The 144,179-nt window shown below is 47.1% G+C and overlaps 1 protein-coding gene across 7 annotated transcripts; it reads right to left on the bottom strand.

The window, feature by feature from the left end:
* Window positions 1-52,546: 52,546 nt before the first annotated feature.
* Window positions 52,547-113,015, bottom strand: EPHB3 (EPH receptor B3). Of its 7 annotated transcripts, none has more exons than XM_069618766.1 (16): window positions 112,396-113,015; window positions 76,606-76,670; window positions 74,774-75,446; window positions 68,246-68,401; window positions 67,110-67,445; window positions 64,902-65,026; window positions 64,073-64,238; window positions 63,635-63,743; window positions 63,058-63,110; window positions 62,151-62,273; window positions 61,364-61,611; window positions 60,772-60,987; window positions 59,885-60,049; window positions 59,584-59,777; window positions 55,991-56,146; window positions 52,547-54,723 (listed from the first exon to the last, which is right to left on the bottom strand). In XM_069618766.1, the coding sequence occupies exons 1-16, from the start codon at window positions 112,451-112,453 to the stop codon at window positions 54,615-54,617; spliced, it is 2,952 nt and encodes a 983-aa protein (XP_069474867.1). In that variant the 5' UTR covers window positions 112,454-113,015; the 3' UTR covers window positions 52,547-54,614. The 7 variants fall into 7 exon arrangements, with proteins under 7 accessions (XP_069474867.1, XP_069474869.1, XP_069474868.1 ...); XM_069618768.1 differs by having other exon boundaries at window positions 59,885-60,034; XM_069618767.1 differs by having other exon boundaries at window positions 64,073-64,235.
* Between the last annotated feature and the right edge of the window lie 31,164 nt (window positions 113,016-144,179).

Here is a 144,179-nt window from a genome sequence, read left to right as displayed (position 1 = left end):
TGCTTGGTTGCAAAAGGAAGCTTAAATTACCAACAAGCGTTCCTTTTCCACCGGTAAGCATTTCAAGGTTTTTCCAACAATCGAGTTCTTTGTTCTGATGAAATCCACAGCCTTGAAATTAAATGCAACAACAACTGAACAAACAAGTGTTTTAAAGGGATCTGAACAGCCAAAGGCAGGCAGTAGAGGAGGTGAAAGTCCAGCATATTGATTCCCGTAAGGAGAAATGGCCAGTACCACCAGCCTCTCCAGGCGCAGGTCCAAATGCTATTGCAAATAGAAGTGGATTATTCAGAAACCATGTGCTGTGAAATAGGGCCCACTCAGCTGGGTCGCTGATAGGCCCAGAAACAGCGCTGCTGCAATCCCTTTTATTTTAACCACGACAGTAACTGTGCTTCAGTCAATACAGTTTCTCACCACCAACATCAAAAATTCCCCCACCTGACCATTAATTTCTAATACTACAGATCTATCAAAGAATATCATTCAAAAGCCGTGCACTATCGGCATCAAATAACCTCGGCACCAACCTTTTTCCTCAACCAGAGCTATCTGCCAAGCGTTTCAGCACCAGCTCCTCTGTACTGCCCTCTACCAGGCACTCATCTCCATGTCCAACCACCACTATATCCATCACTTCTTAGAGCATACCCAAAACCAATCACTGAGCTGCAGACCTCTGCCCTAGCTACAACAACCCCCATTTCATCTGCAACAGCTCCAATCGCTGTGTGCAATCTCAGCTCCATGAACCACCATTTCAACAATAGAACCACATAAAATTTCCATTCAAAAAACATACCAACATTCTGCAATCAAAGAGTCTGTATTAAGAGATATTAGTACCCGGCACGCGCTGCGCACCGGGAATACAACGTGTGTATTGGCTCTTTTCCGAGTCATACCACACGGTATTCCCGTGTACGTTAGTGCGTGCCGGGTACTGTGTTCCCGGAGAGGGGCGTGGCAGGCCCTTAGCCAATGAGGAGGCTCGAAACGGGGCAATCCCCACTCTGAGCCTCTCTATGCCTGGAGGCTGCCTTCGTCCCCCGCCGGGACTCACGTACGTTTTTTTTTTCCTCCATCTCCCTCCCCCACAAACTATCCCCTCCCAACCCCACTTCTTTTTTTATCTTTTCTTGGGAGCGAACGCGCTGGAAACACTTCTGTTCCCAGCGCATCCACTCCTGATGGCTGCCATGGAAAGGGAAAATGGACTACGTTTTCCCTTTTCGGGCGGCCATTTTTTTCAAGTATTTTTTTAATTTTTTTTTAATGTTTCTGTTTTGAAACATGGCAGCGTTTCGAAACAGAAAAAAATGCTATTAGTACCCCGGTCTAACGGGCTGGGGTACTAATGGCTACAAGACCATCAGCGGTGGGCCAATACTGCCCACGGTAATGCCCCGGGGCTTCGTTAAGGCCCTCTCTACGTTCGGGCCTGTAACTGCTGCCCCGGGGGCATTACCTGGGGCGGTATTGGCCAACCGCCTCGGGTCTGATTGCCACAGTAAAGACCAGTGCTGATTTGCTCTGTGATTCTAGATGATCTTAGATTTCTGCACACTTCTGTTTTGCCCTATGATACTTGAGCCCCATAATGGCTGCATTCTATTGGTTTTCACTAGGATCATTGGTGGCCAATTCATAATGGCGTTTGTTATGCAGAACCTCGATTATGCACAGGCCTTCAAAGTGCTTCATTTCAGGAGTGATGTGCATGACAAAATAATCACATACTGTGAGCAGGGATATAGGCCCTACAGGCCTCATTGGGGTGCTGTCCCAGATAGATGCCTGAAAGATCTGCATGGAGAGGAGGAGGCAAGTTGGCATGGTCGAAACGAGACAACAACAATATCGATATAGACACACTCCTCATGTCTTCATAAAGGCCTTTCTTAGGCGAGATTCAGGGTGGGGATCATCTTTAAACAGAGGCCCAGGCCCAATTTATTGCTTTTGCATTGGCATCTGAGACTCCGAGAGGATTTTCGGTAGCATAGTGATGAGCTGGGATCATGAAGCAACGTGTGTGTGTGTGTCTGTGTCTGTCTCTCTCTCTGTCTCTCTCGCGCTCTCTCTCTCTCTCTCTTTGCAATATGTATGCATATGTGTGCATGCAGGGGGAGGGCTAGTGCCTGGGGTTGTGACCTGCTTATGCTATGGTAGGGAGTGTGGCAATGGAGGGATGGATAGGCAGGTTGGCAATTTATTTTTCCATGGCATTCCAGGCATGTTATGGCAATTGGCTGCAGAGTGCTGTAAGGCAGTGTTGTCACCTATTTGACACAGGTTGCAGATATCGGACACAGCCTAAATAAAAAAACAAATCTCTGTTACAATAATGGTATACATACATTGGCACAGCCATCATGAAAATGTCTTATTTCAGAAGCAATACTGATCTTATTTGGCACAGCCAACTAGAGTATGTTCTTATAGTAGCAATACTGGTATATATTGGCACAGCCAGACTGAAAATGGCTTCTTACTGTGGCAACGGGCTATTATTAGGCTAAGCTAACTTGCATGCTCATACAGTGGCAATATTGGCACAGGCAGGGAGAATATGTCTTCTTACAGTGGCACAATAATGGCATGTATTGTGGGCGCATGCATGTTGTTTACAGTGACAATGCTATCAAATGTACTGTGGAAATAGGTATCATGACCATTTCCTATACAGAGGATGTGCTTACATTTATTGTGGCCAGAAGCATTGTAAACATGCTCCTTCGAGTGGAATACTGCCATGTGTTGTGGGCAGAGATCTCATGAAGTGTGCTTTGCAGTGCTGACATACATTCTGTGTATATTTATCATCAATGTGTATTTTAAAATGGTAATGCTGAATTATATTGTGGGCATATATATCATGAAAGCGGGCTTTACAGTGGTAATTATGGTTTATCATGTGGTACAAGCATTGTGGAAATGTGCTTTAAACTAGCAGTGCGGGCACATATTGTGGTCAGAGGCATCACAAAGTGTGTTTTACAGTGACCATGGCAGCAGTGTTGTGGGCATAGGTATTATGCAATTCTCCTGTGTACTTTTAGAGATCTGGCATCCATTGGATTTTTCACATGTTACCTTACAAAATTGACTGTTAATGGTATGATTTGTTGATAAATGCATCACAAATACTAGACTATACAATGCAACATTTCAACTCATCATTTAAAACATTTTTTTTTTAAAAAACACATATTTACAGGCACGCAAACCAGGCTAATACACAATGGCCTGCACTAATGGTTTCCAATCACCAGAATCACTACACGGCAGGTGCTTGTTTTAACAACATCCAGAGTGTGGTGACCACACGCAAAACCTATAGACCTACCAACATCCAGGGCCCACTCAGCCCCTTAATCATCCAACCCTGACCATCTTCTTCCAGAGCAAGCCATGTAGAATGTCAAAACAAAATACCTGCTGGTCTAATACGTATTACTCGCAGAGCTGTTCAACACTTCACCAACACAATGAAGATCAATGAAAAGACAAGAGAACCAGAGCAGATGACGAACTCAGAAGCAGCTAAAATATTCCAAAAGATCATGCTACAATTCCCACCCGCCACACCCATCAACCCCCCAATTACATCAATGTCAACAGCCACCTACCTCTACCGCCTGCTTTCCTTCAAGGCATCCATATACAAATGATGAAAAAAATAACCTATGCAACCAAAGAGACAACAAATTCCCAGAAACGGTCTTTAACTCTCGCCTCTCCACCTTCAGAAATGTATGACAGCCCTGGTTGACCTCAATGCACGAATTAAAGAATGTCAGGGTAGAACAAAATGCACGAGCTCTCTGATTCTATGAGAAGCTCACGCACATCATCCACCGGGCAAAGAAATTCTAATAAAAAAAGAAATCGTACGTTGGTCCCACCATACACAGACAACTGCACAAAACCCACTGCACTCTCATAGAATGATGCTTCAAAGTCGCTGCCAGTCTGTTTGCAAGTCACGCTCCACTCACCTCTCCCACGCCATAACAGGAAGTGCTTGGACTCTCTGTCCCACACAAGCCCATCAACGAGTGGTGGAATGGCTGGACGGGAAGTGCTGCGTAAAAGTACATCCAAATGTCACATGTCAGGAAAGCATTTTCTTTTTCTTTTTGGGAAAGGGTTTTTGTTTGGGTCCTGCTTAGGGCAGCCACTGACACAAAGGTGTTGGATGTTCCAATCACAAGTTTAATGTGACAACTTGGGACGCCTGTACCTTCTCCGCAAGGTTGTTTTATAAAGGAATGTTCACATGCTTGTATCATTGATCAAAACAGGCATGTGTGCTCCGAGACCCGCCAACCGGCCCATAGAGTCAGGGTTTGCTCAGAAGCACTTTTACGACAAGATAGCAGCACCCGTGAGAAGGATGGGGGTTCAGATTTATTACTCCAACACCAATCAATATGGACAACTCAACGGTTTGGCAAAGGAAGTCTGTTTAATGACAAGTACAAAAAACAGGGAGTTATAAATAATAGCAATGGTGCAATCTTCCTTCTCGCTTCAACTCCAACGAACTTCATAAAAATTATAGCATTTATACTGAAAACTTGTCATCATCGAAGTGTAACACTCCATAGTTGAAATGCAATTCTATTGGTTAGGAAAAGGTAACTTTAATATAGGTACTATATCTGTATATGGTAACGGAGTGAGAGGATTGGGTAAAAACTGTCAGGTGGGAATCTAAGCCCTTCCTTCAAGAATGATTACTACAGACGTCACTAAACGTACAACATCCTAATTGGTTCTACTGACTACAGGATCCTAGATGATTTGGTCCATTGGGATTGGGTTGGCAACAACCCCATTCATACTTTTCCACTTTGCTTAGCAGCACGCAGAATGGTCGTCCGGGTGCGGGGTGCCCCTCAGTTACCAGGCCTTCCTCCAATTATTGTTACAATCAATCATCACTTTAGTAGGCATGTGTCAATTATTTCACTGTGGTTGGCCTCGAGACTGCATCTTCTGTCTGGAAAAGTTCTGATATCTTCGAATGGCCTTGTTCCATGCGTAGGTGTGAGCTCTCATTATTGTCCGGCTCGGCTGGTCACGTGGTTCAGACACTGTGAATTTGCCTCTTTTCCATCAATGTGTGTATTTGATTCTTGTTTCACCCACCACCTGCCTTCGTCTTCTTATCTCGACCTTTCAGAGGCAGGATATTCTGTTCTTAGTTTCAATTAAATGTATCTACTGTTTGTCTCTTCTATTGGTAGGACATTGGCTTTCCTGGCACGAGTTTCCTCCAGTGAGTTTCGTTTCAGCCGTCTCTTCTCGTTTTTTCTAAATATGAAGCCTTTTCTTGTGTTGCCTTTAATAACCTGGGTCGATTCTGCTTCTTGTACAAAGTGGAAATATAATTATAATAAGGTGCTTTGTTTGAGGTAGATTGCCGCACTATTCTTCTACTAAGCATAGCAAGCCACACTGTTTTCTTAGCTTTCTTGCGGTTCCAAGCATATGCACAGGTGTAAACTGGCCAAATATATTTGCCATGCTTACAGCTTAAGCTGCATACATTTTGACATTGTCCTTTCACTTTAGGTTCATGATATGTTTGTTCATGGTGTTTCGTCTCTTTGCGTCCTTCTCTAGTCGTCATTTCTTCTATATGTGAGTCAAACCGGGTTCTTGTGATGTCACCATTTGTCTTCCATTAACACCTTTTTGGTTTCTTCAGGCACTGTACTTAGACAATCTTCAGTTTGTTTCATTTGTTGATATGGTTTTCTCAATGGATACTTTTGGTTTCCTTGGTATTGGTACTTCAATAGGTGCTGTTCTTCTAATAGGTACTGGTCAGAGGCCTCCTGTGGCTCTCTGCTGGTTTATTTGCTCGTCATACATCACATATTTTGGTGTGAACTTTCCTGGTACTTCAAAATGGATGGTTGGAGTGCAGGCTTTATTTGGGACCTCCTCTACACATGCAACATATTAGTATGCATTAAATAAATGCTAGGTGCTGTGCAGACCAATTACATTTGTCTGTGCTTATGTTATGTTACAAAATATTTGTAATGTGGTCATCACCACAGTGGTGGTCTTATGGCATTTTAGGAATCAAGCAGAGAGCCTTCTACTTTTCTTTTATAATATATGTAATTTACATTTTCTTTCACTAATTAATCAATTACATCCAGGGTGTGGTGGAGATCTCAATTGAACATTTAAATGTCCCCTCATAGTCTTCACAAGGTGTTAATGTTACATGTTTTTATACCGCACACCGATGCCACTTGTGTGGTCTCCAGGCACTCAGGTATTTCTGTAATGCAAGGAGGGAGGGGTGATGGTTAGTTGGGTTGAGCTGGAAAAGAGCAAGAGAGCTGTGATGTGCTGTTGGCAGCTTCAGTTCGGATATACTGTTCACTGAACATAAATGTGATTTATGGAGGTTGGCCACCATGTGCTGTTGTGTGAAAGTATGTGTGGTTTGTTTTGTTGTTGTGAAGTACAAGAGGAAGGCAGTGCTGTAGAGGTCTGGTTGTGTTAAGTCCAGAGTTTGAGTTGTGTATGCAGAGGAGTGAGTTGAATAGTACGGATTGTTGGTGAAAGTTCTGGAAATCCATCCTAGTACTCAATACCTCTCACCGCCAAATTCCACCCGAGTGCACCACATCTGCCACCCTCGCAATACCTCCAAGTGTGCCACCCCCCTGAAAATTCACTCAAGTGCACCACTACCCCACCTCAAGAATCAATCCAAATACGTCACACACCCCCACACCCTGAAAATCCATCCAGGTGCAGCACATCTCCCACCCCCGAAATTCACCCAGCTATGCCACAACTCCTACCCCTGAAATCAATTGGAGTGCGTCACACCTCCCACCCCAGTAATCAATCCGAGTGTGTCATGCCCCCTGAAAATCCATCTAAGTGCCTCACATTTCCTACCCCTGAAATCCAACTAATTGTGTCAGATTCCTGTCTCTCTATAGACCGCAGGACAACGCTGGAACTCCAGGTAAGCATCGGCGAACACTCGCCGCGCTCTACATTAGATATAACAACATCAGAATGGCTGTCTAAACCGCCTATCTCTTTAACAGAGAGACGATGGACATATGCGCCTTGCTACGCATTTAAACACACACAGCTGCGAAACTAAACTAAAGCGATCAGGTAGGACTGGTTTCTGTCCTAAAAATCAATGCATACAAAACTTATAATGCTGAAACTAAATGGCTTTTGTTGGTTGTTTATTTTTCATTCGGCGGAACTATTGCATATACGTGGGACAATCCAAATGGTATGTGTGAATTTGTTAATATATTGTATTTAAACCGAATAGTGTACTTAAATTTATGAATACATTATTATGACTAACTTGATGATGTAATCAAGTGCCTTTATACAGCCCTGACGAAGGTTTAAACCGAAATGCATTGGCAGAATGTATATTGAAGGCAAAAATTTGATCGCCCAACACAGTGCAATTTGAATCAATACATGAGAATGTGAATAAACATTCCTGTCTAAAAATACATAGATATATTTGACTTTTCATATTTGATTACAATAAGATATTGAAGAAAAAATCGAATTTTTCGAAAATTTGCAGCCCTACAGAAGGGCCAACTGAGATGCGCCAGTTTTAATAAGGCAGAGTTGCCTTGTTTCTTCATTTGCAGTTTATTAAGGTCCGGGTGCAATAGGACTAGATTTAAACTGGCAGCTCCAATTTTACCTGACACTGAAGGTGAATCTTATATATATAATTTAAATAAAGAAAGAAAGAGAAGAAAATAACTTGTGGTGCCCACCTCTCCGATACTTCTGTAAAGATTCCCTAACCCTGACATCCATTCAAGTGCATCCGAATTCCCACCCCTGAAATCTGTGTAAGTGTGTCACATTTCCTGCCCATGAAATTGATCTAACTGCATGACCTGTGGCAGTCATGATTTTTGTTTCCGTTCTAGCTGTCCTTTCTGGGTTTTACTTTAATTGTCACCTCAGCGGTCATGATTGCTTAGCTTCTCTGGGATTGGTTAAACTGTCTGATTTCTTAGTACAAGCCTCATTTCTAGCTAGGTGATGTGTTCACTGTACTAAGGGGAATCAGCCGGGACCGGTTAGTCATCTTCTTCGATACCCTATGGCCGTTGTCTATTATCTGTTGGGTAGGGTCTGGTGCATTACTCCTGTTCACTTGTTGGTCATCGGTGGGGATACACCTAGGCATTTCATGCTTGCTCTCATTTGCATAGCCCTTCCCTGATGTTCCCTCCCTGGTTTCCCTTGATGATTGAGACTTTTTCTGATCTTTTCACACAAAATGGTCACTGTATAGATGTTTTTTTTTTTTCTCATGACTCATTTCAGTAAACATATAAATTACTGCTGTGTTGAAGAAAACAAACAATGAAAAAAAGTCCTTGTTATCACAGTAGGAGGCTTTCCTGAGGAACTACAGTTATCATAATTCTGGTGACAATGCATATCTTCAAGTGGGCAGGACCCTCTTTCCCCAATATCAGGGTAAGTAGAGGTAAAGGCAAGGGGGCTGCACATTATCAACACACTGCTCTAAAGACTTGTTTAAGGAGTCCGTAGAACAATGACCTGCTTGTATTGTCACTACTCTGCTATTCGCAGTATTGACACAACAAGGAGCGTCCAAAATTTGGTGGGCGAATATGGCATGTTTCATATGTTGAATGGGGTCCACTTTAACATATCTGGTGATTGAGCCTGTGGCCACTAAGCTCTAAAGCCCCACAATCAACTTTGGAATCAGAAGGATTATGTCACTTTTTGAAAACTGATGAAAACCTCGTTCTTTATCAGGTCATAGAATGTTAATATGCCATTACGGTCTCCTTCACACGAGGCTAGGACTTATGCAAAACTCACACACACCGAACCTTGAGTGTCTGAGCTCTCCAATCGTGTGGGCTAAAACAATCGTCACCACATACACTGGATAAAACACACACACACACCCACACCCTGTACCGATCACCATCAACTAAGGACTGTAGCTATGCAAATGAGAGCAAGCATGACATGTACTTCTTATTCATTTGACTGGCAACAAACCACAACAATGTGAATGGGATAACCTCCACCAATCTGGGCATTATAGCAACAAGACATACAACAAGGACAGGACATCCCACCCTAACGCAGCACAATCAAGAAGTCAATTAGCCAGACGAAATTATGAGCATGGTACTGCTTATTCAAGTGGATGGACAATACAACACGCCATAATGTGCCATGGATTACATCCCTCAACTTGCACAATACATAAACAGGGCATGCGCCAGGAACCAGATGTCCCATAAGACTCATCACATCCATAACTACATATATCCATAAGTAACTCCATAAAAAAGTCTGAATGCCTTGTCCTGCATAACCAACTTTACCAGCAGCAATAGGCACCAAGACATGCCTAGGTTAACATCTCTCAGCTAGAAATGTCAGCTACACGACTGGTGTGATTTACCATCACACCAAGGGAGCTCATCTAAAATCTCAATCAACCTCTTAGGGAGTCAGGGTTTGGCTTGCCGTGTGCTTCCACTAAACCATCTCCCCTCTCTTGAAGAACGAAGCACCAAACTGAATGTTCATCATAGCAAAAAAACAGATGTTTCAATTTCAATCATTTCCACAAGTGCAACTGCTGTCATGGAGACCATTTGCACACCAACATCAGATTCTCTTCCGTCTCTCTTGAATACCACCACTATATGTACCACCCATGTCTACGGACACCAAAACCGCTGTCTTGACCAGTAATCAAATCCACTGCTTTATTACAATAACTAAATTACAGTCTCCAAACTCCACTGTAGCCAGCAGAGTCCACGTTTGATGACATCATCAATATCTCCAATCGCCATGGGACAATGCTCTGAGTGAGGCAACAGTATGAAATACATTGTATAACTACTACCAGCACCAAGACCATTGTCATAACATCACCATGAAACAGTTGGCCCCAGCCACGCTTCCCTTCTCTCCCCTCCTTCCTTAAATGGAGGGGAGGTGCACCGGAAGGCAAAGCCGTGGAGCGAAGGCCTGTAGACAAGGCCTTGCACCCTCTCTGAAGCTCTCCAATGCTCGACCCGCAAGTCGCAGATCCACATATATGCAAGGTAAGAGCCAAGATACTACCCCTCACGCCACCCGAGTAACGGAACATGTGGAGGCTATCGCAGGAACTCCACTCCTCGCTACTCCTGCACGCTATCCTTGGAGGAATCTGCATCTCCGTGCGCGCACCTTTCCTCCCCCACCAACAATGTACCATCCACATCCCTTGCAGATAAATGATCGTTTAAGAGGCAGATTCCGCACCCCAGCCACAAAACAAAGGGCTTGAGCACGTCTCCCCACTCTGCTCACTCGCAGGCCCCCCCCTACCCTTACTCTTACTACAGCACAGGCAGTGCCCCTACCAACCCCCACAAATTGTGCACACCGCCCGTGCACCCATGCCCCCACAATGGATCCTCTCAGTTCTCACCCCCCATGTCACCTTCTGCCTCACAAGGTAAGCACCAGCTTCAAAGACACTCCACCCGGACCTACGACGGATCCTCCTTCCGCCTCTACTAGAAAAGCACTGCTACCTGATGCCATGACATCAAAAGACTTGAATTTTCCAGCGGAACAGTTGACACTGCCACCCAACCATCATGCACCCCAGCCCCCCTCCGGCATTAATGTTTTAACACGCATAATGCCTTTGCCTAATGCCATGTATTTCTCGACCCAGACTATTGTTGATGCCACCCTGCCAAATGTTGTTGATGCCACTCTGCCAAATGTTGGTTCTGCCACCCTGCCAAATGTTGTTCATGCCACTCTGCCAAATGTTGTTCATGCCATTCAGCCAAGCCCCCTGCCTAATGCTCTGTGTATGCCCCCCCAGGCTGTTGTTGATGCCACTCTGCCATATGATGTTGATGCCACTCTTCCAAATGTTGTTGAGGCCATTCTGCCTAGTCCCCCGCATAATGCTCTGTGTATGCCCCACCATGTTGTTGTTGATACCATTCTGCCAATTGCCACAGATGGCACATCTCCAACATCCCTGAAATGTGCACTGCCAGGCGCATACCATCTTCCGGCAGGACCACACCCTCCAGAAAGGTGGAGGGGTTGCCCTCATTGCCAAAGACACACTTGCAATCAGACGGATTGAAGGGGAACTCAATCTGTGAATACCTTATGCACAAAATCAATCTCACCTTCAACTGCACCATTCCTCTTCACATTGTATATCACCCCCCCTGGCCCAGTCACAGACTTCCATGAAGCTCTGATTCACTCCCTATCAGACAACCTAAAAAAGACCTCTAACGTTCTGCTCTTAGGAGATCTCCATCTAGGACTCAATGACCCTGGCGACTCACCTACAGCTGCTCTAAATAAGGCCTTATCCACGTTAGGGTTCTCTCAAGCCATCTCCCAGCCTACCCATGTTAAAGGGTGCACCCTGGATCGGGTCGCACACCATAACTGCTCAATCCAGATCACTGACATTACTGCAATTCCATGGCCTGACCAACACTACATTCAATATGACCTCAATACACCTAAAGGGCCTCCTAAGCCTGTCACGCCACTTCCTGCATCTCTAGCCAGGAGTGTGCAACAGCTCCCCAAGGAGAATATCATGCCCCACCTGATGGTGCCTGCCCTCCTGCTCCAACGACCCTGAAGCCCGGGCCAGTGCATTTAAACTAGCCATCACTCAAGCTGTTGAGGCCATAGCCCCACTCACCTTGAGGAAAGCTAAGAGAGCTAAACACTGAAATGCATGGTCAGGAGCTTCTGGAACTACGCTATAAGAAAAGAGCAGCACTCGCAGCCTGGAAAGTGAACCCCAATAACGCTGCCAGGGTAGCCTTCAAGGACATCTCTAAAGAATATAAAACTGCCATAACTAAAGCAAAAGCCGCCTCCTTCAACACAAGGATTGCAAAGGCAAAATCAGGGACCAGAGAAATCTTCGCCATTTTTAGGGAGCTGGAAAATCCCTCCACAGCACCATTTACCCTCTCTAAGGAAATAAAGTGGTGCAATGACATTCAAAATGCCATGCCTGACAAAAACACTCTTCAGTTTAAAATCATAGCTCATCAAAAAGCCCTTAATCGACTAATAGCTAACACTCATACCAATCCGCCCCCAGCTACCATGTCGCCTGAGTCCCCGCCCTTTGACTTCAAGGATATGAGCGAATCTGAAGTCATCTCCTTCCTTAATTCCATCAAACCCACTAATTGCAAAGGGGACATCTGCCCGGCTCAACTCATCAAAGACTGTGCCCTTACCCCCGCCCCGTTCCTCGCGGCTTTCATCAACTCTTCATTCTGGTCTGGCCATGTCCCTACTGGCCTTAAGGAAGCCTGGTACGCCCGCTCCTCAAGAAACCTGTCCTTGACCCAACAGTTCCAGGGAACTATAGACCCATTACCACTGTCCCTTTCTTATTGAAAATCCTGGACAGGGCAGCCTATCTGCAAGTTCAAAAATTCCTTGAAGACAACCGCCTTCTTGGCCTTCAGCAGTCGGGATTCCGTCCACGACACAGTACCAAAACGGCCCTACTATACCTAAAAAAAATCAAATGGATAATTTCAGAGACACAGGCAATCCCACGCTCCTTGATTTATCTGCTGCATTTGACCTTGTGGATCATAAGACCCTTTGCCACCACCTCGTTACTGCGGCCAACTTCTCCCCCAGAGCATGTGCTTGGATCACCTCGTTTCTACAGGAAAGAGCTATGAAAGTCTTCTCCGACTGAGCTTGTGCCACGCCTAGCTACACCAAATGCAGAGTCCCACAGGGCTCCTGTATTTCCTCCACCGTTTACAACGTTTTCACAAGGATCCTGTTCAACATGCTGGTCGCACTAGGCATCACATATACCAATTATGATGATGACACACAGGTGCTTATCCCTCTCACAGGTGACTAAGTCTGACATGAACACCCTTAACTACATCTACTCAACAATCCAATCCTGAAACTAGATTGTTAGTATAGCTCCTTCACCATTGATAACATACCTATCATGGTGTCTCAAACAGTCAAGACCCTGGGTGTTTATCTTGACTCTAATCTGACTATGAATAGACAGGCAAGTGCTATTGCCTCCTCCTCTGCATACTATTCCAAACTTTTTAACGGAGCCATCTCAACAGAACTCCCCCACCATTGCCAGGGCTATAATTGGATCCAGATTGGACTATTGCAATGCCCTCTTTGTAGGGACCTCGGGCAATAATATAGTCAAACTCCAACTGGTCCAAAATAATGCCCTCAGAGCTGCTACAAGGATCTTGAGAAAGGACCAAATCCATGAGGTGAGGAGAAGGGTGTACTGGCTTCGGATTAAAGAAAGAATTATCTTTAAGACCCTGTGCAAACAGGATTGGCATTCCCAAAACACAGAGGGTCCGCGCAGGCGGCACCAGCTTCCCAGCCAGGGCCGCATCACACTGGAATGCTCTACCTGCGCACATCAGGACAATTGACTCCCACATAGCCTTCTGCAAAGCAGTCAAAATTAGATTATTTGTAGGACTGCATCTTTCCTGATGAAACTCACTTCTTCTCTCAATGTACCTAATGTGTAAACCTTTGCATGAGCTACAATCCCAACCATATTTCATATATAAGCACCATCAATATAAATGAATTTAAAAAAAGTCACGACCCTCTCTGTTTCCAACTATGCCATTTGTAAAAATAGTTGTAGGGTGTGTGCCAATCTTATGTTGATATCCACATCTTTTTTTGCTGGATTGGGCATCTTCTGACCATGGCTGAGGTATTGGCACCTGTTTTCTGTGCCTAAATCCCCAGGATGTTCAGTGCTGTAAACCCCTGAGGGCCTAAGACATGCGTGGTTGTGTAGTGATATTGCCAATGTTGGAACTTGGAGATCTCGTTTAAATCCCAACTTCTTCACTTGACCAAAACCGGTTGATCCTGATCAATTGAGTGTATCACACACGCCATACTTTCCATACCTGCACACATTAGAACACTGTTTATTAAGCTGAACGTCTGACAAAAACACTAGACAATGAATAAGAAAGGAACAAATGCCCAGAGCAATGTGTTTTGGACTTTACAAGTCTACTCCTTTCACTCACTGGGAACTGACCTAGCTTAGTATAAACTGAACTGCAGATATGCCCAAACAAAGGCAGTCCTCATTAATATAGTTTGATGTAGCTGTATTACTCCAGATGTTCACTGTTGGTGTCCAGCCTTGGCAAAGCTCCTGTGTATAACATGGAACCTCTCAGCAAGCATGTTAGAATAACTTTGGAAGGCATACTGAAACTAAACAGATACTAGCCTGCCAGACTGCTATGCTCCTCAAACAGCCACCTCGTCACTGTACCCAAGGCTCATCTGGAAAAAGGCGGGAGGATCCAGCTTCCCAGCCTGCCTCTGGAACAATCTATCCCGCACCCTGCGAGTTCACCCTTCTTGCCCCGCCTTCAGAAAGAAACTCAAGACTCACCCATTTTGATAAACTTCGTACCATGCCAAACCTATTGTCCCTGTACCTTGCCTGACTTACCTTTCCTGGAACTAGTGTCAAGATGCCTCTGGGCTGTGCACGCTGCTATAAATACAAAAAATAAATAAATGGATACTGTGCCTGTGCCAGCCTTTCACATTACAGCCGTAACAAGGCACAGTGAGGAATCCACAAACGACATTCACTTAAACAGCAGGACCGATACCTCTGTGCCCACAACACAACACAACAGGAGGAGGTGCTCATTGGCACACTCTGCTCCTAGGTGGCAACATTATTTGACAATGAGGAATAATTCTATTTAATCTATGTGAATCTTTTTTTTAAAAAACATTTTTTTTGCATTACTTGGTTCCAATCCAAAGAGGAATGCATGCTTGTAAAGTCTGGAAAAATCCGCCCCATCCCGCATTCGCTGTGCTCTAGCATGAGGCTGTAAGTTCCTTTATCTCAGCAGACTGAGCTACTCTTTTGTACCAGTTGAAGGCAATGGAGGTTTGCAGTATTGATCAGCTCCGACCAATCAAAAGAGATCATGGTCGTCTCTGCCGCCACTGTTTGCGTCTGCCGAAAGGCAGTTGAGGTTTGGGAAGAGGTGCTCACCAAGGAGCCCACACAGATGCCCAGTTGATGACAAACAGTACAATAGATTTAGAAATGTTGCGATCCACCAGCCATCCATCTTGGCAGCTACTTCAGAAAAATACAGGTGGCCATCTGAGCGAGGACCGCACATAATTAGCTGTCGAGTTATGATAGACAGTTCATTGCTCAGGCATTCAGGATTCTGTATTTCATGCCGTTCTGTGGTGTCACTCATTGAAACACAAAAAAGGAAGTGTCCGCGGACGAATCCGTCAGTGTTGGCAGATGAGCATTTTCCCTGAAGGGGTGGGGATATTTCACCTCTATGTACACGAGCAACTTCTCATAGTGAAGAAGCCCAGGGACGTAATTTAGGGGTCACCAGGGGTTGGCTTCCTTGTTCAGGCCTCTTTTTTTTTTTTTTTAAACAAATAGACGGGTTGCACAAATCTAACACTTACAGCAGTGACCCTAAATAAGAAAGAATAGGAATAACAATTAATGTCTCTTTCTGGAATTCTATACAATAATTGCTAGACTCATAAAAGGTTTAATTCAGGCACACTTCAGGGGCTGAGTCACTGATTTAGTTTGTTCTTAAATGCCTCAACTCAACCTTTCAGCCTTCTGAGATCGATACATGAGTACCAACACTGGTTCTGTGATATTGTATGTATATTTGTTCTATATAAAGTGCTTTAGCATAAGTGCTATATAATAACACATCAATACTATTTGGCCATGGACATCTCCTGCTTGCATTCAAAGTAATTTGGTAACATAGTGTACTTAGGAACAATGCCATGTCATGCCACTTGCTGTTTTTTCAAGGGGTAAAAGGTTGCGTTGCATCGCTTCCCGTGATATAACGTTGGATGGGGTAAAATGAAATCACTTCCTGTGATGTCATCAAGGGTCGTGTGGTGTCTCTTCCACTATCCCAGGAAATTTGGTGCAATGACGACCCTGAAGAAGCCCAGACCCAACAAGGGTGATATTAGGTGTACTCTCCGGGAAACTGTTTAAAATAATTGGGTACAATTGTGTATTTACAACCCACTTTTTGCACCACTTGCTGAATATACTCCAAGCCTGGAAATAGCGGGTTGCGCGGCCATGCTGGCCCTTCCACACACGTGTGGTAAAAGTTACTTTCCTAAACGCAGAGCACAGTCGGCACACGCAGTTGCAGCTCCAGGAACGTCTCTGGGATTTCAACTCGACTATGGTGTTAAATAGTCCGTAATATAATTGAATAAGCGCCTAATGTAAACCATTTGTGATTCCAGCTTGTAATCGCAGAATGATCTTCCTCCAAGAGTCTGGAGTCGTAATTACAAAGCTCGTGGCAGCCCTGAGAGCCGAGGCCCGGCTTTCATTAGCTAATGAATGTGCTGGGAGGTTTAATGGCATTACCCAGGAATCTCACTAGCTCGAGGCGCCTTCATCTCCCTGGCATGGGGTGCCTGCCGCGGCCTCGCCAGCTCCTCCTCACAGGAGCAAAGGGCGACTTAAGGCGTGCCAGGCCTCAGGAGTCACAGGACAGCCCTGACTTTTGGCACATTGTCCAAACTTGTGCCCGGTTGAGGAGCATGGCTGTGGCCATTTTAATCTCCAGACATTGTCAGAGTTTCTGGATAGGGCCGTAGGGATATAAACGGATTTCCCAGGAGCTGGGGCCTCTATAGGTTGCTAGGTTTGGGTGCGCATCAGTAAACGTTAGGGGAGCTGGACAAGGAACTGGGGTGCCACAGGCCTACAGGAAATCGCTTGACTTACTTATAAATAAATACAACTCTTAGCTACAGTGGTGCAATTGTTTTCGTCAATCGAACTCGAAAATCTCTCAACTTGGCGCACATTGAATTGGGAATGCGATGTAGGTTACACATTCTTGTAATGTTTTGCCTTTTACCTTGATTCGCCCACTTACCCGATTTGTGTCCATTGGGAACATCCACAGTGCCAAATGGAGTGGCAGTTCCTGATTTGCAACTAGAAATCTTAGTTTTGATGGACAGGGCTAATAAACAGCATTATCCGATTTCCCCCTTCAAGTAACTTGGTACTAGCCCATTTGCTCACAGGTGCAGGCCCATTTGTTCGAGGCCCAGTTGCTCACGTTTTTCTTGGCACATTTTACCGCAAAAGTAGATAAGGGGGGGGTGGTAGGTTTAGGTATATATTAAAGTTGTTAAAATGTGGTGGGTTGTGCAATGTGTAAAAAGGAAATAAAAAATTCGAACAAATGGGCCTTGAACACATTTTCTCACGCATTCATGGTAGCACTAGTAACTTTGCTTGGCTGGCTGTGAAGAGAATTAGTTGGAGTCAGCAATGCACAATTTTTAAAGGCACAAACCTTAATCTGTCATATCCCAATTCACAGTTTGCACCGAACCACTGGTCTCTTCTTGGCCAACACTAGCCCTCAACACTTAAATGTACCGGCAACCACAACAATGGAGCCCCTTCTATGAACCAACGTCAAGAATCTTGATTGTGAGCTTTTACCACACTTTTGTTGTGCTATATAGCTACAGACTAATGTTTGTATTTAGGTATTGTGTTATCCATGTACCCACTATTTTTCTATTTGGGCTATTAGGTGTCGCTTGCAACATCTATAAGATGAAACAATTGCATTAGAGTACACATAGGGAGACATGGAGTGACACACAGACTGTAGGCATTGTTTGGTTACTCTCCCACCCATTGACTGCTCATGGCCATGCTAATATCTATGGACATTCCCACCCAGTTCTTGCTACTCCCCGCCCAAAACACCTCCTCATGATGACTCCTTGACCTTGCTTTATTCGAGCCTTACCATAAAACTTTGCACTCAAGTGCCAGCCAATGTTTTTTTTTTTTTTTAAAGCAGTCTTGTTTGTTTGTTTATTATACATTGAGCAATTTGTAGTTGGAAAAACAAAACATAGTTACGGGAGAGAACATATGGTACTACCATCGAACAGAGAGGGCGGTTGGGGTGAGTGCTAGGTTCTATTTAGTAACCAGCTGATGGCCCGTTTCCTAAAAATGACTGAAAGGACTCAATGGATTTAATGTTAAATGGTAGGGTATTCCAAAGTCGGGAAGCAAGGACCATGAAACTGGAGCCTCCAGCTCTTTTTAGGGAGTATCTGGGCACTGTAGGGCATAATGTGCTGGAGGATGTAGTTGTTCTAGCGGCAGACTTCAAGGTAAATTTATTTGTGAGATAAGGAGGGGCAAAGTGGTTTAAGGCTTTATATGTCAGACAAATAATTGTTAGGTCAATTTTATGTTTTATGGAGAGCCACTTACAGAAGTTTCTGGTGGTGGAGATGTGGTCACGTCTTGGGATGTTTAGAGATGCTCGTAGCACATTATTTTGGAGTACCTGTAATTTGTTAATGATGACTTGGTTTGCGACTAGGTAAAGGCATTTGCAGTAGTCCAGCTTAGACTGTATGAGGGCCCTGGCCAGCGTAAGGCAGCTATCAGAGGACAAGAAAGGTCTGCAGGCCCTGATCAACCGGCCGGTGTAGGCTGTCGCTAAGGCAGTCATGTTGAGTTCTTTGGAAAGGTTAGTGTTAGCATCAAGATAAAAGCAGAGGGTTTTTACACTTTGACGATGGGTATAGTATTGCAATCGATGATAATGCTGTTGTAGTTAGGGCAGAGTTTCGAGAGGATGTTGTGAGAGCCGACAAGGAGAATTTCCATTTTCTCATCATTCAAGCAGAGGCCGTGAGTGGCCATCCATGCTTGAATGATGGTAAAGATGTCATTAATCTGGGTGACATCCGTATTGTAGTTACCTGATAGGGTAAGGAGTATCTGGGTGTCACCCAGATGGTCCAATTTGTCAAAGAGTGGCTTTGTAAATATATTGTACAAAGTAGGTGAGACACATGAGCCTTGTGGGACACCACATGTGATGGGAATGGGCTTAGCTGCCATTACTGGTGAGAAAACCCTCATGGTTCTGTTGGCCAGGAAGGATTGTATCCATGTGACAGCAGAGGAGGAGAAATGAGCAGTGGAAGATAACTGGTTGCACAGGATTTTTTGATCGACCAGGTCGAAGCCTGCTGATAGGTCTAAGAGAAGTAGGATGGTGGTGTTGCCTTTATCTTTGATTTCATCAATCTGACTTTTGAGGTCAACAAGGGCCATTTCTGTTCCATGTTGAGGTCTAAAGCCAGATTGACCTATTCCTAGCAGTTGGTTTGTCTCAAGGTGGTCCTGAATTTCTTCTTAGAGTTAATGAATTAATTGGAGTTATAAACCTGCTACTGGTATAATAAAAATTATCTTACCAGGTCTGCCTTCGGCTACTCGGTTTATAAGCAATCTGCATGTCCTTCACTGAAGTCCTGTTAAAAACAAGCATTGGGGAAAGCCAACAGTTGTGGCATGTGCATAAGTGTTAGGCATTTTTCAGGAACTACCATTAGATGTCCAGGTACTGTCACCATTGTGCACCTGTTACCATCAATGGCCAGTATACCACTACAGCTGTGCCTGGCAAGTGCATTTCCCATGCCTACACAAAAATCCAAACTGTTGGAATTGCCAATACTTGTTTATATCTTCGGTTGAGTGAATAAAAGTCTATTTTCCTACACAAGTAAGCAGCAGAAGCTGAACATTCATTTTTGCAGTCTGAGAATTTGATTCTCGTGGAAAACAAAACACACCTCTCAAAATCGCAATAGGTGTACTCATAATTAAAGCTAGGCTTTTAAACCCCAACCTATCATAGCATCGATGAGCTCTAGAGACTGCACTATCCAGCGTATGCTACTTCAGACAGAGTACCGAGCCACTGGTGGGTGCCAGGTCAGTACAACATGGAATTGCTTGTTTACCTCATATCCCCCACCAGAGAGAAAGGCCAATAAGGGAGAATTTTCAGGACAGTTTAGATCTGCAAATCTCTTAATTTTCTAACATTTTTTATTTAGAAAAAAAAGACTCAACGTGTGATTATATACATTTCTAAAAAATGTACATAACCATCATTAATCAAAAATAATTTGAAGCATTACTTGTTGAAGTAATTCATTCACTTGAAGAAAGGGATTACTTTTTATACTTATTAAACAATGTATTAAGTTTAAGAAAAAGAGAACATTTTTTATCAAGACTAAAATAAATTGTTTAGGCCAAATTGATTTTTCTTTTACAGAATCATGTTTTGAAGATTTCTTTTTTAACCAATTATTTCTCATGGCAAACATTTTACTAAATGTAGGTGCCAGAGGCACGGGTGCCTCTGGATGGAGGCAGTTAGTGTTGGGAAGGGGGCAACCCCGTCCCACCCACCCTAGGCGCTTTAGAGTGAGGCGAGATGCATTTGAAGCACTATGATGGGCCAATGGGTGGGGGAGGGGTGACGGTGCGAAGGGACAACTCACAGGTTAACAGGACCCCACTCCGATATAACCAAATATAGTTTATCCACATAGTACAGCATAAGGCGTGAGCAGCATTGATATTTTACATAGATATTAGTAACCATAGGTAGAAGGGAATGCCGGCACAGTAAATGCAGAAATGCATGCACTAGCCCCAAAATTGCAAGACAAGAGAAATCCCCAGCCATTACCGAGTTCCTATGAGGACAGCCGACACAACCCGCCCGCCACAAACGCCCATGCACTGTTCTAACAGTGTTGCAAAGATGTTCGAGAGGAATGTTCCCTACAAGGCCGTGTTCACAGACCGGCACCTGGTGTGCATGTTATCTCACAATGGCCAAAGCATGACGCAGCCCAACTCAAGGTAACCACGAGTTATACTCCGTATAACTGACTAAATCTTAAGGCCTCTGAATTCCATGGCACCAGGTGCCCTTTGACCACCAACCCCAAATTAACAAGTCCTTAGATGTTCAAAGAGGACGGGCATGTCACATTGCTGAAGTGACAATCATGTACTTTGTATGTTGAGGTGCTGGTAGGGATACATTATAGTTCAAAACGAGGGAGGAGACCTTGGAGCTGGATGGAAAGAGTGGATTGTTGACATGTGTGTGTGAAGTTTAAAGTGTCTGTTTAAAGGCCTGCCAAGTGCACCGTATGAGTGATAAAATGTGTATGTTAGGAGTATAAATAATTTGTTTTCTGACCTTCGACGTCAGAAGATGAGCCCTGCAGCACCCACGTGATGAAGACGGATGGACTGGGCTGGGCTGGGACCCATATACCGGCATCCCTTATGGGTAAAGGTGGAACGTGTATAGGGTCCATCCAATCAGCTGCGTGGGTTTTTACTGTATGATGTTGCATCATTATGATGCTGTGTACCTTTAACTGTTTCTGCTTGTACCTCTCTTGTTATCCTTACAAGATCAAACAAGTTAGATTCAGGAGGAGGCTATTGCAATAGTGAAGCCTAGAGAGAACCAAGGCTCAGGTAGCATTACACCACTGGGGGAAAGTGAGAAAAGGAAGAACTGACAGTGGGACTTCTTGGCCATGTCCCGAGTGTAAGGGAGGAAAGAGAGAGAGGAGTCGAAGATGACTCCAAGGTTTCTGGCTTCAGAGGAAGGAGAAGGGGGAGAGCCCATGGTGGAAGGCCAGAGTGAGGGTAAAAAGGAGGGCACAGGGGTCCAATGGGAAGGATCTCAGTTTTACAGGCATTGAGGCAGATATCATTGGACTAGCAGTGCATCAGGACGGGATGGCAGATAGGCAGTCAGGGATGATGTAAGATGCAAAAGGGTCAGCAGGAAGTTTGAAAAAGAAAATGGAGAGAAGCATGGTGGAGAGGAGGGGAAATTACGAAAGGGCAAGTAAATCATGAGTATTTGCCCACAATTTGGCAAGATAGTTTGCAATCCTAGACACTGATGCAGTTATTTTCCCCTACCTGTGGCTGATTTTCAGGGCACATGTAAAGGACGCATGTGTATGGACAGCATAACTTTTTTTCCAGAGTGCGGACACAACCCCTTGAGTTTTTTTTGTTCGACAAGCTTGCTCAAGTATTTGGCTACCAAGATTCTACTCAGGTTGTCATGTTGCTAGTGCAGAACCTTACTCAGAAGACCACAAACACTTGTTTCATACTGGGATTTCGTTTTCCAGGGAATATTCCACAACAGATTGTTGGGTTTAAAAGGTGAGCACCTTGTATACTTTGCCAACATATTTATTGGAACATTTCCTCTCTCTGGTTATTTTTCTGGTGTTCCTTAATTTATTTTTATAGTCCAATACTATTTTGTCTTGTGCACTCATTTAAGGAGTAGCTCTATTGAACTGCATTTGTTTATTTTACTTTAAGATATATATTCACTTGATGTACATATATTCATAGGTGCCAGCTTTAGATGTTCACTAAGGGGGGAAAAGTACATGGGCATATGTTCTTTTTTTACAGCTGGTCATTGTCTTTTCCCTTTTACGTGCTGCTTAAATGCCGTGAGAGTGTTGTGCAATGTATGACAACAGGCACCAAGAGATCAGCCATAAAATATGGGGGTTGTAGCACTCTGCTTAACCAAGGTGAGTGATCCTCGGCAAATAATTTTATAGCACTGGGCATTCACTTAAATCATTTGGAGTACTCAAAGCCTGCAAACTGAAGGCTATGTCTAGTGGTCTGGTAGCATTTCAAAATGGACAGTGGGCACGGCCAAAGGCTGTGCCCACTGACCATGCTAGTGGGCTGGAAGCAGTCTAAATGACTATGGAATAACAAAACCCTTGAAATTCAAGGAAACAACTTCAGTTGCAGGGACATTAAGGTGAGAACCTAACACAACAAAACCCCTGAAATTTTGCTAAAGCCACCTTAGCTACACACCCGCTGATGCGCAGCCTATGCCCACAATGATTACATCACAGATGACATCACTAATTACATGTTGTATGAGTACACTGATGACATTACAAATCACATCACTGGTGACAAAACTAATTACATTGAATATAACAGATTACATCAATAATGGAATTAAACACAACATCATTTATAAGTTAGCTCATGAAAAATTTGATTACCTTAATCACAATTTAGGCTGTGGACTTGGCCATGATAAAGGCTGGGGTAACTGGCCAGCACAGAAGGCCATATGCAGTGGTCGGTTAGTGTTAAAAAATACCAATTTGCATGATTAAAAGTCATGCCTACTAGGCCATCACTGTTTTAAAAAATAAAGTGGGCAACGTTGAAAGCTATAGTCAGTGGCCATGGCTAATAGCCATAGCTAGTGCCCATTAATGTTAGAATATACAGTCAACACAGGCAAAATCTGTCTCCACTGGCTAGTATTGTGTTGAAGACCATGGCTAGTGGCCGATTAGTGTATGTAATATACAGTGGGTACGGCCGAAGGCCACCGCTTATTTCATTGCTCATCGCTTATTGCGAAAGATGTACAAACTGCTCAAGGTCAAAGGCCATGGCTAGTGGCGCATTTATATGTTAGAATATATAGTGGGCACAGCCAAAGATTGTGGGCCCTGGCCAGTATTGTGCTAAAGTCCATGGATAGTGCCTGATCAGTGTATAGAATATACAGTGGACACGGTTGAAAGCTCTATCCACTGCTAAAGGCCAAAATCTATGGTTGGTAGCCAGTTAGTCTTTTAAAATATTCAGTGCAAACGGGTGAAGGTTGTGACCACTGCCCATAACGAAAGGCCGTGACATGTACCCATTCATGTGTTAAAATATATTTGGCCATGCACACGCACCAATGGCTGAAGGCCATGCTTAATGTCAGTTACTGTTGTAATTTAATTAGTGAAGTCATATGTGCTGTGATCTGTGATGTCATCATTGTGGTCATATGCTGCACAACTGGGGGCACAAAGTTAAGGTGGCTTTAGCTGAATTTCAGGCGTTTAGTTGTGTTAAGTTCTTACCTTAATGTCCCTGCAACTACATTTCATTCCTTGGACATATAGGTAGACAAACACACCATAACTTTCACTTTGCTGGTGTTTGCTAAGCATGTCCCAATGCTCCAACCACAAGGCTAAGCTGACAAACTTTACTGCACTGATGGCCCCGAACAAGGGTGTAACCAGATATATTTGTCTGCAGCCTTGAGAAATGTTTCTCGTGGGTAGATAAAGTGATGTATAAAGTAGAACTGCTCTGTAAAGCAAAAACAATGTTCGGGAATGCTTTCATTTGAGCTAATTTGCATATCCACAATGCCTTGATGATGTGGATGAACTGGAGATGAACTTCTACCAATGGTTACTAGGTTGCACGGTGGCATGTGTGACTTGGCTCTAATGGATAAAGGAAGATAAAAAAAAATAATAATATCACAGCTTTGATGTAATAAACTTATTGAACTGCTAAATTAAAAGTATTATTGCTAGCTTCTCTTGAATTGAATACTCATTAGCCTCACATCTGCTCGTTAGAACACAGATTACTCTATGCATGTCATTTTAATGTGCATGTGATATGTATTATATATCACAGTGCAGCAAATGTGTGGGTAGGCTGGAATGAGCGGAAGGTTGGGTGGCTGAAGGATGCTAGAGTGTACATGAGGTTCTATGAGGAGTTGGATGGGGACTCTCCAGGGGGGTTCATACCCACAGCTTGCCTCTTACTTAAGTGAACAGTCGGAGAGCCATACCAATGTTGGCTGGACTTTTTGTATCTACATATTAAACTAATTTACTATACACCAGCCGGCCTATGAAATCTGAAATTATTTATTTTGTAACTTCCATACGATTGCAGATATTCCAGAGCAGTAATTTGGATCAGTGCCCACCTATGGCAGCATTGGTTTTTTTCCGTCACTTCCTCAACTTCTCCTGCTGCCCCCCCCCCCCACTTGCCTGTCTCAACTTCCTTCTTGTTCCATTTGAAGACCCTAGTCTTGGCTCCCCATTATTAGGGGTATCCCCCCCCCTGAACAGAATATTATTCCAAACCCAACGCCCTTTCGCATCATTTCATTTTATGGAAGAAGAAAAAAATAACTTTAGTTGTGTGCGTTTAATCCAGGTGCAATTTCTTGTGTAGGTTATGTGGTTTATCCCATTTCTGCATGGTTTATTTAGAGGTGTATTGCGCTGCCATGTAACATGCCTCTTAGAAATGACATTGTTTTTGCCACTTGTATTGATATGTAGAGTACCTGAACACTAGGTGTGGGGTTCTGTTGTAGACCATGCAAGGACCTGCATTTCGAATCTGGAAGCAGAGGAGGGGATACATTTGTGGTACTCTAGAAGTCTTTTTAGAGAAACCTTTTTTTTTGTTAACACCAGATTTACAAGTGTGCAGCTCCATGCACACTTACACAGTTGCTTTGTAGACAAGGAAACATTTCTCAACAGTACACTCCCCAGGCTTAAAGAAAAAAAAAGTTTAAGGCATTCAAACAGGTTTCAGCTGGTACTCGAGTGGCCCACTTCCTGTTATCAGCCAAGCAGAGGCAGTAGTACAAGTAGGGTTTACGAAGGACTCCATTCACAGTTCCCTTCCAGTTATCCATTAAGTACTAGGACTTACACTGCTCTAGCACCTCTTTCTAGGACTCATTTTTACTTTGCCACCTTCAAGCTTCTATGACATTAACTTTCATCATAATATTGAGTAGTGGGCTTCTGTACACCATTAGGATAGAATCCTTTTGAGCTGTCAGATAGGAGGTCTATCCCCAGAGCCCTTGGCAGACTTTACAACATCCACTTCTACAGAGGAATCCCAACAGTGTTATTGGCATCTAGCATTTTGGAATGTCTTTTTTTGAAGACTGGCATTACTATCAATTGTTCACCATATTCAATGATCAATTTTTCACCACATTCTTTGGTTCCTCCAATCAGCTCACTTTTTTTTTCATCATGAAGATCATTGACCAAAACCGACATGGCATTTGTATTTCTGTCCATTGGTCAGCGGGACGCCACATTGTAGAATGATGGGTTTAGAGGGTTAATGTTACCATTTAACGCGAGTTGATCTGTTGGCTCAAAGCATTGCATGTTATGATGTTAATGTTAAAGGTCATTTGTACCGTGCACTATCACCACCGGAGTGGTCCCCTGGCGCTCTAGCAGCTCTGAAAGAGGGAGGGAGGGTGGGTTAGTGGGTGGAGGCTGGAAAAGTGCAAGATTGCAGTGATGTGCTGTTGGCAGCCTCAGCCAGGTGGTTCCGTCGGCTGGACCTGGGGTGTATGCGGCCGGTAGTCGTGTGCTGATGTGCGAGTCTATGTGTGTTTTTGTTTTGTAGTTGCAGTGTAGTGAAGTTCGTGCGGTTTGCTGCGCTAGAGGTTTGTGGTTGTGTTTGGTTTGGAGTTTGAGAGGTGTATGCAGAGAGGGAAATTGTTAGTGGTATTGGTTAGTTTGTATCTCTATCCTGGACTGAACCGGTTGGGCTTGTGTAATCTTACACAACGGGATGCTTGTACACACTGAGCCTCAGGAGGTACGTGCCCGTTTTTGCATTCGAGGCCGTTTGAGGATTTAGCTGTCCCCTCCGCCCGCTCCCTTAATAACCTTGCATGCTCCTCACTCCCTCCACATGACTAGCGCAGCTGCTAGTGTCCATACTTCCGATTGTGTGGTGATTGGTGGTATCTTGTCCGTTCCACAGCCCCGTGGTACCTAGTTGTGGCTGTACGGGCGGTGGGGGATGCTATGGGTTGGCTGGAGTAGTTGCCTCCATTTCTCTGGGTCTCGCGGGTGGACCTCTGTGTCCAGCCTCAGCCCTACTGGTGCTCAGGGTACTTCTGTCGGATTCTAGGGGTTTGTCAGTGTCCCTTTTTTTGATGAGTCGTTTGTCTTATTGTTGTTTCGGTTTTAGTCTCTGGTGTTGAAGAGGCAGGTTTTTAGTAATTTTCTGAATTTAAGGTGATCTTTGGTGTTCCTTATTACTTTTGGGATGATGTTCCAGGTTTTCGCGGCTAAGTGGTAGAAAGCGGTGCCTCCGAGTTTCTTCTTGATGTAAGGTTTTTGTTCCGGTCGGATTTCGTTGGTTGACCTGAGTGGTCTCGTTGGCTTGTAGATTGTTATTTTTTTTTGTAGGCATTCTGCTCCTTGTCCGCTGATTGCCCTGTGCGTTATGCACATTGTTTTGAAGATGATACGCTGTTTTACTGGGACCCAGTGTAGTGTTTTTAGGGCCGGGGTGATGTGGTCTCTTCTGGATAGTTTGAGGAGTAGTCTGGCTGCAGTGTTTTGGAGCCGTTGTAGCTTCTTCAGTAGGTATTCCGGTATACCGAGGTAGAGGCTGATGGCAGAGTTTGCCAGGTCACGACCACTGCTGCTAATAGCCTGTTACATGGTTTAAGAAGTATGACACCTTCAAAATAAGTGGACAGGTCAATCTTCAGCCATCGCGTTCCATAGCCCTGTGCTCATCTAACGGGCCATTGATGATCCACAGTAGAACATTACTAAAGCAGCGCCTTAAAGTGGTGAAGTCTTGCTGTTGAGAAAGGGAATGCAAGGCCTTTTTTTTCACCCAGGCACACAGCTTTGGAGTCGATCAACAACCTACTGTATATTGATCAGTTGTTAGGGCAGCCTGGGATGACCAACCTGTGAATGTAAACGTTTACTGATGCAGCTCTTCCAACAACAAAAAAGGTGAGTCTTTGAAAAGGTTTTAGGCTTAATTTCAGGAATGCGGCTCTTGCACAAATTGGCCTTTCAGCTCTTCCCTTCCCACACTCACTTTTCTTGGCTCCTTGAAGCAGCCTCACACGTGGTTCATTATAAAACGTCATTCTTAATGCAAAGTAGAGCTGGTGGCCACAAACATCAGTTTTAGCCTTACGAGAGTTCAGTCCCCAAATCCATTTACCACCAGTCTCTTGGACCAGATTTCTTCCCGAGGTGTACAAACCCTTGCTTGTCACAGCATAGGATTTGTTAAGCACATAGGGTAGACCAAGTGTAAGGCAGGGTAAAGCAAGGGTGCTCCACACCGCAGGGGCAAGAATAACTTTTTTTTTTTTAAAAAACACCACCGCCCCAACACTCACAGAAGTGCTACTAGCAAGTTGCGGTGCCATGGATAAAGTGGCATAGATAGAATATCAACAGCTTATGAGTTAAAGAAAAGATGGGGGACAAAATGATGGCCCAATTTACAAGAGAGCCTTCATGGAAACATGCTGATGGGACTGCTTTAGGGAGGAGACCCAAGAATAGTCGATCATGTGCGATCACCAAAAAAAAAAAACACCAAGCTGTCATTTTAGGCAGTCGAGGAACCAAAGGTGGCGAAATAGAGCATTTTACTATCCATGTCACATCGACAGATAGGGGCAGTTAGCACTGGACAATTTATTCAAGGTGTAAGAAAATGTGATCGTTTTAAGTTTGCAAAATGGAACAAAAACATGATTACATTTTTATTTTACTGTAATGGGATTAAACACTTTCGAAATACATGATCCAGAAAAACTGAGTAAATTGAAGGGCAAGGGATAGCGCATTGCTAATTCTAGATCCTACTACAAAAGATGTTGGCTACTACGGGAATCAATGCTGAAAGCCACCAAACAGACCCAGAGGTCTACCCCATCACCAACTACTAAGATTTCAACCTCACCATCTGTGTTCAGTTTCAGCCAATGGTTCCTCATCGAATTGCAGTCTCTGAATTGCAATTCTCCATCAGACCTTACCGCAAATTGAACAGGTGCCAACCATTATCTGCACGACAGAGAAACCACAAGCCTTAACAAGGCAAGACAGCCAGCGGCTGAACAGGTGTTGATCGATCCAGGTGAGAGCTCTTTGGCAGATCACAAGTCAAAGGACAGGGCCTGATGGCAAAAGGTGCGAGGCAGACAGATAAAGTGCAAAGCACAGGGAGTGACTCTAGGAGTGCATCATGCTACCAAGGGAACATACTGAGATGGCATGGGTGACTGTAGCTTTTGACAGATCTAGAATAATCGTGTCACTGCCAATAGTAGATGCCTGGCAGAGGTCGTCCACGATAGTAAGCATGCAGAATTGATGCCCATTATGGGCTCGGATCAGCTTCAAAGGGCATAAGACTGTGGTTGGATTCATCTTAAGCGTTTGGCCATTATGGACAGTAGGGAAGAATCATTCAAGGAGGGAGCCTCATGCCATATTTTAACAGAGACACAAGCCCATGGAGCAAAGATTTAGCTTTGTTATATGATTGGGTACTCCCAATTTTTTGTTATCGAGGGGGCGGCACTATCAATGGGAGACTAATATGTAGAAAACAGAAAGTGATAGGTCGCCTTCCCCTACCTCAAGACCCTGAGTCGCAAAAAGGTTATGTCCAAGGTAGCCTTATATAATTTTCAGGTTACAAACACCAACCCTCATACAAACACCTAAATTATTGTTCAATTTTCAATTTATTATTCAAAAAATTAGTATAAAAACATTAATATGCAAAACAACGCCTAATGAAATATAAAAAAACACACTGTGCTGATCACTTACAATCTAAATGGTGACAATGCACCAGACCTTTCAGAACGTCAAATGACCATAGTGAAAGGTGATGGGAAAGGACAGTATATCTTACTGTAAGTATGTACAAAGATTTAGCTTGGCAGCTAGGGTTGGAGGTAAGTTGATGGTTGCCAACTGTGCGGCCACTGAGATCAGGCATGGATCAAATGGAGACACAGATTTAGCTTTCGTTAGAGAGGCAACTGTACATATTTTATTAAATACACACACTGAGGGTGACTCCTTTACCGGCGGTGACCCTCCCCCCCCTAATTTCCAGAGGACAGCAGCCACTAACCGATGCTGACCCTGGTGGTGGCTATATGAGGGAGGTTCATAGGGGGATGGGGGAAAGGACACCTCTGGGAGAATATCATGGTGCCATCGGATGAGACAGGGTAGCCCCTTCTTTTAAAGATAGCCTAAAGATAGTGTAGCCTTGTGGCACACTGTTACACCTCCCCTTATCCACCTAGGAAGGATGCGGATGATCTTCCAATGAGAAGTGTATGCAGGTCATCACCATCTAAAAAGATAAACCACCATCTCAGCCTCTAAAAGGTAATTCAGTTGTAGATGACTTGTAGGTAAAGAACGATTATCCAAACTTCACCTGAAAAAACTTCAACAATCTTACATTTCCATAACTACCAGAAAACTGCAATGAGCAAGATAAACGGAGTAACACAGACCAAGGAAGGCCAGGAACCCAGGCTGCGCTAAAATAGTTGCAATGGGCATACCTGTGACTGGGAGATTTAAAAAAGTGAAGCAGTCGACTGTAGAGCGCTGCTGGAATGAGAAAGCTGCTTCTCTCGGAACAAGCAGAGAGACTGTGAGGCTGGAGAAAGGGCCGTGGAGCAAAACGACTCAAAGCAAAGAAACGAAAGCTGACCGCAAGAAGATGCACACTGCAGGAATGCCAGTAACCAGTGGCTTATTGTGGGAGATAGAGCTGCGAGTACACCCAGGGGACACTGGGGCATATTGGCAGCCACACCAACACTTAATGAGTTTGTATGAAGCAAATGAGAAAGAGCGAGAGAATATTTACAGAATAGAAGGGAAACAGAAGATTTACCAGTTTGTTCGTGTATGTGATACACATGCGGAAAAGCATGCGCATGGAAAAAGCAGAAACAAGAGACTATACAGAGCCCACCTCAGAAAATCCCTGCCAGGCAACTTGAAAGTGTAAGGACATATATCTATATATGAGAAAGTCCTGGCAGTAAAGTATACCAGGCAGTTGCAAGTGTGTGCATCTAAGAAATCACTGTTAGGGAAGTACACTAGGGAGAGACAAGTTAAACATTGTATAGGAAAATAACCAACTTAGAAAGATCCTGAGAAAGACTTATCAGGATTAGCAAAACAGCTGTATTGATCACAAGAAGAGAAGTGGAAACCTGGCAGGAGAGTACACCAGGTATCCCAACAAGACAGAACCAATTTGTGTTGTCCATCTGATCAAGTTCAACTCAAAAACTGACATTGTGGAATAAGCACCCATGGGAAGAGAAATCCAGGGGAGAGGAACCGCCCTGTGGAATAAAGAACTCTATCCTTTTGGAACTTTTATGTTCGAGTTATGCATTTTCCTTTTTGAACATTTATGAACCACTCAAAGACATTACCCATTTCACTTTAGTGTTTAGTTTATGACAATGCCAGGGCCATAATAGTACTTTGGGCACAGGACAGTTTTGCGTTGGAAATTCGGAATTTGACAGACCCCAAGTTTTGGTTTTAGGTAGGGAAACACCTCTTTGAGCAGGGATAGAGGCATTTCCCTACGCCCTTTTATTTTAATAAAAAGGTATTTGACCAAAACCTTGGCTCGCTTGTGTCTAAGTGATTACTGGCTCCTCACAGGGACAGAGTAAGAAGTTGGGGGAAGTGGAGGTGGAAAAAGATAGACAGCGGGTCAGCTTGTTGGATACCATGAAGGAGAGGTATATGAAAGGAGGCATTTAAAAGTGGTAGACACCTCAACAGTAGTACCACATGCTTTGGTATGAAGCTATTTCACCATCAAAAGAGCCCTTTGTAAATTAGACGATGGTATGCACGGGGTGCAAACCTGGTCAAAAAGTAATCTTTCCCCCTTCCCCTCCCAATGAGGTCACCAACCAATGAAGGCAAAACCTGAACCGGTAATAGGGAAAACGATACCTTAAACAAATACCCTCAAGATGGTCATTTGAATGTGGAACCATCAGTCAGATCAGTAAGACAGATTTGGAAGGTGGAGGGGAAGGATCAGAAAGAGCAGGGATTGTGCTAGGAAAAAAAAAAGGTCTTCAATGTTTCCAAGATAGCATTAGGGATTATGAACGAGTGAGCGGGGAAGCAAATCAAGGCAAGGCTGTGTGGTCTGATCTTAAAGGAGGATGAGACTAAGTCAAAGGCGTGGGGTGCGGTGAGAAAGAAGAAAACAAGGTCCAAAGAGTGGCCCTTATTTTGAGTGGGATCCGACAACAATCGGAGGACAAGATAGAGCTTAAAATGGAGGCATCAATGGAAGATTAGTCACACTAAACATGGGTCACCTGCAAGAACCAGGTGTAGGAAAACCACAGCTCAACAGGGGGCCAAGGGCGAAAAAGTATGGTCAAAGTGTGTGAGTGGTCTGTTTTACATTGCCAAAATGCAGAACCCACACATTTATGCCTGCAGTTTATTTGCTGTGAAGACAAATGGAATGTGATTAAGAGGATTACAAAAATATTTACCATTTGGTTACCACCGTTCTGTCTTCACATCAGAAGGCCTATTGCTGTCACCACAGCGCCACTGACATCACAGCGACAATTTGTGGACTCACTCAAATTCTTAAAGATCAAAGTAAATCGGGATTAACACTACAATCTTCCTAGCAAGTAGATGTTGGGATTTTAAGGTGATTTGAAGCCCGTGCTGAGGTTGGTAATATGTGACCACAAAAGTGATGGGTGTAAGGTTTTGAATGAATCTGAACCACTGGCATTGCTCTGGGCAACCTTCCACACCACCGTTTTTTAGCTTGGCTGCGCCATTGCAAAAGGGGTCCAGCCATACGCAAATCAGTCAGGTACTGCCACCAATGGTAGCAGCCCAGCCCAAACTGATAGGCCAGCTCCCCTCTGCATGGAAACACAAGCAACCCCAGGCATGTTTCGTCCTTTTTGGGCCTCCTCATTGAGGTGCAGCTTGGTTCCCTATGGCACAGCGAGCAAGGGACCCACGTCTGGGCATACCCTCTCTCACATAGTGAGACAAACTGTGACCACAAAAGTGATGGGTGGAAGGTTTTGAATGAATCTGAACCACTGGCATTGCTCACCATGCACAGGGTAAGAATTGGGCCATAACAAGACTGAGCTGTGTTCCTGCAAAATGTATCTTGCCGGAGCACTGTTCTGGGGCAAATACCTCTGGGGCTTCATCTCCAAAATCTACAGGCCACGCGATTTATAGTGTGCAGGTGTCCCTAGTATGGAAGCGCACTTCAGGAGACTCGCCAAGGGAGGACCGAGTTACAAGCTCTTGCAAGCAGCTGAAGCCTCACACGCATTAATTAGCACTATCCAAATAAGCATTCAAAGCTTGTGGTTAAACATGTTACCCTTGGGGTGAGTGTTGGGACAAATGTACAGAGAACCCAGTCTTTCTCTATCACCTGCTCGTCTATGCTGCAATCACATATCACATACCCATTTCAAATATACATTTATGTGGTCTTTACGCTCTTTAAATGCACTTTCTTTGTTATGCAAATTGCCAAAACTCACTCACTTCCAAAATGCAGCTGCATGCAATTCGGTTTCTTGAGCAGATAGCTGCTAATGGACTTGGGCACATCACTGACTACTAATCACCCCTCCCCGGGGAAGGCGTGTTCCACATTATATTTTGTCCATCTAAGATAGCCATTCCCTCCTGAAGGTGGAGAGGGCAGGAGCCCTTCCACTCAGCCATCTGCAGCAACATACCTGATGATGATGATGATCCGACAACCTCCGCCGGGCATGGTTGTTCCCCATGGCGAGGCACCGTTGAATTAGGTTTCCACCAGTGAATTTGACCTGCTCACAGTGCACCTGATGCACTCAGAGGCTGCTGGCCACATTTGCACCTCGATTACCTGCTCCGCGATCAAAATCGCACCATTTCTGCGTGTTTTGCAAAAACAAAATGCTGAGCATTTCGCGGCATCAAAATGAGGAAGGGCTTCACCCTGTTGCTGGGGAACGCGTTTGAATAACTACGGAATCATTCGCCGGCAGGCAGATTCAGCCGGCCCCGACGAAGGCCAGAATAAGGCCCCGTTTGCCCTGGGCACCAGGGGCCAACCTGTTTGGGTATCCTCTCCTATTTTGGACTTCTATGACGATCCCGAGCCACACTGCGATTATCAGCTCCCCCATCTGCACTCATATGACATGCGAGTACCCCAGTGTATGGTACGAGAACACCGTGTAATATCGTAGCATCCACATCACTGCTAAAACTCATCAGCCTGGTGCCCTGGCCTCGCTGCACTTGAACGGCGGTCTGGACCAGTTGGCTTAACATATCTGCTAATGGCAATTATATTTTACAGTAGTGAGCCGTTGCAACTACAATTGCTGTATTTTCACAATGTACCTTGCCGCCAACTAGCTTCAGCTATCTGACCATCAACCCAGAGTAATATTGCTACAATGTATTTTGATGATTAGGAGGCTTAGTCTACAATGTTTATTATTGAATCAACTACACCCAAGGATACTGCACACTATATTGCTATGCATCAGAACCCATTGTTCTTCTAGTTGATCCTACCTTTGTCGGACTAGCCTACTCTATTATCCATAATAGCCCTTGCTTAGTCCAATGTTGTGCCTGCCAGTGCTAACCGCCAGACTTGCCTATCTGCCCAACTGCTAGATTAGCCTTTGTGCCCAACTATCAGACTAGCCTATTTGCCTAGACCTAGTACTGGACTAGACTAGACAAGCCCTCCACCCTACATCCACCCCAGTTGCACCCAACCTTGTCAGGTTGGCTTACTATCACATCATGTTCCCATTCTGCCTTATCCTGAATCATGCTTGGCGAGCCACTATCGTACACAATAATGGCCTCTCCAAACCAGCCTCATGCCCCCTCTTTTTTGCTTTTGACAAATGCATGTAAATCTCACAAGTAATGAAGTTAAAGCTCTACTAACGTCCCTCCCACCTTTGTCCCCCCAGGCCGGTGGGTGAGACGGACTACGAAAGAAAGAACATTGAATTGCAAAGCCGTACTCCTGTTATGCGTGCAGGCTATTTGTCCATCCGGCACCAACTTTAGAAATAAACAGCCTAAGAAGCACCACGTCAGTACACATGTCTTATGACTGGTGTTCCCCTTTACTTTAGGATATATTCCATTAATACATGCATGATCCTTTCTCATAAATAGGTCCGGAAAACTGAAAAAAGGAAACCCCCTGACCAAAGGAAACAACAACGGCATGATGTCTGAAACAATTTTGATCGTCTAAGTCGCGTATCATTACACACAAAGAGTGATTCTTCATTTCCTCTGCTATAGTAATTGATCTTTAGTCCAACCACGAGGGTCTATAAAGGTCAGTGAAAAGTTGAATGATGGGCAACAAAAGAGCCCAAACACACACAAATTGATATCAAAAGAGTTTTTAACCATGTACTTCTGTAGACCTAGCACTAACACAAATTCTTTTTTTTCATTCCTTATAGTACCTGAATAACTGAAAAACCCGGGGATCTGTTTCTGTGAACTTCTATGTCACACCAGAAGCAATATACTGTCCTGAAGAGGGCAATAACTAGAACAGCAGAACACCAGGGATGGTGTTGATGTAAATCTGTGGGCCGAAACATATGTAGACATCCTGTAGACATCACAATCTATGTGTCTCTTCTCTACATCATTAGAACCGCCACGCTGTGTATATTTTGTTTGTTCCCCTAAAATAGTGTGCGAGATAACCAACAATTTGAAAACAGTTTAGTAAGGTGATTTGTCACAACAGTGGAAAAAAAATGTGTTTTTGCTGGATTTTATAATCTCTGAGTTCTCTGAATGTGTTTTAAACTTGTAAGGTGTCTTGTGGAAAGCACCCATTTTGTTTTTTGTGTTACTATATTGATGTGATTAAAAATGTGTTTTGTATTCTGCTTACTCTCTTGAAAATAAAATTTGTTGCATGCGTCTCTCAGATAGATAAAATAGATAATCTATCCGTATCACCTTTTCCCAGATCCAAGTCCGAGGTGGACTAAAAAGCGGTAATTGAGCTTGTTTTTCTGCGTGTTTCACAATGGAAAACATGGCAGGTTACAAAATACTGGTCGCCAAACTTCCCATAAATGGAAAAACAGCCATCAATATAGTAGTGATCTACAGAGTTCCTTACTCCAATAGCCATCCTGAAACAGACATCCCATTACTATTAGCTCCCCTCATCAAGCCCAACACCAAATGTGTCATTCTGGGAGATTTGAATTTGGGTTTCAATGATAGCCTTGACCATAAAGCAGAAGCAGCACACTCCTCCCTGAAGGGTATGAATTGTATCCAATTTGTGAACACCCCTACACACATCAAAGGATGAACCCTTGATTGGATCCTTTTGCTCAACACTGACATTTCCATCGACTATTTCTCCTCTAGATTGGACAGATCATAACATGTTCACCATCAATACCATTGAACCACCTGAAACCACGCCTAAAACCACCAAATCCTTTGTAACCATAAATCCTGGCAAACCCGCACCTGAAAACCTAGAGCCTTTGCTCTCCAAAGCGTTGGACAATTAATATTTTCATTGACAACCCTTGCCTACTAGCAGATGCCTACCACAACTGCCTCACTTGCACCATCAACGCAGTAGCTCCTCTCTCCACTAAAACTAAACGCATCGACAAACTATCATGTTTCTGGGTAAATGATGTACTTGACGCACTCAGGAGAACCAAACGCGCCCTCAAACACACCTTCAGAAAACATCCCACAACAGAGACTGAAACAGGCTACCAGGAGGCCAATAGAACCTATAAAAAAGCTATTAGCACCCATGAAGCGAATGCTTACAATGCTCGGATCAGTAACGCTGTCTCGGACTCAAAAGAATTATTCTCGATCTTAAAAAAATTAGAAAATCTAGCCCGAGCCACCAACTCAATCAAATCCAGCAAAGAGTGGTGTACAACTATCCAAGACGCTCTAGCTGCCAAGATTGACCTACTTCAAAACAAAATTGCAACCAAAAAACAACTTCTAGCAGACAAACCAGTTACTGACAATCACCTACCTACCCTCAACGAGAGCACCAACCCCACATTCTACTTCACTCCTGTCTCACAAGAACTAGTGCTTAACACCATATCTAAGCTCAAAACATCTAACTGCAAAAGGAGATTCTGTCATAGCAAAAGTAGTCAAATCATGTGCCCACACATTGACACCTATCATAACAAAATTCATAAACGCATCCTTTAATACCAATCTGGTTCCAGCCAGTATCAAGGAAGCCAGGGTCACATCCCTCCTAAAAAAAAAAACAGCCTTGACCCCGCTGTGCTCACCAATTATAGGCCAATAACAGTCCCTTTTCTACTCAAAATCCTCAACAAAATAGCATATAACCAAGTCCAAGCATACTTGGAACAGACCCAACTTCATGGCACTGGACAATCTGGTTTCCGTCCTAACCACAATATGGAAACAGCCCTCCGGGATCTCAAAATACACATGTATTCCATCAGAGATTCAGGTAAAGTCAGCATCCTCCTCCTTTTGGACTTATCTGCAGCGTTCGATCTTGTGGATCATAATAAACTCTGCTCCACCCTAGCTAGAGACTTCAACTTCTCCACAGATACCACCACGTGGATCAAATCCTTCCTTGCAAAACGAACGTCTAGAGTTTCCATAGGCAAAGCAGCTGCAGACCCCCATAACAGTCCCTATTGGCATCCCTCACAGATCCTGCCTTTTACCCACACTCTATAATGCATATACAAAGCTCCTCTTCCCAGCTTTGGATGACACGGGTGTCATCTACACCAACTTTGCAGATGACACCCAAATCATTATCCCACTCTCATGGAATTACAACCAAGATATCCCGATTATCAACAAAATCTACTCCATAGTCCAAAACTGGATGACATTAAAAAGCCTCAACGATGAGAAGACAGATTCTCATCTGGGGCCCCAATCCAAAATAAGCATTCTTCATCCAGACTACTCTGCCATCAACATAGATGGTGCCACAATACTGGTACTGAAACATGTAAAAACTCTAGGAATCTACTTGGACAACAACCTCTCTGACTAAACACATCAGTGCCCTCTCATCTTCCAGTGCCTACACCGCTAAATTTATCCAGTCGCCAATTCCTGACCCCTACCAATTCCATCACACTAGCCACGGCCTTGATTTTATCAAGACTGGACTATTGTTATGTACTATTACTTGGTACCTCCATCTCAACCCTCAACATATTACAACTTCTACAATACAAAGCCTTCGGGCAGCCATTGGAATAAGACAAACTGACCATATCTCCAAAACCAGAAGAGAGCACCACTGGCTACCCCTCAAAGCTAGAGTCATTTACAAAACCCTGTGCATCACCTTCAAATGCCTCCTTAAAAATGCTCCCATCTACTTAAACCATGCAATTGCCGAAAAAACAATTCACTAGGTCCGAGATCCAACAACCATTCACTATTAGCAATACCCTGTTACAAAAACACCAGAGCATGGGGCAGTAGCTTCCAATAACTAGCCCCCAAACACTAACTCTCTACCGCCCATCATCAAAAATGAGGAAACATTCCCTGGCTTCAAAGAAATTGCTCAAAACCTGGCTATTCTAAACTAATGTTAACAGCCATCACAATATATGTAAATATTCCTGTACTCTCCATTGTAAATAACTGTTCATTTGTTATACCCTGTGACAATATCCTTTTTTTCCTGTTAATGTAACTGTGCCATAATGGCCCATTGAATGTATGCATTATCAAGTTGTCTGTAACCTCGCTGTGATACCCAAGGGTCTGGGCGTGTAACAAATGCAATCAATAAAATCGTACACTTGGACATCACTATCCAAGTTACAGCTGCACATGAAAGATTTCAAATCCTGGCTTCTAGGACATCTGAACGTTTATTATAATTTAATGGAAAGCCTAATTTCTTTTAGCGTGCTCACATAAACCTTGGGGCAAACATTCAAGTTGTGAGCGACAAGCCAGCCATAAAAAAAGATCACTTGCCACCTCAATAACATACATGTACACAGCATAACATTTCTCACTTACCACGAGTCAAATTTTGCTAACCAATGCGCTATGCATAAGCAATCTATCCCCAGTGGAGCAGCGGAAACAATTTGGAAAAAAGGATCCCTCAGACACCAACAAAGCCCACTTCAACTCACTATCCAAAATGTACAAAACACTTAACAAGCCATATGCCATAGACCTTTTTTGGTGCACCAATATCCAAAAAGCACTTCTGGACAAAATATCCTCTCTCCAAACCAAAATCTCAGCAGACAATAAAATGTATGACCAACAGAACACCCCTAGCTCAAATCCTGGGGCCTCATGACCATCCTATCCAGTCATTCTAATTCTCCCAAGACTCTGACCTGGAGGTTAATTTCGATCATCAAAGGTCTAAAACCTTCCAGATATCAAGGCAACACTTGTCCAGACCACGTCATCAAAGACTGCCCCATCGAGTTAGCCCTGTTCATTTCTGTGGTCATCAACACTTCATTTACCACTAGCACAGTGCCCACTAATTTAAAGACGCCAGGGTCCAGACCTCCCCAAAAAGCCAACACTCAGCCCTAGCATCCCCACAAACTATACTGGACAGAGTAGCATACTTAGATCCAAAATTACCTAGAAAAACACAATATTCTAGGGTTGCCCCAATCTGGCTTCGTCTTGGACACAGAACAGAATCTGCTCTCCTCGATCTAAAAATATAAATGGACAAATTCAAAGATAACAGTAAAGTAGCTCTCCTCTTGCTCGACCTCTCAGCTGCCTTCGATCTAGTAGATCACAAAACCCACTGCCATTACCTTGAATCAGCGGTCCATTTGTCCACCAAGGCAATAGCGTGGATTGAATCATTGCAGTCCAACAGGACCACAACTCTTCTTGCCATCAGCATCAGCACTGCCTCTCCCAGTCCCATGGGGTGTCCAAGGTTCCTGTGTCTCACCCACTTTACACAACATTCACAAAGCCACTCTTCAACCTCTCTGACTCTCTTCTACACCAACTATGCGGATTATACCCAAATCCTTATTCCCATATCTGGCAAGTACATTACCAACACTTACTCACTGAACACAACCTACACACGTATCCAGGCCTGGATGGCTATGCACTCATGCCTCAACAAAAAAATGGAGCTGCTGCTGCTCGTTGGATCACAAAAACGTTTTATCAAACTAGACCAAGCCTACACATCTTTTACTATACACTAATTACATCCCAGTCTCCAAAAAGGTAAAAACGAGTATATCTGGATACATCCCTCACTCTAACCAGACAGGTGAACGCAATATCCTCAGCCTATACAACCATGAGCCTGATTCATGGAATTATTTGTGTGAAAAATACAGATTTGCGTGCCTTTTTGCCCAAAAATCCTTGTTTGAAGTATGGGGATTTTCCGGCAGAAAGGCACGTAATTCTGTGTTTTTCACACAAATAATTCCATGAATCATGCTATAAATGTATCAATGCAGGCAGCCCTATCCTATCTTCCGACAGCTGCATTACAATAGGTAGAGCCCTCGTCCAGACTAGACTACTGCAATGTCATAATTGCCGGATCGTCTATGTCAATGTTAAACAATTACAAAGTGATAAAACAATGCCTTAAGAGCAGTGTTGAATATCCCTAAAAAAAGATCACATCTGCATCCAGAAGAAGTGTCAACTGGCTCCCAGTTTGCGATCTAATACAATTCAAAATCCTCACACTGACTCACAAATGCTTGGCAAACACTGCACCTTAATAGCTTGCCAGCAAACTCAAGAAAAGACTTCATTAAACCGTCTAGAGCCGTCAACTCCCATCTACTCAACACCAAATTTTAAACTACAGAAAGCAGGGGGCTGCAGCTTCCCTGTAGTAGCAGAAAAATATTGGCAAGCCCTACCTCTCCATCTAAGGGCCGAAACATCCCTCTGGCCCTTCCGCAAAAGCCTCAAAACCTAGCCCTTCAGACGAGATGCATAACCAATACTATACATTTGAGCTCTGCATAGATTACCAGTAATAGTAAGAATCCAAACTGATTGAACTAACTTGTATCTGCTCTGTACTATGTTCTAGCCAACATACCTTTACTGAGTGTTGGATGCATTACTGGTAACCGTACGAAACTGAACCAATTGTACTAGGTTTAAGCTAAATACTCCTACTGTAACAAGTGTCCTGATGCCTCCGTGTTTGGTGCACTCTATAAATAACAAACAAATAAAATATTGGTAATCAAGGACTGTGGGGACACAAAATGGTGGGGTAAACTCAGATAGGGAGGTATCCGAAAAGGCAGTGAAGTTTATTGGGAGCTTATGAATGTTTTTTTTTTTATTTTTTTTTTTTTACCTGAGCGACAATAAGTCACAGTGTAAAGAAGGGGACACATATGCAACCTGAAGCAAGCATTGGCAATTGCAACAGTTTTGGCATGTTGTGCGCATGGGATTAGCATTTGCCAGACACTCATTACAGGATGTGGTACTCATTCAACTTTGCAGCTGCCACCATCAGTGATCAGCCAAAACTGTTAGCTTTGCCAATGCTGGTTTTAAACAGGACTTCAGTCAAGGACATGCACACAGCTTATAAATCAAGTGGCTTAGAGGGCGCTAGAGGGCCATCCAAGATGGCCGCCTTGGCCTGAGCTCCCGCAAGTACCCCGCATCAATCCTTCATAATCCTGCTGTTTCTGCACTGCTCAGCACCAATTCCTCGCCCCCCGACTTCCCGGTCTGTCCAGCTGCCTGCCAGTGTTTTCCGGACATAAATCAGCCACTCCACGCCGGACTGAGACCCCTGAGGCCTTAGGTCTGGGCCCAGCACAGCTAGCATGCCGGAGTAAAGGGCGCGGTGCCGTAGCCCACATCCAGCCAGCGGACCGCATTGACCAATGCTGCGCCGCCGAGGGACCCCCCTCCGCTCGGCCTGAGCCGTGCCCTGCGGGAGGGCCGGATCCGGGGCGGGAGCGAGCTACGAGGTCCCCGCGGCGCGGGCCCAGCTTCCACCGTCCTGGCGCGCGGCCATCATCGGCGCCCGCCCGACGCCCCGCGACGAGTCACCAGTACCGGGAGAGTGAGGCCGGAAGATCAGCAGCGACACCAGGTACGGGAGGGGGGTGGGGGGGTGGTTCGCGCGCCACACTGAAGTTAGCCCCGGCCCGACCCACCCCTCCAACAGCACACGGAGGAGTCGGCCCCTCCGCTCCCCCCCTGCTTCGGTCTGGTGCTTCGGATGTGATGGGCCGCCCGACGCACTTGTGGCGATTCTGACCCTGCACCTGATAATTGACATATTGCCTGCCGGGAGAGCAGCCAGCGCAGGGCCACTTGCCATTTCATCCACCTCCTGCGGCGCCATTCCAGTCTGAGTACAGCGCTTGCTGCCTCCCCACTGCGGAGTTGGCACTATCCCCGGGGGAGCCCAACAGCAACCACCCCGGCCACCACAGCAAATCGCCAACCCCTCGCCTAAATCGAACCATCTCAGCCCCCCAGGGCGAGAAGAACGCAACCCAATAACCGGCGTCCCATTCTACTATCGAACAATAACCCATCCAGAACTGTGCAGCCGGACATCTCATACCCTCCCCAGGCAACACATCACAATATACAGCGGCTCCAGCACAAAGTGGACCGAAATGGGGAAATACGACAAGTCCCAGAGGAAGTTAACTTTCGAAGGTGGTGCGACCCCAAAAGCCCCCGCTCAGCGGGAAGACCAGACTCCCGCCTCCAGCGGGTCGCCCCCGACGGAGTCAGAGGGTAATGCATTTGAAATAAAGGAACTCCTTTTAGACCTGAATCTCAACAAAATGGACGGCCTCGCCTCCAAGGTAGACCTCCTTCAACACCGCATCGACACCCACACGGAACGTCTAAACGAGGTCGAGCAAAGAGTGTCAAATCTAGATGATGGCACATCATCCCTCTCAACCAAGGTTTCGCAACTCGAGGCCCAAATGAAGGCAACAATAGCTAAATGCAAAGACCTCGGAGGCCGTTCAAGAAGGAATAACATAAGAATCATCGGGGTGAGAGAACAGCAGCCGCAAGGCAGAATGGAGGAGTTCGTGGAATCACTCTGTACATCACTCTTCAGTAGAGAATCACTGTCACCAATGTTCATAGTAGAGAGGGCCCACAGGATCCCGTCAACCCGCCCTGTCCCCGGCGCACCACCTAGACCAATCATTGCGAGGCTGCTCAACTACAAAGACAGGGACACCATCCTCCGCATGGCAAGGGAGAAAGGAGAACTGCTGCATGATGGGGACAAAATTCACGTCTACCCGGACTTCTCTCCCACGGTACAAACGCAGAGGAAATCATTTACTGCCATCAAACAAAGGCTCCGAGCCAATCAATTACCATACTCGATGCTCTTCCCTGCACGGCTCAGAGTACAGCACGGAGAAAGGGTCCATTTTTTCCAATCACCCGAGGATGCACACATGTTTCTCGACCAGATAGGCTTCCCTGACCCGAAACCTAACCGGCCCAGGCCCCAAAGAGACAGAAACATCAGGATTCCGTCATAATCCGGAGCTATCAGGGGCGAGATGAAAAATCGCAAGAGGACACATCGGAAACAGGCTCAACACACAGTGAGTTCAACGCGGGGCAGGGAAGCTTGGACGGCCCCAGGCGCCCCTAGCACAGCACCAGTTTACTCCCCAGGGTACACTCAGCTACCAGTAGGTCGCGTGGCTGAGTTCCTCGGGGGTACAGTTCTACAGCGACATGGTCTCCACCTGTTACGCTGATTGTTTTAAAGGGTTTGAGTGGGTTCTCTCTGTGGGCTAGTTGGGGGTTGCCCACCAGGAAGAGAGATACACCACGGGCTTGGGGGGGTTCGACCTCGGACGGGGCCCTCAAGGTTCATCAGAAAAGCACAGCGCCTCCAGTTCCCACCCCTCCTCTCGCTCTCCGTCGCCTAGGCAGATACCAAAGTCATCCAATCAAGCAAGTCTCAAAGCCATCAGCAACAAGGCCAACAAGTCTCTTCCCAGTGCCTCCGCACGGCCAGCTACAGTAAACAGAAAATGGTCAATTAGAATACCCCATCCGGACCATTCAACGCTTTAACATGGAACATTAGAGGCGGAAATATCCCAGCCAAAACTAGGAAAATACTCCAATACCTCAGGCGTCACGAAATTGACGTGGCTATGATTCAAGAGACCCACCTTCTACCAGGGTCGGAGCACCAATGGGCTAAGAGCTGGGGCTGTCACAGATACTACTCCTCTTATTCAACATACTCCAGAGGAGTCACGCTACTCATACACAGAAGGATGAGCTTCCGTTTGATACGCATGGCGAAAGACGCAGAGGGGAGAGCAATCCTAGTGAGCGGTATTGTAGCCGGTCAGAAGGTGACCTTTGTCAACTCCTACGCCCCGAATACAGACGGCCCTGACAATTTTGGATGGGTACTCACCCAGCTGTCCAAACAGGACCCTGCAACCATAATCTGGGGAGGTGACATGAACACGGTACTTGATCCACTAAAGGACAGATCAAAAGCTGCTCAGCTGCCTCCAACAAAAGCTGGACTTCAAATAAAGGAAATATGTAATGCCTTCAGCCTGATAGACATTTGGAGAGACTCGAATGGTGATTCACGAGAATTCACATTTCATTCACCTGTACACAACTCGAGCTCTCGTATCGACTATCTCTTCGTTTCGGCAAATGGTCCTCTGACAGGTGATCGATGCTGCATACATCCGAGAACTCTCTCCGATCATTCCCCGATTTTCCTCAACTTAAAACTATCCACTCCGATACCACCGCTACAGCGATGGCGCTTCAAGAACGGCTCGTTAAGGGATGAAGTGTTTGCTTCCGAACTGAGGAACGAGATCAAGGTATTTCTAGATGCCAACATTGGCTCAGTCCCATCCGCAAGCACAATTTGGGAGTCACTAAAATGCTTTATAAGAGGAGTCTGTCATGCCAAAGAAAATGGCATCCATAAGCTCATCAAGCACGAACTCACAAGCAGCGAAGGAAAACTAAAGAGCCTTGAGCGTCAAGCCACCAGTGGGGCAGATCCCAAAATATCAGCAGCCCTGAAGGAAGAATTGATGAAATTCAATCTCGCAGCAGACCGCGAAATCAAATTCCTGTATCGCAACTGCCAAGCTCGTCAGTACGGAGAAGGCCAAAAACCCAGGGCCCTTTTAGCAAACTTAATCAGAGCCGACAACAGATCTGCACACATTGAATCGATTTGGACTACTCTGGGTGAGGCAGTCTATACCGAAGAAAGGATAGCGGAGGAGTTCAGGATCTTCTACCAGGATCTATACAGTGCGAAACTCAATAAGTCGTCGACCGCTCCACTGGAGTACCTTGAAGACACGGAACTCTACTGGGTCGAGCATTCTCTCCGAGAACCACTAAACGAAATGATAACGCGAGAAGAGATTTTAGAAGCCATAAAGTCCCCCCCCCAGCTCCAAAGCACCGGGCCCCGACGGACTGACTGGAGAATTCTACAAGTCCTTCGCGAGCACCTTGGCCCCTCTCTTGGAGGCAGTATACGCGGAAGCGCTGGAAAGAAGGCACCTGCCCCCTACTACCTGTGAAGCAAATATTATTCTACTGCACAAACCTGGCAAACCTCCAGAAGACTGTTCTTCATATCGACCAATATCGCTCCTCAATCTAGACAATAAAATACTCGCCAAGGTGCTGGCAAGGAGGTTAATGCCATTAATGCCCGCCCTTGTTCTGGCAGACCAAGCCGGTTTCATCACAGGCTGCAATACGACGTTTGGACTTAGGAGAATGTTCGGTGTCATGGCCGCTCTGGACCCCTCACTGCAGGCTGTGGCGGTGCTTCTCGACGCCGAAAAGGCATTTGACTCGGTCGAGTGGCCATTTCTGTTTGCGGTGCTCACCAGAACGGGCCTAGGAGCCCGATTTATCAACCTGGTATCTCTACTATATACCGAGCCTCGTGCCAACATTATTGTAGGTACAGCCAAGTCGGCCCCAATGGTTCTGCAACGAGGCACAAGACAAGGCTGCCCACTATCGGCCTTGATATTTGCTTTGGTGATGGAACCTCTAGCCTCCAGACTGCGAGAACAGAGACAGCAGAGGGGACTCATCATAGGCCCTCACAAACTCATCATCTCTCTCTACGCCGACGACGTAGCACTATTCATCCGAAACCCGGAAGACAATCTCAATCCAGTCATGAGGGAAGTCATCAGGTTCGGAGCGGCGTCCGGATTAAAAATCAACCAGTCAAAATCCATTGTATTCCCTCTAACACCAGCCACAAAACAGTTCCCAGACGACTTCAAACTCACAAGGAAGTGCTCCGGAGTTCGATACCTTGGGATGCAATTATCTCTGAAACGCCAGGAGGTGTTCCGGGATAACTATGAAGTGGTGGTCAAATCAGTTCAGGACAAAATCTCGCGCTGGAGGTCTCTTCCACTAACCCTCTGGGGTAGGATCTCCCTGGTGAAGATGGTGATGTTACCCAAACTATTATACCTATTCAACAATATCCTGATGCTGCTGCAAAAACCCTTCTGGAAAAAGGTGAAAAGCTTGGTCCTCGAACTACTCTGGGCGGGTAAGCCAGCGAGAGTGGCATATACCACGCTAACGCTCCCCGTCACCAAGGGGGGGCTGGCACTTCCAGACCTGGAAAGATACTACTGGGCAGCTCAAGCACAGTTCCTCAGCCACTGGTACGCCTCCCAAGCGATTCGACCACATGTACAAGTTGAGCGTGCCCTCGCAACACCCAACTTCCTAACTGCAGTAGTCCTCAATCAAATGCCAGCTCCAAGCGACACGATGAATGTGATGCTCACAATGCACAAAGTTTGAAGGACGCTTGCCCAGAAACTTGGGGTGCAGACACGGTACTCCCCACTCCTGCCTGTCAAGTTTATTCCCGGAGTCCCACTGACCTCGGAGACGGTGTTTCACAAGTGGGTCGACAAGCTGAACATACAAACATTGGGGGATCTCTTCACAGAAGACAGTTTTTTAACATCGAGCAAGCAAAAAGTAAGGGGGGGGAACCACGGCCTTAGATGTATTCCTCTACTTCAGAACCCGCTACACCATGCAGGCTCTACTGCCCGACTTCCCACGTCAGCCACCAACATGGCAATTATTGCATAGCGTCATCCAAGCGCAGGGCGAAGGTAGGCTAGTGTCACAGATCTATAAAGCCCTCATTCCCTGCACACCTCTCGCCACCTCAGGTGCAAAGGATAGATGGGAGAAGTCGTTACAGGTTAAGATTTCTGAGGAAGATTGGCTCTATAGTCTGAAACAAACTCAAAAAGTGGCGCTTAACTCACGCCTAAAACTTATACACTTTAACTTCCTCCATCAGACGTATCACACACCGGCGAAAAACAACAAGCATCATCCAGACACAGAAGCAAAATGCATCAGATGTGGGGTCACCTCAGCAAACTTCATTCACCTAGCTTGGGAGTGCCCCGAGCTTACACATTTCTGGAATCAAGTTCTGAAGACGACAGCGGCTGTTGTGGGAGAACCAATACAACCAAGCCACACAGCGGCCCTGTTGGGCATGACGAGGCTGCTCTCCGCTCCAATAAGGAAATTGGCAGGGGTAATGTTGGCTTTGGCCAGCAGGAGGGTTGCCATGGCATGGGGCAGAGCCCCCCCCGCCCCCGTCAGTCCTCGCCTGGCGCAAAGATTTGTTATATTACCAAGATGTGGAAGCAGACTTCATTAAACTACTCCCTCAGCACGCCAGACCTCCAGACATCTGGGGGCCACTGACACTGTTTTTGATGGGCGAAGCGACAGAGCACGCATTTGCATTGTCAGACTCGGAGGACACCACCCCGTGAGGGCTGGGCCAGGGTATCTCCACATCCTAGTAGCGATGACTGGAGGGGCGCTATCTCAATTAAAGAGGGCGCTGTTGCCGGGGGACGGAGCTGTGAGGGGAAGGGGGGAGGGGCAGTTGAAGGGTCCCGGGTCCAGGCGCAAAGTTTAAGTCCACCCTAATGTGGGTGTGAAGTTGTATCTTGAGTTAAATACCAAAAATAAAGTTTATAATAAATCAAGTGGCTTAAGGCACACCTGGTTAAGGCATTTTTATTAAACAGTAGTGGATTTACAGCACACATTAAGCCATTAACTCCGAGAAGACCTCGGTTTGTACTCCAAGTTCTTCCAGTGTAATTTCAATGTTTGGTGTTACTGCTTGATGAAGCTAGCTCAGATCACAGAATGTGTTTTGGGTGGGTAACGAAAGGACGTGGGTGGGTATGGCCATAGGGATTAGCAAGGGCAGTCAATGGGTGGGTAAATACCAAAAAACACCTACATACTTGGTTTCCCTCCTCCTACCCAATCTCCCACCTAGCTGTCCTCCAGAGCAATATGGCACATATATGGTAATTGGTTAAATTATCAAGGTGCCAAGAGTACTTCTAATCTACAAATGATGTGCAAAAGTAGCACAAATTACAGTTGCTAAGCATTGCAGGATAATCTGCCTTGGCCTTGTTTCGGCAGGGTATAACCCACCATTTCCCACTATTGAAGTTTCGGAGGTCAGCTCACTGCATTTTGTTGCAGAAGTTATAGGGCTGGCTGCAGGAAAGGGTGCAGAAAAAGGGAGGATCAGAGTTTTGAGGTTAGAAAAATGGTTTGTGGACATGCCGTGCCTCCCAAACCCCCCAAATAAAGTTACCACAGTAAAATGGAGTGAAACTTCCAGCGCAGTCAAACAGGATAGATCCTCCTTTCTGCCCTGTGTCTTGAACTGATGGAGAAGCAAATATAATCCCTACTTTAGAAATTGGACCCTACTGATAGAATGGTTGAGGCAAGATATCAAAAGAAACCTCTCAGGATGAAGAGTGATGAGTAAATGGGAAGCCACTGAAGAATGTCCCCATCACTCAAATAGATTGGCTGCCAGCCCCTTGAACCAGTCTACTTTGCCCCATATATGTTCCCCGCCCCTCTACTGTTCATGTTTTTGGGTATTTGTATAGCGCCTTATACCATTGGTTTGATCTCAAAACGCTGTGGGTTGAACACCCTCGGGGACCATAGTCTAGGAGGGTTACTGGGTGTGTGCACTCAGTATGTGTGCAGCTAGACCAAATTCTGTGTGTAGCTGCATTCTAATGCTAGCAGTAGTGAAGAGGTTGTCAGAGCAGTAGCATGCATGCAGCTGGGCCCTATTGTCATAGGTATCTGCATTCTAGCAGATGTGGTGGCTCTTGGGATCGCTGCATTCTAAATATTGCTGGTGTGCATAAAACCATATAATTAATGGTGCAGCAAGGCAGAACTTAATCATGGGGGATAGCGCATTCCATTTCTTTTTTGGTGCTGAGCAGATAGTGCAAATATTGGTAGGTACGCGAGTATCCATGCAGTTGGGAGACATCCCCGGTTACCGGTTACCTTCCTGTGCCTGCTGAATTAAGTTTTGCTCCCCATTATAGGGGTTTGGTGCTTTAGTTCTACAGGAACCTCTCGGTCTAGTGTGGACTCCGTTTCCCCAAGCATGACCATACCCCTCTCTGGCTTAATATAATCAATGTTGAGTTTGCCAGTTTCCCCAAGCCTGCTGTACGAGAGGGCCTTTCCTAATGGCCTTCTGAGGCTTCTGTAAGCAAAGTCAGGGATCGAAATTGGGATTTGTTGATCAGGCACAAAAAGCAGCTACTGGGTATCAGGCATAACCATTTAGGCAGGAGCTACCTCTGGAGAACCATGAGCTAGTACAGAGTGCGTGCAGCAAATCCAACTTTGCGCAAAATGCAAACTAGCAGTTTGTCCATTTCATGTTATCCAATATGCTCCAAACGTCCTTTAAGTGTGCTATTTATCGTCTTTTATATACATACCCAAACATACACAGTTAAGATCATATAGATAGGTTGGTATGCACCACTTGACCTGGGAGTAGTTTGCTTGAAAGTAACCAGGCTCCACTTGACTATAGTCCGAAGGTAAATAGCTCCCAGCTCCTGGTAATGTTGAACCCCGACAGTGTGGAACAAACAGAAAATACTCCACTTCAGAGCAAAACCGAGACACCAATCCCCTTGGTTATGACAAGTGACAAGTGTTTTGTGCCAGGAAGACCATTAGTCAAGCAGTTAATCACAGTAAGATCTAGAAGCTAATGATGCCCTAAGAGCCATGGTGAACCAACACCGTCAAATGTGGTTTAATCGTCTTTCTGAAAACTAGGACGTTTGCACCAATCAAAACTCTAGCACTTTGACCAACCAGATGCTAAGCTTTTTTCCTTTCTCTGAAGTTTCTGTACATTTGAACACGCACATCCGCCTGTCCCACCGACACCTTTTGAAGACTATGCAGAGATGGACTTAGTGGTTGAGGGAAATATGGTCATAAGCACTACACATAGTGCACTTTTCCCTCCTCCGTGTCACTTACCAGCATCATTTGTAGTTCATGAGAACATAAATCATTTAAATGTTTAGCTTCAGCACTTAGCAATTTCATATTTGAGAGACAGTCTTCTGCTTGCTAATACCAAGCTCATGTTTGAATGCAAAATTGCCACTTTACAATCAATTGTTGGACGGGTTTGGACTCATTGTGGAGACACCCTGCTACAGCCATTCCTTTTCAGATTAGAGCAGGGTTCTGCAACGTTTGGCTCTCTAAATGTGTTGAACTACAACTCCCACCAGACTTAGTTAATTGTCAGAGATCAAGTGAGTGAGAGAAAAATCCAAAAGTCTGGGGAGCGCAAGTTATACCCTTGGCGAAGAGCTTCACATACGACTTCCCTTTACAACAGGGGCAAACAGGTGAGAGAACTCAAGCGAGTATCCAAGTGCATGCCTACAAAGTATGCAATGTATACAATACGTTTACCAGCTCTATGGAGTAGGTGCAATCAGGCCGATTAATTGGACCATTGATTTCAATGGGAGTGCATTGCAGTGACTGCCTGTGTGTGCTCTTCATCACTGCAGAACATTTTGCCTCTTTTAAAAGCAAACCATGGAAGAAATGATTTCATATACCCTTCTACGGCCATAGTTGCCGTGCCCAGTCTACATAGGTACAATTAGTAAGCAGTTTGGTAAATTAAATAGAAGTTTATTTATAATGCACCTACACAGCAAAATGGTGTTTCAAAGTGAAGTTGAAGATTTCCTGTGTGCCAGGTTGTATACATACCACAAAAGGAAGGTTTATTTTGTTCAATTGAAAATGTAATTTATCATAGGTTTTAGTTTTCAACTTTCATTCAGTAGGGAAATACACAAAATCTTTTCTAGATCTGAGCACAATCGACACATTCCAAGGCTAACTAACTTATTTCTTTGGAATGCCACACCTGGGCCCATCATACAAAGCCTTCAGGTCAAGTAGCATGGCAATGCATTGTGTAGGCATTGGGAACGACTGTTTGCTTCAAAACCTAGCACGTGGGACCCTCCCACTGCAATGACCACTAGACTTGAGGGAGAGGACATTAATGATGCAGGAACTCCAGCCTGGAGCATATGGAAATGGGGAAGGGAGGCAGGCCAGGTGGAGAGGCAGTGTGAGTTGGGCAGCTCTGAACCAACCTTAGGATGTGCGTTTTAAGCTTCACATTTGCATCTACAGGCTGGAGCCTCCTCCAGTAAATTGGTATTGCACAGTCTCCACGATATGAAATGTGGACCATAAGCCAGCACCTTCTGACACAGTAGGAAAACTCAATGAAATCTGTGGAGCTGCAGAAATGCCTACTACTCGAGAGCAGAAAGAAATTGGCTCTACAGAGTAGGATCTCCAAACTGAAAATTCTTTATGCGAAACCTCACCCGAAACGAGTGCAGACTTCACCCAAGCACAACTGGCCCAGGCAGGCTTTAGGCAAAGCCACCCATTTTCTTGGACCTTCCGATTTCCCTGAAGCAGCAGTAGGCATCTTTATATCCACAATAGACAGTTTGTGAGGACCATTGACGTGTACATTTTATTCTATGCATGTCTTTTTTTAATTTTCAGATTTCATTGTTTTTGTAGTAATCAGTGAATGTGAATGATCGCTCCTGTGTTTTCAGAAACTTGCTTTGGATCTCAAACTCTTTAGTCTCTTAAAGGAATTGCTGGAGTGATTTTTAGACCTCTGCATGGGTCAACTTCTCCCAAAGATACAGCTTTGAGCACAGCCAAAACTACCAAAGGGCAAACCAGGCATATCTTGAATGTTTTAGAACTTACAACAAAAGGAGTGGGGGTGGGGATGGGGATAGCAGGTTTTAAATTCATATACTGTGTTAGCATCTTGAAACGTGGAGGAGCAGCAGCTCTTCACATGTTTTGGTCTATAAATCACATGGGCCATCGGGATGGTGTAGTCAATGGGGCGTCATCTGAGCAGTAGGTCAAATAACTGGAGGGTCACAGCATGCCCAGCCCTTACCCAAGGAATATGTAATCATCAGTGCTGTTCGAAATTTAAAACTGAAAAGCAGAAGACATATGGCAGCTTCTTAAATACACCGGGGTACCATTGGGGCGTCTGCTTTTAAGCCTCACATTGGCTATGAAGAACGAACCAGCTAGAACCACAACGTTATAGGAATTAGGAGCGCCCAACTTTGAGAAGAGAACACACAACACATACAAAATTAGATATATTTCTTAAATAATTTAATTGAAAAAGTACTTCTTTAAAAAATATTTCTACAAATGCACAATTGCATCATTTGTGTTCACCATTAAATACATCTCAATATCTTAAAAAGGCTGCAGATTCATGTCTACGTACAGTACTCTTCAGTACCGTGCAGAGACGGACCCACAAGACTAAACAGAGGCAACAGGCCCAGGAGCCAGGAGCTGTACACCTCAGCATTGGTTTGGAGGAGCATGAACCCCATGCACTGTATCAGCCAAGAGGAGACGGGTCTGCTAGCCGATAGGAGGCCCAGGAAAGGTCTACAACCACATCTCTGCTGTGCTCGCTCAAAGAGGTCCAGTGCAGAATTATTGGATAGCACACAGGGCCAAGTACTGCACGTTAGCTGTGCCTAGAGACCGCTCATACAGTAGGTTGACCAGGCTTAAAGATGAACTATAAAGGACATTTAGTGCCTTCACGGTGTAGCCTCTCCACTGTACTCACACAGTCTCTGCTGTGCCCAGAGAGGCCTGGTAACATGCCTCTGGTCACCATGGGTGCCTAGTGGCAGGCGTCTTTGTTGCACCAGAGAAGCCTGCAAACGCACGGCTGGAAGAGGACGGACCCTTCAAAACTCAAGTAAAGATTATTGCCTTCAACCTGCATAAATCGGCAAACAGAATAGATAGTGCCCGGCACACAAGCACGCACACACAGTCAAGTAGACTTGCTCTCATACATTTACACTAGCCTTAAATGAATACAACCAATCACACAGAGCAAGTACAAAACCATAGGAGGTTACACATACAGCCATTCGTTCACTCTAGTTCACATTCAAACACTTGCACTCAGTTTGGGGCCTGGTATTTAACACTAAACAACCATTCTGTTGCCATTATGCTACAAGCATCTGATATAAAGTTACAAGTGTTTGGCAGCTATCACAGCATTATCAGCACTTGGAATCAAATGAGAAGTGAAGACCCTCTATCTTGAGGTCTGCTCAAATCAGCAATAACAAGGCAGGGCGGTGTGCAAAGGGCACACCTTGTTTCAGGCTTTTCAAGTTCCTGGCAGACCATTGCTCGCTGGCACGGCCTTCTCCATACGTCCTTGTGCAAACTTGCGCTGGTGATCAGACTCCAACTTTTGACTCATCGGAAGGCAAAAAAGAGAAGCCCCCCAAACCCATCAGCAGTCAGAAATGTAACAACCGACCCACATCCCCACCTCCAGTCACGTAACACCCTCCCCCCCCTTCGTCAGCTGAACTAGTAGGCGTTTCTGATTGTGAGGTCCGGAAGAAATCTCCTAGAGAAGTGTCCACTTGGAAGCATGCACAATGATTTCAGGTCAAGGTCTTCTGAGTTTTTCGGAAGACGAGCAAGACTGATGGAGATGGTAATTGTGGGAGGAGAAGACCAACGTTTTCAAAATCACTTCAAAGATGAAATTCAGTATCTTGGCTCCTCCACAAAAGAAAAGCTCCAAAGGTCTTCTGCTTCTGAACAAGACCAGTACCACTCACTTGCTGATCCACATACCAAAGTTTATAGAGTTTTTTTGGGTAGAGTCTAGGGAGACAGGTGGCGCTACACGGTTCGGTCTTCCAACATGCCAATGGTGATATTCAGGATTCAAGTCCTACTCCAAAGGGGTACACAGTTAACAAAAATCATATTCCACTCGACCTCCCAACAAGGATTTAGTGGCAGAGCTATTTACGTCTATCCGTAGTGACCCTTCTCAGACATCTCAAGCGTGGTCCCAAGGAACCGTACGAGTCAAGAGGAGCCATTCAGCGACACCCAAGAGTTCCCTAATCTGTCTTCAATATGAAGCGTTAACTCTGCTGACTGGGCAGGACCCAGCTACCCTGGCATTCCAGTGAGCAGAAACCAGGGACTCAGCAAGAAACTCCTGCTGGCGATTCCTGGCACTTCGGTCGTCAGTCTCTGCAAGCGGTGGGAGGCCACAGGAGCTCCATGTGCAGGGGAGGCTGAGCACCGCAGGCTGGGTTATTAATGGAATATTCCACAAATCCATATTTCCATGGCAGTCCCAGAGAACAATGCAGTCAGACCTGGATGGGGAGAGTCTGGTTCATTTGGAGCCTCATGTCCTGAATGCTGCCCAATATTTTCTTCTGATGTCCTGCTAATGTTACACCGATCCTCAGCAGGTCCCTGTGAAGAGCGAAAGGACATCAAATTATGGACACAGAAAAAAGAATATAATTATGAAGCATATCTCTCCAACCAAAACAAGTCCAGCCACAGTTCAGAAGTTAACAAATCACAAGAAGTTACATGACCCAAAAAATAAAACATTTAAAAAAGGAACCCTCCTTTGATTAATGTGCCACAGAATGAAATCCCTACCCGAAGTACACAGGCATTTACTGATATATGTAGTTGCTAAAAGCATCCAAAATAAAACTTCCATATATACTTGAGAAATTGTATTCCTTCCTGATGCAAGATTCAAAGAGTTAAGATCGGCAGGCACCAACAGCAACCACACAAACCATGCAGAATCAAACACAACCACACTAGACAATACAATGGTTACACTGAGCCAGGTCTGAAAGTAAAGCCCAGCAAAGGATAATAGTAACAATAACCCAAAGCTATCAAGCCCAGGTCAACTTCAGCACAGCAAGGTTAAGTCTACCATGAGTCAGTCCAAGAGCGCAGGTTATAAATGGTGAATATCAAATGCTTATGTCACTCCATCCCACCCACAACCAGTAATTGCACAGTTATGTAGAGTGTCTAAAGGGGGAGAAACCAGGAGTTAGGGTTACAGACTCTCTCCTCGGTTCTCCACAAGACATTTAACCCCACCATGTATCCAAACATAGAAAAACAGGATTTACCAACAGAAAACATTCCTGTAACTGAAATCCATGAACAAGAGGCTCTAGATGGAAGCACGGGTCACGATCAACCAGACCAATGCAAATTAAAGGCGGCCACTAGTCTGATCATGAAAAGCGCAGAGTTAGTCTTACATCAAACACAGTCAGGAACCAACATTCTGTGCATGTCTCATCAAGAAAGGTTATCAGCAGGCATCAAAGATGGTGAGAAGAGAAAATACATCCATACGTCAGGGGCGTAAAGCAAGTCTAGAGCGCTTGCATACTGCACGAGAATGTGCACTTAAAGGGTCTGAAAGGAAGGTGAGCAGAGCCCCGAGACGGTCCTGGGAAGGGGTAATGCAAAGCACGTGTTTGGGGTGGCGGGGTGAATATGTGAGTAGAGGGAGAAGGGCGGCGGGTGGGAGGGCTTGGAACATTCGTTTTTCTGTCAGCAGTGCAAGGAAAGGTGTGTCCACAGCAGAGCCTAAGAAAGCTTAATTTGTGGGTAGGTCCTTAGGATGGGAAGAGTTGAATCCTATAGTGATCTGACAAACCCGTTACCCCACTCCTCAGCCTCGCGTTATACTCACTCTGATGTCATCTGTGCAACCAAATCGAAGGAGGTAAACCCAGCGTTGATAAAGTTCTCTTTGTACCGTCCCATTTTGATAGCATCGAGCCAGTCTCCCACGGTGGTGAAGGTTGTGTAATCAGGCACCGTCCGGTCAAGCAGAGGCTGGGAGATACTGTGTGCAAGGAGTGGAAAGGGTTAATATGATAAGCGTGAGGTGGTTGGGAGCACGATGCAGGGTAAGCAAACGCATGCAAATGAACAGCAGGCACTGCAGAAGTGTGGGGGGGGAACTTGTAGACGCTTATGAAGAGTGAGCATGCATGAAAAGCTGTATATAGGTGACAGGAGTGTGGAGCAAGGCGAGAGAACTGGCGAGTGTAAGGGACGATGTGCAGTGAGGAGAAATTAAGCAGCAGTGCAATCTTGAAGCATATAGTCGGGTGTAGGATGAAGACGGGATGGGGTGGATGTTGAGCTCGAGGGGGAACCACGCCAGAGCCATCAGTAGTAATCATTACCCACAGAGGCAAGGGAAGGGAATGGGCTACGTTAACTAGTTTGATGGCGCAGAATGGCACATCTTGAGTAACAGAGTATTATTCAGCACAAATAACAATTTAGGTTCTAGAAGCATGGTAGAACATGCATATTGGTATTGGCTGTGTTGACCTTTCCCAGAAATTGAGATACAGTTACAATGAGAGTTAAATTGAGAGTGTGTTGTAGAAACCAATGTTCCCACACTCCAAACAGAACTGGTAAAGATCTCTGGTGGAGAAGTTACATTATGTTCGTCTTCAACAATGCCAATAAATACCTAACCAGGAAGAACAAGGGGTTTGGGCTACAGGATTGACTGCAGGTCCCTGAATGAGGCAATCTACTGAAGTGGATGAAAATGGACCTGGTGGAGGGTATGATGGTGGAATCAAGGGTGCACTCACCCAAACTGGACCTTTGAGAAGACCCTTGTGCAGTAGATCAGAGGTGGAGTCTGTTGTAGCCCTCACCAAGACTGAGTCTCGTAGACATCCCTTGTAGGGCAATGAGGGTGCAGTATAAGGAGGCAAAAAAAAATAAAAACTCAGTCTAGACCATGGAGAAGGAGCAGATGAAGTGAATTCAAAAGGGGTTTTAGGGATAGTGTCGGCATAGGCATGGTGAATGAGGGACACAATCCCATATGTGCACATGGAAATTGAGCAGATGATAATCTGGTATGGAAGCACGGAGGACGAACATCCAGTCACTTAGGCCAAGGGTGTGGAATTGGGAAGAAGCACAGATGGCACACAGCCGAAGTGATCTTGGATACAATGATGTCTGGGCATTTAGGAACAGGGGTGGTGTGTAGATCAGGCTTCAGCTGCCTTGCCAAGAAGGGCAAGCAAAGGTTTAAAATTAAATTGGGTTCTTAGAATGCACTTCATTCTCGAATCCAGTCTACTCTAAGCACAGGACTGAGTTCTAAACCTGTGCTGCTCAGCGGTGTCTTGCTTCCAAGACACGTGTGTTGCCAATGAGCTATCCTCCCTACACAGGAAGAAAGTGTGCAACTGGACTGGGAAATTCCATTGGCATGTTTTGGAATTGATGTTACAATGCCCGTGGCTGTAACACCTGCCACTCGCAAGCAACAATTAAGGATCCCCATTTAGGAGACCACTACGAACGTGACAAGTTTACTTCTGAGCGTTACAAAAACGAAAAAATATCAAAAAAGCCGCCCCCCCTCCCGAAGCGAGAGGATAATTGAATCCCTCTGTCCAGGGGAATAGCCAGAAACCCAATCACAGCCGTCCTCAATCAACTCAATAACACAGATTTCTTTTGCCACCTTCCTACATGCGACGCTGAATATTGTATTCTGACCGCACAGACCTTTTCACTATTAATTGATTTTAATGTTGTCAGGACTAATATAAAAGGATAGCAACTAACCTCCCAATGTTTTAGACTGTGGGAAAGCAGAGCATGCCAGTGTTGGTCTTTCCTCCTCCAGCAATAATGTTGCCTTCCATGGCGATCTAGATGTATGACCAACTCCCCGGCCCCTCCTTTTGAGTCAAGAACATTTAAATACATGTGCATCATTCCAAGGCGGAGATCCAAGTATGGGCTGCCAGCAGAGGCACAACTTCCTTTTGAAGACTTCAGGTAGGCATACGTCATGAGGCCTAGTTTTGCAGACCTTGCAAAAGCCATGTTCTACTAAGTCACACACAGAACTCTGTTCTGGAAATGTGTATGGTGACCCAAAAAAAGTCAAAATGTCAGTCCTTTCCACCATGGCACCACCGCAGTTTGGAATAACTTGTAACCAGATTTGGATACTGAACGCATCCTGAACATGTTTTGAATAGGAGTTTTTATTTGATTAACTATGGAGAACATGCTATCTTTTTAGTCTATTTATGGAACATTTTGCTTTAGGATTCCATAGTTTAGATTACTCTGCTAACCTTTTAGGTGCAAGTAGGGACAAAGCGAATTGCTTAATAGAGCTGAAACTCATCCATGCAAAGAATTCCGATTTGGCAATAGAGGACTGCTTAGTCCGGGCAGATGAATTATCAACCTACTCGCGATCGGTAGAGGGGGGTGGAGCAGAAAAGGCTGGGAGGCAAAGGCTGTGATCGAGCCACCTTCCAGGTCGGATAATTGAGAACACCCTGCACAGGGATAACAGGATGGGCACAAATGGGAGTTAGGGGACACCTCGCCCACGGCTGGACATTGAAGTGGGAAGAGGATCAAGCTGGCAAAGCACCAGTACAGGCCAGAGCTCGAGTGAGGGAGAAAACACCCACCAATACATTAGAAAATTATTGTGCAGCCAAGGGAGTTGCAATGGGATCAAGTATAGGCACTGCAGAGTACACACTGCACATGCCAATTGTAGTGGAAGCACCAGATAGTACCTTCTGGAAGAGTTTAGAAATTGGAAATGATCCTGCCAGGGAAGCAGTTAGTATGAAGACCCACCATTATCCTACACATATTAAGGGCAAGGCCTATGAATGATTAAGGGTACAATGCTGCAAAGTGAAGGCAGAAATTGGCAAGGGCTGCGACTTCCAATGAAGACTGCACATGCAAAAGGATCATGTTTGAATCATTAGCTGGAAAAGCGCATGCTAATGGTTAGTGGTGCAGAGTGTATCCTGGACATCTGAGGCCACAGCTCTGTGGGGGTGGAAATCAGGATATCTGAGGAGCCACTGCTGCAGACATCTGCAAACTGCAGCAATCTTGAGGATTTGTCCAATAAGTTCCAAGGTCCTTCAAATGCCTATACTAACTAGGGTTAATGGGAGTTGTAATCCAATACAGAGAGCCAAAGGTTTCAGACCGCCAAGAAGATACATCCACACATAGAGAAGGTTGTGGGTAAAAAGTAAGGATGAACTGAAGGCCTTGATGGGTTGGGCATGTGGTGAAGGGGACAATTATGTACATAGAGGTTGACCAGTAAGGTGGGGGAAGGGGGCATAACAGATAATTTGTTAGGACCAAAAACATTGACATGGGGGCCTTGTTAGACAGGAAGGTATAGACACATTGACAAAGACCATAAGGTGGAGTTTGAATTGTTGCTCGGACACTTACCCAGACTGGACGTTGGAGACAATCTTCAGGCTGGCCGCATTACGGATGAGCTTGTCCAACGTATTCACAATTTGTGCAAACTTTGGTCGTAAATTGCGATCTCGGACCCAGCAGTCCAACATGAGCTGGTGCAAAGAGCTTGGGCAGTCCATAGGTGGGGGCAGGCGGTAGTCCTGCTCAACTGCATTGATTACCTAAAATAGGAAAGTGGAAAACAAGAAGATCAAGAGGTCAAAACATAATCTTTAAGTGGCTGCACCTTGCTCCTCCCAGATTAAGCCTCATAAATGCTTCTACTTACATCCTGATTGGACATGTCCCAATAGGGTCGCTCTCCATAGGACATTACTTCCCACATGACAATTCCATAGCTCCAGACATCACTGGCAGATGTGAACTTCCGATAAGCGATGGCCTCTGGTGCCGTCCACCGGATCGGGATCTTTCCACCCTGCGTGAAGCAGCACTTTGGGAGATTATCGATCAGATCAGATGCCGCAAGTTATCTACTGCCCCGCCCCATTCACATCCAACAGTGACAAACCACTATATCTTCCCACGGCCCAACTTCACTGAGATGCAAATCGCCACCTAGCAAATGGAACAGCAAGCATCCCACACCCTTAAGTTTTGAGGGAAAATACCTTCCCGCTCACCTGAGCGACAAATACCTCTAGATAATGTGCCCACGCACATCTAATTGGCCCCATAAGTAACCCCAAAGCAGTTGACAAAACACAACTTACACTCTGCACCCTTCAAGGCAGAACATCAATAAGAAGCATTTGCCTTAAGGTGAGTTCATACAGGCTCTACAAAACAACTGCATATGATAAAATAGCCGAAGTATCCAAAGAGCCACCATAAGCAGACTGACAGTTCTTGGCATATCAGAACCCTGTCTCCGTTAAAAAAAATAAAAAGTCAGTATAGCTAATTCTGGATCCGTAACATGGCTGCCATATGTAACTTTTGGTCATAGTTACGGACTCTACTACATCTAACTCCAATCTGTGCTTGAAATCCTGGGGCACCGATATGCAAACTGTTTCAAGCCGTTACTCCACACAACAATAGGGCCACAATCAGGCAGCCCTTTCCTTCTGCATTAGACAGACGGTGGTGGTACTGCTCTGCCGGGGGTCTCAGCCCAGATTGGAAGAATGACCTTTAAACATTGTTGCTTACCAGTGAGCTGGTGTACGTAGGATCCACAGGATCGTCTTCGAGGAAGCGCGAGAGGCCGAAGTCCGACACTTTGCAGACAAGGTTACTGTTGACTAGGATGTTGCGTGCTGCCAAGTCTCGATGCACATAGTTCATTTCAGCGAGATACTTCATCCCAGCTGCAATACCACGCAGCATCCCAACCAACTGGATCACAGTGAACTGCCCATCATTCAACTAGGGGAAAAAAAGGGACAGGTAACCTTAAGAGAGTGGGACTAGTTCCAAAGTTGTGCAGTCTTCTGGAAACATTCCAGCCTCTAGCCAGTATATACTTCAAAAAATATATATTTCTACAACTCTTCTCAAAGAACATTTATTTTGCAAATTATCTCATCTTCCCTGGTTGCAAGGTACTCCTTAAATTGCAATTCACTTTGTTCACACACAACTAATGCTAAGGACTCCAAACTCTCCCTATTTCTAAAGCGTGTTCTACGAGACTATATAAACACCCTATGCAGAATGCTCCGAGACCATCCTGGCCATATTTCTGCCCATAATGCTGCAACCTTCCTTGCCATGTTTGTGCAACTGATGCTTTAACACTCACCCTAAGGAAGGAGTCAAGGGCTCCATTCTCCATGAACTCTGTGACTATCATGACAGGCCGGCTCTTGGTCACCACACCCTCCAGATGTATAATGTTTGGATGATCAAACTGTCCCATGATGCTAGCCTCACTGAGGAAGTCCCGACGCTGCCGCTCAGTGTAGCCAGCCTTAAGGGTCTTGATGGCAACAAACATCTCCCGGCGCCCAGGCACCTTCAGACGCCCACGGCAAACTTCTCCAAACTCGCCTGCCACAAGAAATGTAAAAAGTAAGATAAAACTGTTGCAAGAGGAGTGCAATACTGGAAGTGGAGAAACAGAAGGAGAAACGGGAAGATGTGAGAAAGGACAAATAGATTATTCAATGTGAACGGGAAAAGAGGAATTCGAGGAAAAGAAATTGAGGCGGTACATATACAAGTCTCCCATGAGACTTATACTTTGAAAGCAAATGACATTAATAGACCTGAAACAATGTTCAATTCTGGGTTCCATCACCCAATGGCATTAGGACTTCTTTTTACGTCACAGTAACCTTTTAGTGTATATGGCACCACCTCCATTATACCAGTGGAAATAAAACAAACCACCAACAAACATCCAAGATCCATTCAGGAAGCATGCTTTTTGTTTGAGTATGTTTAGGGGCACAGATCAGCACACCTCTGGTCAGGAAAAGCCCTGCTATGTAGAGGTAATGAGGGTTGGGGGGCTGGACACAGAACAAGTGGAAGTTGGGCCAGACTATGGGAAAGGAAAGACAACTGTAAGCAGTACAATGGCTCACCAGCTCCAATGACCTCCTCGATCTTCACATAGGAAATGTCGATCTCTTTGGCAAACTCGCGGACTGCCTCGTTAGGGTCCTCGTAGGTGAACGGGTCGATGTAAACCTTCATGCCTGGAGGAACTGGGAGGAGAAAAAAAGCCAGTTAGTGCAGCTAAATCAATCATACTGGGACTGCATTTGTAGATTTGGCTCCCAAGGAGAGCCCATTCACCACTGTACTGTGTACATCGAGTTGACTAATGTGGCCCAGGAGAGGGCCGAAAGAGCTACCAGGTGGCACCTTATTTTATTTACATTAACAAGCCTTACTGCAGAAGATAATCTTGAAGTCGTAGCCACATGTTATGTTGTTTGGCATATATATCATTGGTATGACCTCAAAGCGCTGGTAGGTTGAACACCCTCGGTGACCGTAATGCAGGTCAGGGAACACCTTATCAAGTTCCCTTCCTCAGCCTAGCAAGACATGAGACAACACAATGCACCTAGGGGGACATATATGGGGGAGGGGTCACCAAACATAGGGTTCCAACTGCTCCATATCAATAGCCCCACTGCAATATAAATTACGGTTCAAATATCTTTAGAGTCCATTGAATACCTGCATTGCCTTCATACAGAAACACAACCTGGATTGTTGCTGCAGCAACTCAATTCTACCAAACTCACATGGCAGAAAAATGCATTCTAGGTACCCCCACTCCCTCTGACCAGATTCAAGGGGGGTCTTCAGGTCAGTGATGAACCGTAGTATCAGCCCTTCATTAGCCTCAAAGTGGGCCATTGAAATCCCTACAACTTTACACAGCACAAAGTGCAGCAAAGTGAAGCCAAATTAAAATTCCCCAGCATCCAGTCAATTAGCCCCCTCCCCCACATCGGGCAAAGTCATTTGTTCACTTACTGTACTGTTGAAGCTTCTCTGTGTACTCCGACTCTGAGCCATTCCTCTGCTTTCTGCAAAAGACCAAACAGTGATCTTTGTCAAATACATTTCAAATAAAAAGATATCCAATTGGCAAGATCATCCCCCTCACCATTCAGCCTTATGGAGCCTCTGCTCACCCAAACCACCAGCCATCCCCAACCACCAGCCATACCCAACACTGCAAAATCACCTTTTCAGCCCCTCACCAAGCAGCCAGTATGCCGTCTCTCCAAAAAGCTTCCTGCATGAGGAGTTGATCAATCTCTGCTCAGTGAGCATCAAAATTGTTCACCCTCAAACATTTAAAGACATGCAGCCATGGCAAATTCACTCACCCATCTCCAGCACCATTTCAAGTGGCTAAAATGACCTCCAAAATAGTCTGTTTATCTGCCCCACCATCATGTGTGCCTCCACTGTTCACTGAAAATAAACAGTCTCATTGCTCTCCCCATCACTGAACACTCAACCACAACTGCAGACACTCTTCAGACTTCCGGCCCAAGGGAAACTAGCTCCCACTTTCAGATATTCATGGTTTTGTCCCCAGTACCTGAAACAGACTATGGCGATCACCACCACCACAATGACAAAGACCAGGCCGGCTGTTGCTGATCCAACAACCAGTGGCAGCTGCTCCTGCAGACTACTTTTTTCACCTTCTGGAAAGAGGAGAACAACAATCAGATTAAGGGCCTGGGAGGAGAAGTGCAAAAAGGTGGCGGTGTGGCAGGGGGAGTTTGAACAACTGTCCTACGTATTAGACGATGTGTTACAAAGGGTAGTGTAAGGACTAGAAGGCCTGGGGGAGTAGGGGAACACAAGTTTGATAATGGAAACATGGACGGAGGACAGTGCAGGGAAGAGGGTGGTAAGTAATTAGCTGGGCATGAAAATATAAAAAGCAACCACAACAGACAGAAGCCAGGATGGTAGAAGCACATTAAAACGCTACACTGGCAACAGTAACAGGAGAGAAGGCAACACATACCATCTTGCGAGGCCGTCTGGAACTCCATGGGGAGACTGTAGGAGCCATATCCAGCCACAGTGCGGGCACGCACCTGCACCATGTACACAGACTCTGGCTTCAACCCATCCAAGCGAAATCGGTTACTCTGGCTCGTCACCGTGGTAATTCCCTCGCTTGGACCCTGCTTTAGTCAGGAAGAGATCAGAGTTAGCCCCAGAGGTTTTTGGAAGGTAAGCCCTGGCCTACCACATCTATCCAACTTCCAAACCACCACAATCCACCTCTACGTGCCAGTAAAAGAAAAGCATGAATCATGATTTGGTGGACTAAAAAGTAGCAGAGAACAGATGGACATGGGGGGCAGCAGAGGGGCCATGAAGAAAACTCATGGGGGCTAACTGAGCCCAAAAAGCTGGGGTTGAAGAATCAGACACATCAGATAAACCATCTCATAAATATCAGCATGAGGCCAGAGATTGCGAGTGTGGGGGGGCATGGATTTGAGGTGGGATGAGGTAATGAACACATGTAGCAGAAAAGGATGTGGCAGGGATACAAATTAGGCAGTGGGGGCTCATAAGCAAGCAAGTGGCATATAAGCATGTAGAGGGCAGAGAAATAGAGAAGATAATGTGTGGAGGACGCAGGTAAGTCTGGGAAAGGAAATATGGGCGAGGGTGGAGAAGTAAGCAGGGCAGCAGGGATTCAGGAAAGGGGGGGAAATCAAATTTGGAATGCAACAAGACAGAGGGGCAGGAAGGGCAGAGTAAAGACGGCTCAGCCCCCACAGTTCTCAGCTAGCTGTGGCATAGCGAGACTTCCTACTCGCAGTACTTAGCGGTCATACCTTAGGAAAGTACTTGATCTCGTAATCCAAGATGAATCCGTTGGTCTGCTCTGGCGGGGCCCACGATAACGTCATGCTATTGGCGGTACTACCATGCAGATGCATTGTGGGAACTGCAGAAGGTGCTAAACACAGACATTTTACAAGGTTAAACAATTTGAAAACACTGAAAGAAAAAAAAAAGTCAATAACATGCTTATTAAAATACAAAACACATGCTGCCATGCGGAGTGAGCCTTTTATCTGGCAAGGGGGCAGGCTTGAGAGGAGGACAGGGAGGCTGACCATAATGAAAGAAGGGGGAGGGGGGGAGAAGGCAGCCAAACTGCACACTGAACAGGGGGGTGAATTGGACAATCACATTCTGGAAAGCAGGCCCATTGGTAATTTTAGAGGCACGTGTGGCTATCTGGCAGAACAGGTCTAAAAATGCCACTGATCTGGACAGGACGAGTTGCAACTAACGATTGAGTGACATGAGCGGGTAGGGTGGAGATGGAGAAGCCAGCTGTGTGGCTTGCACATGCCAAAAGGGACAGGGTGGACAGTCTTCTCCTTCGCCTCCCACTGCTAGGCCAGGATATTATAAGATAGATGGGGCAGACAACATAAGAACAGGCAGCAGAGCAAACACAAGCAAGACGCACGTGATGCTGAACACGAACAGCCCCACACCCGCTGCTAACAATTCCAGCCCTGGGGGGGGGGGGGGGGGAGGAGCATGCACGGTGCATCAGCAGAGAGGACAGGGCTCTGGATAAGCTTACAACCCTCACAAGACTAAACATCTCTATCCTGATTGAGAAGTTTCCAGAAATTGTGAATGCCAACCCTCACAGGGTCACTGCCTCACTCTTGAATGCTAATCAAGGAATTGATTTGCTGTGCAACTCTGCTAACATACTATTCCACCTGGTCCCACGCCCCACCAGAACAAGTTGAATTGCTTATCGAGTGATGTGTGTGGTGGGTGCGCGTGGTGTGTGCGCGTGGTGTGTGACCAGTGCTCTGGAACACAAAGCATAAAAAAGAAGACAATGACATCCAATTGGCCTGGGCATTGCCAAATCTGCACCAAATCGTAACTGGAGTAGCAGCATCAGATGGTGCCAATGCAAAGGACGAGCAGGGGCTAACACAAGCAGCAGCAATGGCAACCTCTGAAGAAAGGGGGGTGGTGGGGGGGTAGTTTGAGAGCACCGGGAAAGTATGGCTACCACGCATATAAGCAGCCTGTTGTAAGAATCCAATGGGGCAGCGCTCAGTGCCACATGCATGGAGTTACAGGATGGATTTGGGATTCTTATGATATTGGCGAGGCATGATCTATGTGCGCAGCGCCAATATTGTAAAAATTCCACATCCATTCTGAAGATAGAAGCTTAAAAGTAAAAGGCCTCCATCAATGGGCACACCACCCCTACTTTCTGTTCAGTACTTTGTCCCCGCCAGTCAGTATTCTCTGCCCATATTTAGTTGTACCAATGGACTGATGAGAGGTAATACGGTCAGATCACCAAGAGGGGAACCCTAGCCAATGACGGCAGTGGTCTTTTCCCGGTATGAAAACTGGTTAGGCCTACTTGGTCGAAAACAATTCCCCATTTGACCGAATTCATTTGCTCTTTTTTTGGTCGAAAATACGGGGGGTGGGGGGGGACCCCTGCAATCTCCCCTTTATCTATATATCTATATATCTATATATCTATATATCTATATATCTATATATCTATATATCTATATATCTATATATCTATATATCTATATATCTATATATCTATATATCTATATATCTATATATCTATATATCTATATATCTATATATATATATATATATATATATATATATATATATATATATATATATATATTTGACCGCATTTCGACCAAGAAAACGATCCCAAAAAAATGGTCAAAAGTAAAAGGTCAAATGTTTATTGAACAAGTAGGCCAACACCATAATAACTACCAATTCTTTTGGCATATGAAATCAGTGACAGTATTTAGGCCAGGGGTCTGCAAACAGTGGCTCTCCAGATGTTTTGACTAGGACTCCCATATTCCCTCACCAGTGACATTGCGCTAGCAACTGATGATGGGAGTTGTAGCCTAAAACATTTGGTGAGGTAAAAGGTTACAGAAAACCGGTTTAAGCACTGGTTAGGAATAACACTCCCAACACCATCCTCATGAACCCCATATACTTACCAGCCTGATTTGTCGTGATGTTGACGGATGCGAACTGAGGAGAGTAGGGGCTCTTGTTGGACACACCATTAACGGCCTGAATCTCGAAAGCGTACTGGGTGTGTGCCAGGAGGTTGCTGATGTAGACGTGCCTCTCCGTTAGGCCCAGCTGACGCGGGACAAACTCCACATTGTCATCACACCGGGAGCACATGCGGCGTTCCAGGACACACTTTTTACAGATGATATTATATAGCAAGTCTTCCCGTCCACCCGAATCCCGGGGCTGGATCCACTCAAGTACTAGGGAGGTCTCGTTCACATTAGAAATCACATTCCTGGGTGAGGATGGGACACCTAAAGAAAGTGAAGAGGGAAGTCAGGTCAGCATAACACATTGCCCCTTCCTCGGTGTGAGTAGATGACCGCAAACCCTATGAACACCCATAGGCAACAAAGACGTCCCGGGAGGATAGCTCAGTGGCAACGTGCTCGCCTTGGAAGCAAGACGACACAAAGCAACACAGGTTCTATCCTCGGGTCCGCGCTTAGAAACCTCTGTGTATTTAAGTGTGTTATAATTATGCAACAAAGACAACAACAACACAAAAACATTCTGTAACAGCGCCTCGATGCCCCCAGGCTGTGTGAGCACTTTAAAAAAATGCAAATATATAAATACATACACAAACTAGCAAACTAGTTTCATGCTTCATCACAGGTCTCAGTCCACGCCTTTTGTAGATCATGAATTGTTGAGTGAAGGGTGTAACCCGAATAATTTCTCCAAGAAACCCAACGTAGACTCATTTACTGGGCATCTTAATGAACAATGATGGCCCCTTTCTCCACACCGAGGACTGGGATACCTCTGCCACACACCAGCTGAGGATTTCTTGTTTTCTCTCCAAGACGTGTACATGGGCATGTCATACACTCACTCTACAACAAAAAACACAACCACAACACACACACACACACACACACACACACCTTGATTGCCCGAAAAGGTAAAGGTACAGTCATCCTTGGTTGACACCGGTGTGTAACAAGGCACAACCCTCCCCCTGCCCACACTCCCCACCTTCCATGTCTGGTGGTGGGATGAAATAGGGTGAACTTGAGGCATGGCAAAAGTACCACAAAGACGAACTTACTGGTGCAGGCACTGTCAGCGGAGTCCGTGTCAGCTCGGAAGTAGCCATTGCGGCAGGTGCAGATTGTTGCGGCCCCTGAGCTGGTCCTACTGTTGGGTGGGCACGGAGAGCAGAGTCCTTCTCCCTGTTTGGACTTGAAGTTCCCAGGGCCACAAGCTGCGAGGAAGAGATTGAAAGAGTCAAAAGGAGGGAAGCCAGAAGCATAAGAGGTAGAAAAGAAATTCAATGGAAGGGAACAAGGCAGGAGAGTAAGAAGGACGAGGAAGAATGAAATAGTCAACGGAGGTACAAGGAGCAAGTGATGAGGGTTATAATTGGAATTTTGAAAGTTACAGAGAGAATAGAGGGAGGAAAGGGAGAAAAAGTGGGGGAGACATAAAACCCTGAGTGTACGTTTAGGGTAGAGTGAGAGAAAAGGGATTGAAAGAAGGAAGAAAGACCCAAAGAAAAACAGGTCATGGAAGAAAGTTAGTGGCAGGGGGTAATGTAGTGGGTAGGAAGAGGACAGCAAGATGAGGTGGAGAGGCGATTAGAGTAAAGAAAATAAGGGGAGAGAATGGAAGGTCCACTGTTAAACGTCTCTGCCAGCCACAGCTTTTTTACTAGTCATAAAACGAGCAATGACCTCCTTGTGCAAAGAATCGGCAGAGAAGCAAGTCCCTATTTTTAAAACCTGTTCGGCAAATGCGTGGTGTTCAGCTCGAGACATGATGGCGATCTCGAGCCTGCGGGGCAATGCTGCAGGCCCTTTCCGGGTGGGAACCTTACCAGCCTGGAGCTCGCAATATGGGACACTTCAGCACTGAAACTTTCTGCAATGCAACGTCAAGAACGTGATGTACCACCCACCTTAACAGACCTGCACACACACACAGGCCTTCTCAGTGGCCTCTCCACTTTTGCAGTTCACCCTGCGACTACTGCACACCAAACACCAACCCTGCTCACTCAAAAGGTGCCCAAGAACTCCCCGCCAATAGAAATATTCCCATGGGACGCCCCCTGCATTACTCACAACTACTCAGAAGAAAAATAATTTAAAAACATTAAAAAAACAAAAAATAAAAAAAGAAATATAAAAAAAAAAAAAACACAGCAACTGCACAGCATCTCCCCTCTGCGCGCCTCAAGACTTTCAAGTTCTCCAAAGTGTTCCAATTCTTTCGACTCGGAAATGCTTTGCACCTGTGGGACCACACCAAAGCATGGCATCAAAAAAAGAAAAAAAAAATAACTCTTCCCCATTTATGGTTGGTCCAGCTGAACTCCTTCCGCCAGAATGGGACCTACTGTACATTGAATGCACACGGGCAGCCTCGTCTAGTAACAGTTTACACGTTACAAGTAACTCTTTTTACTCCAATCCCACCCTTCGAGTTTTGCACATTGTGCAGGCCCAAAATAGATTGGTGGGGCATCAAACTGAATAGGAATTCCTTAACAACAGCATTGCCTCCAGTATACGGATGCCCTCTCGGCCATCAAAGATGATTTCGATAGCACACAGTGACCAGGAACTGGCTGAGGACTGCTAGGGACGCGATACACCAGGTCCTGTGCCCCCGCTTAACATGTGGTGCAGAGAAGAGGGTGGTGCGGGTAACAGATTTGGGGCCACAGACGGGAAGGCCGATCTACCCAAAAAAGCAGCAACCTAGGTGCTTCTTGGAATCCACTTATGGGGAATGGCACAGTTCCACTAGGTCACTTTGGGACGAGTTCTTGATTTTTGGATATGTTCATGCAGCAATGGCTCTTTCCCACCCCACCTTTCATGCCCCCTCTCCAGGTCTTCTTTTCCAGGACACAGGAGTAAGCGAAGCCAGCAATTTTAGAAAGTACTCTTGAAGCTCTGAAATCTGTGAGCCATGAGCCGAGGTGTTCCTTGGTTCACCAATGGCAAGAGTTTTACTTTTTTGTCTGGTGCGTTGAACAGCACAAAATGCAGGGTACCATGACCGATATGACCAGCATTAAAGATTAAAGGCTAGCCAGAAGCATTTACTTTAATAGTTTGGAACAATAACTCTGATAAAGACGATTATTAACTGTGAGGGTAAATTCCCAGACAATAGTCCAAAAGTGAAGTACAAAAACTGTAAAGGAAACAGATGGTCAAGCGTGGTTCCTGGGTAGTCACTACCCTTGCTGTTTTAGTGCCTAATTGGCAGTCAGAGGTCTGTGCACCAAGTTGGTGTCGGAGGACCAGGTAACTGTGTGTTAGCCAGACACCACAGCACAGGTGATTGGACTGTGGAGCAGGTAGCAGCATCCTTGGCCACCAAGAGGTCTCGTGCCACGTCGGAAGTCTCTGCTAAGCGTGAATGGCTTAGTAACCGCTGCATTTGCCTACAGGTGAAATAAAAATACATAATGCCTTAACCAAGTGTGCCTTCAGCCACAAGCAAAATGACAAAGCCAACATTTTTGGCTTGAGTGACATTTGACAGGTGCTGCCATCATTTGCCCAGGTAGTTTTCTGTCTTTTATGATCTTAGAGACATGCAATAGCATTGCCTAGTTAATGTCAGTCCCATACCTACACAAAAGCCCAAACGTTTGTCTTTGGCAAGATAGATTGCAAGGTTCACCAAGGAAGCAGCATCCAGTTGAACTAGGACTGGCTGACTGGTACTGCGGATGAGTTTCATTTGCAGTGCTGGAAAAGATACGAAATTTGTGGTTCCCGTTTTGGCGGTGCCGCAGACTGCATTTACCTTGGTCTATGCAGCAACACCACATTCTGGCAGAGAGGATCCAGCCCTTTGCCTGTGCCGAAATCTGGTTGCAATGGACTATGCATTTGGAGATTTTGGAGCAGCACAATTTATACAACACTTGTCTTGTTAACATGTTCTGCTCTTAAGAGTTATACTTGTGATGGAAGAGACGAGGGAGGGGGAAAAGGGGATGCGAGGTCAGCTGGAGGCTCAAGTCGTCGGCAGCATTTTAAGCCAGAGCAGATGATGCCCGTCACATGATGAATGGAAACATATTATGGACTTGTACTTCGGGGCATAGTCGGTTCTATACGCTGTCAGACAAGGGAAAAGCACCATGGCGTGGCCCACGGGGAAGGTATGCGCTCCAGACTAGCAAGAATTTTCATGCAATGCATTCCTGCAGACACTACATCAAGACACATGCTGGACGCCGAACACCACTTGCATGAGGATTCAATCTCGCAAGCAGAGAGTTACTTGCCTGTAGTTTTTGTTTTGCAGCTTTAGGTCAGTTACATATTTGAACACTTTGCTTACCCCTGCCATCTAGTGGTGAGATCTGGAGTCGTTTGCAGAAGTTTGAAAACCACCCTTTGTAGCGTCCACTCGAGGGCCCATGGGGAAGACGCCTTCTACTCAACCGGGATGACGGAAAGCCATGCAAGTTTAAGGCAGCCGCCATGGTCTCAGGCATCCTCAGACGCTGCAGTTCCACTCATTTTGGTACAGGACACATCTTCGAACAGGCTTCCGAATACGGACTGTGGGTGGGTGTCATTCACTCCAGGCTGCAATTAGTATGTTGCTTCTGCAGTCGAGGTCTCTGCAGCTCTGATGGTAATTGGTGCTGCTTACAGCCTTCTAATTTAAGGCTATCTGGAGTCTGGACCCATGCCCTGCTGTACATTTGATCTGTTAAAGGCTAGGTGAGCTTTTGTTCATTTTAGAAGATGGCTCTTTGCGTCTTAGCCTTTTCCATGAACGTTGCGATTGTGTTCATAGGTAACTTGGGCCACTTCCAGTGATGTCATTGGTGGCGGGAAGGGGGCAGGTAGGCAATAGCTTGATTAAGGCAAGCCGCACATCGCCAACACCCGCCTACAGAATGAATCTGCATTGTGCCATCAACTATCCGCTAGACCAAGCCACCATACGTTAGGATTTAAGCCGGTCAACCCTACACTCCACTATTCCTACTCAAACGTTCCGCGATTGCTCAAAATTCCCGATACCAACCAGATCGGACAACGAACATAGTCCTAGTCTCTTTCCAGCACGTTCTGGCTTCCAAAACAGAGCGCAAATTCCAGCAACGCGGCATGTTCAGGTCGCTTCAGGCTGAGGGTGGCGGGAAGGCCTGCTTTTTAAAAATGTGTATACCTAAAGAGTGGGAGGATTACAGGTGGACAATTTTCAGTAGCTATTAGATGATCGTAAGAAAGCGTGCCATTATTTATTTATTTAATGTTTCCAATTAATAAAAGGACTACACTTTATGAAACGCTTAAATAGGATGCCAACCATTATATTGAGCAGTCAAACAAAATACAGTCCATCACATTTTCGTTTGCTTCACTTTTATTACAATTTGTCCAAGATGTACCAAGCTTCAGGTAAGTGAGGGGGGTGGGGGTCAAACTGACCTCATTAAGTTTTAGCTAGCAGCTGGTACTTGGGCGCCACCTGTATGCCACAACTATTGGAGTGCAGCTAGAGAGAGATGCGACAAAGCACACATTGCTTTTAGGTGTGGCTGCGTTATTTATCCACCCATTGGCTGCCCGCGACCATGATATTCCCTATGGCCTATCCCACCCACTAGCTCCCCTCCAAAAACAAGCCCTTCAGGGATCGTCTTGAGCTAGCTCTCTCACACAGTAAACACTGTTTTTGCATATGGTCCGCCAGCATTAGTTCACAGGAAATCCGAGAGCCAATGGCTCATTTGGAGCTGTAAATTGGGACTTGCGTAATAAAAAGGTTTCAACCAAGAGTGCCTTCAGCCTTTTGATTGATTTAGAAGCTGCCTGCGACCCGAGATCGGTTTCTTGCAGACATCCTGTACACGCATGCACAGATAAGGGCAACACTTTGGCCCCTGGCATAGGCATTAGCAAAGCACAGATATATTCCCAGGTACTCATCATTTGCCCGGGGTTGACACCTTATTGCAAGGTTGTCCCATTACGGATGGCAGAGCCTGGTAAATGCCCATCCCATGACTACACCAAAGACAAACCGCTGTTTGCTTTGCCAGCGCTTGCTCGTTATAGCAAATAAACATTTTCCAAAATGGAAAACAAACCGTTAGCCATGCAACATTGGATTATATAAGATTGCGGGCACACATGATGCCGCTTCAGGTTTTAGGCTAGCAGGAAGACTTTTTGTAAAGTCTGCCATAACTGCATCAGTTTAAGCCACATTTTGGGGAAAGGAAATTCCACCAGGTGCCTTCATGCCACACATTTCAGCGGTCAAGAGGTCACATAGAAAAGTTGCCTTGACCTCTTTGGCAGCCACCATTTGCAAAACAATTGTCGCATCAATGCTGCCCATTTATCCTTAAAACCCATTACATCGAATTTCCCAAGAAAGTTGATAAGGGGACATGGCAATCAGAAGGGCCACCAATGGGTCAAGTTAAAGAATGGAGTGTGCAGATGTAACAGGTGCTAAGGCGCAGTGGCCCACCCAGAACACACTAGCTTTGCTGAGTAGGACGCAAGTTTACAAACATGCTTGTCCACCGATGGGGCAATGCAACAAACAGTGGGCGCAGTGGCATCAAGCTGCTCTTCGTGTTATGGGGGCTTTCGTGTACCCCAACATGCCCCATAGCCGAAAGGGCACATGTGAAAAGCCACAGCAGTCGGTGTAACTAAACTGAATACCCTGACTCTCACCGTCATTACCAGTCTAATCGTGATAGTGGAAGACAGTCCGCTGATATTTACAAGCACAAAGGCGACGCGGCCCCCTAGCGCCATGTCATTGGGTGGAAAGTAGAGAGAACGGCATCTGTATACATTGCCCCGGGAGGATAGCTCAGCGGCAACGTGCTCGCCTTGGAAGCGATATGAAGTGACACGGGTTCGATCCCCGGGTCCGCACTTAGAAACCTTTAGGTATTTAAGTATGTTATAAATACACAACTAAGACAAAAAAACAATTACGCCACTAAAAAAATAAAAAATATATAAATCCTGTAACAGCACCTTGATGCCCACGGCCTGTGTGAGCGCTTTGAAAATGCAAATACATAAAATAATAAAATACATTGGATAGGGGAAGGAAACGAATCTAGACCAATGTAAGGGGAGAAGGCAGAACCAAATTTAAGCTACACCAGTAGAATGAGAAACCATGTTCTCCTCTCTACCAGGTGAAACAAAGGTCAAGCCTTGGGCACACCACCATGAAGAAGCTGGAGATTACAACGCCTGCAGCATTAATTGCTTGCAGGCAAGTAAACTGGGCTAATTCTAAACCCCGTTAGAAAAGAACAACCACCTTTCGTAAAGCTCTGCCCTGGTGCATCAGCTTTACAATTTGCCACATTGGGCTGAAGCCTTCGCTTTAGAACAACTTTCACATCAGTGTAAATATGAGGGCACGGCTGCCCGTTATAGGGAAAGCCACGCCATCAGTCCCTGCATGACATCATGCCGAGAGTTCATAGAATCAAAAGCTTGGATTTAACGATCTCGGTCACCCTCTTCGGCTGTGACATTCTCTATTGCTAGACAGAAGCACCCCCAGCCCCAATGGTGCTCCTCTCATGTATGTTTTAATAGCCTCTTACCTTGACACTGGGTATCCTTCATGGCAGGCTCATATCCGGCAGCACACGTGCATGCCCCCACAGGTACCATCCATTCGCCATCTCCATTGCAGTACAGCTTCAAGGGCACAGAAACCTCCACAGCATTGGGGATACACGTGCCAGGTGCGATGACCAGTGAGGTGGGCTCTGCGCCGGTCAGCGTCTCTGGAAATATGGCGAAGCCGGCAATGGTGTCCGAGCACTTTTTGTAGAACGCACGGACAGAGATGAGCGATATGCAGGCCCCAAGATCCTGGAAGGCCAAGTAGAAGCCATTTTTTGAGAGCGGGCCAAAACTGCGCACCTTGGTATTGACGCGGCCAGACTCCAGCTTGGAGAAGCTCTCATCGGGGGCAATGGTGTCCACCTTCACGTAGGGGTTTTCCATCCAGAAGGGGCTGGACTCGGAGGCAGAGTCTGTGTCCGACTCATAATAGAAGAGGTTAAAGGTCTCCTTGCAGGAGCCGGGGATGTTGGGGATGCTGTTGCAGTCACGCACCGTGAACTTCATCTCTACATAGACACGTTGCGAATCCTGGCGGTTAATGTAGTCTGTCCGAAGCCAGTTATTCTGGTTGAGATCCCGGACGTTGCACACTTGGTAGGTTCGTATTGGGTTCATGGCCTCGTCATAGCCACTGACTTCTTCCCACTGAGGAGAGAAAAAAGGAGAGGTTATAAGACTAGGGCACGGAGATTGCCGGATAAGTGTCTTACAAAGAACTCAGAAGAATTAGCTGTAATCAGGGCACACTGCCTGGGCCCCAACTAACAACCAGTGTGGAGCTGAAGTGAAAGACACCACATTTGGTCTGAAAAAGCAACAACAAAAGTTGTGGGAACTAAGGTGGTAGAAATCAAAGTGGCTACCACATCCAAGCTCTTTCAAACGATTGCCAGAGCCTAACTTGCACATAAGTACATTGGAATGGTCTGAATGTTCATAATTAACAAAACCCTCAAATTCATTAAATATTTTTTAGGGGCTTGTATTGGAAGGCCAAGTAGAAGCCATCTTATGAACACAAGGAATAATGATGTGGGAGACAAAAGCAGGGAACACGGAATGGCCTAGCAATCGGCCATAACCTCACTGAACGTAGCCATTCATCTATGGGACAAAAGCAGGGAACAGGGAATGGCCTAGCAATCGGCCATAGCATCACTGAACATAGCCATTCATCTATGGGACAAAAGCAGGGAACAGGGAATGGCCTAGCAATCGGCCATAACCTCACACTGAACGTAGCCATTCATCTATGGGACAAAAGCAGGGAACAGGGAATGGCCTAGCAATATGGGACAAAAGCAGGAAGCAGGGAATGGCCTAGCAATCAGCCATAGCCTCACTGAGCGTAGCCATTCATCTATGCGACTCAACGCCTGCTTTGTAGGACGACAAATCAATCCAACAAGACAATCCCTGCAACCACATTCTCCCTGCATCACACACCTAGCCAATGCACTTACTACAAATCACACAACAAAGCCACTCAAAACAACCACTGCATAAATCCAACACCCTCATTCATCCACCGTCCCAAATCAGTCCAGGCATCAACATCCAGATAAATACATGCATGTCACCAAGGACGCCCACAAGAGACATAACCGGCACATTTAGCAAGTCATATACACAGGCAGTTACTCAGACGACCATTTGTAAAAGATGCCATTAGACGAATTCAAAGAGCTACTTTAACAACCACTCATTGGATGGAATTCATGGAAACGTCAACAACATTTTTGGATAGCTCGAGTTAATGATGAGATGAAATGGCCAGAACTCAGCAGGTGCTCAGCAAACGTACCCCTGTCTCCGGGTGAGCCGTCCAGGCTAGTTCAGATGACGTCCATTTTGTGTCTAAGAGTGTGTCTATGGGGAGGAAAAAGCAAACAGATTAGAATACCAAAAAAAACGATGTGATAAACTAACCATTATAACATTTGACTGCCAGGGTTATACTAAAATCAGAAGCCAACTTCAGATGAGCAGTGCATCCAAAAATACCTGTTGGAAAAAAAGAAAAAAAACACTAAAATCTAAAGAATTAAAATGCAACACTCATTTGCCACAAGATCACATTTGTCTAGGGAGCATAAATGTCAGAAATGTTCCGATTTTAGCAGGGAAAGGACTTAAATTCAAGGTTAGCTACATGTATCAATTTCTGAAGAGCTATAAGTGCCCTGACAGGATGGATGGTACATCCCACACAGAGCTCTGAAGAAAGCACATAACTCAGCGAGCTGCCTTAGCTAGACACAGAATCACACACGCAGTGCGAGAACATAGTGTGCTCAGAATGGACAAGATCAAACATTCAGCAAATAAGTGAACCGAGAACAATCCACATTTCCAAAACTTTAGCATCTAGGACAATGTTCTATGGTGCACGAACCCCATACTCCGGGATTGAAAGTAGAGGTTCAGAAACTCGCCACTGTACCATTACAGGCGGTCTGGTAAAGAAGAAAACACTCTCCAAATTACATTTCAAAATTAGGGAGATGATGGGTTCCAAAGTAGGGAGACCCACATAAACGATAAGGGATAGCCATACAAAATGCGAGACACAGCAAAGCGAGCCAGATGATCAGAAATAAGACCACACAAGCATGAACAACTCTGCAAAAATAAAAGTAAGAGGCGAAAAAAAGAAAAAAAAAAATAAATAAATAACGCCAAGCACGGTCAAGTGAATTCCTGAAGGACCAATAGAACGTACCTCAATATACATCAGGCCCAGCAGTCAAAGTCCACGTGCACAACACCAAAAAGCAGCATCACGCCTAAAACCAAACCTCAGCAGCAAAAGCCACAGAATAACGTGACGAGAAGATCAGTGGGAGAGGTCTTGCTGCCCTCTAGTGGGAGGCATCCCCACTCACATTATGATCTCATCAGCATGTATTATTTACAGCGTCTGCTCGTCTCTGGCTGCCATGCACAGGGCCAGCTCTGTGGGCCCCTTGCACAGAGTGCTGCTGCCGGCTAACCAACGGGTGCATTCACCATTCACTATAGGCCCAAAGGATGAAAATGCCACAACAGAGGCTTCTAAATAAGGCCTCTTGTTCAAAGCTCCCCGGGAAGAGGCCTGCATCGAAACTGTGCTCTTGCTTCCCGCGGAGAGAGCCGATGAGCAAAGCACTAAGAGGCCTTGGCTTGCACTCTCGGTATTAAACGAGACTGACTCAGCCCTTGACACTTATGGAGGTGGAGAAATTGAGTACCACTAAATAATAAAAGCTACTTTAAAGCTCTTAGAAGCAGGGGGAATATGGCATTAAGGCAGTTTTAATAACCACCAGTCCCCCAACTTAAAACCCCCTTCGTCATATTAACCTCCAGAAGAACTATGTTCCATTTTAGAAATCTCTCACCCGGTCACGATATATGAACGGCATATGGGAAGGATGACGTCTGAGCGTTAGATCAGGCTCGCGTTCATTGCACTAGTGGACATCACCCCCCGCCCCTCCCTCCCTACCTCCAACCCGCCCCACCCACGCCTCCCCCTCCTAGGGTCTATGCGTGACCCTAAACTGTGCTTGGGTGCACATGTACTCTTGTACTGCACTGGAGAGCGCTCGGGTGGAGGCGGTTGTTGCGATAAGGCCGGGGGCACACACTGCTCTCCCAGTGTTGGCAAACGGTCGGAGCCGAGCTCTTGTGGCCCTGCTAAAGAGCCGGTATTTCAGGTTGGGGATGGGGAGTGGCTCGCCGCGACTAACACGGAAGCATTCCAGCCTTACCATGATGCCGGTTTAAGACTCACTTTCTATAGAGGTAGTGCAATGGGTTCTTGTGGGTGCTGCCTGCCTTGGCTTTCTACCACAGTCCACGAGGAGGGAGAGGCAGCTGCCACAGACGAAAGTTAGTTTACACAAGCCACTACCACGCTGGTTGGTGATAGGGGGACGGGGTGGGGTGAAACAGAGCAGCAGAGGGAGGGGAGAGTAAATGGCTAACCTTTAAACCCCCCGAAACGCTGGCCAGTTCCCACTACCAAGACCCCTAACTTTTCTTTGCGCTTAACCAGGATTTTCGGCCGCATCCCAACTTGGGTACTCTCCTTACTCTGGTCGACTCTAAACAAATCTGGGCATTAAGATCTCAGCTTCTCTGGCCCCCGATTTGCAAACGTGTTAAAAAGTTGGTACCCGTTTTGCCACACCCGCCGAAAGGGCCGGTAGTGGCCCCTGCAGTTTCAGGCACGATTATTGTAACGCTACTCTACTGGCCTAGCCCAAGTACCATATTAGGAGACTCAAAAAGCACAGCTGCTCGTTCAGTTGTTGGCCTGACGCGATTAGTACCCGTTTCTCCCATCTTCTCAGCTGCACTGGCTCCCAGTGGAAAGCAGGATTAACAACCCGATTAGTGGAATTATTTGCTTGGAAAGACGCGCAAATCTGCGTTTTCCACGCAAATAATTCCATGAATCAGGCTGTAAATGTAACTCTTCGCCGTTTGACCCCCACCAAGACCTGCATAAAACAAGGGGCTCTTTACCTTCAGGAGAAGGTTATTCCCTACTCTCCAGGCAAAAAAAAAAAAAACCTTAGATCAGCAAATACATGCCTTCTTGTCATGCCTAAGTTAAAAAAAGAAATCCCTACGTGGCACTGCTTTCTCTATGCAGCACCAGCTCTTTTGAATACTCTTCGAACAGCTTGGAGTCTTACAGAGGACCCTGCCCAATTCTGGAAATCCTTGAAGACCTTTTTCCCCCCTTGTAAACTCCCTCCACTTCCTCCTTATCCCTGCGGATTGTAGCCTTTTAGTACCAGAATAGTTCCGGGTCACAGTGCGCTATACCAGTGTCACATCGGGGTGCACAATAAGAAACTAATTTATAAACTCCCATCCCGGCTTCACCATCTTCAGGGGGACAACTCAAATAGCATTTGTATCCAGCTCTACAGGAAACTGCTGTTGCAGCCACTTCTACTCGCTAAAAGCAGGCAATTTCTCCCAACAAAATAAAATTGGGAATCTCGGGAGGATAGCTCAGCTGCAACGTGCTCACCTTGGAACCAAGACGACACGAAGCAACACAGGTTCGAGCCGCAGGTGCGCGCTTAGAAACCTCTGGGTATTAAGCGCTTTATAAATATGCAACTAAGACATATTCCTGTAACAGCGCCTCAATGCCCCCGGGCTGTGTGAGCGCTTTAACAATTGCAAAAAATAAATAAAAAAATATAAATACCCCTAACAAAAGCAAGGAAGCAGACATGCAGAGGAGACCGCCAACCACACAGCTGGACTGCTATGTTCCCATCAACAGTTCCACCATAACAGTGACACTGGATATGCATTTTAATTTGCATAAAATTATGGATGGCAAACAAAATAAAAATTAAACAAAGGACAATGGCAACAGCATTTTTACCACAAGATTAACTTTACTGGCAACCTCACAAAATAGTGATGAACACTCCTACATCTGGAGCACTGGCTACAGATTTAATTTGTTTGGCCCAATGATCCAAAAACAATCCCAGTGGATCCATTCTTTAGAAGATCCCACCGACTTGGCCAACTATCCAAACCCTTAACACCATAACCCCCACCCCCTCCAATTCCACTACCCCCTGAACCCCTCATTGTACTGCGCCTCGGTCAGGAAATCTCTATGGTACAGTTTTTTGCCCCAGAGCAAATTAATGCATGCCCGGCATTATTAAAACGATCAAACTGTGTATGCATGTTTCCCCTCAAGGAAAACAAATGCACACGCAATGCCAGCTTTCTCAGTCCACACACTTCATGAAAAAAAATATATATAAATAATAATAATAATAATAATAATCTTGCTTGTTAGTGTACTCTAAAAAGATGGTTACAGAACTTCAGGGTTTGATAACACTGAATAAGTACCCCCTTAATTCACCAACAATTCCCTAGCACACCAACTTTTAATGAACTTTAGTAAGGAGGCGAATATGCAGGTTTCACAATTCTGAGCAACTTAGTGCAAAATTTACACCAATGGTAGTGGGTAGACGAAGACATATAGCCACTGGGGTCTTCATTTAATTTATAACTTAATACTTGCACAGGTCTCCATGTGCAACAGATCGATCTCCCAGTAATACGAGGCCTCAAATTAGCCCAAAATCGCAGCACAAGAAACAATGCTACCAGTCGGGGAGGGGGTGGGGAGATAATCACTTCAAAGTAGTCACAGACCTCCCTCCACTAGCGGGGACAAAATAACTACACGGCAAAAGAAAGCATGGATTTCACTGCGAACCAACCACAACTTCCTCACGCAGGTTAGCAAGAGGATTTCAACAGTCTCCTCCACATGTGCAACACGAATTAGAAAAAAAACAAAAAAAAACGATTTTGCAAACTTGAAATAAAAGGCATGAAATACCAACCAAAAGGTGAAATTCCACAAGAATCAACAGAAAGTGTGCACTCTCCTTAATGTTTAGAAGGGTGTATACCCGATTATGAATCGTCTGCCTCAGAACTAGAACTCTTCTGGGTGGCCTGTTGGCAATGAAGGAAAGGGTCAAAAACCAGCTGCTGACTAGACTGCATCAAAGTGGACAGCGCGCGCCTAAAACAGGTGCTTAGTAGGCTATGGGGACACAAGGCCAGGGATATGATATATGATATGGCATTTATAACGCACCTATATACACACACAAGTGTTTCAGGGCGCAACAAGGGGACTGTACAAAACAGACACACACAGGGCTATTTGTACACAAACGAAAAGGCCTGCCCACTATGCTCACTAGATGGCCTGTATCCCCACGAGACCATAAAGGGAACACCTACAGCATACAACCCAGACTCTAGAATACACAGTCACTGGACCGTCAAAGTGCTACTTACAGGACGGGTCTACACTTCATGGGCACTAGAGCAGGTGGGGAGGTAGCGAGCAGAGGAGTTTCTAAAGGGGGTGGAGGGCTGATGGGGCTTTAGCCCCGGGTCTTTTGGTTGCAGCCAGTCGCAACATTAGCTTAGCCCCTGATCTTTTACAGGCCTAGAAACACCCCTGGTAGAGAGGACACCAAGTGGGTCCTCTGCTGGATGGCCATCCACAAGGGAGGCCATAGCCAACCAGCAGTCACGCGGCTTACCCTTAAAGGACACTAGTGCTGGTACTCGCAGGATGGCCTACCCAAAAGGCCAGTCAGGGATTAAAACTGAGGGGAGCCATTTAGCTCCCGCTTGTAGCCTAGAAGAGCCTGATTAGCATATCAACAGCTAGCAGGAGCCATTGCAGACTCCCCAGGCCACCTGATGCCAAACAAACCTCTAACTGAGCATTTGTGACACACTATAAATTTGTATTAGGACGCATCTATATGATATTTAAAGCAGAAGGGGGCTCAAATAATAAGCAAAATATTAAGTTGCATTTTATGGTAGATTTGTTAGGCGCCTGGCTCCCCCAGTTGTAGCTTCTGTAAGCTGGTTCGCGCCGGATACCCATGAGCTAGCTTTACCCACTCTCAATTTCGATCCCTGCCAGTATACATTAGGCAACCATGCCACGATGGACAAGACAATCGAACACAGGGATCCCTCCTACTAGATTTCTAGCATGCCAACGGTGACAAGGAGTGAAATACAAGACATTGCTTTCACTGTGGTTCCCCTTTAGTGCAATCTGCCAAAATGATTGGTCAGGACTACAACTCCCAGCATGCAAAAGATTGAGAACTGAAAACCCAGCATTGGGATTTTTACAAGATCGAGACTTGATCCTAACGCATGTGCAATTTTGGGAGGTGAACATTTTCAAAAAGGAAGCAGGCGCTCCTCTCCAGAAAGAACCATGACATGATAACCTGTTCTGTGTTTTTTTTTCCCCCACGTTGAGAGTTTGCAGCCATCGCTTTTTGCTCACTGTACCTTTCACAAAGGTGGACTATCCATTTGCAGATCAGTCTTTGCCCTGCCCACATGGGCCATCCAGCACCGAAATGCTATGGCAATTCCCTTCTGAACAAGAGTACCAACAGCAACCTCATAGACGTGTTTCAGCCTTGTTGGGCCTCATCAGTGAGTAGGAGCTGTGCCTCTCTGGGAGGTGAACATGTCAAACTCATGCAGTCATGTTTTCATTGCGCTGCAAAGGAGCACACAGATGTCTTGGTCGTACTTAAATGTGCATCCCCTTTCAGCCCCCCTCCCAAATCGCTCAACACTGGAAATAATCGCCCTCCGTACCGCCCCCACCCCTTCTGTCCGGTGCAGTTTGCTCCATTCTTCCTTCTCTCAACGCCCAGCACTCCCCACTCTCTCACTGCCCGCAGCTCTCTTGCCATCTTCCCCACTGTGTCCGGAGTCTCCGGGCCTCTCCCTCCATTTGGAAATCCGAGAACCACAGACACCATCTGGAAACGTTTAAACACCCTTCCCCTCCCGCCCCAGCCAAAAGAAATTCCTCAAACTGCGAAGAGGGCAGAGGAAGGGAAGAGGTTTTTTTTTTTTTTTGGCCTGTTTTTTAGGTCCGGGGAGGGGGCAGAGAGAGGTCTTTCGGCCGGCCTGCCCGCCTGCCTGCCTGTATGGCCCGCGGCAGACTGTTACCGTTCGGCGTACGAATCGCGCGTAACTGCGCACGGAGAGCTTGGACTACACCCGTGCCCCCACGAGGAGGCCCTCAAAGCTCGCACCCACCTTCCCACTCGCCAGGATTACATTCATTCACCCACCACCCCACGTACCCACACTCTACCAATCCGCAAAGATGGGCACCTAACCACCGCCGCAGCAAGTACCGGAAGGAAATGCGGGCAACTACAGCCAGCCTCTCCACCCCCACCAATATTTCCTAAACCCAACTGGGCACATACATTTGTTTAGGGGAAATTGAAGCAGAAAAATAAAAATCGCCCTAATGATTAGAGCGCAGATAAAACAATAAATAGGCCGACTGCCGAACATTTCTGTACACACACAAAGTTCGGGTGCACAACTTAACTTCACCAGTCCCACAAGTTACTCCCATTCTTTCCACGCCAGAAAACGCCTTCTACATGCTAAAAAAAAAAAAGTTATTCCCCCTCAACCCCCCCTCCATATAAGCTCAGGGCCATCAACCCCCCCCCCCCCCCTTACACACACACCAGAGCGAAACCACTACAGTCAGTAACTGGGGCAAACAAGGTGCTACCCCAAAGCACAAGTAAATTTACCCTCTCGCCCAGGACTGCAAGATTTTCCACCGTAAACCTCTCGCTCACTCGGGTCAAGAGTCATCTCCCACACGAGTGTCAATGCTCCGGCCCACCTACCAGTCAGCACAAGTACCCGTGTCAGAGGGCCTACAAGTCCCCCACCCTCTCTTCGCCACATGGTTATCAAGCCCCACCACAAGGTCATCAAGACCTGATGCACCACCTCCCAAAATATCACCCCGATATTGCAAAGCCGGCTGCATGCATCCCGTGGCTACATATTCCGGGGCCATGCAGTCACCAAAATCAATGTGAACCAGTTCCATTTGAACAACTAGCAATGGCAAAGCCAACAGTTCGGGCATGTGTGTAGGCACGAGAAAGCCATTTGCTAGACACTGGCATACCGATACTAACTGCCCCAAAAGATCTCAACCGCTGGAAAATAGAGCAACTACCTGGGCATATGACAGTACCTGGTAAAAGGCCCATCGAATATCTCAAAACACAACTGTTGGCTTTGTCCTTGCCCATTTCTAAACAAGGCACAAAAGATACAGATCAAGTGACTGAAGGCACACTTCATCAAGATATTTGTATTCCGTCAAAAGCAGCTGTTAAACAGTAGACACTAGGAGGTACAGGCTAATGTTTGATGTTCTCTTGGTAGAACAAGCTCAAAGAGATTCCAGGACGATGTGTTTTGGGAGGGGAGGGTCAGGTAGTGGGAAGGGCCACAGGGATCAACATTGCTAGGGACAGTGAATGGGTGGGTAAATAACCAAACACCACCCACAAACCGCTTGTCCTTCCTAAGTGTACTCCAATGCAATATGTGTGTGCGCTCCTTAAAAGAGTGGCCAAGAGAGCTAAAGCAGCCGGGTAAACATGAAGGACGAGGACGAGGCACCAGCGACGGCGGAGACTGGATTATTTGGCTGAAGGGGTCTGTACTGAAATCTGACAACACCTGGTCTTTGCATATGAGGGCGGGAAGAGCGCAGACTTTGAGAAGATGCCACATCCACAATGGAAGCAGAGCCCAACCTTTTTCCAGTGAAGGAGGGAAGAACTTGAATTAGCTGTGAAAGAATGTGTGCAGGTATTGCTTTTTAGTGGATTTTTTTTATTTTTTTTAATTAATATCCGAGGGACAAGAGGCCTCTTCAGTCTCACAGAGCCAGAAAGGGAAGGTCCGACTAGAGGCCCAGAAGAGCCCCAGAGGAAAGGCCCTTTCCACCCCGGTAGAGCCCCAGATGGAAGTCACAGGTAGGCAAAGCATGTCTAAAATGTATAGGGATTTTTGGTAAGTGGGCGATGGGATTGTTCCAAATCCATTAAGCCAGGTATGTTCTATTCAGTTACACCGGAAGGAATCAGTGGTCGAAGTGAGGGGGAACTGTGCTCCACTACTTTGTTTTAACAGCTCCCCTACCTTTTGCAACCATTTTCACCATTCCAGAAGTGTTCTTTGTGAAGTTGCAGCACACTGCTGCATTTTACCACAGGATATCAGTTACAGCTAAACTGAAATTGTGTCAACTCAATTGGCTGTCAACCAGCATGAGAGCAAACCGTGAAGTGTGTTGCACGTTGCTCCTCTCTGCCCCCCATCAGAGTCACAGTTGCACTACTTGTTTGGTACACTTCCACGAGTGGTAGAAAGGCCTAATCGGGCAGGCCCCGATTGGTCTCAAAGCACGGTGCTAAGGGGGGGGAGCAATCTTCGGGTCAAAGGTCCTACAGAGTCATCAGGAGACTGGGTCTGTTCGTGGGTGGCAGGCCTTGATGTAGGCTGCAGGCCTTATTCCTGGCAGCTGGGAGATCGGCGTCTGACAGCAGGCGTCTCCATTGCGGCGTTTAACTGTACTCGATTCGGAGTGACAGTCCCACAGTACTTGCAAAAAAAGTGCCTAATTTTAATGCATTGTCCTGCAAATAGAACTGCCCCGGCACATGTCGGTGCGGCTTGCAAGCAGGCTCTGCAAGCACTGCCCCCGCATTCGCGCCCCCCTCCCGCCGACTGCTCGTCACAGGGGTGGCGCATTTGCTGGGCTTGCTCTGAAACTGGAGCGGGGCCCAGAATCTGACGAGAAGCGCCAGAGGTCCGCGTTCGGCTCCGGAGACAAAGGCTCGACACAAACGGCGCAGCTCCACTTAAGCTGAGCCAGCAAACAGGTTCCTGGGGATGGCCCGAGGAAAGATCACCTCCTCACTCCAGGAGGCAGAACAGGTTAGGGACAGAAACACGGGACAGGCACTGCACGATCCAGAGAAAAAAGGGGAGAGGCTGGGGCCAGCTCGGGAAGCACAACGCAGACAATGCGAGCAAGACTGAGGGAGGGGAGCCAACGCGCCTATAGAAAGCAGGCAGGACATAGGCACAGAGAGCGTCACACACTCCAGAGGCACACGCGCTGGCACAACTCCTCGCACAAGTTCAACATCATGATGCTGACCTTGCCTCCCCTCTCGGACCCCCCCCCCCAACCCACCCAGTCCTCCTAAAATACCTGGGCCGCCTCCCAGTTGTGGGCCTATCTTCCCAAGGGCCGGCACCTGCCCTGGAACCTCCGCTTCTTTGGCGACCGATTGCACCATCATCTTCACTGCATCCGCCACAATCCACGCCCAGCACTTCCAGCGGCATTTGGAAGTGTACCCTGCCAACTCCTTACTCCCTCCATAAGGCGCTCAGTCACATATTCTGCAGTTCCCTCCATGCTCACAATAGCGATGGTGCGCCCCCTCCCTGGAACAGCCTTCCTTCTCCCCCAACATCACATCGGAGCCCTTGTTCCACCCCAACCGTATTTTCTTTGGCACCTTTAACACACTCAAATAGTTTCTCAGAAAGGGCCCATTATACATTAACCAATGTTAGTCTCTTCAGAGAAGCCAAAAACAAAAATGAGGGAGAATACAGCTCCAAAATGCAACCGTCACAGCAGCCTTGGTTGGCACAGTGGCCAACAGAGCAAGTGAGACCCTCGCACCATGGCCAACACCACTGTATCCAGTGTGTCAAAACACAACTCCAAAGTGGAGCAAAGCACTCAAATCATTAAGAAATGTAGTTATAGAGTGCGACACAGACCTCATCCATGAGGTGCACAGACTGGGCGTTGTTCAACTGACAATGTGAGAGTGGGGTGCCCCAACTTCAGTGACCCCCCCCCTACATTTGTGGGCAGAGGAGGGAGTTTAGATTCAGAACATGGTGGAGGAGAAAACAGGACTGAACAGACGCAAGAGATCAAATGAAAGCTGAGCGTGGAGCACTGGGCGGCAGCAGCTTTACACACATCCAGGAGATCCCATCTTTCGTTTCCGGGTTAACATTTTCAAAATATTTCTGCAACAGGTGCGCCCAGCACAGGTCTGGACTCAGCGACGCCTGGGGCAGTCTGGCCATCCAGTCTCGCCACCGCCTGAAAAACTAGTTGTACTCCCGAGGCCACTTCCGTGTGACACTATTTTGCTGGGATCGCTCACAGGCCCATCGGCCCAGCACGGAGTGGGAGCACACCCTCCAAGTCTTCCGAGAAGTAGATCGATTGGCAAACCTGGCTTTGCTTTTAAAAAGGCCTCTTTCACATTAAAAAGAAGGTTAGGTCAACATTGGTAACAGTTGGTAATTAAAGTGAGCAAATACTATGTAAATATGGGAGGAGCCCAAATGTTTCTCACATGCATTTCCTTGTTCACTGCGAACGAGAAGGACATCAGGCAGAAGAGCAATAAAGCGGTGGGCAGTGTGGGCACATAGGTGTGCACAACCTACACAGATTCTCCAGTGTTCCGTTCCATGTGTTTAAATTGCGGCAAAAATGGCCGTGAACACAAAATATTGCGGCAAAAATGCTGTGGTTTTGATGCTGCAATCCATGTAAAGGATGCGGGGGAGGGAACCCGGCAACCCCTGTACCCATTATACCATTTAAGGGGAGCGGGGGGGGGCACCCCCGCAACCCCAGCTCCCCTTAAATGATGTAATGGGATACACCTTAAACGGGTTAAACCAGATTTATTTACTCTTTTTTTAATTTTTTTTTTTTTTTTTTTTTACAGGCAATATTTTTGCCGCAATTTTATCACTGCATACCCAGTGTTCACTATTGTAGGTGAGGTATGCATACTATAAGTTCCACCAAGAGATTTTAAGATACAAGTATTTTGGTTACAGTGTGACATAGAAGTAAAGGAGGAAGCCCTAGTCCCATGGTAGGTACAAGCGGTAGTAGGGTGACTGGTGAAAGGGTTGGGGCACACAAACGGCATAACTAAATGTGTGTCCCCGCAAGTTTTCTGAAGGTCACAATGTGCTGGAAAAAATTGTTTAATGGGAGCTGGACTAAGAGCGCTGAAGGAGGTGAGGACGACCAAAATAAATAGCTATTAGTTAAAAACATTTCTTGGGCATGTACGGCCAGACTGGAGGATCTGGGGTGTGCCTCCAAATAAAAACAGCCTTTTATCAACCAACCCATGAGTGAGCAGGTGTGCACTCGGGCAGTCATGCCCCAAGGACTGAATACACCAGGCCTCTGATCCAAAAGGTCCACAGAAGCTCTGCTCTCTCCCCTCATGTGAAGGCCCGAGTAAAAGCAGCCATCTTCTGCAACCAAAAAAAAAAAAGGCCTGTGCAAGACTTGGATTCTCGCGGCGAGGTGCATATGCAACGCTGCAGCATTTTGCAGCATCACTCCTCGCCAATGGTACTGGGTGCACCCTTCAGGTCTCTATAAGCTGCTGCACTAAACTGGGTGCCTTATTGCAGAAGAAAATACAGAATAATGGTTTTCACCAAATACTTCAAATTTCATTTGAAGCCAAATGTTTAAAACTAGGCTTGGCCTTATGTCAAATATGCTTTAAGAAAGTTATATTTAAAAATCAAAACCCTTTCAAAATTGAAATTATAATGGTTCCTTCATAGCACACAAAATACCAGAGATTGGTTTCTAAGCGCGGGATCGAGATTTGAATTTGTTTTGCGCTGCTTTGTCTGGCTTCCAAGACAAACGCCTTGCCTCTGTGCAATCCTTCCCTCCAATTACAATTGCCAATATTGGTTTCGTATTTATTTCTTTTTGAAATGTGTATAGCGCACTGAACCCTGAGGCATCTGGGCGCTGTTCTTGACAATGGTTAGTGCAGTAGTTACATGATTACACAAGTGAAATAATACTAGTTAGATATTTACACTTATACTAGGCAGATAGTGAGAGAATACAGGCTGAACTTAAACGTAAACTTAGGTGGGGAGGTTACAAATATAGTCGGGGGTAAACTGGTACTTTACACAAGTTCAACCGTTTTTGAAAATCCGAGCAATAAAGCATTGCAACTGGATTATCAACTAACTTGTAAATATTAAATATGTTTCCAATAGAAAACATTATAAAAAACAAAATGTTGAAAGTACTAGTAGGCTTTGTCAAGTTGTCTCACTTCGTAATTGTATGTTGACGTTAAAGAAATCATGCAACATGTCACAAAAACAAAAATGCAGTGGTGTGAGACTATACGAATGTATAGGATTTACACATGACCCACAGCAGTAACGATTTGGTACATCCCACCTCCCTGTAATAGATCCATGTCACAACTGGATGAAAAAGCCTAGCAGCATCCTTTACATATCTTTATTTATTTACCTCCCCCTCCCCCCCCCAAGCAGGAAAAAAAAAACCCCCTGCACACACATTCATTTAGAACCCAAGAATGTGGTAGGACTTCTGAAAAACAAGGCCGTAGTCCCACCTTCCTGCCACCACCAGAAAGAACCACCCACCCAAAAAGTGGAATACATCAAATTCCAAAAACACTAAACTCAATTATGGGGGCATGTGTAAAATCGACCCTTACACCAAAAAATAAAAAGTTCCTTGAAAATCTCTAGTCGCCAACCACAAAAAGATAAAGAAAACAACACTGGCACATCCCAGGCAGACACAACACAATACACCCACGAAATATCCAGACACCAGACAGGGCTGGATATAAAAAGTTCACAATTGATGGCACTGAAATTAAATAACGATTGTCCCATTGCAGAGGAAATGGGAACTTACTTAGCCTGGAACTTTTGAAACCGTGGTATAATTTTTTATCAGGAGGTGCACTTACTTTCCATGAACTGCTGCCTCAAGACCATTTCCATCGGCTTTCTGTTACAGAACAAGCACATCCGGTGCCCGATTCACAGAAGCGTTTCAGAATGGCGCAATCCCATAGGAAAAGGCTCTGTGAATCAGGCCCAAATGGTATGCTCTGCGGACAATAGCGATGTATGGCAGCATCAATAAACCAGGACCATGTCACAATCATTCACGGAGTCACATTCCATACAGCCCACCCATTTTGAACAACTCTCCTTCCACACACCACCTCAAAGTTCTAGCCCTCACAGAACTAACCGACAAAGCATTATGTAAATTGCCTTCAACAGTGGTTTTCTTGGGGCAAATTTCCCCAAAGGAGAGAGAATCAGGAACAGATCAGGGGGTCTCTGGTTCTGCAATCACCAGGTGGCATTCCTTTCAAAAGGTGGGATGGGTGGGTGCCCTTTGGGTGATGGCCAATAGTCGACGCCAAGGATTGTTGGCATTTGTTGGGTGCGACTTGGCAGCTGGTAGGGAAAGACAGCACACTTGATGGAAATAAAGAAGGCAATGGAATTGGAATGGTCATACGTTATTTAATTGGGTTTCATTAATTGCGTCGGCCCCTAGGTTCTGCAAGGAGTTGGTGGTTGGTGCGAGTGAAGAGGGATGGCAACCATTAACTCGCCAGATATTGTTCAGTGCAACTGACGAACAGTATCGAAATTAGTCAATTGCGAATGGTTGTGGGAACTGTAATACAAAAACATAGAACCCCAGGTTTCGTACGCAAGTGGGTAAGGCAAGATTCAAAGTGTTCATACAGGCAAGTTAGGAAGAGGGCATGGGTTGCCATACTCTAGACCCAAGTGCTGTTATGCTGCGTGGTGCATCTACCCACTTAGACCTCCCTACGTTTCCAGGTCAGTGGGTGGTGGAGAGGGTGCAATGTTTAGTAAAGAGAAGTGTTGAGTGAGACGCGTGCGGGGGTGGTTGGAGTGGCGGCCCACTGTGTATGTGCCCCGCTTTAGGAACATAGAGGCGGGAAGGAGATGGTTAAGGGAGTGGAAAGGTTGGTCAGATGGGGCCATGTCCGTGGGTCCCATTTGTCCCCAGTTCAGCAGACTGGGGGCCTATGAATTTGTGATGTGCATTTGTAAAAATGCTGTGACTTATTCTGCGGCTCTTCATGATGGCAAGCAAGAGTGCACAAGCAACCTACAACAAAATAACGTGGTTGCCTTTTGGACGAGTGCATCGTAAGGAAAAAAATAAATAAATTAAAAATGTTTTAAAAAATACCTCAAGTAACGCAAGTGTTATTAAACTAGTAAAGCACTGGTCCCCTCACGCCTCACTTTATTTCCCTTGGGGAGAACAAAAATAAAAGCAAAAGTTACTTATTTTTTAAATATGAGAAGATCTACAGTTTTCCATTATGCACCTTGGCAGATAACCAAATATTGCACAAAATTTTACGTTTCTCAAATGTATTGAAATGTTGCTATAAAACAACCACAACCAATTTTGAATATTATGGCCCGACGGCCATAGTGCTGCTGGAAAGGAAGCCTGCACATAGCGCAACGCCGGGCCGCAACGCTACCCGTTCTGAAGTTTCCCCATTTAAATTCCCCCAAAAAATACATTTCACATGGCAAATTGGCCTGACTAAACAAACAAAAAAAAACGCAAACACAACTCATTTGATATTTTACAAGGTTTGCCTTGTTTCATGGAGGGTGAGTAAAGCAGACAGCCGACTTTTTGATAGCAAAGCCTGCACTATTTACCTCAGACCAGGGGCGTTGCTAGGGGGTGGGAAGGTAAGGGGGCTATAGGCCCTGATCTTTTGGTTGTAGCCCCGGATAGAATCTCAGGAGCTACTGCCTAGCCCCCAGTCTCAACAGTTCCGACATCAGAGTAGCCCCGGGTCTTTTCCTGACCTAGCAACTCCCCTGCCTCAGAGTAACTTGCAGCCGCGCCGAGGAACGAGGTCACTTGAATAAAACTGCAGCAGGCAGACGGGTGGAGAACAGATTCCTCAGTACTGAAACATTGCCTTTTCAATTAATTCGGGAAGGCCAGTGGGACATCCTGTTCCGGGTATGAGGTCACAGTTTCCAGTGGAGCGCAGTATATCTCCCACTGTGCACATGCGAGTGTAAAGGGGGAAATAGGGCGTGCAAGGTATAACCAACAGTGACATGGGCATGCTGCTGGCGTCACTACTTTACCTCACACCCTCACCACCCTTCTGTGGTACGAACGCGCGGAACAAACGTCACTTGCTATAGTTCATATTTCAACCCGACTGTTCATTGAAAGGGCACGAGTAAATATATGGCCCTTCATTTAAATCTTTGGGAAGCGAAACCCACCAGCAAGTATTTACAGGCACCGACGTCACGGAACCCTCCATTCGAAAATTGACCTGAGAACTACGAGGTTGTAGACATAACAGCGTCTGAGAATAGAAAACGCCAACAAAAGCACAAGTGCAAGCTGCACGAGGATTAGTGAACCACAAGTGTTACAAGCACGGAGATAGTAAAGTAATGGTGGCTACACGAAGCGCTTCATGCAAAGTACAATGCTACCAAGAGTTTTGGCACCAATCCCAAGTTCAAGTGATAAAACTAAATGTATTGATTGGGGTACACCAATTCACCACATGAGCGTTATCAAGAGTCATGGCTCGCCTACTGCACTTCCTGCTCCCATGATCCCTGCAGCCCCTACTCCTAAAGTACTGAGACTTGCAGAAACACCCTGAACCCAAACCCCAGCTGCCCATCAAGTCACTCCAGACGACAGTATCCTTTAGCACTACCCCCGTGTGCCCTCTCCGCATAACACACTGTTCAGCAGAACCGCTGCTCCCTGTTGCCTGGCCTCCCTCACATAGTCCATTGCGCTCGTACACTACGCACATGCAACAGTCTGAAAACACCCCGCTCTCTCCCAGGTATGCCCAGATTCAGAAACACTAGGTTGAGAGAACACACTAACGCACAGTGGAGTCCATACACCGACCGTCAGACCACCAACTACCTTCCTAACAATGCCAGGGGCCTAAAATCTTACTCCTTCACCCCAATGACAACCACACTCTGCACTCTGACAAATTCAGCAACACTCTACCAAATAGTGGGGGGGGGAATCAGCCGAAGACCACCCTGCACCATCAGCCTCTTCCCCTACTAGCGTAACCAAAAGACCCTGCCCCAGTCCTAAGAGCTCTAAGTCGACAGCCCCTACTCTTTGTGCACTCACCCATGCAAGATCTGTCTCAGCCCATGCTTTAGATATTAATGACCTAATCACTGCTCACAATCTTGACATCTTAGCCATTATAGAAATATGGCTCTATGCAGCATCCGGTCCTGCCCTCTCGCTAGCCTTACCAGCAGGCTACTCTATACTGCGTGCGCAGTGACAGATCTGATGCCAAAGGTGGAGGAGTAGCACTGATGCCAAAGACTCATGGCCTATCGGGCAACTCAACATCTCACCTCTAGGGAACTGTGACCTAATTGTAGCCAAATTGGCCATCTCACACACCTATCTCCATCTACCTCACTTATCGACCAGTCAAACCATGTGCTTTCTTTTGGATAAGACAACCTATACTCAGGCACCAATAACAAACCCTCTTCCAAACTAATACTTTTAAGAGACGTCAATCTTGGTTTGAATGACCCTAACATCAACGCCACAGAGGTAGCCAGCTCCATCTCAACCTTAGGCTTACCACAACTCCTACCTCATGAGAAAAGCTGTATCCTAAACGGGATAGCAGACCTCAACTGTCAGATCTCCGTTACCTCAAACACCCCATTTCTCTGGTCCGATCATCATGTGGTGGCTTTCACCCTCTCACCAGTCTCACACAATATACCCCCTGCTGCCTCCTACATTGGCCAGAAGCATTACGAAGGAACGCATCATGCCATTGCCCACACTCGTTTCTGAACATGTCATCTTGGACACCATCTACTTGCAAACTCCTATTCCGAGACACTGACAAAAGCTAGCAACACCATGGCCCCTCTTGTACCTCACAAAACCAAACTAGCCATTCACAAAAATTCTTGGTTCACCCTTGACCTCCTAGAGCTGTAAGCCAATAAGTGCTTAGCTGAAACAAAGGGAAACAATTGCCTTCCCAGGAGCAAAGACTGTCCTTCTCCACAGCAGCCAGTATTGTACAAAAAAGCCACACTTTTTGCAAAAGCAACCACTTACAGCACAAGAATAGCCAACGTCAGATCCAACACCAGAGACATCTTTATAATCCTTAGGGATCTGGAAACCCTGCCCATCAAAGATAAGGAATTGTGCTAAGGTTCAAAAGAGCCCCACTGGATAAGGTAGATGCCAACAATTCTCCCTCAGCACCAGTCAACCCTCGCCTATGCCTCTCCATTCCACACTCCTTGGGCAAGACAGGCCTACATTTCACATCAAAGCCATCCTAAAAGGCTCAAAACCTCCAGATGCAAAGGCAACATGTGCTCTGCACCCATCATCAAAGACTGTAAGGAGGCCATAGCCCCTTTCATCACCCTCTTCATTCTCCTTGGGTGTCGTCCCTTCCAAGATCAAGGAAGTTTGGGTACTTCCCCCTCAGCAAGAATCCCTCCTTAGACCAAACGATCGCCAACTACAGACCAATCACGATGGTCCAATTTCTCTTGAAAATACTAGGCAGAGCTGCCTAAATTTTTGGAAGCTAATCACATCCTGGGACTGCGCCAGTCCGAATTTCGCCCAGGCCATGGAACTGAATCCACCCTGCTTGATCTGAAAATCAGCTGGACAAAAATCAGATGAAGGGAAGCCTGCCTTTCCACTGCTGGATCTCTCTGCAACATTTGACCTGGTCGACCTCAAGATTCTCGGTCACCACCTTACTACAGCAGCCCACTTCTGACCGGAAGCTACTGCCCCTTTTCCTAAAAGACAGAACCATCAAGAGTGGGTAGGAATACAGGAGGCAGAGCTTAAAAACTTAGCAAGGGACCACGTTTAAATCTGCAATGAGGAAGAATGATTGGATGCCTGGGACGGGGTGGGGGGGGTCTGGGGGGGGGGGGGGGTTCGTCTGTGGCCATACAGTCAAATGTGCATCGCCTACTGAGACGAGTGGCGGCACTGAAGAACTGCAGAGGCGTAGGAAGGGAGTGGCAGGCGTTTATTGTCCGGTTTGGAGAAGAGGGTAGTGACTAGCGCCATTATAAAGCGAACAGCCCAACAAAATAAATTAAAAAAGCTTCTTTGATAATGCTCATTATATGATGGAGGTCCGTGGAATACAGCTTTGCAGTGCAACATTTAATACACTTCACTATAAGCACAAGAGTAGGACGCACTGTTGGATAAACCAGTACGTCCTATCACGACAGGAACGTATGCTGTGACTTTCGACACATGCCACCAGAAAATAACTGTTGAAAACAAGCGAGTGGGACAGCCAGGGGTCACCGGCGCGGAATTTAGGGAGGAGGAGGCACCTGGAGAAGCGGCAATAACCCGGTGAATGCAAGGTGTGCCCCACCTGAGAGCCCAGGAATGCCAATGCGGCAGGAATCTGCCCTGTGCCTGGGCCGCATTGTCAGAGGATGACGGTTATGCGCACGAGGTTCAATTAAACAGAGCGACTCCCTTATATGAGCCGCAACGCAACTGTGTCATTAGGCCGCGGCCTCCCGCTGGACGCCTCACCTGGGAGAGATTAGTACACCGGCCCCCCGTCACGAGGGAGGGGTGCAGGGAAGGGCCGAGTCCGGAATCCGTCAAACGGGGGATTATAAAAGACAGGTCTGCCCTGTCCGCCAGGCACTCACGCCCACCCGCCCTCTGTGGGGTCCCGACGGTCTGTGTGGACCGGGATCAAGGGTCAGGACAGGAAAAACAAAGCCAATGGAGGCAAGCATGGAGAAACATACGCCAAATAAAGCCCAAGTAGCAAAACAGACGAAGCAGTAACACAATAGGCTCCAGGGGATTAAGTCGAATGTGCACATCACTGGGCGCTCCTGCGAACACACGTTTGTCAAAGGCGATGTTGAGGTACTTTTGAACAAGTGTGGCAGGTTCGGCGAGGCCCCTACGTAGAAATGAATTCACGGGTTTAACAGCTACACAGGTAGTGAACAAAAAATAAATAAATAATAAAGCAAAAAAACTGAAGGGGAAATGGATTCTGGCGGGACCATCAGATGCCACGGGCTGGCTTTCCAATCCCATCGTAAACCAACCATCCCAGCCAGGCGCCAGCCACCGTGTTGGTCCCCAATTAACAAGGCACATACGATAGTCCAGAGAGTGGTGTTGGCATGTATGCAAACTGCTCATGATATCCATACACCCCGCGGGTAACCATGTCAGTAAAAACCGTGACCCCCCAGTGGCCTACACTAAGACATGGCTAATGGGTCAGGCTGGGCGACCACTCCCAAAAGTATCCTACAAAAAATATGCACAACACGTTTAGGGTTTTCCACAAGAACCCCTGGCAAGGCAACCCTCCGTCGCCCAACCCTCCGTCGAATTCCACTCCCCCACAACAATCACAACCCCCCACCCCACCCCAGCCGATGTATCCCCCCTTCCACAGCACCCAAAAATAAATGTTCTATTTTCAGCCCAACAGCACCCAAAATGGAGCGGGAAAAAAAAATTAAAAAACTAAAACATGCCCCACTGTCCTGCAGGGGCCCGTTAGAGACTCAAAAGGCCTGCTAGAACACCCCCCCTCCCTATGTTATAGGAATGTGTGAGCGATAGCAGTAGCCTGCAGGGCTATAATCTCTACTATTGGGAGCTCAAATTTACTTAGGAACGATGAGAAGTTTGTGTAAATCAAAAAGTAAAATAATAACACAGCACAGCCCCAAAAACGTGGGCAAATCACTCCGACACTACCAATTGTTACACCTAAATAAGCAACGAAAAAACCTCCCTGCGCATAGATTTGTCTTATTTTCGGTCACAGCTGAAAGAAGGCCCGGGACGCAGGGCTCCACTAGGCTTTGGTCACCGCCAGGTCACAGAACAGGTATAAACAAGGGTGTACATCCCACATGTGTAGCGCTCGCTCGCTCGCTCCCCCCACCCCCATGCAAAAGCAGATGCCACGCCACTATTACATATTTGTTTTCACATCCATCAAACACATCTATTTTCTTTTCTCAGACCGTTTCGCTTTATTTAGGAGTCAATGTTGACACACACGTATAATTGCACCAAAAAGAGCGCAGCTTCCACGACAACTTGGTTCCGGAAACGCCATCACTTTCCAACCCACGGCTTTTCAGAAACACTTGGCCACAACCAGTGGATTTTCCATGGAGGCACGCACAACGCTTCCAACATCGAACATGTCTAGATGGAACCTACGGACGCATGTTCCCCATCGTAAAGAATCGCGCGCACGCGTCCCCCAGGAACACGCGCCACTATTCGCCAAATCACTGCGCAGAAAGTTCAAGCCAGCGGGCGGCGAGAAGTCTGCACCGCCGTTGCTACAGAAGCTCACGTTCCGAACACTAATTGCTTCAGTGCAATTCTCCAAAGACCCAGAAAGTAGGCCTTTTTCTGCGCAGCATAATAACTGCGTGCAACAGAGGACTCCCACGTAGGCAAGGCAGATTTTTTTTTTGTTTGTTTTTGTTTTAAAGTACTTGCAAAACCAGAACCTCGTGTAAGGCCGATATGCGTTCAGGTATTTTGTTTACTGTCTTGTGTTACGCAGAGGTAACATTTCAAAATTGCAACTGCTAGCCAGCCAGAGAAAGTCACTCGCCACCTCAATTGTATGCAAACACACAGCACACAATTTGTTTAACAAGAGTAAGTGATCACTACCCGGTGGCTAGTTGGGAGTGCACGTAGGTGTACATATATAACCCTTTGACCCCTCAGCATTTCACATTTATAAAAAACGTGCCTTCCACCTAGTGACTTTGGCTGCTTTGAAGACTGTACTCATCAACCACATTCGGAAAGCTTTTTTTTGGTTGTGTGGGCACACTACCCACTGTGTGCAGATACTTTTGGTGGTGGTGTGCTTGCAGAGGATGGGCGGAGGAGGTCGGCAACATTACCCAAGAAGTCCTGAATTGGAAGACACACTAGATTGGAGAAGAGTCTCAGTATTTGACCCGGCTGCCCCTGAAGTAGTGGGGGAAGAAATCTGGAAAAAAAGTGAGACCACAATGCACTGCACTTAAAAAGCCTCAATGCTCACACTGCTGGAATGGAGTGCGCTACAATCGTGCATCTGTGAGAAGGGGGCGGGGGGGGGGGGGGGCGTAGTGCAGGGGGGTAATTTAAGAAGAAAAAAAAAATTCACAATGGTTCTTCTGTTGAAACTTCGAAAAGTATTTAAAAACGTATTAAGGAATTCAAATCCCGGCATCCCCCACTTGACCAAAATGTGTTCCTAGTATTTAGCATGCAACAACTTTCTGATCTGGCAAAATGTAGCCTCATATCCTATTAAGTCTTTTAAGTCTTTTCATGCATATTAAAACTGAACATTTAGAAGACAAGACTGGTTGTTCCTGGTCTCAGAAGAAAATAAAGTCAGAAAAAAAAACCTCCACGCTTCCCGAGAACTTGCACCCAACGCACTATGTACTCCACGCAAGACAACGGATTAGTGGCGTCACAGCCAACACACTGTACCAGTCGCAGCCGGATCAGCCTCGCCCCGGAATCCGCGGAAACAGATTGGAGTATTGCAGGGATCCTGCGGCAGTGCTGCCAGAGCAGCCGCAGGCACACGTCATGCATGAAGAGTTCCTGCTGCCCTGCACTGCAGGGAGTCCAGTCTGCACATGCATGAAGGGTCCTCTGTAGGCCAAAGAACTACAAAGGACTGTTTTTTTTGTAAAAAGAGGCCTAGGACAATGCCCAATTGAACTTGTATTGTTACAAACAGAAGGTCCTAGCTCCTCTCAAATCCTCGCCCTTAAAGGTCCAACAGCAACAGTTGGGATACCTAACGAGCTGCCCTCCTCAGTTGCAACAGACTGCACTCACAAGCTACATTAAAAAAATATATGTATATTTTATTACAAAATTCATTTCATATAAAAAAATGTTTTTTCATATATATATACAACCAGTATTTCAACCATAGTAATCCATATATGTGGAGCAACAAAACAAACCTCAAGTGGAAAAAATATTCAAAAAGTATATATAAAAAAATCCGAAAAGAAAACAAAAACACCAAAGATAGAACTAAAGGGGTTCTGTGTTAAACTTAAGAACAAACACCTGCACCTTTAATAGACAGAAAAACAGTAAAGCAGTGAAATAATAAATATTTCTCATTACAGGTTGTTAATAATATAACACACACACATCCAATTGTATACTAAACAACACAAACAATACACAATATCTAACATTAGCATCTTGAGTACAAATACCAATCTGATGTCTAATTGTGGATCTGTTATATTAATATTAAGATCCTATTATTGTTTCTAAGTAGACAGCAGCTTTTGATGCTTAATTAAAACTGTGACCATTATCTCACAACCAGAGAGACCCGACATGTTTCATTCCCATATTTCTTCAAGAGAATTGTTCACGGGAAATTCTTCAGGGGGGATGTACTGTAGACAACAATCGGAATTACACACACTTAAACCAATTCTAAGTATTGTTAGTGCAACCAGATGCAAGCAAGCGGGGGGCAGCTTTTTGATGACAGGCTCTGAACACAGAATGGTGTCGGCCTCACTGCCAACTTGTTATTAGTAGCAGGGTTAAAGGAAGAATCTTCGCATGGGGAGCTTCCACCCTCTCAGGCTCGGAGTCTTGTAAGTACAATGGCGGCAACAATTCGAAGTCTTAATACAGCCTAAGATTTCAAAAAGGCAGGCACGATGTCAGCCGTTCGCTCATTCATCGCAATCAAGAGCACTTTGCTGTGTCTGATAAAATAAGGTTTACACATTGGTCCAGTCGATCTGCTCATTGAGACCTTATTACAAAGGGCTAGTTGTAAACCATATATCTCCTCGCTTTGCTGCACAGGAATTCACTGAACAGTGCCTTACGGCCACTAACTCTGAACGCGTTAACCTAAGGGTCCTCTGTAGGGCCATGCCACGGCGTCCCTAATCTCCTCGTTCCTCCCAGGGCAGCCACGTCAAATCCTTACAAGCAGCCAACCACACAAAGGCCACCCATGTTGCTACAAACGTCTCCCGCAAGCAGCATGCCACACTAGGTAGGCCACAGATTCATTCAGGCACCCTGAAAAACCTTGGCAGCTGCACTGCCCGAAGTCGTGTGCACAAGACAGCTGTGGCCCACACAAGCTCTGCTGCAGCACGAAAAAAGTATTCAACATCCGTGAGATTTGCAATTATCGACTACTGCATACCAGTCCAAAAAAAAAAAAAAAAAAAAAAAAAAAAAAAAAAAAGCGCTTCTGTGGATTTGCGCAAGTAACAAATAAGTCCCCGCCCTCCCAGAGTGGGCTTTTTTTGGGATAAAGGCAGAGGTCAATTTTCCTGATTTTTTGGGGAAATTCCCCCTGGAGCGCATTAGCCGTCTACTCATGGAAGGTACTCTGCCTTTCTGGGAGGCTGAAGCCTACAGTGTTGGATTTTGAGTTGCAGGAGTTGCATCTTCTGGGTACTTGAAAGTGTGCAAACTGCAATTAATAGGTATTGAATTGTGGAAGAGTCGCCTCCGTCTTATATCATTCAGAGGTGAAGTTCAACAGCCTGTATTTGAGTGGGCATTGGAGCATGTCACCACCTCAATCCACAGAAATGCAGAATATACATGTTTCTGCATTAAATGATTACACAAATTCCAAGTAACGCAAATGTTGAAATCTTAAGAAGCCAAGACAAACTTGCTTAGTGCCATGCAGTGTGCTCAAACTGGGGAAGGCAGTGGCCCCCTTCCTGGAAAGGAGGGAAAAAATAAAATAAACACACACACGCACACAGGGCCAGGTACATTATAATCCCACTGCACAATAATGGCAGCAGTGGCTGGAGTCTGAATTTATGGAATCAAGCTCAAGCTGCATCCAAAGGTAAATGACACAAGAAGAAAAAAAAAGTGGCTTTTTTTATTTGATTCAGGCTGGTTAGGACATGTCACCTCTAGTAGTATGTGGCTTCTGCGCAACCAGCAGTATTGTACCACAGGTAGCATTTCTCAAGCTGCAACATTGGTTGCATAACCACCCCTTCCGGAATCAGGTCCCAGGCCAGCATCTTCACCTCCTTTGCTGCCCATAGTGCACAGGGAGCATCTTTAACCTTCCATGCACTTTAACCATCGGGTTGCAGGTCCTGGCTCTGACCCTCTGCCCGGGTGCTCGGCTTTAGGGGGGTGGAGGAGGGGCGCACCCTCAGGGGTGGGGATCCAATAGGAGGGTCTGGGTCGTAGCCCCACAACTCTAGGCACAACAATGCCTACCACAACCACACCAGTAATGACCCCGGTGATAGCCCTGCCTGGCAATAAAGGGAAAATCATCCCTTCTTTTGATGACATTTTCTTCTAGAACTACACAAACATCCCAATGATCACATCACCCACCCATAGGTTCTCATTTCCCTACATAACGTCAAGAAGTCCATCTGCATTGGTCTCCAACTTTTCCCCACTCATCGCCTTTCCTGTTCTCCTTGACCTGGTTTCCTTTTCACAGTAGGCCACTGTGGACAGGGGGGGGGGGGGGGGGGGGGTGGAGGGGCGCATCACAGGTCACAATTCACCTCTGCGCGGAGAACGCTCAGCACTTTAAGACTGCTACGCTGGCGGTGGCAGCACTGCAAAGACTCAACCTGGTGACGCAACATGGTTGGGCTAAGTCCTGAATCAAGTTTCAGGGGGAAAGCATCTGTGCAAACCAAGAGTTAATCACAGAATGGATTACACTACACAAGCAGTGCAGACACTACTCTCCTCCAGGGGCGAGGCGTATCGCAGAACGAGGACATGACCTTCTTACGTCCTGAAATCAAGGGACACGCGCCTTTAACTAGGTTTGTCCTGAATTACCATAGGAAATCATTGTGGGCGCCGCCCACTCCTGCAGTGAAAAGGGGCCAATGACAGCAAGACTGCCTTTGGGCCCCTTAATCGACTGTCAACACGAGAGAGTTTATCCTGACCTCAAGGAGTGAGACTGTCTTTTTGTGGATGGTAAGAGGAGTTCAAGTGTCCTTGGTCTGACGCAATTCCATGCAGTCCTGTAAGAGATGGACAACTTTGGTGGGGAGAGGGGGGGGGGTCCCCGCTTACATTTACCCTGTGTTAAGGAAACAGAACGGACACGATACGGCTTAGTATGGACTACAGTTCCCATCATGCAACGTTATGCTGGCTAGAAGGCCAGTACTTGGTGAGAGTTATGGGGCCTGGACAGAGGGAATTGCAGCAGTATCCTGTATGGCCGGCTTAGGGGTAAAACCAAGCTACTTTCTAGAGGAGGCAAAGGTAGGGCGGAAACCCGAGACCGCTCCCTAACCTTGCTCTTTTTTCATAAATACGACAAAAGGCCTCCAAACAGAATGACTAGATCAATCCCTCGTGAAGGCTGGCCCGCTCACACGAGAAAACAGGTCACAAGGAACTACACATTACCAAACGGGGACAAATCAAAGGGATGCCGGAGGAGGCCCCGGGGTGGCCCTGCCCGATGAGGGAGGACGCTGAAGGGACCTGATCAATGGATACCTCACCAGATTTAGGCCGAAACTGCCCCAGGGGCTGGGGAGTACCCACGCCCCGATTATACGAGGGGGTGGGTAGAAAAGTACTAATTATCTGAACGGAAGCCTCCAGTTTCCTTCTCCCCAGCCCACGGGCCTGGGCAACGCCATGAGCTCACGCTGTGCACCGTGCCCTGCCCAGGCGAGGCCTGCCATTAACAGTCTGGCCATTCGCCGCCCGTGCCCGCCCTCGGAAGGTAAACGCATGCCTAGTGTACAGAGAAACACAAAAGCACGATCCAAGGAGGACTGGGCCGCACGGTGCCAGGGAGGGGCAGAGTACCACCCCAAACACGAACCTGAAGCAGTCTACAGACGGAGCTGGAGACCAAGCAGTTCCTGTGCGCGGGGGTAGGCAGCGCTACAACAGAAACGCTTCCCACACACAACAATTAATGAAGAGAGTTGGACGGCCACTGGAAACAGCATCAATGCGGTTATGGGTGATTTTACAAAGTTAGACCCCGGTGCTGCGAAGTCTATAATCGCAGCTGGCATGGGGGGAGGGGAGGGGAGGGGGGGCATGATATTGCTGCAGAGCGCGGAAAGAGATGCGGTAACAGGAGGGATTGGGGCGAAAGCGGAGGGGGCAAAGGGAGCGTGCATGGGGAGTGAAGAAAGGGAGAACTACGGAAAGAAAACGAGAGAGAACGAAAGTGGGGGGGGGGGGCAACTGCAAGAGAGCGGGAAGCGTAAAACAAGGAGGGTAAAAGGGCCCCCGAACAGGGGGCGGAGATAAGACTGCCCGAAGGAGCCTAGGCGGAGAGGCTGTCATCTCCCCTTAGACAGATCTCCGTCAGTCGCTTCCTTCAGCACTGGGACACCCCCCCCCCCACCCCCATGCCCAAGGGGCCGCAGACATCTCGTCTTCAAAAAAACACTGTTTAGCTGCAATGTTTCCGTTTAATTGGGAACAGAAAAGGCTGGGCAACAAAGAAACGAGCTAGCTGCACAATAATAGCCAACTAGAAAAGACGCCACCCCCCCAGGGGCACCCATCCACGGGAGAGTCCTCTCCCAACAGCCCTTTCCCCTACACCCTCCTGCAAAGGGAATCCCCCCCGCCCCTCGCCGAAATTCTTCGTAGCACACCACAAACCATCTAACAAGTACACCCACGGAGTCCCCAACAGAAAAGGGGGCCTGGATTGCGCCCCCGATCTCTGGAAGAAACACCCCTTCGAGACAAAGCTCCTAGTGGCTTCCAATGGCCTCGGGACACAACAGCCCTCGAATTAAACTTAGTCTCGCCACAGCCCATCTACCGGCCCTTCTCAGACCAGCCCCCCCCCCCCCCCCCCCCCGAACCCTCTCGGGACAAAATGACGCGGGGCTGGTTGCTAAACATTAGAGCACCTTCCACGCCGAAATTTTAGTCAATAAACGGAGACCTCGCGCATCGGAACTTCCGCCAAGAGCCTCAGCAGTGCAAATTGCCCATATTCGTCTTCCGCGCCGCATAATCCCCGCTGCTCTTTCTGGATAGCCCAGCACCCTCTGACGCGTGAGCGCGCCTCTTTCTGATGAGGGTCCCTATACCACAGACCCCACTTCTAGCAGCTCCCGTACGCGAGCGCACTTTGGCGGAGCCAGCCTGTAGATGACAGAACGCCGAGGCATATAATGTCTTAAACATGTGGGGGTTATAACGGTAGCTCGTCTACAGAAGCTCGCCCCAGACACCCTTTATTGCTCGTGTTTTCACAATCCCAGGCTGTGGGACGGCCCGTGGTTTCCCAGCCGTCCCCGTTTACAGGTCACCCTGTACCCGGCACGGGGTCAGATTCCGGGCTCCGCCACCCACATGGGCCGCGGCGGCTAACGAGACCCCGGCCCTCGGGGGGAGTGCACGGGGCCGGACCCTGGCGTTACAGAAGCTAATATAGCGCCATATCTGGATTTATTTTGCTAACCGGAATGGCGGCCCGTTCCCCGCCGCCAGACTCGCGCCATCACAGCGCCCCCTCGTCGAGCTTTGCGGCCAACACCACCCCCGCGGATACGCTACAGCGGCGCGTCTATTTTGAGTTAGCAACCACACATTTTCTTGATTTTGGTAATCGCTAATATTTATGGGATGGCGTAACTCAATGGGTCTTTTATTGAAATAATGATCATTTGCTGTCACATTGCTGGAGAGACACGTTTCCCTAACGTTTCCCTAACTTGAGCGGGTTCGCTTTAGTTGCGGTATAGTTCATGGATCCTCCAGACACCTCGCTGTCTTTAAAACACACTGGAGGCGCGACAAAGCCCCCCGAATCCACCCAGACGCTATCCGGGCATTTAATATGGCGCAGCCCTTGGCCACAACGGACCAGTGGGCGCTTTATACAGCTCACTTCCTGCAGCCGTCTCAGCGCTTGCGCAAATAAACTGGGGTAGGGGCCCGAGAGCAAAATAGGAGGGCGAGGGGCTTGGGACATTATTTCACTTTGGGGCTGCATTTTTTAACATAATTATACATTCTACAGCCGGGCACAGCAATCAAGCCCCGTAACTTCACAAACATGTTTTGCTTACATTCGGTTTCGCACGTATATTTCCATGGCACAGAGACACGGCAGTTTGTGAATGCCAGGCACAAGCATTGACATGTTAATGTGTGTATACAGCTTGAGTCGAGGTCAACGAGTTCCGTTTAACAAAACAAAAAAATAATAATAAAAGGTCACAGCCCAGGAAGCCCCTTACCCCACCCACCCACACACTTGATAATTCACCATACATACAGCACACACTACCATCTAAAATGGCGACTGGGGCGGAAACATGTTGCCATATGCAACACCCCAAAGAGTCTGGTTTGGCAAGAAGCTCACCACACACACACGATGAGGGGGAGAGAATTGGGGGTGTCAAAGTAATCCAACTCGACCTAGATCTCGCCTCGGGCACACAGAGCCACGCATTTAAAATCCTATCTGGCACGCAATCCGTTGAAGGAAATGCCATGCCCCTCCCCTGCAACAGGTCAACGGAGAGATTTTGACTTTTCTTGGGCAATCTGGCAATTCAGGGCCTTTTCGACATTGGATGGTACCAAGCCCAGCCCTACTGCAACCTAAATACCAGCACACGATTCCACCATTAGTGAGCCTTTGCTGGTGCCCAACTTCCCCAGGCCCTCGTCGATGTCTTTGGTACCCCAACATAGCCTCTTGCACACAAGTAAGCTGTTCTTAATATTAATTAAAAAAAAGTCAATGTGAGCATTTAAAACGAATATACATTCGCAACCAAGCTTCTATTTCATTGGACTTGTTACCAATAAGTAACTCAAGCGGCCTCAAGGCGCTGTGCAGCAATATAAATATCACTGCCAGTTCCCTTTGGGGTGGTGGGTTAGTGTTGGAGTACAGCAACATGCCCCTTGGAGGAAATAAAACAAAAGCCCAACATGCTAGGGCCGCCCGACAAAGGCAAAGACAGCCCCCAGAATCTGAATAGGGCCTGTTTGCTCAAGGAGTTCGTGCAACGTCCCTACTTTTTGGGACGGTGTGGGGAGAATATATTCGTTTTCAATTTATAGAGTTTTGGGTAGCAGTCCACAAGCCTGGGACCAAATCGTGCGCACAAGAAAGGTCATAGACCGCAGATGCGAGTGACCTACATGCAATACGTGAAACGCCGTGTGCAACTCGCAGACCTGCGCTTCACGCTTACTGCCATTTTAAAAGGCAGGCACAAGGGGAGGGGGAAACATAAAAACTATCAAGTTCGCGGACGCGAAGTGTCCGAGTTCGCGAGTTGGGACTTTCCGGACGTATTCACCGAGTCTAGTGTCGGCTAGTGGCTGCTGTGGTACAGATACGCGGCCTATACCTCAGCATACCTTCATACCGAAAACCGCAAGGCCAGTCGCTCCAGTCTGGATGGGACATTTCACTTTTCTTAACCTCCTGTCGCGCAATCGCACAGTGTGCTGATAGGGGACAACTCTACGGGTTAGACCTGCCGCAGAACACTATGGTTGGGGGCAGAGACCCCTGGGGAGAGGGAGGGAGGGACTTGGTGTAAAGAGGATCAAATGGCGTTAACTGGATTGTCGTCGATAAGGGCATCCGTTCAAGAGCACACCGGTTTGAGGAGGGCAGCCATGACTATTTCCCCCGCCTCGTTCGAGAGGTGAACAGTCACCGTCAGGTGGTATGAAAGCGACGGCTGTTCGACATTCAACTACTCGCCTGTTGCTGTGCCTGTGTCACTGGCGATACAGTGCATTTTAAACTGTAGATGTATTTGTCGAATGCGTTTTCGGAAGCGTGTGACTTGCGTCCAAGGGCCACAGAAAGGCTCCGACGTCTCCGTGGAATCGCGTTATGAAGGTAGCGAGCAGCCACCCCCCCCCCTCAACCTCCAAAAAATAAGGCCCGGATATTCGCCCACCACGTTAGCAGCAGCAGGGCGCGTCTCGGATGAAAGAGCCCCCGGCCATCCAGGCCGCTTTAGCGCAATTCCCACAGCTGCTTAAGGACCCTATTTCGATTTCAAGGGCAGGTCGCAGCGGAGGACCCCCCCCCTTTATTTAGGTGGGAAAACAGCAGCAACCTCTCCGGTTTCGCGCGTATGGGGGCACAAGAGACGGGACATCACCCAACCCAGACGGTTGGGGTTTGGGGGGTGCGGCCGCCGAGGAGAGAGTAAACGGTCACCGAAGGTTGGCAGATTTGCAGCAGAAACTCGCCTATTAAGGCCACCCGGCATAACTACCCTCGAGGCTTAAGTAGGTGCCCCCTCTTAACCAAGCCTCACTAAATGAGTCCAACATATAAGGGGGCCACTGGAATGGCCGTTGCAATAGCGACACCTCACCGCGTCACTCAAACCAGTCCTCAGCATCTAATGCACGGAGCGAGGGCAAAGCCGGAGACCTAGTGGGTAGCGTGGGCGGTGATAAGGCTTATCACGCATCCTGCTTCTGCAGTCTGGCACTTCCCACAAGAATCAATAGTAGGGAATTCTGAGACGGGCGGGGGTCACACCAGTGTGTTTATTTTTTATCACCAAACCCAATCAACAGTTGAAGCGCATGCAGTGGGTGCTCTTAGGAGCATCAGGAGACGGTTTGCCGTCAGGCACAGGAGATGGACAGCGCGGCTGTTTTGCGCCCCCCTATCACAGGGCTGAGCCGCACCCCCCCCCCCCCCTTTCCCAGCTTGCGGGCCTGGTGCTGTGTGTATCCATGTTTGATTGCACAGCGAGGCGGCTAATTAGGCACAATCCTGGAGAGAAGCCCCCCCGCCGGGCTCAGCAGCCGGGCCCTGGATGCGGCCTCATGTTAACAAGCGAGGAGAGGGGATGAAAGCCCCTCGCCTGCAAGAGAACCCGCCCGGCAGCCCACAACAGTCCCTGCCGCTGCTGGGCCGAATGGGAGACCCCAGAGGTCTGACCCCGGGCCGCCCCTTGTGCACAACAGAACCCATTTATGGGATACACAACGCTGCGAGGAGACTTGCAGTTGGGCAACAGCAACACTGACGTGAATATAACGTCTCGAGGCGCTCTCTTTATTTAGAGAAACACCCCCCCCACCCCGCCTACAGGGCAACGTGGAAAGGACCAGCACGAAAAGTCAGTGTTGGGCAGTTGTATCACTAAATGCACTGCGACACTGGCCGTTTTGACAAATCTAGTTAAAAATGCACACTTTTGCATTAATGGCGTTTATATTGTGGACTGCTGTCATGTTCGGGGTTCAACTGCAAACATGTTCTCAAAATTGTCCACGCAATTTTCTTGGTTCCCAGATCCGAATTTTATCTCAACCGGGTACCGTTTGTGTCTTTTCTTTTAAGTATAAACAATTTTGGTAGGTTACAGAACTGGAAAATAACCCACGTGTGTCAAAAATCACACAATTCTTAAAAAGCAAAGGTGCCAGGATTTATATTAGAAAATAAGTCTATGTCACAGATGACCTTTAGCCTCTGAATATTCATAATGTAACGAATGATAGCGCTTCATACCCGTTTCTAAGCACTGCAATGGTCAGTCAGCATTGCTCATTGTAGTCAATGTATCATTCATAGGTGGAAGAAGATTTGGCAGTAGCCAACCAAGGAAGGGAACTGATGATGTGCAGCATCATCTCCACAGGGTGAGCGCATTCCACTTGGGCCATCAGCCCAGTCATTTAAGAATATAAAGAATTGTGAGAGCTGTATTCTTGGATAAAGTCCATTGAACAATCTGGGCATAACCATGATACACCCATGTGTAAAATGCAAGATCTCACTGAAAAAAAATGGGTGTCCCTGTGAAACACAGTCACCGAAGCACTCATAACTCGTCTCCTCTCTGCACTGCCAATTAAACCTCGTCATACTACGCATCGCAAGCAAATTGACACACTCACTTGTTTCTCCATCTCATTTTAGCTGTGGCCAGAGACCAGATTGGGTGGTGTGGGGGAGGGGGCATTTTTTTTTTAACAATCGTTTTGGTCTCCTATTTTCCTGTGATCACCCACTGCAAACAATACTACATTTAATTCATCTTTTAGAGCGTGCTTAATACCCAAGTCCAGTCTCTAAGCGCTAAGCATGGGACCAGGATTTGAACCTGTGTCATCTTGCTTCCAAGATAAACACGTTGCCCCTGAGCTATCCCCCCCAGCCCTTGGTCGCCCCCTCTTACTTGCCTAGATTCAGAAGACAACCAGTGAATAATGGTACGCCAGGAACTCAATGTGCTGCCTACAAGATCGAGGGCCCACAAAACAAGGCCCTCCAAAACTGGAGGAATTAGACCTGCCACGTGAGCCAATCCAAAAGCCATTGCCAACTCAACCATAGACCTTTCATCCCAACCAAGACAATACATGAGCCTACAGCAAAAGTACAGGACAAAGCACTATGTCCCAGGACATTCCAAGAGCAGGGAAGGACGCGCCCACTATATACAACAAAAACAGACACAATCACACCTTAAAAATCAAACACGCACGATGATATCCATATAAATACGGCACATGCAGGGGATACCCACAATGTAATCGACAATACCACCAGCAACTAAAGACAACCCAATGAAGCAAGAACCAAAGGCCACCAAGAAGCCAGTGGTGTGGAATGGGCACCACTAAACCACAGAGTGTTTAACCAAGACCACAGAGAAAACACAAACACCCCACCAACACCACAAGCATGCACGCATGGTTCAAAAAATTGCAGGGAGCTATTCAGCTCCTGCTTGTAGCCTACAAGGTCCTGGTTTGCTTGACACCAACAGCTACCAGGAGCTACTTTTGGCTTCCCAGGCCAACTGATAGTGAACAAACATGTTTGTGTCATTTAAAGCACAAGGGGGTCGTAAATAATTGACAAAATGATAGGGTTGCATCATATGTAGAAGTTAGATTTGCAGAACGCTATGTACTAGCTTGATATTCCCCAGTGGTAGCTCCCCGTCACTGGTTCACGCTGGATACCCAAGAACAGCTTACCCAATCTTGGATCCCTGTGCACGACATCAAACATCCAGCTACCCAGAAGAACATAACACCAACCAGACCCAACAAACGGAATCCACCAGAATCCTTAAATGTAAGCCAGGTCCTCAACCTTAATATGTGGGGAGGGGGAGAAATCGAGGGAACCAAAACGTATTAAAGGGGTTTACCAAAGGGCCACCCCTCTCAGGAACCTACCACCACGAGGTCATAAACTTTCATGTGGTCACCTTGTCCACTTCTTTGGCAAACTTTGCAGGGTCCTAAATGCTCGATTTGTGTTGCCCGCCCACCCACCGCTCGTTTCTGAGACTGGATTTTCCCACTAGGAATCTGAAAAGCATGTATTTTACATCTTGTCAAAGGAAGAACATTAACATGTATTAACTTTTCAGACTCATGTGTGGCGGAAAAGTCCCAATCCGAAGGAGACATGATGATTGTGCCCACCCCAAGATTGTGGCACCGTCAGCAATGCTCCAGTCCAAAACTCAAGGAACCTTCACAGCCCACCGTGGATCGGCTTTACCTACCAGCATGAAAGGCTCTGGGTGAAACTCAACAACCCATGACAACCACATCATTAAGATTATTTCTACAACAAACCATGCCAACAATGACCCATGGCCATCCCAAGGACAGGGAGCATCTTCACTGACAATGAAACACAGGGACAACTCAACCCCCATAAAAATCCACATGCAATACAAACCCGATTAACATACAAAACGCCCAAATCCCAAATCCAGAAAATCCCAACAAACCCATATCAGAAATGTATTAACAACAGCCACAAAAAACGGAGGATTTGGTAATCTCTTTTACCAGCATAGTTATTTGCCCCAAAGAGGCCCAACAGATAGGGCTGTTTTTAGTTAAACTTATAGCACCTGCTCCTACACCAGGGAGGAAACGAAACCGATCACCACAATCTAGCACGGAAGAGGTACCCAAGTAGAATCCAAGCTACCCCCAGAAGGTACGGTGGGGGGACGAGGGAAGATAAGACCAGAAGCCGACCTTCCTAGATGGGCAAACGCTGACTAGCCAAGGAGGACTCCAAGTTAACCCACTAGATGCATGGAAAGATTGACCACACATGACGACCCCAAGCTATAAACCCATCTGGGGAAAGCCAAGGGAACCTCTAAGGCCACGATAATCCCTCACGTTGAGAACCTCAACAACCCCAAGCTTGGCAGAGGGCGTGAGTACCCAACTAGATGCCCAGCAACCCCCCGGGACCAAAAAGCAGAGGGAACCTCGACGGCCACAATCCATCTGAATATCAACTCGTGTGGGATGAATCCGAAATGGTCCCCAAAGCGCGCCATGGACGTTTCTATGCCACGGTTCCCAAAAGAGCAAGCAGACCCACTCCCAACACGGACTGGTTATGCAGGCATTCCCACGGCGCCAGTCACCCACTCTCACACCAAACAAACGGGCCGCATCTTTCGCTCGTCAGAGTGAAAACCAAGCACCTCCAGATTAGTCACCCCAAAACCGACCCACCCGCGAGAATACACTCCCCGGGAAACACGTACACCAAAACCAGGGCTCCTGCTTCTGGCGGACGCCCTGAAGCTTTACTTATGGGAATTCTTATGGGTAAAAACGTCACCCAGAACTCCTCCAGCTTTTGGGATCAGGAAAATAATAAAAAAAAAAAACACAAGGATTATGAAGGTAGGTGCGCCAGACATTGACGGGGGAGGGGGCGCGGCAGGGGTGGGGGGGTCACTCTTGTTGGTCACAGCGGTCCATTCTCTCTTATTTCTGAACGGCAATATAGTTAGTTTGTGTTGGCAATCTAAAGTAGGGGCACGGCGGTATACGAGCGGGGGGAAGCAGCAACAGTAAGGTAGGTCTTCTCCGCTGTCCAGTGGGACTGCTACATTTTTCCTGGGCGCTTTAAAGCAGGGTGCATAGGAATGCGAGGATTGTCAATATTCCAGTGCGGGTGCAAAGTATACCATGTTAACTACCCCCCACCCCGGATGGACGCGGACGCAAGTGTAGGATGACCCAACCGCCCCCGCAATCATTTCTCCGGCTGCGCGCACCTCTCTACCCCGCACCCCCCGGGCGCCCCTTCCCTCCCCCACCTCTTACCTTCCAGAGCCGAGCCCCCGGGCAGTAGCAGAAGCAACAGGGGTAGCAGCATCGCCATGCGGGTAGTGTCGGCAGCAATCAAGGGGCTGCGGGTGGGAACAACGTGCAGAATAAAAACCCTTTGATAAACAGTCCACACGAACAAGGGACCAAATCCCCCCCCCAAACGTAGAAAAAGTCAACTAAAAACAAAAGCAGTCCAAGGGGAAGAAGAAAAAAAAAAAAAGGCTAAAATCCAGGAACTCAAGGAGAAAAGAAATCCAGGCACACGCGTGTGAGCGTTCCAAACGTTCGTGTAAGCCCCCCGGGGGCAAGTCTTCCGAGCTTTCGGGGGTCCGTACTCCAAGCTCCCCAGGGAAGAATGAGCTCCAAGCCGGGGGGAGGAATCCAAACACCCTGGTGAGGAGTACGCGTTCCAGAGGTGAATGCTCCACGGACCTTATGAGTTGTCCCAGTAAGTATCCCCTGCGTCCCCCCTTCCTTGGCTCCAGGAATTCGGACTACGCAGCGGATCGTTCTGAGTCGCGCTTCTCGGAGCTTGAAGCCGTTGATGCCCTGCTGCCCTCTTCTCCCGCGTCCCGCTCCCCCGTGCGCTGTCTTCACACTGAAAGCTTAGCGCCGTCTACCACCGCAGCACTGCCAGCCACCGGGGCGTGACCACACGTCAATCACACTCGTCGACCAGCCCCCCTGAGCACCACCTCCACCCCCTGATAGGCTCTGGTTGTCGTTATTGGCACGCCCTCCAATCCGCCAGCAAACGGGGTGTCGGCAGAGCAACCCAGGCCGGTGCAAAACCGAAAGATGAATTAGACCAGGCGGGCATAGAATGTGCAGACCCCGCCACAAAGCTGCAATTGGACTGTAGACAGAGCGAAACCGGAAGTAATCAGCTCGAGCTCACCACGAGCTACAGTGGGCAAACAGCGCCCTCTTCTGGCTGCACGGAGTATTCGATTAAATGTAAGAAGTGTGAGGGAAGGCCCACCCTCTGCAGGAATTCATGGATAGTGCAGTCTCAAACATGATTTCTTCTGTGTCGAAGCGCTTGACGCAGGAAAGAATGAAGTGCGGCCGGGTGTTGACTATTCTATGCTACCTTGGAGCCACCGTGCAATGTCTTAATCCTCTATTGAGCACATGTTAGGCAGTGTGAGCTCTATGTTTAATTATTTAAAAAATGAACATATTATATTTATGCAGCGCTAGAAGTGCACAAAACATTCTGGGATTGTTTGGGGGCAGAGAGAATTGCGGGATGGGACTACTAGAGGCGTAGTAATGGGAGGCTAGTGTTAGGTTTGTAAAACGCGTAAAAGCACAAAATAGCGCCCCTTTTTATAAAGTTGCAGTGAAACGTGCACAATCACATAATAAGACAACCAGAAATCATACAGTTGGTTATCGTAATTTGTTGAGAAGAGCGGTATTTGTACAGCTTTATTTCACAGATACTCTGCGAAGCTTAAAATTATCAAGATGTGAAGTAAAGTGAGCATAACAAATATCTAATCGGCGTTTAAACCGAATTATCAAAACTGAACAAAACATAAAGACCAAGCCTGTAGTCATGTTTTCACACATCATGCAGCTTTAGGCACGCCCTCTCTCCCTAATCAGCCACAATGCGCACCCCCGATGGGATTATCACCACTCCTTATCAACCGCTCCCCACTGTGCCCGCAGCTATCTAAGGTTCAATGGCACATTCATGTGCTGAAATGCAAAAGAAAGCCAATTAGGTGCAGAGTAGGCAAGATGCATCTCATTGCGTTGGGGCGTGCTTATTGCTGTGGGTGTGCAGCGGAGCTCCACGGATCCAGAATACTGGGAGACAATGTTTTCCGGTTTTCTGATCTGGGGAAATCCTGCCCAGTGCCAGCACTGCATGACTGCTTAGACGTGCCAGTGCTCTCCTTTCCAATACAGGAAGTGCAGGTACCCATAGTCCCCTTACATCTTCAAGACGGAGTTGGACCCAAGGCATGAAACTAAAATACATTATTTGAAAACGTAAATTGAACATCATGTACATCAACCTATAGATGGGATAAAGTACCCTCTAACATATGATATACGACAATTGCAAGTCACTAAGGAGTTGTGTGTCCAATAGCAGAACTATAAGATGATTTGCAATAGCCCTTCCACGTATTGTGGGGGTTTGTATTCATTGTAATGCAAGGTCGCACGGCCATCTTATCCAATACTTGGTGTCATACACATGCTGATGACAAACATTTAGACAATGTGGGTGGTAAAAACACAGCACAAAGTTTGTAATGTGTTGCATACAATATGTGTGTATTGCATTTTAAAGCCATGTTGTGGTTTAAAGTAAATGGTAAAATGCAGATAGTTGACTACTGTACTAAACTCCAGTAGTGCACTAAATACACATGCTGCCACAAATGGCTGCATATCAACTAATTGCTGTGAAATGTCACACACAGTTCAAAGGGAAAGAATACAAAAACCTGGGCACACCTTAATTAGATATTCAAGTGGCAGATGGAATTCTGCTTGGTGCCGGCTCAGGCAGGAGTATTGTGACATCACAAACCACCTGTAATTAATTATTACAGATGGTAGTGTGGCGGGTCAGAGGAAAGTGTCAAATCTGTGTTCATGGTAAATCCCAGATTCTTTACTGAGTTGGATGTAGAGGGAGGAGGGCCTAGAGAGGACAGCCACAGGGTGGGTTGGGGTTAGAGGGCAGTCGTCCCACTGATTATGATTTTTTTTTTCCGGGGTTGAGGAGGAGGTAGTTAGCCATCATCCAGTAGTCGATTTCTGTGAGGCATGATGCTAGATCAGGGGTGGGCTGCAAGAGGTCATGGGGACCTTGAAGACGATCTGGGTATCATCTGCGTAGTTGTAGCCGGTTAGGTCATGTCAGTGAATAAGAGCAGGAAGGGGGGTCAGGTAGAGGTTAAAGAGCAGGGGGGATAGGGAGGTATTGTGTGTTACTCTGTTGGTGACAGGTGTGGGGTCGAGGAAAAATGAGGTAAGTGGGTAATTTTTGATCGGTTGGTGAGGAAGGAGGACTTCCACATCAATGCTGTATCCCAGATGCTGAGCAAGTGGAGTCTGTCCAAGAGGGTTCAGTGGTCGATAGTGTCAAAGGCCACTGAGAGTTTGATGAGGATAAGTGTGCCACAGCCTTCCCAGTCTGCAGTTCTTTTTTAGGACATCCCAGATGGAGACTAGGGATGATTCAGTTCCTCATAGGGGTCTGAAGCTGGGCTGGGCGGGGTCAAGGAGAAGGTTAAATTCAGTCAAAAGGCAAAGCTGGGAGTAGGCTGTTTGGGCAATTAATTTGACTAGGAAGAGGTTGTTAAAGATAGGTCTGTAGTTGGCTGGTAGGAGAGGGTCACGGTCGTTTATCTTTGGCAGAGGTTTGATGTTCAGTTTTTCGAGAAATAGCTCATGCCGTATTTCTGAAAATCTGCAATTTGAGTACACTGCCTGAGCAGCAGGAAGGCTATTTCTGTGGAGGCCCTGAGATTTCTGCATGCATAATGCTAATTACTGCCCGTGGAAATCTGGGTAAAAGAACCTGCATGCTTATAATTAGGACCTTAGAGTGCATTCTGTTAACATCCCACCTCTGTGTCAATGAATTAGTTTCCCTTCCACAAACTACATTTGCATGCTTAATTCAGTATACAGCAACAAACTACTTTTCCATGCTTAATTCAGTATACAGCAAAGGCTTTGTTAACCAGCACTTTATTAAACATAACTATTTATTAACCAGAAAAATCACTGCTGACATTAGTAACATTTTGGTTAAGAAAATGTCTGATAATAAAGGCCAGGAAGCTTGGTTATCCAACCTTTTGTCTTAGTCGTCTGGCAGGGAACACAGAAATTCAGTTAACCTCATTTTTGATGATCCGTTACCATCAAGTTCCCCTATCAAGTTTTGGCTAAATTTACCTTCAAGCACATCAATATCTCCCTATGTTACCTTTTGTGTGTGTGTGTGGGGGGGTCTCTTCTACATCTAAAATGTTGCCATTCTTGCTTTCTGTTATCTTTTCCATGCACTCATTTGCATTGAGCGGCACAGGAGGCAAGGCCAAGCAGAAATATGACTCATTATTTTGGAAGGCAATCGGCTGCATTTATTTACAAAAATACAACCGTAGAGAATGTAAGTCATCAAACATGATCCCCAATTTATACATGGGGGAGTGGTTCCTCCACTCTCCCCGACCCCCAAAGAATGGTCCTGGGAGAATGAGGTAACCCTGTGATGCTACCAATACTCCAGCCCTATTCTTCCAGCCCCTGCGTGTCTACCAGTTAAGCCCGCTCGGTAACTGCATGCCATGGCTGCTTCACAGTAGAGTGCGAGCCTCCAACCCACAATTAGGATGAGCATCACTCTACCAGTGTCTGCAAATGTTTGGGAACAGTATAAATTGAATACAATGTCCTAAACCTACCGCAGCCCCTTCATGCTATCCACAATCCTCCTAACCCAAACGTAGGGGTGGGTGGGCGAGAAACACAAAATCGGAGCAGCTGACCTGCATCTTCATCCATGCTGGGTCCCAGGACCGCCAGAAAAAAAGGAGGAGCGGCACTCTTTACCCCGCTTATAGCACACCATGACAGTGATCACTCGCGCTGAAAAAGTACAGCACTGAGCAGCCGCGCCGACCAGTCAGATCACAATGCCCGGTACCAGACACCCTCCACAACCCTCTCTCCTGTGGCTAGCCATCACGCTTCCCAATATTGCCACCGCGGCGGTTTGCCCTTGACTTGTGGGCATGGGCGACGCAGGCGGCAAGGCTAAGAAGAGACACGACACATTATTGTTTTGGAAGCCTTTCGGCTTCATTTATTTACAAAAATGCAGCAGTAGAGAATGCAAGGCATCAAAACTACTTCCCAACCTATACGTGCGGAAATGGTTCCACCGATCGCCCCCATGTCCAAAGAATAGTCCTGGGAGAATGAAGTGATCCAGTGACCCTACCAATCACCCAGCACAGTTCTTTGCACCCCGTGCGTCTACTGGTTAAGCCTGCTTGGTGACGTCCTGCCATGGTTGCTTCACCATAGAGCGCAAAACCTCCCACCACAAACTAGGATTAGAATCCCTCTACCAGTGTCTGCAAATTTTTAAATTTTATACAATGGCCCTCATTCCAACCCAGGTGGTAAGTTCCTACTTTACCACCATGGTGTAAACTCCGTTTACACCATGGTGGATGGTGGATTTACCGCCCCATTCCAAGGTGAGTGGGGCGGTAAATCCCCAATCCCCATTTACCCTTCCCCATTCCCATTTTTGCCCCATAGGGCATAATGGGAGTGGGGAAGGCGCTAATTACGGCACCGTAAATTACGGTGCCGTAATTAGCGCCAAGGACGCTTAGCGCCTTGGTACTTAACGCCTGCTAAAAGCAGGCGCTAAGGTGGAAATCAGGCGTTAAGGGTTAACAACGCCAACAGCGCCGTTAAACCCTGAACGCCTGGGTTGGAATGAGGGCCAATGTGCTAAACCTACCACCACAGGGACACTGACCTACCGGTTGGGGGCACTACCCCCACCAAAAAAAGATTTTTGAGCACCCAGCTGCACTTGTCCAATCAAATCATCACATCCACCTAAAACCATTAATTCATTCCCCCAGCGTGTTCTTGCTCCCGCTGGTGGTCAGCAAGGTTTATCTCTGTCTTTTGGGTGGTGCTCTGCCCAGTGTGGCCGCATCCTACCAGGTCTTTACCCCCTCCACCTCCCTGACATCTCGTTCTGCACCAGGGAATGATCCCTTTGCCATGCTGGATCATCTAATCTAAGTGAGGAAAACAGAACATCTAAAGCAGCCCCTGCAATCCGTTTCTCTGCTCGTAATTCCATCACCTCCCCAATGCTCGTTGTGAGGCTACTGGGCTCAGGGCAACAATCCACCAGTAATGCCCCTTTACAACCAAAACCAACTTTCACTCAGTCGAAGATTAATTGAAAATACACCATGCATTGAAAACCGGGCATAACAGCTATATGGACTTGGAAGGCAGGCCAAAATGGGCAAGGCGTTGTAGGAGACCCAAGGCAGAGCCACCATTTTGTGCCAGGGATTAACAGACCTAGTGAGGGTGTGTTGTGTGTGCAGATGGACTGTATCCACCCTCTGGTAATAACAGGCAGGCTACACCGAAAAGTGGTAACACCAACAAATGGAATAAAGTCTTTGCTGAACATATTTATTACAGGTCATAAAATAGACTTATTGCCAGCAGAGTACATTAGGCACACTGGATACAGATGTTTGTCTGCCCTGGCCTGTGGGCACAAGGCAGGGCATTGATGGAATGCATACAAGCAAGAAACATCCACTTTCATGGACCCAGAGGCCCGATGAGTATTCTTGAATCCAGGGGAGAAAGGGGGACACCAAGGGAAGGAGGGAAGGGTTGGAGCAAGAAAAGCTGAGTAGGGACGATGCTGGGAAGGAGGGGAAATGGTGAGATAAACAGGAGGGAGGGGAAAGAGAGAAAAGAATAGGCAGCTGGGGAGTGAGGATGAAAAATTGCTGGTGAGGAGATAGCAGGAGAGGGTAGGGAAAGGGCTGAGAGAAGGGGAACAAAAACGGTAGATAAAGAAAGAGAGAGGGTGAGACAAAGAAAGGGAGATAGAGAGAGATGGTGAGGAAGAGAGCAAGAACTAAAGTGATCAAGAGAGTGAGAAAGAGAGGGAACGATAAGAGAGGGAGGGAATAGCAGGGCGAGAGGGGCCAGAAGGCTGACTGGTGGAAACAGAGCATGTTGGGGAAGAGGAACAAGGGGAGGCAAAAAAAGGGGAGACAGGAGAAAATGGATACCTGATAGAAGGGCCTCCTCGGCTTCTCTGCCCTCACCCACACTCTCAGCACACCACCGCCAGCAACCACAACATAAAGAGCCCAGGTCCTCTATCCCCACCACCTCCACCCCCACAAAAACACAACGGGTGGGACTGGTTTCTGGCTGTTGTCAGGGCTCAATGAGGCTTAATGACAAGAACAAGGAGGCAAATAACACGGTATAGGACAAGTGCCCCTTGTTAGGCAGAATCATATGCAGTACCCTTTGGGAACACTACACACAATTAAGACAAGTGTAAGCACAATTTCACCTCTGATACAAGCCTGTACTACACAGTAATGTGGTAGCAGTTGCTGAGCAGCCAGGCTGATCTCAAGAGTAAAGTGAGCAGTACAAGAGGTTACACAAAGGGTTAGCAATCACAGTGGTTCAAACAAACACGTGCTCAAGGTTTCTTGGTAAAAGAATATACATTTATTTAAACAGTCAGTTGGAAAACATTCCCCTAGTAAGAGCAGCTCAATATCACAGTCTAATATACTACAATACACAACCAATCTGTTTCCGAACAAGTTCAGCTCCCCAGAAGTGGAAGCAAAATGGCACTTCAGTTACTTTAAAAAAGGGTAAAAAGATAAGGTTAAAAGAATAAAAGCACAAATACTTCTGAAGGTTGGGCAAATGGTTTCAGTTCACTGCAACCAGCAATTAAATTCAACAGGCCTGGGCCAAAGTCAATGTTTCAGAGTCTTTGATAGGATAGCACAGTTCTTGTTGTAAAGGGTTAAGTCTTTGCCACGGTTTTTAGAAGTAGTTGGTCAGACAAAAAGTTATATGTCGGATTAGAGAAGGACAAGCCTTCGAAGTTGGGAAAGTTTCACAAACTTCCACTGCAGTAGAAAGGATTTCCTGACCGCACTTGCACAGAACCTTTTTAATGAAGAAGAGCTGTAGCTGAGGCAGTTGTTACTGGCAGTTCCGCAGATTTCGCTGTTCCTGCGCTTCAGTCGTGGGGACAAGAAGGAGGATGTCGGGAGGTTCCTGCACTGCCTAGGGAAGAGGCCACAAGCTTGGCTAAATGTCGGTTTAAGGTGTGAGTGCCTTAAAGACCACAAACTGGTATCCTCACTGGCTATCCGGTTTTCAACAGCACTCTGAAGAAAATTTGACCAGTATAGGGATGGTGTCCAGGTGACTTGAGAGTTGGTTGTTCCCAGCAAACTCAAGCGAACAAGTTAACCCTGAATGGCTTCTCTGTCGATGGAGTTTCAGGCAATTCTGACCTGCAGCAGGGCTTCACCGGTGGAACAGGAGTTGCAGCAGTCATCTTCCTTCAGCTCATCTTCGGTTCTTTTGTTCCAGTGGTCGACTCTCCCTTCCAAATCCCATAGGCCTGCTTTTAAGCAGTTTTCCCCCATTCATTCCAGCCTAGCTGTCACTCACCCAGCAGGGTGGCTGTCCCCACCAGACAGCCAGCTGGCCAATCACGCCAGAGTGCATTCAGGTCTCCTAGGAGACTAAGCACAGGGAGTTTCAGGCACTCCCTCACATCCTGTCCACCCCAGACACTCAGGCACCAGAGGAGGGCTTCAGTCCTAAAGCCCGCCAGAGGCCAACAAACCAAGGGACCAAACCTGGTTTGGCACACAGAGACAAACACTAGAAGGACCTTTCCTTAAAGAAACGGTAAAAAAAGATGACCAGAGTCTGTTTTTACAGATAGGTCTGGGACGCCATATTGAAAAACATGGCTGACCCGATCTTTAGCTACCGGTGTTCGCAGTCAGGGAAATCATGGTAGTTTGTTTTAAACCACAGCCACCAGCCATTTCAAGAGGGAAAGGGTAACATTTGACTGTTACATGAGTGTTTAGAACCATGGGATGCTAGGCAACCCCTCCAGCCGCCTATAGGAAGATAGTGTGTGCTGGGTCTGTAAATTTAAAAAGACTAGTAAAGTCAATTTAATTTTAAATGCTCTGGGAGACAGTAATCAGTCCCAGAGAAGTTATTTGAACCTTGAGGAGTCTGAAAGACACCCCTGTGCCACTGCACTGAAGGTGATGTGTGACACACAAGAAAAAGATGATGCCTATGGAGTTGTTTTAAAACTCTGTATCCAAAGAGCACAAGAGTAAAACACATTGAAAATGAAAAGTTCAAAGTCCCAAAATATAGCAAAAGAGCTGGAGGGCTCTAAGGTAGAGGGAATTTAGTACTTGGGTGAGAATTCTCCCTAACACCCCTCCAGAGTCCTCCCACCAAGATCCCCACCCCCATGATGAACACATTAGGGGATCTGGTTTCTGGGCTGTTCCAAGGGCTCGGCGAGGCTTGTTGGCAGGAAAAGGGGAGATAAATTACAGTGTATAGGACAAGAGCCACTCCCAGGCCCACCCACACCCACATTCATGATGTACACAACAGGGGGAACTCATTTCTCGGCTGTTACTGGGGCTTGGTGACAGGAAGGGGACAGCAATTACAGGGTATGGGACAGGTGGGCAGACAGAGACAACAGATACTGGTATGGGGGAGGTGAGGGAGTTCTCAGGAAGAGATGTTCATAGACCTGCTGTAGAATATACTGGCTTTAAAACTAGCAGCGGTTTGCCTGGGCTGGGACAGGTTTAACAACAGGGGGCAACTGGTTTCTGGAGGGAATGGAGTTAGTTTGTCAAGGCAGGTGTGTGGCTTGAGTCCGACAACCCCCAATACATACCACACAGTGTAGGGGACACAGAGTTGACTAAACACAATAGCAGGAAATCAACAGTCCACAGAGCAAGGCAGGATCTCTCTCTCTCTCTCTCTCACTCACACACACACACACACACACACAAACTCTAAAGACACAATGTTTGCAATCCATACAATGCAGGAACACTGGGTAAACTGCGTACAAACACAGTGAGCAGTCAATGATGGAACCAAGTACAATAAATCATCAATGCAATAATCAAATATAGGACAAAATGCATACACAGAATATGATAGTTTATTTATATCGTGCCTATACACAATGTGTTTCAAAGCACTTGAAGGCAAGGGAGGGAACAAGGGAAAATACAATGACATTCTTACAGGCCATGAACAGTAAGGATGTGAAATTAACTATTGTACTCGGCCTGACGACATTTCAGATAGTGCAAGAGCTAAGACATAGATAAGCAAGGGAGGGGGGAGAGTGAGAAGGAAATGGAAACAGACAGGCGACTACCGTACTAGGCCTGACAACATTTCTGGTAGAGCCTGAGAAAACAAAAGGAGAAGGAGAGGGGTGCAGAAAAGGAGGGGAGGAACAAAACAAACGACTATCGTACTAGGCCACATGATATTTCAGATAGTGCTGGAGGGGGGCGGTGGAGGAAAAAACAAGTAAGGGGAAGGGGGAGAAGACAGACAAGGTTGCTATCATACTAGGTCCAGGGGCAATTCTGATAGAGTAAGTACATAGAAGAAAATAAGGGGAAGAGGGGATGAGATAGGAAAAAGGAGAAAGGGAGAGGAGGAGAGAACAGGGAGTAAGCAGTCAAAAAGAGTGGAGAAGCAAGAGGGGAGAGCGAATACAATTGCAGAAGTCAGTAGTAACATATAATGTTGCACGCCTGGATACAAGAGGTGAACTTTCCATGACATATGGCCGCTACTCTGATTATGACTTGATATATACTTGATTTAGCTCCCCGCCACAAGAGGCGTGCTTCCCCATGTATAGACGATCTGTATTCATGTTTTAGTCCTTTATGCACCTGTCTGAGCTTTGCGCTTAAGAGGCAAAGCTACCTTTCTCCCATGTATGCACTATCCTGCACTATCTCTACCATGTATGCCTTTTTCTGTAACCATTATATGACACTCATTGTAATCATGTTTCTAAGCTAAGCACCGAGATGCCCAAGGGCTTTTCGCGCTATACAAACTAAAAAACCTAACCAAGATGAAGATGGGAACAGCGTGATTCAGGGCCACCATGAGAAAGGGTGACGCTCCATGAATCAATGAAGTCCATACAAGTCAAATCCAGCATTGGACATAAGACGGTGACGGCAAACCAGAATGTTTCAGGACAGACTCCTGCAGCATAAGGTTGGAGGGGGGCAGGGCAGCAGGGTAGAATAATGAAGCAAAACACACAAGTATGTGGCAGAAATAAATCTCAATCAAATCACAGGAAATGCAGTCATGGCTTTTCATAATCAGCACAGAAAGTGTAGTCAGGGGCAAGTGGGAAGATTCATAGGCAGGGAAATAAATATACGGTCACAGAGTGCAAGATGGTAAATATAAAAGTCATGCAATGCATTGGTAAAATGAAAACCCACTTTAAACTATAGTTACATATGTGTGAAACACAGACATAGGCTTTCAGGGGTCAACATGTGGAGATTGCCATTTCTAGAGCCAACTACACACTGATGCTCCGTTGAGCCCTTTACCCACAGCAAAGCATTCCGCTCTTGTTCCACCACTCGCCCCCTTTGACAGGCCTCACTCATGGACGTTCCTGCAAACCCTCGCCCAGCGGTCCTGCTCTAACTTTGTGCGACCCCCTGTTCATAGGCCTGCATGCAAAACACAGGCAATGCCCGTTTTAGTGGTCATTATCTCCTTTAACCAAGCTAACACCTTTCCCGTAAACCCACCTCCCCCCGAAACCGCTCTGGTAGCCCCCGATACACACACCCAGCAACACAGAAAGCACGGCCCCCATTTCAACCCAACACGCCCGCCAGGCTGGCCCCTACACGCAGTACCCACTCCTTGCCGTATCTGGTGACCCCAAGAGCAACCCTGTATCTCTTGATCAATGATGTCGATCTGCAATGCCAGCATCCACTGCCTACCACCTGCCCTTGTTTCTCAAGTGGTATACCTGCACGTCAGCAGGAACCAGGACCCTGCCCGCTAACATGTCTGCACCCCCCGGCTAACACATCCATATCACTGTACCATCTGCTCTAGCTAAACCATTGTATAAGTACTATTGGCACACCCCAAAACAGCAACTACCACCCCTTCAAAAGAATGTAAACTTTGATTCCCTGTACTTAGATTGACCACAGCCACTGCATCATGTGCCTGGCGAGCCGACAAAGCTACCTTCCCCTGGTATGTCAGACTTAAATCATCTGGGTGAACCCTCGGGGTGGTACTACACATCCCCTTCACCTACCAGGACCCACATGGCCCAATCTCTACTCTGTACCAACCGCTAGCTTGCCCTTAGGCACAATAGCTCCAGACCTTGCAGCAACATTAATAGCCTACACCCAAGTGGTGTGCAACACCAAACTCCAAACCGCACCGCCTCTCTGAGTGTGCCCTGGATGTGATCCCGTGCGACATGACTCATGCTGCCAGACCCAACCCCTCCACAACAGTGAGCTCCAGCACACCTACCCGACCAGTTGCCGAAGAGCATCATTACGGCCACCTCCCCAGCCAGCACCAACCACCGATATGCCACCCCAGGAGCCCACTGCACCAGCCTTTATGGCACCCTCACTGGCCTCCACCAACCACTGGTGTGCCAAACCCCACAATGTCATACATGCTGACCAGGGTGTACTCGACAAGGGGTCCTGCACGATGTGTCCCCTGATGCCGCTCCACCGCCCAACCCCTTCCCCCATGGACCAACCAGGTCAGTTGCCATAGAGCACCGTCACATCCACTTCCACAGCCCACACCCGCCACCAGTACGCCCTAAGGAGCCCACTGTGCTATGCCTTATTACAACCTCACTGGCCCACACCAACCACTGGCATGCCCAACACAAGCCAAGCCATGAAATACACGCTCACCAAGGTGTGCTCTGAGGGTGATCCTGTGATTCTTGGCCCCTGATGCCATTTCATCGTCCAGCCCGCCCCCCCATGGACTGCTGCTGTGAACCTGCCTGGTCAGCTGCAAGAGAGGGCCAGCATGTCCCCATCCCTACCCACACCACCCCCTCACCCCACCCGGTGCACCCTCAGAAGCCTACTGCAGCAACTCTTAGGCCAGCATTTCGCACAATTGCTCTTCCACATTCTGTCTGCACTGCCTGGCACTGTATGCTTCCAGTCTCTGATGCGATTCCTCTACACTACCTCCGCTAAAAGTGCTGCAGCAAAGATAGCCTAACATCACTCATACCAGAGCGAAACAAATATCGGTAAGTCGAGCCACCCCCCCCCGAGGGTTGAATCAAGCCATCATCCCCATTCCAGAGAACAGCCGGTGGACCGCCCCACGGATCTGTGGTGGGGCCCCAGATCTGTGGTGCCCATGCACTGCCAATGTTGCAAACTGTGTTGATAGGGTGTTGTTTTACTGGGGTAGGTCTATCATTGGCCACACCCTCCTAGCAAGGCAACACATTGCTTCACACTTCCTTATGGCAAACATCTGCTATCAGACTCCATCTATGCCTCAAGCACACCTCCATAATGCTAGACCAGTAGCTGGCAACAAAAGCTCCCCCCACCTTGCGAGGATGGGCCTATCCAGCTTCCATGCGGAGCACCCCAAACAGATCTAAAACCATTACTCGACAATCACTACTCACTCTACTGTCATCGGGTGAGTGTGCCATGTGCCTTTTTCAACAGCTTCCTCCCACCTCCTAGCCATACTATCTGTGCTAACATGCCAGCTAGTCTGGCATAGGGCCCATGCCTCTATCATCAGAGACTGACTTTCACCCTCTTGATTTGTTTGTCAAATGACTCTCTCTGTCTCTCTTTCAATCTTAATTCCTTTGGCCCTGGACATCACATTTCCCTTCTTGATGTATTTGCCCTGGACGCCCTCTCTTGATTTCTTTGCCCCTGGACTGCCCCTCACAACAACTCTTTGGATTATTTGCCCATGGACTCCCTTGCAATTCCCCTCTTGATTTGATTTCTTTAACCCCAAACTCTTGGTCACTTCCACTCTTTTGGCCTCTTTCACACTGCACTTCCTTCACTTTTACACGTGTTCCTCTTTTGCAGCAACTCCTTATCCTGCTTGATCTGCAGCTACCACCATGTTGTCTTTTACAATTGTGTCAAAGGGAGCCGGGTGACTGGTCAATAGAGTGACTAGTCAAGAGAGTTTCACTCCAGGAGATGGAACTTGAGCAACAAGAACAGGGAGTGATACCCCCTGTCTTTTGGCACCAGTGGAATATTCCAATTAATTAACAAATTAATCTTTTATAACGCCCTTTAAAGGCCAGTCACACAGCACTGGACTGGTATTCAAGCATGTACTGCTCCGCGTTGTCTTGCTTCCAAGGCAAACACCTTGCCCCTGAGCTATCCTGCCAGCCCTTTTACTCACTTAGATTTAGTGTTTAAATATGGAAGGCCAAGAATTGAGCATACAATTGCGTCTGGACAAGCTAATTCACCAAATCCTTTATTAGATCCTCCACAGAAGCAGCTGGAAGAATTGCAGGTTCCCAAGAGGGAGGGAGCATGGGGACTTCTTGTGGAGGGAGGATGTAGAAAATGGTCCCAGATTTAGTCCCTCACTCTTAGACAGAGGGGAGGGACCAAATCTGATAGAGGGGATTCAAAAGTGGCCCAACATGCAGATGGATTCCACAACCCTGGCCTTAGCAGCAACACAGACAACAGCGATTTTGATAACGGATGTGTAAACTGTCTGTGTGGCCCCAGGCATATTATCAAACAGACTCTGTTAGAGTTCTGTGAGGAATTTGATAATCCGCAGGGTGGATGTGCGCTCACATGGCTTTTTTGAAATTTTATATGAAATTGAATGATGATAGATCAGCCTCCGAAAAATGTTTTGTACTAATCGACACACATTTTCCAAAGCTTACTGCACGGCATACACATAGACATGTATACTCTGGGTGGACAAAGCCTACAGGCGCAGTCCCCCTGTCATATTTAGTTGGGATATGGCAGGATTACACCTTGTCTCTCAGAAGAGGGAGGACAAAATCTTCCTCCTGCCATGGCCAACCTAATCAAGTATCAAAGGATCCATGGATCCGCCCTGTTTTTTTGTGTAAGCACTGCAGAATGGTGACATCAAAGAACATCATTAGCATACTAATAGAGTATACTTCAATCAGGCCCAGATGGGGCCTAGCTGCAGAGGTGAACAAAGGAGAGAGGAAACCCCCAACAACCTTTTATATGCACTGTGTCAACCTGAAGCCAACTCCCACCCTTAGCATCAATGGACAGTGAAATGTCATGCCTGGGAATGCATGAATTACAGTAGTCATCCCTGCAGCAAAACCCCATTCAGAAGGTAGGAGTATGTGATTTGGCAGAGACAGTTACTCTTTTCTTGCCACAGCTTCAAGGGAGACCCGTACTTTAATCAGGAACCTTTGAGAGCTCCATTAACTAGAGAGACCCTTTGATCCACAACAGATAGGAATATGGGTAGGACTTAGTAGTACATATTTTCACTCCCATGCATACAGGAGATTGTTGGTGGGGACCCAGTATTGGTTCATTAATGTAGGCTTAGCCTACACCTACCACTTTGGCCCATTTGGCATTAAAAGAGGGTAGGTCCTCTGAAGACTTTGCAAGGAGTGACAAGAAGAACTCATTTGGACCCTGGCTGAAGGTACAGTCTGCCTTACAGCTTCCTCCAGCGAAGGAAGGCCAGGATTTCCAAGAGGGAAGCAAGATCCCTCCCCTAAACATCTTCCAGAGAACAGAAGGAGATACTAAATCCAGAGGACCTTCCAGCAGCTCCAGAACCGGTACCCAGCCAGCACACAGTGTGCCCTGCTAGGCTCTGCAAGCAAGCTTCCTAGGTGGGAAGTGCAGAGAGAGTCTCTGAACTACACCAAGGACAGGGCAGTTGCCTGCAACACTCTCCTCTGCCTTGAGCCGTCTGCCTTAAAGGACGACACGAGCCCAGTGAAGAAGCTAGAAGTGCACTAACAAGCATCCACCAAAGTCTGCCTTAAAGGACATTTTTGAGCCAGTTGAGCCCCTCGAGATGCAACCGACTTCTGTTACACCACAGTCGCTCACACCCCCCAAGGCGCCTCGACCAGTGCTTCAGACTTGCCGACCAGCACAGAGACGATTCCCTACCGTGAGCCACAGTGTAGGCCAGCCTGCAGCTGTCTGTTTAGCCTCACTCGCCGACCTGCCTGCTGTCTGCAGCTGTCTCCAGTCTTGAACTCTGTCGCAAAAGCTGCAAAGAGCCCTGAAACACACTCTACACTGTCAAGCACCAAAAACCTCTACAAGCACAAGGTACATTGTGGTTCATAGCCCCTGATCCTTCTCCGAAGGCCCCTGGTGACATTTTACGACCCATTGCTCCAGCTGTGCTGAAACCAAGTATCCTTGAACTATTGTGAATAATTACTTTACTGACAGCCCTTTTTTGAAACGGTCTTCTGCATTCCTTTACATGGTAGGTTTTATTGTGTAGTGTGGCAGAACTGTCATGATAATAAATTAGATATTTTCATACAACCTTGACTGCACAGTCCCTTTTATCATTGGGTAATAAGTGTATTTTCGCTGTGTTGCAACTAACCAACGATCCACGACCTTGTGGAGATAAGCCTGCCATTCCATCCACGTTACCAAAATTGGGCAAGGAGGTTTATAATTTGCTTCTGTTTCATATCTGTTTGGATCCCTTCTGGTTTACTAGAGCTGTGGGGCTGATTGATGGTTTAGAAACCGATTATCATCCCTGGACCACTGGTGCCCCGGAAGTTGATTTGCCACATACTCTATGAAAGGTGTGAAGTGGTAGGAGTGTTCCTCGGTTTGGAGTTGCAGTAATGAGGGAGCTCCCCCTTTAAACCCCACTTGAAGCTCCAAGAATGGAGACCCCACGAGTCAATGTGTATCTGTGGTGTGATAGTTATTGTACAAATACCTTAAGATGGATCAGGGTGTCTTAAGGTTATGAGAAAAAAAGACAATAACTTTGTGATCTGCATGTTTGGTGGATACAGAGATGTAGTTTAGCCATTTAATACGGCTATGGATGTGGCAGCATTAATGTCATTCCCTGGTGTGCTATTAAACACATTCTGCAGATGGTGTGCTCGAACCCTGTGCGTGATAAGGTTGTACTTGTTTCGACATTTAGTCTCAAACTCATGAAACATCAGGGTGGAGATGCTTCGGGAGAGACACAATAAAGTCACTCTCAGTTTGGGCTTCGAATGTTGTCAGGACTACAACTTTGCCTGACCTGCAACTTTCATTGCAGATTCTAAAAAGTGTCTCAAATAGATAGGTTTTTGAAGTTGGCCACTTATGTGGATTTTGTGCAGAGGATCCCAAGATGATGATGCGTATAACTAGGACTTGAACCATGAATTACAGAACCAGACTGTACAGCAGCCTCTGAACAAACGCATTCATTTCACACTCAAAAAAATGAAGGCTCCCTGTGACGCGCAGTCCGAGTCAAGGCGAAACGTCCACTTGAAGGATGTTGGTGAATTGCAGCCAGGGGTGGACTGGCCTATAGGGAACTCTGGAGATTTCCCGGTAGGCCTCTGCACCCTGGGCCTTTTTTGTGTGGTCTTTCCAAATGTTACCATAGGAAAAGGGTTGGGGATGCTGAAAATGTCTAATATATGGCCCCTTTGAAAATTATTTCCAGGGCATCTTTTGGTTCCCGGTCCACCCCTGATTTCAGCCCGAGTCGAGGTGAAAATCCTGCAGCATGTAATGTGGTCACCCGTTTTAGAGAAAACACTGAAGGCGCCACATAGTCTTAAAACCATGCTCCCAAGACATGGACACCTCAACGAGATGGGCAAGGAACAATGCTACAAGTTAACCACTGTAATTATAAAGGGGCAGGCGACTGAGTGCTGCACTAAAGCCATACGAAACACATAACATAGAGAGAGATATTTGAAATCCCAACTAACAGACAAGGCAGACAAACCTCACACATGGGAATGACAAACATACACAGATTATGGCCTCGATCGTGTCAGTGACTCAGCAGTCACCAGAGTGGTGATGTCTACGTGAGGCTACGTCTCTTCTGTGACTCAGGCCGTTTTCGAATCAGGGGCCCTAGTCCCGACCAGTGACTCAGCGCCTTACATAGCCACAGGTGAATGAGAGCAACACCGGGCTTACCATGACTACGACAGCCCCACTGGCCAGCCATAAATCGTACTTAAGCCTGCCCATTAATCAGGAAGCGAGGGGTCGGTATCTGCATCTCTCTCCCCGACATCCCCCGGGGCCGGTATCGCTCTGACTCGCGGGTGACGGTTGAAAGCAAAGCGGGAGCCGGCGTTTCATGGAGAACACGTCTTTCATCTCTCGTAGTTAATGACAGGAGGCGGCACTCAGACAGGAGCTCAAAGCAACCTGTGATTTATGGACGTCTGAGCCTCGGACAGGCATGTTGACGTCAGCGACCAGACGGCACAGGTCCAAGTCGCTTGGCCTGTCACGTGATTCCCCTTGAATAATTGTTATTGAACAGATTTCTAGTCTTTGAGTCTTCCGCACCTGCGATCGAAGGCCTCAGAATTTAGGAATTCACACTGCCATCCTGTGTAGCATAAAGTGTGGGGCCCGTGGTGCCTTGCAATCAGACAGGTGGGCTCAAAGGGTGGGCACCCTAAAACACCTAGAAATGGGTGAGGGCCAGGCAGTCACGCACGGCCTAATCCTCATTCAGTATTGTGTTAACCTTTATAATATATGCAGCCCCAGAGTTGTCGCCTCATTGGGGTGTGCAGGGTTATTCAAGCACACTAAGAAAATCCAATGTTTTACTTACACATCTTGGTCTCTGTGAAGGAGACTGGTGCAAAGCGAAACAATGTAAGATTAATCACCCCTAAATACTCCCAAGAGAACAGCTTTGTTATTGTTTGTACAAAGCTCTTAATTATTTCAGCGACCACTAGCTTTTTTATGAATGCACAATGTTGACAGATTAAGTGGCCTGAGACGCAGAGTGATAAGGTGATTTGCCTTGGAGGACACAACTTTGGTCATGCTGATAAAACAGAATTGGAACCTAGGTCCGCTGCTTGCACATTACATATCTCCTCCTATGACAGCTGGAACAAAAGCATATAGATAAAGTAAACTTAATGCCAGCCGGACATCTAAATAGATAAATATGTATATTGCATTGGACAGAAAGCCACAACCTTTTTTTGTGTGTCGTTTTAGAACAGGATGTACCGCCCCCCAACCCCCCAAATAATGTATTACACGGCCTGTGGTAGCAGCCCTGTAGTTATGGTTAAGTTGCTCAACCCATAGGCAGAGCACTATTTTGAGTGCTTATAACTTTGCCCCCATGAACGAATCCTCACAAAACTTAGTATATGGCCCCGTCAGATTGATCCAGCAAAGTTTGGTGATGTTTTGTCGAGGGGGGGGGGGGAGATTTAGGAGGTCCCAAAATGTGTGGTTTTTTCCATAGACACAATGGAAAAATGTTTTTGCTCACACCTAACGCCCCAAACCCCTGGAAGGATTTTCACCAAACTTGAGGCAGGAGCAGCGGTTTGGTCCCAAAAGTGTGCTTTTGTAAATTTGGTATAAATCTGTGCAGTAGCTTTTTAAAAAACGACCAAAAAGAAGGTAAAAATAATAGTGAAATCTGGGTTCAGTCGGCAGACTCACTTCCCTGTTTGCTCTGCGGACAGGCCCCCGATTGGTACAGGGCCCAAAGTGAGGTCCACAGACATCAAACACATTCGCTGATTGGACAGTGAAAAGCATCTGATTTTTGGAAACGCCCTTCACGGTGGATTCGTGGACAGACGTCGGTGTCCGCGAACATCGCGGTAAAAGCCTACTGAAAAACACAACTTTGCAATTGTCAAACTTATCAAACAATCTTTGGGGAGGAAAGAGGTGATGAGGATGGGATGGGCCTTGAAAAGCAAAAAAAAAAAACAGGTGTTTTTCATCCGTGAACAGTCCAGGACAGCAGTGGGATGTCCGCGGACAGTACTGGGACCTCCGCGAACATCTCAGATGTTCGGGGGCATCTATGCTTATTTGTGCATTGCAGGGTAGGTGAAATGCAGTTTTGGATGGCTTATAACTTTGGCACCACTCAATGAAACTGCATGACATTTTGTAATTTCATTCTAGACCTCATTCGGAATGGTTCTGGGAAGTGTGGTGCTATTTTGTCAAGAGGGAACAAGTGTAGAGGGGGTCCCAACATATTGTAAAGGCTAATAAATGTGGTGCCATTTGACAAATTTGCACACAAATGTGCAAAAAGACGTTAGATCTAGATATAAATGTTTCTGCAAAGTTTGGTGGGATTTTGTCAAGAGGAGACAAAATTAGAGGGAGGTCTCTACATTTTTAGATAGCTTATAACTTTGTTGCCTTTTGACAAATGTGGACACAGGTTTTCAGAAACATTAGAGATCCAAACTTGAATGTTTGTGCAAAGAGTCTGGATCGATTGTGTCAAGTGGGGGCTAAGTTATATGACCATTGTATGTATGTATATTTTGACATTTTTGAAAAAGTAAAACATGGGGTGGATTTCCAGAAAACTTGTCTGAGGAGCATTGGCAAGGACCTGAAAGCATGGTTTTGCAAATGGGTCTGTTTTATTTTTTGACAAGTGTCATAATGAAGGTACAAAAAATAGTGATGTATTGTTGGGTACTCAGGTATAGCCTGTGGCCATGGGTAGTAGCCAGATTGTCCGGGTCCTGGCATATGGTCATGACCCGGACAATCTGGCTACTGGCCATGACCACAAGGGATGACCATTGGGGATAAAAGGGCCATGTCCACCAGGGGCCAGCTATGTGGTAATGTTTTTCGAAATTGGGATAGGTTTGAAAAGGAAAAAAAATGTGCTCGTGGTAATATGGTAATAGGGTTCTCTCTTCACCTTCTGCAGGCCGCCAAGGAAAGGGAAGAGGGGCTCTCTATGGAGCCCCGCCTTGCCTTTCCATGGTGGTCATCTTGGAAAAGGATTTTCCTTCCTACAGCGGGATGCTTGGGCTGGCAGGCCATTATCCCTCATCCCTGGAACGGGAGGTGAACGCCACATTATTCCCATTACTATAATACAAAATACTAATGGAAATGTTGGAAAATCTTACTGATTCTATGTACTGTACTGAGAAATGTGAAGCAGATGGAGTCTATAATTATTATTTTTTTAGCTCTATTTTTTAACTGTGAAAGGTGGTTCCAAAAGGAACCTTTTTTTTGTTTTTTTTGTTTTGCGGGAGAGGTTAGAACATAAGGTGGGGAGGGAAATGAAGAAAGAGGCACCACACACTAATATGGAGGTGCAGGTGGACAGGGGCAGATGTTGCGTGTGTGCTACATCTAAGATAGGGGGCAGTATTTCTCATGCTCCTTGATTATAGCTTCAAAAGCTCTTCAAAACTGCAGTATATACAGAGGGCTATGGTCTTCGAAAGATATGGATCAACAGCCTCTTTTATTGCTTGCAAGGTAGCTGGTGGGATTTTGTATCCCACAGAAGTAGACTGTGTGGTGACAGTATTGGTTGAGGAAGATTAGGTGGAGGAAGACAGCCTACTACTTGCTAAGAAAGGAACAGCCTTTCTGACAGCACTGCAGTGGTTGTACTTGGTGTGGCAGCGCATGGAGGTGGTCCCGTAGGAGTACTGTCCAGGTAGTCTGCAACTGAGTAAAACATTGTACTCAGTGCATTTCACTTTGGTAGTTTAGCCATCTGAACATTCCCAACAGTGGTAAAGAACTGCAACACCCATGATTCTCTCTTGGTGCTAGAGGTAGGCACTTCCTCTACCTCATCTTCTTGGTCCTCTTCATTTTCTTTGGAAGTACTGCACTTTTTTTTGTTGTGTAGATCCTCCAGCTGGTGGTGGTGGTGGCTATTGGGGTGGAGGGATGGCAATAGCTTATGTCATTTCTAAGATAAATAGCAGTTTTGCTAATATTCTTCCAAGTATGTGCTCTGTTAATGCATAATGGGTAATAATAGGTGCAGGAGCTCTGCAAGGGTACATTTTGAGCTTTAAGGTTCCTAGGTCAGTAGAAAATGCAGTTCCAAACTGTCCGTGAAGCACAGATCCGATCGCGAAGTGCGAAACATTCACGAACACATCATCATGCTGCGTAGTTGAACATAACTGGTGAATTTCTGAGGTTGTACAGTTTTACTTGTAACCATAATGTCCCTTTAACAACGTTTTTTCATTAAATTGCATAGGTTTTTATTAGTGCAACTTAACCATAACATGCCTTTAACAATGTTTTTTCAGTGAATATATACATATATATTCAGTGAAAAAAAACTTTGTTAACGGGACATTATGGTTAAGTTGCAATACTAAAAACCCATGAAATTCAGTGAAAAAACGTTGTTAAAGGGATTTTATGGTTACACGTAAAACTGAAAACTTCATGAAATTCGCCAGTTATGGTAAATAACTGTTCGCGCCACCACCGTGCAGTGCTAAGACTAGCATCCAGGACATCAAAGGTGAAATCATAAATGTCATTGATGACATCACTGATGACATCACATGTGCATTTACTTTCATGAAAGGTCTGTACAAGGGATTCTTATTTTAATGTTGCTAAACAAGTATCAAGGATCATTGGAATAAATATCATGAGGTACGTAGTGCATTAGGCAATGCATTGATACAAATAGCATTCTATTATGAAGTTCTTTCCAGTATACTAAGGTACTCATGTAGAAACATAAGCATTGTGTGCAGCATACTTGATGGAGGTGCAATATTAATAATCTTACCATGTGAATAGTAAAATGACAAATGCTTTTTTATTGGACTTTTGCGTACTGTGAAACATTTAATAAGTAGCTAATAAAAGCCACTTACTACATAAATGATTAGTACAGACAACACCAAAGAGACAAAAACACATACAAATATAAGCATTTACAGGGAAAGTGAAGTAAGCAAAAAAGCAGCAGTTCTAGCAGACAAAGTTTGCAACCTAACTAATTATCTTCATGCACAGAAATGATTGCTCTGCTTCAAAGCTGCTACTTGCCCTATTTATAAGTATCACATGATGTGAATGGACCGTAAGGAAAGTAGTGTGAGTACAAAGTATAGAAATGTGACCATATCCAGGGAAAGTACAATATTAAAAAAACAGCAGAACTATAACAAAGTGTTCATAACCTTACTGATTATCTTCATGAATGGAAAGCATTGCTGTCTTTCAAGCATGTGTCTTTCCCTATGTATATGTTTCATATGCTGTGAGTGGACCCTAAGGGAATTACTGAAAGAACATATTTGAAGGATAAGTATACAAATATAGTACCTTTTGAATTTTTTGTTCCTGACTGTTACTGAAGAAAACCATGTGGCCTACGTATGTCAGTAAAGGAAAAAAGAGGGAGCCAGACATGTGATGTAATCAGTGATGTCATTAATGGCATTTGTGATGTCATCTTTAATGTCCTGGGTGTTAGTCTTAGCAGTGCTCGGTGGTGGCACGAGTTATGGTTGCTTAGCCTTCCATAACTGGCGAATTTCAGGGGGTTTTCGGTTTACTTGGAACCATAACCTCCCTTTAACAACGTTTTTTTCACTGAATTTCATAGGTTTTTAGTAGTGCAACTTAACCATAATGTCCCTTTAACAAAGTTATTTTTACTGAATATATTTATATATATATATATATATATATATATATATATATATATATATATATATATATATATATATATATATATATATATATATATATATATATCTCTCACATGGTCAGTGGTCGAAGTGTACAAAAAGAAGTAGTGGAACTATGTTCCCTGCTGGCCTGCACCAACACCCCACAAACCCCATTATCATCTCCCCTTCCAAGCACAATACACACCACCAAACACGTGCACCTGCTGTTTAAGGGAACGTTCAGTGCAGTGCACTGAAAGGGCAAGTTTCAACTGCTTCCTAAACTTTTATTTTAAAACAAAACCATTCCGGAACCGTTTCTTTTTAAAAATAAAAGTATAGGAGCTGTAAAAGGCAATTAAAAAAGGTAGAGGAGCACCGCTCCCAATCGCTCCAGCCCACTTCGACCACTGCACATGGCCTGCGGTAGTGGCCATGTAGTTATGCTTAAGTTGCTAAACCCATAGGAAGAGCACATTTTGAGCGGCTTATAACTTTGCTCCCCCTGGACGAATCCTCAACAAACGTGGCAAAATTTGTACATGCCCCACTCTGAATCTCTTTGCAAAGTTTGTTGAGGTTTGGTCCAAGGAGGGAAAAGTTATAGGGGGGGTCCCAAAATTAATTTTTTCCCATAGACTGAGTGCCTATAGCCCAAACCGCTGGATGGATTTTCACCAAATTTGCGGCAGGAGCAGCGGCTTGGTCCTGAAAGTGTGCTTTTGTAAATTTGGTGAAAATCCGTCAAGTAGTTTTTATAAAACGACGAAAAAATAGGTCTAAAAAAATAGTGATATCTATGTCCGCTCCGCGGACACACTTCCCTGTTTGTTCTGTGGACAGGACACCGATTGGCTAATCGGCTTGTGTCATGTCCGCAGACACGTGACATGTTCGCTGATTGGTTGGAGTGAAGGGTGAGGTGCGTCAGATTTTTGGAAACACCCGCCATCTTGGATTTGCGGATAGCGGCCGGTGTCCGCGGACATCACAGTAAAATCATATACAAAAAAAACAACATTGCACTTGTCAAACTTATCAAATAATATCTGGGGAGGTGAGGGGTGATGAGGATGGGATGGGATATGGCTACAAGAAGCAAAAAAAACAGGTGTTTTTGCTGTGAAAGTCTGCAAACAGTTTGGATGTTCATGAACAGTCCTGTGAAGTTTGCGGTCACCTCTGCATTACAGGGTTGGTGAAAAGCAGTTCTTGGATGGCTTATCATTTTGACGCCACTTAATGAAACTGCATACAATTTGGCAATTATATTCCTGACCTGATCCCGAATGTGTTTGCAAAGGTTGGTGGGATTCTGTTAATAGGGGGCATAATTAGAGGGGGTCTCAAAATAATGTAAAGGCTTATAAATGTGGTGCCATTTGACAAATCTGCACTTAATTTGGCAAAAGATTATAGCTCTAGATATAACTGTTTTCGTAACGTCTGAATGGATTTTGTCAAGTGGGGGCTAGGTTATATGACGATTGTATGTGCATACATTTGACACTTTTGAAAAAATAAAACATGGGTGGATTTCCAGCAAACTTGTGTAAGGAGCATTGAGAAGGACCTGAAGCCAGGGTTTTGCAAATGTGCCCGTGATTTATAGTGTCATAATGTAGGTACAAAAAATAGTGATATGCCTTTGGTGACTGAGGTGTAGCCTGTGGCCATGGGCACTGTCCAGATTGTGTGGGTCATGGAATAAGGTCATGATCTGGACAATCTGACTGCTGGCCATGACCACGAGGGACAAAACATGGGGTTAAAGTGGCCATGTACACCTGGGACTGGCTTTGTGGTAAAGTTTTTCAAAATTGGGATGTATTTGAATAGATTAAGTCAGCGTCTCGGTGTAGGAAGAAAAATCCTTGTTTTAGCACCCCATATTGCTGCTTTGGGAACCTAGGGTGCTAAAGGCCTTCACTCCCCTTCCAGAGGCTGGAATGTGGTGATAATGGTCCAGAGACCTCGTTATCCTGCCTCGCTTCGCTTGGGCTGATAACTTGGGCTGCTGGGCCGGTATCCACCGTTCCAGTCCCAGGAAACGGAGGATGAACGCCACAATATTTCCATTAGCATAACACAACATGAAACTGGAAATGTTGGAAAATCTTATTGAGTCTATGTACTTTATTGAGAAATATAAAGTAGATGGAGTTTATACGTTTTTTTTAGTTCTATTTTCTAAATGTGAAATGTGGTTCCTAAAGGAACATTTCTTTTGTTATTTTTGGATATATTTGTTTTTTTTGGCAGGAGAGCTATGAACGAAAGGTGGGGTGGGAAATGAGGGAGGAGGCACCAAACACTAATATGGAGGGTTAGGTGGACAGGGGAAAATGTTGCGCATATGTTATTTCTAAGGTAGGGGGCAGTGTTTCTCATGCTCCTTGATTACAGCAGTGGTGGTGGCTCTTGGGGAGGAGGGATGGCATTAGCTGATGCCATTTTAAGATAATTAGCAGTTTTCCTAAAAGTATGTACTGTGTATTAGATTGTTAATGGATAATGAGTAGGAATAGGTGGTGGAGCTGTGCAATGGAAATTTTAAAGTTGAAAGTTCCTAGATCAGTAGAAAATGCAGTTCAGAACTGCACGCGAAGCACTGATCTTATTGTGAAGTGCAGACGGGTTCTTGGACACGTCATCATGCCGCACGCCAACGTATGGTCATGTAGCACTGTCTCGAAGGTCTGCAATGAAGTCAGATGTTCGTAGACGTCTACGGATGCAAAACTAGTTGAAATAGTTGCAACAAGTGTAAAGAAGTGTTAAAAACGATTCTAGAAGGTGGGAAATGGCAGAGTTTTAAGGGGACACTTTGTAAATTGGGCACAAATATTGCTATATTGGGTAAGTATGATATTAGTAAATTGTAGGAAAATAGCATGCACTGGTAAAAACCCATGAAATTCACTGAAAAAAACTTTCTTAAAGGGATGTTATCGTTAAGTTGCACTAATAACAAGCTATGAAATTCAATGAAAAAACGTTGTTAAAGAGATATTATGGTTAAGTTGCACTAATAGAAACCTATGAAATTCAATGAAAAAACTTTGTTAAAGGGACGTTATGGTTAAGTTGGACTAATAAAAACCTATTATATTCAATGAAAACACTTTGTTAAAGGGACGTTATAAGATGCACTGATAAAAACCTATGAAATTCACTGAAGAAACGTTGTTAAAGAGACATTATGGTTAAGTTGGACTAATAAAAACCTATGAAATTCAATGGAAAAAAGTTGTTAAAGGGACGTTATGGTTAAATTGCACTAATAAAAACCTATGAAATTCAATGAAAAACCTTTGTTAAAGGGACTTTATGGTTTCAAGTAAAACGGAAAACCCCCAGAAATGTGCCACTTATGGTAACCTAAGCAACCATAACACGCGCCACCAACGTGCACTGCTAAGTCTAACACCCAGGACATCACAAATGTCATTGATGACATCACTGATCACTTCACATGTGAAATACATTTTGATGAAAATTCCCTACAAAGAGCTGTGTTTATATTGTTGGTAACAAGATGTCAGGGGTGATTGGGAGACTTATCATGAACTACTCACAGGGTAATTCATAGAATTTCGCAGAAAAGTGTCGCAAGCGGCTGGCGATTTCCGCGCACAGCGTATTCATGGATTTTAGGCTTCCAAACCAGCCGTGGCGCAGAGAATCGCAGCGACCCTGCAGCAGCGCCAGTAACGCCCCCAAGAATGCCCTCGCGCAAGGAAAAGCCATCAAAATCGCTAAATCATCGCAAAGGGCTGCGCTAACCCTGGACCAGTTCACCGGGCTGGCAAACAGCAAACGCCAAGCGGGGAACGTGTATTTCAGGGGTGCGCAGAAGTTCCACACGCGATTTCAGCAGGGTACGTGCATTTCAGGGGTGCGCGGGAAGTTCCACACGCGAATGGGCCAGTGCGAGCAGGGTACGTGTATTCCATGGGTGCGCGGGAAGTTCCACACGCGATTTCATCAGGGTACGTGTATTTCAGGGGTGCACGGGAAGTTCCACACGCGATTGTCCCAGTGCGAGCAGGGTACGTGTATTCCAGGGGTGCGCGGAAGTTCCACACGCGATTGTCCCAGTGCGAGCAGGGTACGTGTATTTCAGGGGTGCGCGGGAAGTTCCACACACGATTGGCCCCGTGCAAGCAGGGTACGTGTATTTCAGGGGTGCGCGGGAAGTTCCACACGCGATTGGCCCCATGCAAGCAGGGTACATGTATTTCAGGGGTGCGCGGGAAGTTCCACACGCAAATTCAGCAGGGTACGTGTATTCCAGGGGTGCGCGGGAAGTTCCACACGCAAATTCAGCAGGGTACGTGTATTTCAGTGGTGCGCAGGAAGTTGCACACGCGATTTCAGCAGGGTATGTGTATTTCAGGGGTTCTGGGGAGTACTACACGTGAATTGGGCGTGTGGGTCCTCCCAGGTGTACGCTCCACAACCTCCACGGCCCCTGCAGGCAGCCCACACCACGGGGGACTACTACCCTGCACCCCTGCTCATGTCCCGCAGGCAGCCCATCCACCATGGGCATGCCCCCCAGCCAACCCACATGTCACCTTGCACTACTGATCAACAATGCATGTCTCCCACCACCCCCACCCCCCAGAAGTGCAGGAGCAGCCTCCACCAGGCCCCCACTCATGTCTCCCACCACCCCCAGCCCCCTGCCACCATGGGCAGCCCCCACCAGGCCCCCACTCATGTCTCCCACCACCCCCACCCCCCAGCAGTGCAGGGGCACCCTCCACCAGGCCCCCACTCATGTCTCCCACCACCCCCACCCCCAAGCCACCAGGGGCACCGTCCACCAGGCCCCCACTCATGTCTCCCACCACCCCCACCCCCCTGCCACCATGGGCAGCCCCCACCAGGCCCCCACTCATGTCTCCCACCACCACCACCACCCAGCAGTGCAGGGGCACCCTCCACCAGGCCCCCACTCATGTCTCCCACCACCCCCACCCCCCAGCAGGTCAGGGGCAGCCTCCACCAGGCCCGCACTCATGTCTCCCACCACCCCCACCCCCCTGCCACCATGGGCAGCCCCCACCAGGCCCCCACTCATGTCTCCCACCACCTCCACCCCCCAGCAGTGCAGGGGCACCCTCCACCAGGCCCCCACTCATGTCTCCCACCACCCCCACCCTCCAGCAGTGCAGGGGCAGCCTCCACCAGGCCCCCACCCATGTCTCCCACCACCCCCACCCCCCAGCCACCAGGGGCACCCTCCACCAGGCCCCCACTCATGTCCCCCTGCACCCCCACCCCCCAGCATCCAGGGGCACCCTCCACCAGACCCCCCCATGTCTCCCACCACCCCCACCACCCAGCAGTGCAGGGGCAGCCTCCACCAGGCCCCCACTCATGTCTCCCACCACCCCCACCACCCAGCAGTGCAGGGGCAGCCTCCACCAGGCCCCCACTCATGTCTCCCACCACCCCCACCCCACAGCAGTGCAGGGGCAGCCTGCACCAGGCCCCCACTCATGTCTCCCACCACCCCCACCCCCCAGCAGTGCAGGGGCAGCCTCCACCAGGCCCCCACTCATGTCTCCCACCACCCCCACCCCCCAGCAGTGCAGGGGCAGCCTCCACCAGGCCCCCACTCATGTCTCCCACCACCCCCACCCCCCAGCAGTGCAGGGGCAGCCACCACCAGGCCCCCACTCATGTCTCCCACCACCCCCACCCCCCAGCAGTGCAGGGGCACCCTCCACCATGCCCCCACTCATGTCTCCCACCACCCCCACCACCCAGCAGTGCAGGGGCAGCCTCCACCAGGCCCCCACTCATGTCTCCCACCACCCCCACCCCCCAGCAGTGCAGGGGCAGCCTCCACCAGGCCCCCACTCATGTCTCCCACCACCCCCACCCCCAGCAGTGCAGGGGCACCCTCCACCAGGCCCCCACTCATGTTTTCCACCACCCCCATCCCCCAGCCACCAGGGGCACCCTACACCAGGCCCCCACTCATGTCTCCCACCACCCCCACCCCCCTGCCACCATGGGCAGCCCCCACCAGGCCCCCACTCATGTCTCCCGCCACCCCCACCCCCCTGCCACCATGGGCAGCCCCCACCAGGCCCCCACTCATGTCTCCCACCACCCCCACCCCCCAGCAGTGCAGGGGCAGCCCCCACCAGGCCCCCACTCATGTCTCCCACCACCCCCACCCCCCTGCCACCATGGGCAGCCCCCACCAGGCCCCCACTCATGTCTCCCACCACCCCCACCCCCCTGCCACCATGGGCAGCCCCCACCAGGCCCCCACTCATGTCTCCCACCACCCCCACCCCCCAGCCACCAGGGGCACCCTCCACCAGGCCCCCACTCATGTCCCCCTGCACCCCCACCCCCCAGCATCCAGGGGCACCCTCCACCAGGCCCCCACCCATGTCTCCCACCACCCCACCCCCCAGCAGTGCAGGGGCAGCCTCCACCAGGCCCCCACCATGTCTCCCACCACCCAGCAGTGCAGGGGCAGCCTCCACCAGGCCCCCACTCATGTCTCCCACCACCCCCACCCCCCAGCAGTGCAGGGGCAGCCTCCACCAGGCCCCCACTCATGTCTCCCACCACCCCCACCACCCAGCCACCAGGGGCACCCTCCACCAGGCCCCCACTCATGTCTCCCACCACCCCCACCCCCCTGCCACCATGGGCAGCCCCCACCAGTCCCCCACTCATGTCTCCCACCACCCCCACCACCCAGCAGTGCAGGGGCAGCCTCCACCAGGCCCCCACTCATGTCTCCCACCACCCCCACCACCCAGCAGTGCAGGGGCACCCTCCACCAGGCCCCCACTCATGTCTCCCACCACCCCCACCCCCCATCAGTGCATGGGCAGCCCCCACCAGGCCCCCACTCATGTCTCCCACCACCCCCACCCCCTGCCACCATGGGCAGCCCCACCAGGCCCCCACTCATGTCTCCCACCACCCCCACCCCCCTGCCACCATGGGCAGCCCCCACAAGGCCCCCACTCATGTCTCCCACCACCCCCACCCCCCTGCCACCATGGGCAGCCCCCACCAGGCCCCCACTCATGTCTCCCACCCCCCTGCCACCATGGGTAGCCCCCACCAGGCCCCCACTCATGTCTCCCACCACCCCCACCCCCCAGCAGTGCAGGGGCACCCTCCACCAGGCCCCCACTCATGTCTCCCACCACCCCCACCCCCCAGCCAACAAGGGCACCCTCCACCAGGCCCCCACTCATGTCTCCCACCACCCCCACCCCCCAGCAGTGCAGGGGCAGCCTCCACCAGGCCCCCACCCATGTCTCCCACCACCCCCACCCCCCAGCAGTGCAGGGGCAGCCTCCACCAGGCCCCCACTCATGTCTCCCACCACCCCCACCACCCAGCAGTGCAGGGGCAGCCTCCACCAGGCCCCCACTCATTTCTCCCACCACCCCCACCCCCCAGCAGTGCAGGGGCAGCCCCCACCAGGCCCCCACTCATGTCTCCCACCACCCCCACCCCCCTGCCACCATGGGCAGCCCCCACCAGGCCCCCACTCATGTCTCCCACCACCCCCACCACCCAGCAGTGCAGGGGCAGCCTCCACCAGGCCCCCACTCATGTCTCCCACCACCCCCACCACCCAGCAGTGCAGTGGCACCCTCCACCAGGCCCCCACTCATGTCTCCCACCACCCCCACCCGCCAGCAGTGCAGGGGCAGCCCCCACCAGGCCCCCACTCATGTCTCCCACCACCCCCACCCCCCTGCCACAATGGGCAGCCCCCACCAGGCCCCCACTCATGTCTCCCACCACCCCCACCCCCCAGCAGTGCAGGGGCAGCCTCCACCAGGCCCCCACCCATGTCACCCACCACCCCCACCCCCCAGCCACCAGGGGCACCCTCCACCAGGCCCCCACTCATGTCCCCCTGCACCCCCACCCCCCAGCATCCAGGGGCACCCTCCACCAGGCCCCCACCCATGTCTCCCACCACCCCCACCCCCCAGCAGTGAAGGGGCAGCCTCCACCAGGCCCCCACTCATGTCTCCCACCACCCCACCACCCAGCAGTGCAGGAGCAGCCTCCACCAGGCCCCCACTCATGTCTCCCACCACCCCCACCCCCCAGCAGTGCAGGGTCAGCCTCCACCAGGCCCCCACTCATGTCTCCCACCACCCCCACCCCCAGCAGTGCAGGGGCAGCCCCCACCAGGCCCCCACTCATGTCTCCCACCACCCCCACCCCCCTGCCACCATGGGCAGCCCCCACCAGGCCCCCACGCATGTCTCCCACCACCCCCACCACCCAGCAGTGCAGGGGCAGCCTCCACCAGGCCCCCACTCATGTC

This window comes from Ambystoma mexicanum, chromosome 10, assembly GCF_040938575.1.
Source record: "Ambystoma mexicanum isolate Mex_15411 chromosome 10, UKY_AmexF1_1, whole genome shotgun sequence".
In the NCBI taxonomy this organism is placed as follows: Eukaryota; Metazoa; Chordata; class Amphibia; order Caudata; family Ambystomatidae; genus Ambystoma; species Ambystoma mexicanum.
This window is presented reverse-complemented; position numbering and strand designations above follow the sequence as displayed.

What these genes read in the sequence shown, in the direction of transcription:
- EPHB3 (XM_069618766.1), bottom strand. Translation starts at nt 112,453, where the DNA reads ATGGCGATGCTGCTACCCCTGTTGCTTCTGCTACTGCCCGGGGGCTCG. An exon ending in ATCGCCATAGTCTGTTTCAG is followed by an intron (nt 63,111 to 63,634) that starts GTACTGGGGACA and finishes GGTCTTTTGCAG; the next exon opens with AAAGCAGAGGAATGGCTCAG. An exon ending in CCCTTGACTCCTTCCTTAGG is followed by an intron (nt 60,988 to 61,363) that starts GTGAGTGTTAAA and finishes TTTTTCCCCTAG; the next exon opens with TTGAATGATGGGCAGTTCAC.